The sequence below is a fragment of the Capra hircus genome, chromosome 14 (genome assembly GCF_001704415.2).
Source record: "Capra hircus breed San Clemente chromosome 14, ASM170441v1, whole genome shotgun sequence".
NCBI lineage: Eukaryota > Metazoa > Chordata > Mammalia > Artiodactyla > Bovidae > Capra > Capra hircus.
Genome location: NC_030821.1, coordinates 25,856,810 through 26,000,988, shown reverse-complemented (window position 1 = coordinate 26,000,988; position 144,179 = coordinate 25,856,810). Strand labels below are relative to the sequence as shown.

The following is a 144,179-nucleotide window of genomic DNA, read 5'->3' as shown; positions in this document are numbered from 1 at the left end:
GTCCTCAGTAGAAGAGAGTGGTCTTGTTCATCTTATCTGAACCACCTTCTCCTGTGGTGTCTGATCACATCTGGTGTTCGATAAATGTTTGTCAAGTGAGTGAACAATGGAATGAACAAAGTGAAATAAATTAACAATAGGGTGCTTTTAAAAATATCCTTTTAGAAAGGACTGGCTTTACCATATCGTACATGGCCAGAGCACTGGAAGTGTGCTTCCTAATCCAAATATCGCTCTCCTTGCTCCTGGCATGATGCCTGAAATCCCCATGGTTCTCAAGAATGTCCTGCCTTTATTTTTTATTCTTATTGCCAATAGCCCAGATTAGACCCTGTCTTGCTTCTTAGTTGATCTACTCATCTACTTTCAGATCTTCTCCTTAATTATTACTAGACACCTTGGAAAAGATCAATTTTCCTAAAATACTAATCTGATTATATATTTTCCCTGCTCAAAAACCTTAAATTTTTTAAAAAGGAATCTTCTCTCGCTAGCTTGACTTTCAAAATCCTCCACAATCTGTTCTCAACTATTTCTTATTACACTTTAAATCCTATGGTTCAATCAATCTGAAATAGTTGTCATTCTCACTTCCATGCCTTTGTTCACTGTAATTCCTCTGACTCTCTGGGCTGGCTTCTTTCCCTGCATTGTCTATGAAAATTTAATCCTCTCCACGATGCTAGAATACACCAGTCAGAAATGACCTCTTATTTTTCTTAAATGCTTATCCACTAATAGGCTTATAAAAGACATTCACATTTTAGACTTTTCACCTGTATTAAAAAGTCAGCTCTGGAACTTCCCTGGAGGTCCAGTGTTTAAGATTTCATACATCCACTGCAGAAGGTATGGGTTTGACCCCTGGTTAGGGAGTTAAGGGGCTTCCCTGGTAGCTCAGATGGTAAAGCGTCTGCCTACAATGTGGGAGACTTGGGTTCGATCCCTGGATCGGGAAGATCCCCTGGAGAAGGAAATGGCAACCCACTCCAGGAGTCATGCTTGGAAAATCCCATGGACCGAGAAGCCTGGTGGGCTACAGCCTATGGGGTTGCAAAGAGTCAAACACAACTGAGCCACTTCACTTCACTTCACTTCACTTCACTAGGGAATTAAGATCCACATACTGCAGGGAAAAAAAAAAAGAGCTAGCTCCTTGAGAAGGGTCAGGTAACTTTTTCAGTTAACTGCCCACCTCATAGACAATTCCCTTTTAAAATGTGGCCCCTTCGCTATGTGAGGGTGAATCCCCCACATCTGTGCTTCTGCCATATTAGTCTGCTTCTGAGTAAATTAGGGATGGGACCTAACCATGCTTGGCCAGCTAGGTTCTCCCCTTGAAGACCATGTACTTTTATCAGATAAATAAATAAAACAAAAGACCTTTTAGCCTAGATCTGTCTCCTAAATGGAGGAGCTGGAAACTAAACTGTGAAGCATCACCAGTGCACCTGTAAGGCTGTGTCCCTCCAATGGGGACCATTTTTCACATTAAAAAAAGAGCATCCCTCTAGGTGGATGCAGCTTCAGATGCAGGGCACAAATATATGTGATGACCTTGGAGGGCCATAGTATTTTTCTTCATGGTAGGGGAGGTAGAAAGAGTTGGGTTTCAGAAAGAGGAAAATGAACCCTAAATGAAAGTGCCACTGCCTGGTTGCTGTCAGGTTTCCAAACACTGGGTATAGTCCCAATTGAGATACCATTGCCTATGCCTGAGAAAATCCAGTATTCTTTCCAAAAATTCCTTTTTTACTCAAGGGTAAAATGAGTTGTGCATTAGCTATCTGATCCCACAAGGCTGAGAGTAGCTTTTCAGAGTAACTTACAGTGTCACTCTATGCATGCTAAGTTGCTTCAGTCATGTCCAACTCATTGCAACCCTTTGAATTGTAGCCCAAGAGGCTCCTCTGTTCATGGGATTCTCCAGGCAAGAATACTGGAGTGGGTTGCCATGCCCTCCTCCAGGGGATCTTCCTGACCCAGGGATTGAACCCACATCTCTTACGTCTCCTGCATTGGCAGGCAGGTTCTCTACCAGTAGCACCACCTGGGAAGCCCATACGCTAAGTCGCTTCAGTTCAGTTTAGTCACTCAGTCGTGTCCGACACTTGGTCACTTCAGTCATGCCCAGTTCTGCGACCATGTGGAATGTAGCGTGCCGGGCTCTTCTGTCCGTGGGATTCTCATCAGTCACCTGGTAAATATATGTTGAGTGTGGGTTACGCTTCTGGTTCTTAATGTTGGCTGTACATTAGAAACACCTGAGATGCTTTTAAACCTACCAATGCCCTCATCTCACTGCAGACTAATTAAATTCAAACTGTCTTGGATGGGACGGCATTATTTTTTATTTAGACCTTTCCTGATGATTCTAAAATGTAATCATGAATTATCACTGCATTAGATGTTATGAAAATAAATACAAATACTGAGGAAGAGCTGGTAGCACATTAAGCCATTTTTATTTGTTAGCTCATCTGTGTTGAATTATTTAACAGATTGTACAGTTTAGGAAAATATTTACACCCAAGATTAGGGTCAAGGTAGCATCAGAAGCAGTAAAGAAAAATGTATAAAAAAATGAAGGACAGGCTTTGAGTTTAGTTCATATTTTTTAAAAAACAGAGCAAATTATTGGGGCGGGCACTGGGAGTAGTTATATAAGCCATTAACTGATCGAGCCAGGAGGAAATGGGTAACAGTAGTCATTTTCATTCCAAAAATATGGAATTCTTCTGAGAGGATATCTTTAAAACAATATTCTGATGAAATTTTAGTTTAAAAATCAAGCTAAAACAATGTAACATAATCTATAGATCAGCATAATTAAGCAAGTGATTATAGCTTAATGTCTAATTATTAGTTCTGTATTAATAATTTAGTTATTAATAATGTAAGTATTAAGAGGTAGCATAAACTAAGAATATTAAAATATACTTTTTAAAGGCTGTATTCCTGGTTTCTCCACACTGCTCCCTGAGCTCAAGTATGACTTCATTCCACTGAAGACTTTGTTGGTACTGTATTTCTTTCTTTCTCTTTTTAATATTTATTTATTTGGCTGTGTCAGGTCTTAGTTGAGGCATGCAGGATCTTTGTTGCATTGTGAGGGTCTTTTATTGAACCACTCAGACTCTCTAGCTATGCCCATAGGCTTGGTAGTTTTGGGCTCAGTAGTTGCAACATGCAGGCTTAGTTGCCCCAAAGCATGTGGGATCTTAGTTCCCCAGACCAGGGATCAAACCCATGGCCCCTGCATTGCAAAGCAGATTCTTAACCACTTGACCAGCAGGGAAGTCCCTGTACTTCTTAATACATTCTGTCTGATATTGTGGCTACTTTACTGCTTGTCTTTTGCCTTTTACTTAACAAGAAGCTCTTTGAGAGAAGTGATCATAGTATTCATTTTTGTATTCCTCCCACAGAACCTTCTTCTATTAGAGCATGTTAGTTTTATTTGTTGTGTTAGGCTTTACAAATTAGGCATAAATTCTACTGCAAATAAGGTAAAACATACTACGATGGCTTAAACCATAGGTTTATTTTTCTCATGTAGCAAGAAATTGAGATATAGGCAGTCCAAGGTTGAAACAGTTTCTCAAGAAAGCAGTTAGGGACACATTATTTCCATCTCTCTGCTTCTCTTGTCCTTACTCTTTAGCATGTCACCTCATGGTCATAAGACGGCTGCTACACCTTTAGGCATTGCTTTTTTTTTTTTTTTTTAAGCAAGAAGGGACAGGCTCAAAATGTCCAAAGGAACACTCCAACGCAATCTATCCTTTTTATTTATTTGTTTACGGCTGTGTTGAGTCTTTGTCGTTGCACTCAGGCTTTCTCTAGTTGCGGGAGCCGGGGCTGCTCTCTAGGTGTGGTGGGTGGGTTTCTCACTGTGGTAGTTTATCATTGCAGAGCACAGGCTCTAGGGCACACAGGCTCGGTAATTGTGGTGCAGGGGCTTAGTTGCCCCCACAGCCTGTGGAATCTTCCTAGACCAGGGACTGAACCAGTGTCCCCTGCATAGGCACCAGTCTCCCCTGCATGGCAGGCTGACACTTAATCACTGGATCACCAGGAGATGCTCCCAGTCTATCCTTTTTTAAAGCTTTCCTGAAATTTTATCCAGCAGCTGTTTGTTGGATAGAATTGGACACATGGTTATTCCTGGACTAATACTGAAAGATGGTTAGGGAGAAAGGAATTATGCATTGGGGTTGAGCCAGCCAGAAACATTGTACCATGAGGTTTTATTCTAATTAGACTTGAAATGATTATTGCAGATTGTTTGGCAACCCCTACCATGATCTGACAGCCAAGAAAATCGTGGGCCAGAAATGTCTGAGATCCATAGCCAGATAATGGCAGAACAGAGACTAGAATAAGATCCAGCTATTACCATTCTTAAGCCACTGAACATTACATACATCTGCACACAGACTATTAGAAGGTCCTACTTTAGAAGCTATGAGTCATTTCCAAAGACAGAATTTAGATTGCTGGAACTTTGTTTTAGCCATCTCCCAAAGAACCTTCCCCTTCCTATAAATCATCAGAGCAGCAAATAGGAAAACAGACCTTTCAGTCTTCCTTTGATGTAAAAGAGGGCAAAATAAACTGTCCAAAATTTCTGCGGGACATGTCCTCCATAAGTTGTCCTCTTGCTTTGTGTAACTGAGAAGGTTGTTTTTTTAAAATCTCTAATGTAGAATAAATTAATTAAATGGTGAAAATCCAAAAGTGTTTAAGTGCAATCCCAGTCTTTGGTCCTCTCCCTTACTATTCACTACCATTATTTTTGCTAAGAATTTTTTTGAAATTATTGTTGCTGTCAAATTACTTTAATTCTGACCTTTGACCCCCCAAATAAGGTTTTGCTAAATGTATGCCTCCTAAATAATTATCCTATCAAAATTTTTGTTTCCCCAAATGACTAATTTTAGCTTTCTAGGTATGATATTCACATTTAAGGAAAAAAAAAAAACTATATCTATTTCAACCAACCAACGCTCTACAAGAGTGCTGATTATTCTCCACATCTATGATTTTTATCATTATGAATAAATGCTGAGTAAGTGGTGGCTATTATTATGCTTGTGCTTAGTCATTCAGTCATGTCGACTCTTTGAGACCCCATGGACTGTATAGCCCACCAGGCTCCTCTGTCCATGGGATTCTCCAGGCAAGAATACTAGAGTGCGTTGCCCGGTCCTCTTCCAGGGGAATCTTCCCAATCCAGGGATTGAACCCAGGTCTCCCGCATTGCAGGCAGATTCTTTACCAGCTGAGCTACCAGGGAAGCCCCTGTGACTATTATTAAGTTGTTATAAGTTCAACATGACAATGGATGCACATTTTTTAAAGTTAAAATAGAAATCAATTGTATTCTTATCATGCTCAAACACGTTTGGGCCTGAATTTCTAAGACTCTAATGGTTTTTCATAACTAAATCATTACCCCATGCATGTATGCTTAGCGTAAACATAATTAAAGCATTCAGTCACCTGCTGTCATTTTTTTTTTTTTTTAAACTACCTTAAAGATTGTGTGTGCTAAGTCGCTTCAGTCCTGTCTGACTCTGTGAGCCTATGGATTGTAGCCTGCCAGGCTCCTCTGTCCATGGGATTCTCCAGGCAATAGTACTAGAGTGTGTTGCCATTTCCTCCTCCAGGGAATCTTAATCCAGGGACTGAACCCATGTCTCTTACGTCTCCTGCATTGGCAGGAGGGTTCTTTACCACTAGCGACTATTCAGCAATAATCTTGGTACCACTGCAAACTCTGTTAGGAGGAATAATTTCTATGAAAATTAAACTTAATAAGCTATCATTTTTTAAAAGAAAAGCATAGTAATGTTTTATACACATTTTGTAATTACCCTCTATAGTCTTTCTAAGTCAATTTTAATCTGTTTGGGGTGTGTAGTTTATTAGTTATATTTCAGTTTCTATGGCAACAAATGCAATCATTGCATACACATTCTGCAGCTGGGTAGACAAGCAGTCTCCTCTGAGACTTACACTTGCAAATAAAGCAGTGTGTGAGTAAGAAGCAAGCATTCTTCTCCTCCAGGAGACTGAGTACACTACACTTCCAAGATACCAGGCTTAGGCGATAGCCAAAAAAACGCTTCCAAACATAACCCGTTCTCCAGGTTTCACATGGAACAATTGAGATGTCTTTACTCAAGGCATAAAGATACTTCCACTGCTGCTTTTAGAATTTGGGACACAATGGAAAACTGTACAGTAAGTACCTGGTTCTCATCCATTTCTTAAGACTTCCTGTGTTTCTGAAGTGGAAATTTATAAAAGCACAGTTCAGATGTTCTGAAATAAAATTTAGATGATGATGAAAATAAAGTAATAGAAGTCATTACAAAAAAAAAAAAAGGAACCAAAGAAATCTCTGTAACAGAAATTCCTTAAAAGTCTTTCACGATGTTCTGAAACTGAGATTGTGCATTAATTTGAGCTACTTCTGAGCAAGTGAATGTCTTATAGATAACTGACTCAGTTAAAGAAAAAAACTTTTCACTTTTCTATTATAGAAAATTTAAAATGTACCACACAACTAGAAATTTAAAACACACCACACAATCCACCTGGCTGAGTCCTTTTTCTCAGTACTAATGCCCTGACAGGGCATTAGGCTAGTACTTCGGAGAAGGCAATGGCACCCCTCTCCAGTACTCTTGCCTGGAAAATCCCATGGACGGAGGAGCCTGGTAGGCTGCAGTGCATGGGGTCGCTAAGAGTCTGACACGACTGAGTGGCTTCACTTTCACTTTTCACTTTCGTGCATTGGAGAAGGAAATGGCAACCCACTCCAGTATTCTTGCCTGGAGAATCCCAGGGATGGGGAAGCCTGATGGGCTGCCGTCTCTGGGGTCGAACAGAGTCGGACACGACTGAAGCGACTTAGCAGCAGCAGCAGCAGAATACAATGAACTTTAATGTACCTACCTCTCAGGTTGCTATCATTAATACTTGATGTGTTTTATCTATAAACTCTCATACTCTTCTTTTAACAAATTATATTAAATTATTTCCTTTCATTCATATATATCTGTGCTGTGTTGTGCTTAGTCATTCAGTCATGTCCAACTCTTTGTGACCCCATTGACTGTAGTCTGCCCGGCTTCTTTGTCCATGGAATTCTTGAGGCAAGAATACTTGAGTGGGTTGCTATGCCCTTCTCCAGGGGATCTTCCTGACTCAGGAATCAAACTGGAGTCTCCTGCATTGCAGGCAGATTCTTTACCAGCTGAACTACCAGGGAAGCCCTGTATACATCTAGTACATATTTAATTGATAAGGATTTTGACATGTAACAATTACACTGTTATCTATAACAATTAAAATGAACAGTTAAGTCATTAATATCAAAATATTCTATTTTAACTTAATATGGAAAGTGATTGATGTTAACAATTGTTATACTTTATGTAAAAGGCTTGTAAATAAATCACTTCCATAAAAGTGTATGTGATTTATTATACCCATGGAAAACAAAATACATTTTAAAAATCACTTTTTACTTTGTCCTACAAGTTTCCTTTTCTTTTTCTAGAGGAGATATCAGAATGTAGTTATTTCCTATCATTTTACAATAGTGTAGGGAATACCTATTGAAGAATTTAATTTTCATCAATTGAAATAATATTGTAGTATCTCTGATTTAGTCCTCAATTTCCCTTCAGTTGGCCCAGAAGTAAAAACCACGAGGTTTTCATTCCCCATATACCCATCCTGCTTGATACTAATATGTTTATGAAATATGTCTCATTAAATGCTATTGATTTAGCTCTTTCTCCATGAAAACACTCTCTTGGAATGATGCATGTTTCATTGTTGAGTGTCTGTCTCTTTGCTTTTCCACTTAACTTCTGTGAGTCTTTCTAATTTTGTCTCTTTGTTCTTGATTTTGCCTGTTTATCTGTGAATATCTTTATCTTTTTCTCATTTTCTTTTTCTCCTTATTCACCTTTCATTTCCTCTAATCTCTGACTCTCCTTCATGGTTATTATATTTATTGGTCATAAGGCAATATTTTCTGTGTTTTATTTTTAAAATAGATGAAAGAAACATTTGGGGCTTCTGTAAAAGAAAATAAAATGGTTTTTCACCTGATTTGTTTTCTTCTTTCAAAGTATTAACTGTCTTAGCATGTTCGTTTAGAATACATATTTAGCCATTCTAAGAGGTATTGCACGTTTACTGAAGATTTCCAAAGAACTTTTTTTCAAAGAACAATTCAATTTATTTAAACAAAAACAAAAACAGTTCACCCATTCCTCCCACCTCCCCACTTCCCCCTTCCCCCTACCCCCCACCTCTGACAGCCACCAATGCATTCTCTATATCTATGAGCTTGGGTTGATTGATTGCCGTTTCTTTCCTTCCTTCCTTTCCCTTTCTCTGTCTCCCTCTCTTGCTCTCTCTTCCTTTTTTCATTGATTCCTTCTCTCTTTTCTTTTCTTCTTTCCCTTTTGATTCCACATATTTAAAGAGACTAGAGCTTTCCTGGTGGCTCATCACTAAAGGAGACTCACGACATGTGGGTGTGATCCCTGGGTCAGGAAGATCCCCTGGAGGAGGGCATGACAAGCCACTCCGGTATTCCTGCCTGGAGAATCCCATGGACAGAGGACAGTCAGACATGACTGAAGCAACTGAACATGCACACATAACAGAGATTATACAGCAATTGTCTTTCTCTGACTTATTTCACTTAGCATAATGCCCTTAGCACTCATCTCACACGCTAGTAAAGTAATGCTCAAAATTCTCCAAGCCAGGCTTCAGTAATACGTGAACCATGAACTTCCAGATGTTTAAGCTGGTTTTAGAAAAGGCAGAGGAACCAGAGATCAAATTACCAACATCTGCTGGATCATCGAAAAAGCAAGAGAGTTCCAGAAAAACATCTATTTCTGCTTTCTTGACTATGCCAAAGCCTTTGACTATGTGGATCACAATAAACTGTGGAAAATTCTGAAAGAGATGGGAATCCCAGACCACCTGACCTGCCTCTTGAGAAACCTATATGCAAGTTAGGAAGCAACAGTTAGAACTGAACATGGAACAGACTGGTTCCAAATAGGAAAAGGAGTACGTCAAGGCTGTATATTGTCACCCTGCTTATTTAACTTCTATGCAGAGTACATCATGAGAAACGCTGGACTGGAGGAAGCACAAGCTGGAATCAAGTTTGCTGGGAGAAATATCAATAACCTCAGATATGCAGATGACACCACCCTTATGGCAGAAAGCAAAGAGGAACTAAAAAGCCTCTTGATGAAAGTGAAAGAGGAGAGTGAAAAAGTTGGCTTAAAGCTCAACATTCAGAAAACTAAGATCATGGCATCTGGTCCCATCACTTCATGGGAAATAGATGGGGAAACAGTGGAAACAGTGTCAGACTTTATTTTTTTGGGCTCCAAAATCACTGCAGATGGTGACTGCAGCCATGAAATTAAAAGACGCTTATTCCTTGGAAGAAAAGTTATGACCAACCTAGATAGCATACTCAAAAGCAGAGACATTACTTTTTGCCTACAAAGGTCTGTCTGGTCAATGCTATGGTTTTTCCTGTGGTCATGTATGGATGTGAGAGTTGGACTGTGAAGAAGGCTGAGTGCCGAAGAGTTGATGCTTTTGAACTGTGGTGTTGGAGAAGACTCTTGAGAGTCCCTTGGACTGCAAGGAGATCCAACCAGTCCATTCTAAAGGATATCAGTCCTGGGTGTTCTTTGGAAGGAATGATGCTGAAGCTGAAACTCCAGTACTTTGGCCACCTCATGCAAAGAGTTGACTCATTAGAAAAGACTCTGATGCTGGGAGGGATTGGGGGCAGGAGGAGAAGGGGACGACCCAGGATGAGATGGCTGGATGGCATCACGGACTCGATGGACGTGAGTCTGAGTGAACTCCGGGGGTTGTTGATGGACAGGGAGGCCTGGTGTGCTCCAATGCATGGGATCTCAAGGAGTCGGACATGACTGAGTGACTGAACTGAACTGAATCCCCTAGGTCCATCTTAGTTGTGCCAAATAGCAAGATTTCATCTTTTCATGGCTGAGTAATATTGCACTGTATCTGTATACCACAGTTTCTTTATCTATACATCCATCAATAAGCATTTAGGTTATTTCCATATATTGGGTATTATAAATAATGCTATGATGAATATGGGTGTGCATACATCTTTATTTGGGGATTAATTTTTGTTTTCTTTGGATAAATACCCAGAAGTAGAATTCTGAATCATACCATAGTTCCATTTTTAATTTTTTAAGGAACTGTCACACTTTTTTCCATATTGGCTATACCAACTTACATTCCTACCAACAATGCACAAGTGTTCCCTTTTCTCCACATCCTGCTAATACTTGTTATTTCTTGTCTTTTTGATAGTAGCCATTCTAACAGGCAAGAGGTGATACCTCATTGTAGTTTTAATATGCATTTACCTGATGATTAGTGATGTTGAGCACCTTTTCATGTACCTATTGGCCATCTCTATGTCTTCTTTGGAAAAATGTCTATTCAGATTTTTTTTAAGTTCATTGACTTTTATTTATACATGATAAATGATTAAAAATTCTTATGTGTCATCTGCTAAAACAATGGATGCCATATTTTATTTATTTATTTTTAAATTAATTTATTTATTTTAATTGGAGGCCAATTACTTTACAATACTATAGTGGTTTTTTTCCATATAGACATGGAAAAATGTCTATTCAGATTTTCTGCCTAATTTTTGAATTGAATTGTTTTTGCTATTGAGTTGTATGAGTCTTTTTATGTATTTTGCATATTAACCCCTTATTACGTATTTTGGGTATTAACCCCTTAACAGATATACCATTTGCGAACTTTTCTCCCATTTGGTCAATTGTCTTTTCATATCGGCTTCCTTTGCTGTGCAGCTAATGGTAACTTATTAAAAATAAGTCAAAATGCTGTTGCCTGGGAGTTTCAAAAGGGTAAACTCCCCTCCTAACAAAGAAAAAATTGGAAAATTTTATAAAACAGTACTCCAGTTTTTTATCTATGAAAGAGAAAGAGTATCATTCTTTTCTCCACCTTCAATAATTCAATGTATTTGTTGGCTTAATAAAATAGTTCCTATCATTTTTTCTCTGTTTTATTATTAAGTTCCCAACAAGCGTGTTTCTTGCTTTACTTACATGACAAGCATAAATGGGTACACATGCCACATTCTTCTTGTGAATAAAGTGCCTTGATAACAATAATAGTGGGGAAGATAATAACAAACATGCCATAAATACTCATTTAAGTGATTTAAACCCAATGCCTATTGCTCTCCAAAAGCAACTTTGGGAAATGTGTTTCAACCCCTAATGAATGAACTATATTTTAAGACATTATTAACCTTATTTAATATTAGCTATTTCTCTCATGTATTTTTAAAATTATTAGGTTTATTTCTCTTATGTTTAAAATAACTCTCTTTTATGACACACAGTTTTATTTTAAGGATATGTTATCAACAATTCACTATGTTTTTCAGTAGGTTTAGAACCACTGCTGGAAGAAAAAGAAAAAACACTATCCTTCACTCTGTCTTTCCAGTGAAAAAAATAAATAAGTAAATATTAGAAATGTCACTTTGGTGAGGTTATTAACAACCTTAAATTATAGGGAGGTTCCCCTAAAAGGAAAAAGGGATGATAAAACACGTCTACTTGAAATGGCTTCATGTTTAAGCAAACAACATGGTAAAAAAAAGAAAAAAAGTCCCACCCAGCAGGAAATGGTAAGAACAGCCTTAAAATATTCCAGAGAAATAGACTATTTCAACAAAAAATTAGGGGAAAAAAGTCAGCCCTCAACATCAATTGAGTTTTGATGGAGACTGTCAAAGACTTGGACTGGAAAAACATACTAGAGAATCTCAGATTTTTAAATAACACTGGAAAACACAGTTCCTAGGAAAACTAATGCAGATTAATGCATGAAAAGAAGGTAAAGATACTGATCATATTTTAAGTATAAAATTAAACATTGTTACAACATAGCTAATTAATTTATTCTAATATTATTAAAATGCACTCACTAAAAACATATTTCCAGATCTCTATACTTCACATCTAACCCATGCTGGGTACTATTCAAATTATCTCTTCAAAAATTTCCCCTTATATCTCAGAAAAAGTTCTTAACTTGTAGTAGCTTTTCCCTAACTTTAGTATCAAGTAATAATCAAGAAATATAAATAGGATATAGTCATGGGAGTTGATATAATGGAAAAAACTGGTAAACTCCCCTAATGGAGAAACAAAAAATTTAAATAATTGGGGCCTGTAAATTTAGTTGAAATGTTTACATTCTAGTTTCTAGTCAGTGACCTTAGATAGGTTATTTAACTCCTCTGAACCTCTCTTTATATATGAAGTGGGACTAATGATATTCACTTTATTGGTTTTTAAGCAAGATTTAAGCAAGATTACATATGTCTTGCTTAGAGCATGGTAGAGGCTCAATTAATACTTAACTTTCTTCCATTTTTATGATTAAGATAGAGCTTGAATTAAAACTTGGATATCTTAAAATGTGGGCCAGTGCTCTTTTCCTGTAGCTAGAGGGCCATCCTGAGAAGGAGGCTGGAGAACATAGATTTGTCTAAAGAAAAAATTTTAAATAACATTTATTTATTAGTTTATTTATTTATTTAGACTCCCCAAGTGACTCAGTGGTAAAGAATCCGCCTGTCAATTCAGGAGATGTGGATTCAATCCCTGGGTTGGTAAGATCCCCTGGAGAAGGGAATGGCAACACACTCCAGTATTCTTGCCTGGAAAATCCCATGGACAGAGGAGCCTGGCAGGCTATAGTCCATAGGGTCACAAAAGAGTCAAACACAGCTTAGGGCCCACACATTTATCTCCTTATTTATTTTTGGCTATGCTGAGTCTTCATCACTATGTGGGCCTTCTCATTGCAGCGAGCTGGGGCTCCTCTTCCTTGTAGTGCGCAGGCTTCTTATTGCAGTGGCATCTATTCTGGAGCACTGGGCTTCAGGAGCTGCAGCACGTGGACTCGGTAGTTTCCACTTGCAGGCTCTCGAGCATAGGCTCAGTATTTGTGGTGCAACAACTTAGTTGCCCCAAGGCATGTGGAATCTTCCCCAGACCAGGGATCAAACCCACATCCTCTGCATTGGCAGGCACATTCTTATCCTCTGTACCACCAGGGAAGTCCTGAAAAAAGACATTTTAATCAAGTTTAGAGTGTTGAGATAGACAATATGATAAGCAAGGAGAAGATCCCTATGAAGCAAATGTAGAAATAATACTTCAGGTTTCTGTACTCCAACATCTAGTGCCTCATAGGAATCTTTATTGACATACAAGTACCCTAACACTTGTCTTACATTTTAATCATTTATAAGATGACTTCTTATAAATTTCAAATTTTCTTAATAAAGCCTGGTATCTTGTTTTTCTGATTCTTATAATATATGCAGTTGAGACACTTTATTTTACAAATTATACAGGTAATAGTTAAGGGATTAGTGAACATTTGTATAGAACATTGCCACCTTTTGCTTAGATTTTAATGAAAAGATATATGTTTTAAGCAAACTGTTTGGAAATATATTTTTACAAAATTCAGAAAGGGCTAGGCAAGAGCTATCACAAATATATTTACTTTTATTTAACAACTCTGTTAGTGGTTGTGTCAGCAGATAGGGTAAGGGGTCCCAGAAGAAAGAGAACCAGTCATGGCTTTCTCGACAATAGAAAAGCAATTTTTGGTCGAAGCCTTTATGTGATCTGAGTCTGGCCCTGTTCAATGCTTGCCCTTGAATAGGTGTCAGTAATTAATGATATTAAAGGAACAAAAAGCTGTTTGTCAGGCAAGAGAAGGAATGATAGTAAAGGTAATATATCGATTGTAAAGACTCCCAGTTCTGTTTCAGTGGAAAGATTAGCCTGCAGGGCTCAACCACCAGAACAACCAAACCTAAGGGATGATGATGTTGGCCTTTTTTGACCCTCATGGTTTCAATCAACTAAAGCCTGGACTCTATCTCCCACCCAAGCCCCTCCATGAATACGTTAACATTGCTGTTCAGGAAGACACTATTTTGGAAAAGACCCTCGTGTTCTTCTCACTACAAGTGATAAATTCTGCCTTCTCCCAGTCTTTGGCTTGGTTGTGTTTTTTGGATAGATGCCCACCATCTAGAGTTGAACCCAGTTTTAGGTAATAGTTGGACGTAGTATGATCTGATCAACTCAAAAGGATTTCCCCTCCTATTTCTGAAACTGTTCAGCCCAGATTGGGACTGGGTTGGGATTTGAACCCAGCCAAAACCTGGACTGGGAGTTGAACACACTTTAACTGAGACCTAGCATACCTGGTCTCAGGACTTAATGAAACTCGGGATCTTGATGATTCAACACAGAAAGAATTTAGACAGAGACAAAGTGATAGGTAAGAAGTAGATTTATTTGGGGAGAAATACTCTCCACAGAGTGTGAGCCACCTGAAAAGGCGGGAGCAGCCCCAGGGTATGTAATTGTCAGTTTTTATAGGGGTGGATAGCTGGCACTAACGGTAAAGAATCCATCTGCCAATGCAGAAGAAATAAGAGATGCAGGTTTGATCCCTGGATCAGGAAGATCCCCTGGAGAAGGGCATAGCAACCCAGTCCAGTATTCTTGCCTGGAGAATCCTGTGGATTCAGGAGCCTGGCAGGTTACGGTCCATAGGATCACTAAGAGTCAGACACGATCAAAGCCACTTAGCATGCTTGCATGCATGCATGCAACCAGTGGGTGGGGTAGTCTAGCTATTTTAGGAAGTGGTGGGGATTTCCAGGAATTGGGCTACCACCCACTTTTGAACCTTTATGGTCAGCCTTGGAACTGTCATGGCACCTGTTGATGTGTCATTTAGCTTACTGATATGTTACAATGATCATATTACTGAGGCTAAAGGTCTAGTGGAAGTCAACTCACCTGCCATCTTGGACCTATTTGGATCTCATCGGTTTATGTCTTGTCCTTGTGCTATGTCATTCTTTCAAAGATTGTGCCCTGTCCCCTTCCTTCCTGTTTCATTTCTACTTACTTAATTTCTGGAGAATGCTCTGAAAAGTGCTACTATTTTGGCATCAACTAGGTAAGTTTAAATTCTCAGTCTTTGTCCTATGATATGAAAAGCATAGTCACTGATGATGATTATTCTTACTTAAGAGGTCATGCTTGATAAAACTAATATATCCTAAACAGCAGTCTAAAGCTTTACCATACTTACTGCATGTCAACACTCATTGATTCCCATGAGATCTGTATTATTGTTTTCTTTATAGATACCTTTTAAGAATGTGGCTCTTCTTCTATTATCTCCTTTTTACAGTTCAATAAATTTTAACTTATTAATACATAAAAATTCACAGTTTGATTGGAACAGAGATGAACTAGAAACTCTAACTAATGACTCCAGATCCATGCTATAATAAGATCAACACTATATTCCTGAAATGGTTAATACATATTTTTTCCTCTAAGGCAATTTATCTTCTAGGGTTGTTGTTGTTGTTGTTCAATAGCTAGGTTGTGTCCGACTCTTTGAGACCCCATGGATTGCAGCACACCAAGCTTCCCTGTCCTTCACCATCTTCCAGAAAGTTTTTTTTTTTTTTTTTGTGAAAGTGTTAGTCGCTCAATTGTGTCCAACTCTTTGCAATACCATGGACTGTAGTCCACCAGCCCGTTTTGTCCATGGAATTCTCCAGGCAAGACTACTGGAGTGGGTTGCCATTCCCTACTCCAGGATATCTTTCCAACCCAGGGATTGAACCCAGGTCTCCTGCATTGCAGGCAGATTCTTTACCATTTAAGCCACCAGGGAAACCTCACCATCTCCCAGAGTTTGCTCAAAAGAGTCAGACACTACTGAGTGACTAAATCACCACCACTTCTCTTGGATGTTCTGTCATTACAGAGACTCAACTTGATGAAACTGAATGCTTCTTTTTCTGAACTAATTTTCTCTTTCAAACTGTCCCCTAATCATTCTGGAGTGGACTTTTCCTTCTTCCTCCTCTACTACATCCTGTCAGTCACGTAATCTTTTTAATTATTTAACTGATTCAGTCTTTACATCAGTTCAGTTCAGTCGCTCAGTCTTGTCCGACTCTTTGCAACCCCATGAGTCGCAGCACGCCAGGCCTCCCTGTCCATCACCATCTCCGGGAATTCACTCAGACTCACGTCCATTGAGTCAGTGATGCCGTCCAGCCATCTCATCCTGGGTCATCCACTTCTCCTCCTGCCCCCAATCTCTCCCGACATCAGAGTCTTTTCCAATGAGTCAACTCTTCGTATGAGGTGTCCAAAGTACTGGAGTTTCAGCTTTAGCATCATTCCTTCCAAAGAAATCCCAGGGTTGATCTCCTTCAGAATGGACTGGTTGGATCTCCTTGCAGTCCAAAGGACCTTCAAGAGTTTTCTCCAACACCAGAGTTCAAACGCATCAATTCTTCAGTGTTCAGCCTTCTTCACAGTCCAACTCTCACATCCACACATGACCACAAGAAAAACCATAGCCTTGACTAGACGGACCTTAGTTGGCAAAGTAATGTCTCTGCTTTTGAATATACTATCTAGGTTGGTCATAAATTTTCTTCCAAGGATTAAGCGTCTTTTAATTTCATGGCTGCAGTCACCATCTGCAGTGATTTTGGAGCCCCAAAAAATAAAGTCTGACACTGTTTCCACTGTTTCCCCATCTATTTCCCATGAAGTGATGGGACTGGATGCCATGATCTTAATTTTATGAATGTTGAGCTTTAAGCCAACTTTTTCACTCTCCTCTTTCACTTTCATCAAGAGGCTTTTTAGCTCCTCTTCAATTTCTCCCATCAGGGTGGTGTCATCTGCATATCTGAGGTTACTGATATTTCTCCCGGCAATCTTGATTCCAGCTTGTGTTTCTTCCAGTCCAGCGTTTCTCATGATGTACTCTGCATAGAAGTTAAACAAGCAGGGTGACAATATACAGCCTTGACATACTCCTTGTCCTATTTGGAACCAGTCTGTTGTTCCATGTTCAGTTCTAACTGTTGCTTCCTGGCTTGCATACAGATTTCTCAAGAGGCAGGTCAGGTGGTCTGGTATTCCCATCGCTTTCAGGATTTTTCACAGTGTATTGTGATCCACATAGTCAAAGGCTTTGGCATAGTCAAGAAAGCAGAAATAGATGTTTTTCTGGAACTCTCTTGCTTTTTCCATGATCCAGCGGATGTTGGCAATTTGATCTCTGGTTCCTCTGCCTTTTCTAAAAGCAGCTTGAACATCAGGGAGTTCACGGTTCACGTATTGCTGAAGTCTGGCTTGGAGAATTTTGAGCATTACTTTACTAGCATGTGAGATGAGTGCAATTGTGCGGTAGTTTGAGCATTCTTTTGCATTGCCTTTCTTTGGCATTGGAATGAAAACTGACCTTTTCCAGTCCTGTGGCCACTGCTGAGTTTTCCAAATTTGCTGGCATATTGAGTGCAGCACTTTCACAGCATCATCTTTCAGGATTTGAAACAGCTCAACTGGAATTCCATCACCTCCACTAGCTTTGTTCGTAGTGACGTTTTCTAAGGCCCACTTGACTTCACATTCCAAGATGTCTGGCTCTAGATTATTGATCACATCATCATGATTATCTGGGTCATGAATATCTTTTTTGTACAGTTCTTCCATGTATTCTTGCCACTGCTTCTTAATATCTTCTGCTTCTGTTAGGTCCAGACCATTTTTGTCCTTTATCGATGCTGTAAAGATCCGATGCTGTAAAGAGCAATATGGCATAGAAACCTGGAATGTCACGTCCATGAATCAAGGCAAATTGGAAGTGGTCAAACAAGAGATGGCAAGGGTGAACATCAACATTCTAGTAATCTGTGAACTAAAATGGACTGGAATGGGTGAATTTAACTCAGATGACCATTACATCTACTACTGCGGGCAGGAATCCCTCAGAAGAAATGGAGTAGCCATCATGGTCAACAGAAGAGTCCGAAATGCAGTACTGGATGTGTAGGGAACTAGGTTTAAAGAAGGTTGAGAAGTGCTTGCAAACGAGACTCTCAACCAGGGCTGAACATTCTTGCAAACGAGGTGTTCTGCCCAGTGTAGGAAACTAGGTTTAAGAAAGATTGAGAAGTGCTTGCAAACTAGACTGTCAACCAGGGCTGAGCATTCTTGCAAACGAGATGTTCAGCTAAAAATCCTGTTTGTTCCCATGGGAAAAGAACATTGCTTGCACACAAGGATGTTTCTCTGATTCCTCAAAAGGAACAGACCTTGGGACAAAACGGATTCTAAGTTGATAAGGAAGTTCCCCAAAACAAAGTCTTAGCTGCAGTAAATAAGCCAAGGTAAAGGTTATCTCGCCCTGTGCCTGCGCACTGTATAGTCTCTGAATCATAGTGCTTGGCAGCTTGCCCTGTAGGGGGTTGTGCAAAAGATATAAAATAAAGCAGCTGTAAGAAGCAAGTGTTAAAAAATATAAAGATTTAAACCACTCTGCAGTGTTGGTGTTTCATTCCGCCGCCGGCATGGATGCAGTCTCATAAACAACAGAATGATCTCTGTTCGTCTCCAAGGCAAACCATTCAATATCACAGTTATCCTAGTCTATGCCCCAACCAGTAACGCTGAAGAAACTGAAGTTGAATGGTTTTATGAAGACCTACAAGACCTTTTAGAACTAACACCCAAAAAAGATGTCCTTTTAATTATAGGAGACTGGAATGCAAAAGTAGGAAGTCAAGAAACACCTGGAGTAACAGGCAAATTTGGCCTTGGAATGCGGAATGAAGCGGGGCAAAGACTAATAGAGTTCTGCCAAGAAAATGCACTGGTCATAGCAAACACCCTCTTCCAACAACACAAGAGAAGACTCTACACATGGACATCACCAGATGGTCAACACCGAAATCAGATTGATTATATTCTTTGCAGCCAAAGATGGAGAAGCTCTATACAGTCAACAAAACAAGACCAGGAGCTGACTGTGGCTCAGATCATGAACTGCTTATTACCAAATTCAGACTTAAATTGAAAAAAGTAGGGAAAACCGCTAGACCATTCAGGTATGACCTAAATCAAATCCCTTATGATTATACAGTGAAAGTGAGAAATAGATTTAAGGGCCTAGATCTGATAGATAGAGTGCCTGATGAAGTATGGAATGAGGTTCGTGACATTGTACAGGAGACAGGGATCAAAACCATCCCCATGGAAAAGAAAGGCAAAAAAGCAAAATGGCTGTCTGGGGAGGCCTTACAAATAGCTGTGAAAAGAAGAGAGGTGAAAAGCAAAGGAGAAAAGGAAAGATATAAGCATCTGAATGCAGAGTTCCAAAGAATAGCACGAAGAGATAAGAAAGCCTTCTTCAGCGATCAATGCAAAGAAATAGAGGAAAAGAACAGAATGGGAAAGACTAGAGATCTCTTCAAGAAAATTAGAGATACCAAGGGAACACTTCATGCAAAGATGGGCTCAATAAAGTCTTTACATAGGTCCTGGATATGCCCTGTGCCCCTAAGCACAGGTCTGGGAGCTATAAGTCTCTTCCCTCTAGGCCCACAGTGAGTGGATTTCAAATTATTTAATGTCTTTCACATCCAATTCTTCCTTTTCATTTCCACTAACCATATTTTAATACAATTATGATCTTGGGAGGATCAGACCTTTTCAAGAGTTTTCTAGCTCATGGTCTGTCATCTTCTAGTCTCCCTGCTCTTCCCCAGTCTGAGCCCCCATCCATTGTGCCCCATCTAACCAATCTATTCACTACCAGCAGAAGAATCTTCCTGAACCTTGCTTTGCAATGTTGCTTCTTTACCCATATGCCTTTAAAGCCTGCTATTGCTGGAAAAATTATGTTCAAAGACATTAAACAACTTCTTTTTATTTTATTTATCTATTTATTTTTGGCTGCACTGAGTCTTCATTGCTGTGCGCAGGCTTTCTTTAGTTGCGGTGCAAGGGCTACTCACTGAGGTGGCTTCTCTTGTTGCAGAGTATAGGCTCTAGGCATGTGGGCTCCAGTAATTGTGGCTCGCTGGCTCTAGAGAACAGGCTCAGTAGTTGTGGTGCACAGGCTTAGTTGCTCTGAGGCATATGGAATCTTCCAGAACTAGGGATCCAACTCATATCCCCTGCATTGGCAGGTGGACTCTTAACCACTGGACTACTAGGGAAGTCCAATTGCTGCTTCTTTACCGATTACAGTTCTAGCATTGCTAGGTTCTTTTCACCCCTAGGTAAAAATTGTTGAGATACACAAGAATTACCCTTGCTTTTTGACAGCATCTAATCCAGAGCAAAGCCCTGCTTCTTTGGACCTTCCCCCAAATCACTAGCACAAACCTAAGTCCTTTTTTTTTTTTTTAATTTCAACATTTTACTTTGCTTTATTGCCATGATTTTTTTTTTACTTTACAATATTGTATTGGTTTTGCCACACATCAACATGAATCCGCCACGAGTGTACACATGTTCCCAATCCCAAACCCCCCTCCTATCTCCCTGCCACACACACCATCCCTCCAGGTCATGCCAGTGCGCCAGCCCCAAGCATCCTGCACACTGCATTGAACCTAGACTGGCGATTCATTTCATATATGATATTATACATGTTTCAATGCCATTCTCCCAAATCATCCCACCCTCACCCTCTCCCACAGAGTCCAAAAGACTGTTCTATACATCTGTGTCTCTTTTGCTGTCTCGCATACAGGGTTATCATTACCATCTTTCTAAATTCCATATATATGCATTAGTATGCTGTACTAGTGTTTTTCTTTCTGGCTTACTTCACTCTGTATAATAGGCTCCAGTTTCATCCACCTCATTAGAACTGATTCAAATGTATTCTTTTTAATGGCTGAGTAATACTCCATTGTGTATATGGACCACAGCTTTCTTATCCATTCATCTGCTGATTGACATCTAGGTTGCTTCCATGTCCTGGCTATTATAAACAGTGCTGCGATGAACACTGGGGTAAACGTGTCTCTTTCAATTCTGGTTTCCTTGGTGTGTATGCTTAGCAGTGGGATTGCTGGGTCATAAGGCAGTTATATTTCCAGTTTTTTAAGGAATCTCCACACTGTTCTCCATAGTGGCTGTACTAGTTTGCATTCCCACCAACAGTGTAAGAGGGTTCCCTTTACTCCATACCCTCTCCAGCATTTATTGCTTGTAGACTTTTGGATCGCAGCCATTCTGACTGGTGTGAAATGGTACCTCGTGGTTTTGATTTGCATTTCTCTGATAATGAGTGATGTTGAGCATTTTTCATGTGTTTGTTAGCCATCTGTATGTCTTCTTTGGGGAAATGTCTATTTAGTTCTTTGGCCCATTTTTTGATTGGGTCGTTTATTTTTCTGGAATTGAGCTGCATACGTTGCTTGTATATTTTTGAGATTAGTTGTTTGTCAATTGCTTCATTTGCTATTATTTTCTCCCATTCTGAAGGCTGTCTTTTCACCTTGCTTATAGTTTCCTTTGTTGTGCAGAAGGTTTTAACTTTAATTAGGTCCCATTTGTTTATTTTTGCTTTTATTTCCAATATTCTGGGAGGTGGGTCATAGAGGATCCTGCTGTGATTTATGTCAGAGAGTGTTTTTTAAAACCCTTTTACTGAGACATCCCTTGGTTCTCCATGGTGTGTGGTCTCCCTCTTTGCAATAAATTAATAAACGCAAACTCCTTCAACCGTAGGTGTGTTCCTGGTTGTCTTTGAATGGAGGGCATTGATAGATCACATGAATTCTCATTTTATTGAACTTCTCAACTGAATTCAAAAGAAGTTGAGAATCATTGCTATTAATACAACCAAGCTATTCTTTATGTTTTCCTGTAAACAAGTTATATGCATTATTACCCATCTAAATCCTTTCTATCTCTTGAAGCTAACTCATGCTCCCCTTCATCACTCAGGGCCTCAGACCCTGCCATTGCACATCACTTCCTCCTTCACTGCACTCATACCAGTGCACCCATTTGGAACTAAGTGCAAAACATTTCATTGCTTTCTCATCCTTTAACATTGCTTGGACCTCCTCTACTTACAAATTGTGGCTATTCAACGTCAGACTCTCCAAAGAAGAATCAATTCTAACTGATATCAACAGAAGACTCTTCCTGAACCATGCTTTGCAATGCTGCTTCTTTTCTGGGATAGCTTTGATGGTTGCTATTGCTGGGAAAATTAAGTCCCAATATTTCAGCCTGTGAGGAATGAACAAATTGGGCTGTTCAATATCAGATCTTTGAAAGCAAGAGATAGGAAAGAGAGCATGTACAGGAAAGTCAGGTCTCTGCCAGGGCCAAACCTAGGAAGAGACCCCCAAGAAGGCTCCAGAGGACAAAGAGGAGAGGCAAAACCTGGCCTTGTTTACTATTAAGGAGGAAGAGAGAATGAAAGATAATTAACAAGTGCTTGTGCTCCTGGCAGGTTTATCATCAGACGTACTTGAATAGCCTTAGATGTTGATTTCATGTCTTTCTGATGGTTTTCTTGATATTCTGTTTTGAAAAAAGCATAAATTTGATAACTGGTCTTTTTTTTTTTTAACTCTCTTTTATCCCCATTTATTTACTCATTTTTTTCACTACACACATGTTTTGAGAGCACTTTCTGTGTGTGAGACACTGTGCTAAGGCCTGGAGGCACAAAATCCATCAAGAAAGACAGGCCCCTGTTCTCATTGAAAGCCCACAATATACTGGATGGAAACAGACAATTAAATATTAGATTGCTGTAAATTATGCTAATTATAGGACCAGGGACAATTGGACTACATATGAAGGATTCTTAGAAGAAACAACTTTAAATGGACACCTAACAGATTAGAAGGAGCTAGTCATTTTATAAAATTGTAGTGAATCATTTAATATAAGTGAAAGTCACTCAGTCGTGTCCAACTCTTTGTGACCCCAGGGACTATACAGTCCATGGAATTCTCCAGGCCAGAATACTGGAGCGAGTAGCCTTTCCCTTCCCCAGGGGTTCTTCCCAACCCAGGTCTCCCGCTTTGCAGGCGGATTCTTTACCAGGTGAGCCACAAGGGAAGCCCTGATATCTACTACTTGCTCAAATAAAAATTTTCAAATACTAAGGCTTAAGAACTTATTTTCTAAGGACTTACCTCCTCCCTTCAATATGCTCTGACAGTTATGCTAGCTGTGACAATATGGTAACTGCCTACTTTTAAGACACAGCACTATTCTGTCTCTCCAACATTTGTGTTCTTTGCATCTTGTTATGTGAGTGCATCTTTCTGTCCTACAAAGCATTCTGTGTTGCGATCTTACAAAGCTTTCTTTGGTGGGAAATATCACTTATGGCACGGTGTCAGATTGAAAAATGTATCCTCCATTGGGGAATATCATGGCATATCACGAGTATTGCCTTCACATATTCCCAGAAGCTGCTGCAGGTCCTGTGTATTATTGATTAATTAATGTTTTACCCAATACTGTGCAGACTACTTGGGCAGCAAAAAACAGGAAGGCAGGGTCCACGTCAATCCTTATCTATAGCAGTATGGCCTCCTAACACCTAGTGCCATTTCTTACACTACATCATAATGCCCACAATATAAAGAAAATGATAACACCCTTATGCAAAAATTGGAGAGAATGTAACCAATAGTATAGAAAAGCAGAAGAGGGGTAGAAACATATAACCCAAGGGTGTTGAATTTTACTAGAGATAAAATGATGGCAACTTGAAATCATTCATGCGTAATGATCCAAAATTCTTGTGGTTTCAGAGAAGGTATACAGAAATAAGTCCACATATGCTCATATTTCGAATGAGAAGAACTTGTGGCTAGAGGAGGATTACTGACTGAGACACGATCCTTTCTTTAAGCAGCCTCCAGTCTAGCTGAGAAGACAAGGCTCAAGAACAAGAAACAAGCTGGTAGCAATTAAGTGCGAGGCGTGAGGTGCTGAGAGCCTTAGTTGTGACAGAGGCAGGAGAGAAAGAAGAACATGCGTTTCAGATTTAGTGCCACACCCTTTCATATGCAGGGCTCCCTGGTGGCTCAGATCGTAAAGAATCCACCTGTGATGCAGGAGATCAGGTTTGATTCCTGACTCAGGAAGATCCCCCTGGAGGAGGGCACAGCAACCCACTCCAGTTTTCCTGCCTGGAGAATCCCATGGACAGAGGAGCCTGGCGGACTACAGTCCATAGAGTTGCAAAGAGTCAGACACGACTGAAGTGACTTAGCACACACACCTTTTATATGCTTGGTAGCAGTTGTATCTATTTAGATGACTAAACTCCGACAGCAAGGACAACTTTCACATCAAATGTCTTACAGAGTCTCCTAACCTATGAGGTAATTCTAGCTTCTCTATAACTTCCTCCTGTAGGTCACTCATCTACATCCTCTACTAACCTTTGGGGTTAAAACTCTTTGGTGCCAGCTTTTCCAGAGTGTGCCAGTTTTGCTGGCTTCCAAACCTCTAGCCTTGACACGGTGATGGTCGAGGCCTGTGGCATATATCGTTTCTCTTAACCGACTTACTGAAACATGATGTATTCCTGTTTAGTCCCTCTGCTGAGATGAGTTCTTGGCCTGTCCTTTCCAGCCTACACTGTGTGTTATTATTCCTGCCCCCTTGTACGAATTACCTATTGTTGCATAACGAATTACCCCAGTGCATAAAGTGGCTTAAAGCAATGAACATTTATTATCATACATAGTTTCTGAGGATAAGGAATCTGGGAGAAGCTCAGTGCAGTGGTTCTGATTCAGTGTCTCATGAGGCTGCAGTCAAAGTGTCAGCTGGGGCTGCAGTCATCCAGTGGCTGGCATGGGGCTGGAGGATGCACTTCCCAGCTCATTCACATGGCTGTTGGCAAGAGGCCTCAGGTCCTTGCACATGGGCCTCACTATAGGGTTGCTCATGGTATTAATACTGCAGCTGGGTTCCTATAAAGTTAATGATATGAGAGATAAAGACAGAGAGAGAGAGAGAGAGAGGCAGGGAAGGAGGGAAGCACTGCCTCTTAGGACATACACCATTAGTTCCGCCTTATTCTGTTCATTAAAAGTGAGTCACTCAGTCTAGCCAACACTCAATGGGAAGGGATTACACAAAGATGTGGATATCAAGAGGTATGAACCATATTTGGTAGTTTTATAAAGATACCACTTTATAAAGTGACTCCTCCATTCTTCATTTAAAATAGTTACCTTACTTTTCTCATATATGTATAAGTTTCTGATGAAATTAAAGTGAATTCTAATCTGTTTGCCTGTGAAACTATATGAAGTCAGTATTTTATATGGTAGACTCAAAATAAGAGTTCCCTTTTCCTCCTACTTTTCGAGAGTGAAAACGTATGTGTCTTTCCCCCTAATATTGTCTTCCAGTGAAAGCTGTAGGTTACAATTTTGTAAGTATGTCAGGATAACAGCACAAAACATTCCTTAAACTCACCATGTCAAGAAGCAAATGGAGAACTCTTTCTCCTTCTTGCTGCCAACTGAAAATATTCATATCCAAATCCTTCACCACTTAGCAGGCCAAACCAAATTCACTGTAAAAGCGAGCATTTGCCAAACATTTTCTTGGTTTACTTATATCAAGTAAATAATGAACTGTATTAATGTGAACATTTGTTCATTTCATAAATAATTGAAATAATTCAGGGCTTGAGCCTTCAGTGTTTAGAGGAAGCAAGAATTCAGTAACTCAGATATATTCTACTGTTGCCATGGTTTGACATGTGGCAAGATTCCTTTAAACCAGGTATAAATTGGAAATGAGAAGTCAAGGTCATGGCCTCTGTCATTCAGAAATTTACAGCTGGTGAACACTTTAGAACTTGGTTCCTGAAACCATACCTGTTGTCACTAAGAAAACAAAGACTGGTCTGATATCCCCTTCTTCTAAGGAAGCAGTGGAGATTTCACTTTCTTAAATGCATGCCAACTTGGACAGCAGTGAAAGGATTGTCTGATGAAGAAATAATGTTGAAATACTCACGATGGTTGCTCCACCAGAAGTCATCTGCATTCATAGATTTGGACATAGATCCCTGGTTGTGTGTATGAATAGAAAGAAGACAGAATTGTACTCCAGTCTTAGTTCCATCACAGCTGTATTAACTTCAGCAGTATTTCTGACCTTAGTTTCCTTAAAAGTGAAATGGGGAAAATGAAGAAGTATACTTGTAAATTTGTTCTGAGGACAAAATATGTTAAAATACTAGTAAAAGGGTTGACACGTAGACATTCAGGAAATGCTGATTCTTCTTCCCTTTGTGTCCCATTGAAGTGTTCTGGAAATACCTCTACCAGAATGCTTTTTCATGTAACAGCTGTCTGATTTGGTGTCTGTGCTGGTGCATCTGGTGTGGAGGGACGGTTTTCTGTCTTCTCCATGCAGGACATCAGATTGTTAACTGTATTCTGGAGACTTAAGAGAGAATTGTGCTGAATATTTAAGTACTCCCTGAAGTCAGTGCATGATTTAGGAAATTATGTATATTAGAATGTTATGCTGCAACATGATACATTAAGTCCCAACGAAGCTGTGGTTCCTGGTTCAGACTGTATTAAGTTTCTCTGCTTAAATTTTATTATAGTGTAGATCATCGATATCAAGTGAATCGAGCCAACTATGAAAGCATCACTAATAAGAGAAACACATTTTAATGTATCGAGAAACCACTCTGTGAAATTTTACACAAAATACACCACTTATTTCAGAGACATTTGCTGGAAAATTGCTAATGTTGACCTTTATATTAATTTATGTTTACCGAATGCTTTGCAGTCACCTTTGTTTCCCATCTCCAAGGACTGTTGATAATGGATCAAATCAAACCATCACCTTGGAGATAAGACTTTGCTGAGATGGAAGGTACCATCACACCACACACCAAGTGAAAATTTAGGATAATCTGGTCTGTGGTATTTTGTAGAGTCCCTTCTGCTGTCAAAATGCGCCAAGCTCTAGTCTTTTTCTCAAATACTTTATCCTCCATTAATTGAGAACAATTAGTTATTGTCTCCCAAACTTCCTTCACTTTGCCCACAGAGCCAGGAAGAAGAATCAGCACACTCTTTGCACCTTTTACTCCTTCCAAGCCATTTATTTCCACTGGAAACTTTCTCTCAACTGCCTTTTCTTACTAGAACTTAATGTACTCAACTCTCTCCTTGTCATATCATCTTGATTCCCTTGTCATATTCTTACTTGATATGCTCAGCCTTTTCCATCTCACACCATTCAAGTTCACAAAGGACTACTCTGTAAGCCACAACTCAGTTTTGAAATGTATAATGATAGATATGATAATGAAGATAATGTAGTTATTCATGATGAAAATGTCTATCTTACCCCTGTAGACCAGGAATTTATGAGGAAGTCTGGATAGAACCTGATGCTGCTTAGTGAACATGCAAGCAGAGTAGATAAAGTTAGGTGATATTTCTAGTTAAGGTCTCTAATACTATGTCTCTAAGCAATGATTGCTTGATGCCCTTCTTCACCAAATACCATGCTGCTAAGAAGACTAGATACTCAACCAGTTCACAGGAGACAATATAGACAATAACTCTCCTGAAGGCATGCAGAGCTTCTATAGTACTTTTTGCCTTCCTCTTAATAGGTCCTATGCAGACTTGAAAAAATGGGATATATTCTCTAACTCTAGCCTATCTTTCTTTACTTAAACACAATATGATCATTTGGGCTTAGGCATTCTTATTTATGACTTCCTTGGTGGCTCGGATGGTAAAAAATTTGCCTGCAATGCAGGAGACCTGAGTTTAATTTTTGGATCAGGAAGATCCCCTGGAGAAGGGAATGGCTACCCACTCCAGTACTCTTGCCTGGAGAATCCCATGGACAAAGGGGTCTGGCGGGGTACAGTCAATGGGGTTGCAAAGAATCGGACATGACTGAGTGACTAACACTTGGATTGGATTCTTATTTATAGTCACCTTGATAAATCTTAGGTATTCCTATATTACCTTCTATTTGAAAGTAACCACATCTATTGATGGTTATGCCATGTTATTTTTCAAAAATTCATCATGAAAGGGTGTTCATCATCTTGCACCCCACCTCACATTCTCTTAACATACTTCTAGCCTGAGTGTTGGAGAAGGCAATGGCACCCCACTCCAGTACTCTTGCCTGGAAAATCCCATGGATGGAGGAGTCTGGTAGGCTGCAGTCCATGGGGTCACTAAGAGTCGGACACGACTGAACGACTTCACTTTGACTTTTCACTTTCATGCATTGGAGAAGGAAATGGCAACCCACTCCAGTATTCTTGCCTAGAGAATCCCAGGGACGGGGGAGCCTGGTGGGCTGCCGTCTATGGGGTTGCACAGAGTTGGACACGACTGAAGTGACTTAGCAGCAGCAGCAGCAGCCTGAGTGTTATTATAAAAACCAGGCGCACACAAGCATAACGTGACAGCACCTTACAACCACTGCAGTTTGTTGCTTTCTACATCAGGAAATTTTTGCTGTAGCACCTGTAGGAAACTGTTCAGCTAAAGTGTGACTCGTACAAATCTGGAACTGCAAGGGATTAACAAAACACAGGACAAGAATTGATACAGAAGTAATACTCTCTTCCTCCCCTTGGGTGGACAATTATGGCTCAGTTCCTCAGACCATTCCCAAATGATAAGATCACACTGGTTGATTTGCCATGTTTCTTAAAAAGAATGTTTTTTCCCCTCAGTTGATAAATGTAAGATTTAGGAGTATTTTAGTTATGCCCATTGCTATAATACATTGGCAAGTAGATATGCCATCATGACTTTAAGAAATATTTTATCAGTTCCCAAATCAATATGCATATTTTTCAGAATATTTAAACCAATCAGAATATTTGGACTATTAAATAAACACAGCATGAGAAAAATTTTAATGAGAGACATTAAGTAAATCAAATGCTGAATTGCATGATTCTCTCTTTTCAGTGTTTTGGCATAAAAAAGCAAAAAATTGTGAAGTCCCTGATGGTCCAGTGTTTAGGACTCTGTGCTTTCACTGCCAACAGCCCATGTTCTATCCCTGGTCAGGGGATACCCCAAGTGGAGTGAAGTGGCAAAAAAAAAAAAGATGAAAATTGAAGATTTGCCCTTAGAAATGTATTATTTTTTTCTCTTTAAATAATGGAAACATGTTATAGAAAACAGTAACAAAGTAAAATTACTGCAGTAAAATATAAAAAGTATAAAAACTCTAGTACATGACATGGTCTTTGATTTTTGCCTCAAAATGATTTCCCATTTAATACCTTCCCTTAAATATTGATATAAAATCAGGGGTCAGCCAGACATCTTGATAATGCTAAGAAGTTGTACTTTAAATGAAATATGCAAACACTTATTTTCATTTTCTAATCTTAACTCAGAGAAGATAGAAAATACAAGTATTCAGTCCCCAAAGAAATATTAACTCATCAAACTGGGCTGCTTTGGAATAAAAAGACCTACATGTGTGCCCTGTGAACTTAGTTAATATAACTACGAGTACTGTAATTTTTGCATTTCCTGATTTGTACTAAAATTGCAAGTATATTAGTTTAATATTTTATAGGGGGTTTGGAAGACTGCTCTTGAAATTTTCAAGGTATAGGGTTGTTTTTCTTCTGGAAGGAGAAACCCAGCATCTGACAATAATTCTCTGTAATCTTTTACTTGGCCAAAGGCTCTGATTGGTTATAGACATGGCTTTTCCTCACACACAAATTGAACAATTTCACAAGTAAAGAGGCTTCACTTTTTTCCTGTTTTGTTCAAAATAGTAAAAACTATGCATCATACCCTCCTTTTGTGTCTGTCCTAGAGACCCTAACATATTTGATCTAATACCAGACATTCCAATTAGTTACCCAGTCATCATAGTTAGTGCTTTGTTTTTTTCTTTTTAAAAATTTTTGTAGGATCTTAATTCCTCAACCAGGGACTGAACCTGGCTCTGGCAGTCAAAGTGCACAGTCTTGACCACTGGGCCACTCAGGCATTCCCCATAGCTACTTTTTAAAAGGTATGGGGGGAAAGCTACTTTTTGTTTTTTACTTTTATTTTCATTTATTTTTTGCAGCATTTATTCCCAAGCCATAAATTTTTGTTTCTTCAGTTTCTTATGGGACAACTTTTTCTTCCGTGCAGCCTCCTCGTCTGGTTTAGGAACAATCTGTTCTTTTTCAGTAATGATCATCTCAGTGTGTCAAGAAGAGCTCACGTACAGGTTGATCCTATCATGAGCTCTGTAAGTGCTGCACCGCATCTTGGGTGCTTTGTTCACCTGGATATTCTCAATAACCAGAGAATCTACACCTAAGCCCTTAAGTTCAGCATTATTTTCTGAATTTTTGCACACGTGCAGTAAAAATTCAGTACTCTTTTTGGGCCGCCCACTCTGCATCCAGCCCCACTGCTTGGCTTGTGCACACCTGCCAACTCCACCATTGTAATGATGGAATGTCACACACTGCTTCTTTAAAGTGACCTCCTTCAGATACTTGGTGGCTTTTCAGATATGCATACCCTTAATGGCCTGAGTTTCATGCAGTTTCACATGTTCTTAAAGTGAACATTAAGATTTGAACCTCTGGATTTGCATGATTTTGTGGTGTTTCCTGGGTCAAGTGAATAGCATATCAATTTTAGAGGTCACCTCAAGCCACTTATGAGAGTAAAAAGGAAAAGCTACTTTTTAAAGAAACTTTTAATTTTATTTTGGAGTATAGCTGTTTAACAATGTTGTGATAGTTTCAGGTGGACAGCAAAGGGACTCAGCCATACATATACATGTACCATTCTCCCCCACATTCCCCTCCCATCAAGGTTTCCACATAACCTAGAGCAGGGTTCCCTGTGCTATACAGTAGGTCTTAGTTGGTTATCCATTTTAAATATAGCAGTATGTACATGTTCACCCCAAACTCCTAAAAAGGGAGAGTTTTGATCTGAATACCTAGAGTACTTCATGCCTTGCAACAGTTCCACTGACATTATTCTTTGTTCTGTGTGATGTTGTTTGTCTTTGTTTTTGTGACCTAGCACATCCACAGAGCACTCTGTTATTGACTATAGACAAAAGTCTTCTCAAATAATAAACATTATCATAATTGTAAATTATTTTGTGGAAATAACAGGTTTATGTTTAGATGCATAGACTGCCTACATAAACCTCTTTCTCCCCAAAAATGTATGTAATTTTGTTTTCACATGGTCATAAGAAACAGTAAACTTCTTGTTTATTTTTCACAGCAACATTCATGAACCTTACATTTTGGCTATTTTTATTAAATTACCTAGAAACTTCCTAGAAATCAAAAATTCAATTAAAAATTCAAGAAGGTATACAAATGATTTTTATAATTATCGAGGGCTGATTTTAAAAACAGTACAAAACAATTGGAGTAGCTGGCACTTACTAAACACTTCTTTTTAGGCATCTGTGACAAATATTAATTAGGCCTCCACAAACACTCTCTCTATATTGGTCATTTTCATCAGCATATTATAATGTCTACATCCATTAAAAAACAGCCTTTGTGCCTTTTCCCTCAAGATATTGATACTGTCTTTTCCTTTACTTCCCTATAAACACCTTTTAAAAAAAATTTTATTGGAGTATAGTTGATTTACAATAGTGTGTTAGTTTCAGATGTATAGAAAAGTGAATCAGCTATACATATACATATATCTACTCTTTTTCTTATTCTTTTCCCATATAGGTCACTACAGAGTATTGAATAGAGTTCCTTGTGCTGTTATTAGTTATCTATTTTATAGATAGATAGATAATAATATCTATTTTATAGATAGATAGATAATAGTATCTATCGTTATTAGTTATCTATTTTATACATAGTAGTTTGTATATGTCAATCCCAATTTATCCCTTAAAAACATCTATATACTCACCATCTTCACTTGCTCTCCTCGTATTCCTATTTTCAAACCTGTGTTTAACCCCTCTAGTCAGGCTTTTGGGCTTCCCAGATGATGCTAGTGTTAAAGAACCCACCTGCCAATACAGGAAAGATAAGAAATGTGGGTTTGATCCCTGGGTGGGGAAGATTCCCTGGAGGAAGGCATGGCAACCCACTCCAGTATTCTTGCCTGGAGAATCCTATGGACAGAGGAGCCTGGCGGGCTGCAGTTCATAGGGTCGCAAAGAGTGGGACATGGCTGAAGAAAGTTAGCACGCACACAGTCAGGCTTTCATTCTTCCACTCCGCTAAAATATACACTCTTTAAAGTCACTGTTCTTGCTGAATCCAGTGGTTTATCTTCAGTCTTCATATTATTGTACCTGTCCTAGAGCAGCATTTGACAGTAATTGATCAAGCCTACCTTTTGAAAATTTTCTTCTTTTGGCTTCAGAAACATCATACATCTGTTTTCTCTTCTATGAAATTGTGTTTTTTTCTTTTTCCCCTAGTTTTTCTTATTCTTCCTGGCCTCTAAATTTTTAAGAGTCCTAAAGTTGATCTTCACTCAGATTTTAAGGTTTCTTTGTTATTGTTTACATAGAGTTAAGGGCTCTGTGGGTATAGAGATCGTGATTCTCAGAGGGAGAACTTTTCAACCAGGGGACATATCAAGAGTCCAGTTGAACAACTATGGCTGCTGTTTGGGCACTTTCAGCTCTTAGAGTCCAGGGACCAGTCAGCAAGATAAGGAGTCACTATTCTTTTGCAAAGGTAGGACTGGTTAGAATATGTGAGGAGCTCAGGTAATCCACTTGGGCAGACCCTCGGTACTCCTTTGACCAATCCTTTTTTTCCTAAGATTTTTTTTTTTTGATTATTTTTTCAGTCTTTAATGAATTTGTTACAATATTCCTTCTGTTTTAGTTTTTTGGCTGCAAGGCATGTGGGATCTTAACTCTCCAACCAGGGATAGAACCTGCACCCCCTTCATTGAAAGGCAAAGTCCTAACCACTGGACAGCCAGAAGAGTCCCCTCTCTTGAGTAATTCTGATGGTAAATTGAATTTGTTATTGTTGTTGAGTCATTAAGTCATGTCCGACTCTGTGACCTCATGAATTGCAGCACGCCAGGCTTCCCTGTCCTTCACTGTCTCCCTCTGTTTGCTGAAACTCATGTCCATTGAGTCAGTGTTGCCATCCAACCATCTCATCATCTGTCACCCCCTTCTCCTCTTGCCCTCAATTTTTCCCAGGTGTAGTAACTCTGACCAGAGAAAGATATGGTAAGCAGTGCGCAGATACCTGAAAAGAAAGGGTCTAGGTCATGTCAGGTAAACCATCGAGACCAGCAGAGCTGCTAACTGAGGGTGAGGGGATCTGGAATGTATAGGAGAGGGGAGATACAGCCAGTGTTAGCTGTGGCCCCGTGACCAGCTGCAGCAGTGAGAACTGTTGCTTGTCTCACTAACCTTCCCTTTCCGAATTTCCCTCAGGAAGAAAAATTCATGAGGAGCTGCTTCGGAAGTTATACAAAGAGTAAGAAATGCAGGGGATGGGTGATGGTGACTCTGACTTATTTCCCCAGCTTCTGAGAATGCTGCTGGAAGATGATCCTCAGCTGTCAGCCTTCTATAGGAATTTCCTCAGAGGAAAACTGCCTTGCCCAAGGTCATGACTCCTTTCCAGGATAGCTGGTATCCTGTGATCCATCAGAGTGGGAATATAAAGGTCTGAACCCATGTTCCAACTCAGGACAGTTCTGAAGGGCTGTCCCAGCTGCACAGCTACATGTGGGGTCAGCTGAGGCTTCCCTGGGACTGCATTGCAGCTCAGCTTCTACCTCTGCCCGATCCTACTTCATTCTCTTCTCTGCCATGAGTATTGATCCTGAACACACTCCTCAGTAAGCTTCCCACACACTAATCTCCTTTTCAAACTCTGCTTCTGAGGAAATCCAATTGGAGACAATAGAATATTGTCTCCAGTATCCTGAACTCACTACATGCTTGTAACCAGGCATATAACTAATTACAGTTCCTCAACATGCCAAAAGGATCTGTACATGTCCTCCCTGCCTCAAGTACCCAGGCCATTTTGGTCAAGCCCACTCACATTCATGGTCCAAGACTAAGCTCAAGACAGTTTCACCACCTCCTTGAAGCCTGCTCTAACCCCACTGCCATTCCCAACATGTGTTCCCCCAGAAGCCTGTGCCTCCTTTGATCACATATTTCACTGTACCAATCTGGAATTATAGATTTACTTGTCTGTACAAGACTGAGACTTCCTTAAAGTCAACATTTGTCTGGTCTTTCATTTTTGTATTCTAATGCTAATAACAGAGCATCTGATAATGATGGGCATTCAATAAATGTTTTTTAAATGACTGAATGGAATAGAGACTTTTCTCTAGATCACAGGCAAATGTTTATGCAATATAGATTTGAAAATATAGATTTTGGAGCCAGCCTGTCTTGTAATGGAGACCTAGCTCTATATTTAATTAGAGCTCTGTTTAAATAACCTTGGGCAAATTGCTTAACCACTCCAAGCCTCATTTCCCTTAGGCATAAAATGGAAATTATAATAACACCAATTTTATAAGGCTGTTATAAGAATTAAAACAATAATCATAATGGGTATGATATTATGAAATACCATTTTCATTTGTTGCAGCCTACCATACTGCAGATAGAGTGCCAAGGCTTTTTTTTTTTTAATTGGGGTATAGTTGCTTTACAATGTTGTGTTAGTTGTGTTGTGTACAACGTTGTTGTCTACAGCAAAATGAATCTACTATATGTATACATATATCCCCTCCTCTTGGACCTCCCTCCCAACCCCACCCCTCTAGGTTATCACAGAGCACCGAGCTGATCTCCATACACTACGCAGTGGCTTCCCACTCACTATTTTACACGTGGCAGTACACATATGTCAATCCCAGTCTCCCAATTCATTTCACCCCCCTTGCAACCCCACCCCTTGTCCACACATACATTCTCTACATCTGTGTCTCTATTTCTGCCCTGCAAATAGGTTGATCTGTACCATTTTCCTAAATTCCACATACAGGTGTTAATATATGATATGTTTTTTTCTTTCTGACTTACTTCAGTCTGTATGACAGATTCATTTCACCTGTAATTCTCATTCAGTCTTCCAGACAAATCTACAGAGTTAATGACAACACCATTAAAATAAAAAGAAAAAAAGAAGAAGAACAGCAAGCTTAGACTCACAGATGATATTTAGTTTATCTAATATGCACAGTGTGTTCATGAAGATAGGCTATGCCAAGCTGCCGTAACAAATCAACCTCAAAATTTCAAGGGATGAATAAATAAAGGTTTACTTCTTACACATACAATGTATACTGTGAATCCAGTGGTTCTCCTGGGTACCTTCATTCCAACTTTTCTTCAGGGTTATAAGACTGTGTCTTGCATCTATGCCATCTTGAATATATGGCTTGCAGTTCACTGCAGCAGGAAAAGACTGACCTGTGGGAGGATGGTGGCTGCATGTGGGCCTTTAAGTACATCAATCAACTGACATACATCCTTCTAACAATAGCACATTGACCAGAACTACTCCCGCGGTTTTACCTGACTTCAAGGAATCTGTAAAATGTGATGAGGGAACATAAGGCTATTTAGTGAATAATAAATGTTTCTTTTATACCTGGCTTGTAGGCCAGATTCAAAATGGTGATATGTTTGCCTTATATGGGGGCTTCCCTGGTAGCTCAGTGGTAAAGAATCTGCCTGCAATGCAAGAGCTTCAGGAGACGTGGGTTCGATCCGTGGGTCGGAAAGATCTCCTGGAGGAGGGCATGGCAGGCGACTCCAGTATTCTTGCCTGGAGAACCCCATGGACAGAGAAATCCGGCAGGCTACAGTCCATAGGGTCGCAAAGAGTCAGATACTACTGAAGCAACTTTGCACGCACACACATGCATGCTGTATATGCTCCAAAGCTAGGTTTGCTAGATAAAGTACAGGACACCCAGGTCACTCTGAATTCCAAACAAATTAATATTTTTAGTGTAAGTATACCCCATGCAATGTTTGGAACATTCTTGTAATAAAAAAAAAAATAGCCATTTCCTAATCGGAAATTTTGATTTTAATTTGCTAAATTTGGCAACCTTACCCTAAGGCCATAGGTTTCACACATGACCAAAACTTGGTACTCTTTTCAAGTAGAGAAGTACTTCTTCACCTAAAGTTATTGAAAAATGTTTAGCTAATGAGGACACATTTGCAGGTTGAAATTTGTTAGTTGCCCAGCTGTGTCTGGTTCTTTGCGACCGCATGAATGGTAGCCTGCCAGACTTCTCTGTCTATGGAATTCTCCAGGCAAGAATACTGGAGTGGGTAGCCATTCCCTTAGCCACTTGCCAATTCACAATTTCAACCATATGTACAATTACACCATATTAAGGTTTAAAAAAAAAGAGTTGAATTTTAAAACCTGGATCTATGTAAACTCCATAACCACCTAAGGATGTAGCTAACTTTCTGTAGTTTCAGTTGCCTAAGTCTAACATTTCCTTACTTATTAAAATTAAGAGGTTTGACTGGAAAATCTTGAGTGCCTACTTCCTCTTAAAATCTAGTATCCTATAACTCTATCATGTTTCTTCTGTAGCAAGGTGTCAGGGTATTAATGAAAACATACCACAAACAGTACTTCTCTCACAAATAACATGTTATCTCTCAAAGTTAATTCCTCAGGAGGCCATATTCTTATTTTAATTATAGTGCTGTTGCTTAAATCATTTTTAGAGAACATAGCAACATATTGAGTATCCTCTCTGGTGGCAAATTATTTTTCCATGAAAGTGGATTTGATTTTTGTAACCAAACCAAAAATTATTCAGAGCCAAGTCTGATGGATGGTAAAACTGAAAAATACATAGAAATTGTAAATAAAATATGATATGAGTTTATCAAATATATGAAACTGATTTATTTTTGAGCATCTTAAGCCAGAAGTTTAAAGCATTTAGGAGAACCGATACTGAGCAACAGTTCCATCCCTGGAATAAGTGCTTGGCCTCCAATTTTAAGTGGCTCACACTCAATGGGATGTGTAAGTCCTGCCAGTTAGTTACCAAAAGTCACTGTCTATCAAGAAGCTAGGGATTCATGGCTCTTCATGATAAAGTATTGAAAATACGATCCGCATGATTTATTACCCAAATGCTCTTTTATCCTGAGATAGTTCCTTTTCGGTGAACTTTTCAACTATGTTTAAGAAAAGAAAGGCCAAGTCCTGATGGTTTTCCACCTCCCAGCAGAATACATACATACATATATACACATGAAACCTCCCTTCGCTTATTCATCAAATGATTTTAAAAGTACCAGGACCTATATTCTACCATGTAAAGATTCTATGACAATGGAAGAAAACAGAAAAAGTGCTTCTTTCAAAAGGAAAATGTACCATGTTATCATTGAAGATGATTTTACATAAAAGGCAAAGGTTTGAAAATAAAACATATTTCTAGACAGAAACAAAACAGAGATAATCAGATAAATAAATCAAAATCACACAAATTTGGCCGTATCTCTAGGCCTACTCCAATAGCCTATGTTTTACTGACACAACTGTGGACAGATAAAGGAGTAGAGCTGAAAGCCTTCTGCCTCCACATTTTTTTATTTTCTCCCCACCTCCAATTTTCTCTTCTCTTTTCTTTCCTTTTTTGATTTTTATGGATTACACATACATTTTTGCATGGTGCAAAAATGCACATACACATATGTAAAAGTACATTAAAAACACAATTCATAGTCACGCTCAAGCATGATTTGGGAATATTTATCTAAAAATATTCAAATTTTTACATAACCTGAACTAATAATTTTAATTTTAGAAATTTACCTTAATAAAACTCTAGTGGGTTGAATGGTGCCCCCACAAAGTTATGTGCATGTTCTAGCCCAGCATTTGTTAATGTTACTATATGAAGAAAAAGAGTCCTGGAAGTTACAATTTAGTTAACGATCTTGTGATGATAAAATCATTCTGGGTCGGCCCTAAATTCAATGACAAGTGTACTTGTAAGACTAAGGCATAAGAGATTACAGAGACAGATGAGGAAGAGCAGTATGAACACAGAGGATGCAGCCACAAGTCAAGCAGTGCCAGCAATAATGCAACGAACCTTATCTCCCTTAAAAGCCTGGCGTATGGGAATTCCCTGACGGTCCAGTGGTTAGGACCCTCTGCTCTCACTGCCCAGAGCCAGGGTATGACTCCTGGTTGGTACACTAGGATCCCACAAGCCACAGGCAAGGCTGGAAAAAAATAAGCCTGGGATCAGTGTGGCTCTGCCAGACATATGATTTTTAACCCCTAGAACTATAAGAGAATAATTTCTGTTGTTTATACTGACCAAGTTTGCAGTAATTTGTTATAGCAAACTCTGACAACTATACAGAAACTACCATAAAATCAATAAATATGATAAGCATAGTTTGATATATAATAGCAAGGTGAAAACAGCATCTTATAATATACCATGTCTATAATAGAGGGACCATTATATCTACTACTGTGGGCAAGAATCCCTTAGAAGAAATGGAGTAGCCATCATAGTCAACAAAAGAGTCCAAAATGCAGTACTTGGATGCAATCTCAAAAATGAAAGAATGATCTTTGTTCATTTCCAAGGCAAACCATTCAGTATCACAGTAATCCACGTCTATGCCCCGACCAGCAATACTGAAGAAGCTGAAGTTGAATGGTTCTATGAAGACCTACAAAACCTTCTAAATTTAAGACCCCAAAAAAGATGTCCTCTTCATTATAGAGGACTGGAAAGCAAAAGTAGAAAATCAAGAGCTACCTGGAGTAACGGCAAATTTGGCCTTGGAGTACAGAATGAAGCAGGGCAAAGGCTAACAGAGTTTTGCCAAGAGAATGCACTGGTCATAGCAAACACCCTCTTCCAACGACACGAGGAAACTCTACACATGGACATCACAAGATGGTCAATACCAAATTCAGACTGATTCTATTCTTTGCAGCCACAGATAGAGAAGCTCTATACAGTCAGCAAAAACAAGACCAGGAGCTGACTATGTCTCAGATCATTAACTCTTTATTGCCAAATTCAGACTTAAATTGAAGAAAGTAGGGAAAACCACTAGACCATTCAGGTATGATCTAAATCAAATCCCTTACGATTATACAGTGGAAGTGACAAACAGATTCAAGGGATTAGATCTGATAGACAAGAGTGCCTGAAGAACTATGGACGGTGGTTCATGACATTGTACAGGAGGCAGTGATCAAGAGCATCCCCAAGAAAAAGAAATGCAAAAAGGCAAAATGGTTGTCTGAGGAGGCCTTACAAATAGCTGAGAAAAGAAGAGATGCAAAAGGCAAAGGAGAAAAGGAAAGATATACCCATTTGAATGCAGAGTTCCAAGGAATAGCAAGGAGAGATAAGAAAGTGTTCCTCACTGATCAATGCAAAGAAATAGAGGAAACAATAGAATGGGAAAGACTAGAGATCTCTTTAAGAAAATTAGAGATACCAAGGGAACATTTCATGCAAAGATGAGCACAATAAAGGACAGAAATGGTATGCACCTAACAGAAGCAGAAGATATTAAGAAGAGGTGGCAAGAATACACAGAAGAACTATACAAAAAAGATATTCATGACCCAGATAACCACAATGGTGTGATCACTCATCTAGAGCCAGACATCCTGGAATGCGAGGTCAAGTGGGCCTTAGGAAGCATCACTATGAAAAAAACTAGTGATGATGGAATTCCAGTGGAGCTATTTCAAATCCTAAAAGATGATGCTGTGAAAGTGCTGCATTCAACATAACAACAAATATGGAAAACTCAGCAGTGGCCACAGGACTGGAAAAGTTCAGGTTTCATTCCAATCCCAAAGAAAGGCAATGCCAAAGAATGCTCAAACTACTGCACAATTGCACTCACATCACATGCTAGCAAAGTAATCCTCAAAATTCTCCAAGCCAGGCTTCAACAGTACGTGAATCATGAACTTCCAGATGCTCAAGCTGGATTTAGAAAAGGCAGAGGAACTGGAGATCAAATTACCAGCATCCACTGGATCATCGAAAAAGCAAGAGTGTTTCAGAAAAACATCTATTTCTGCTTTATTGACTATGCCAAGCCTTTGACTATGTGGATCACAAGAAGCTGTGGAAAATCCTAAAGAGTTGGGAATACCAGACCACCTGACCTGCCTCTTGAGAAATCTGCATGCAGGACAAGAAGCAACAGTTAGAACACATGGAACAGCAGACTGTTTCCAAATCAGGAACGGAGTACGTCAAGGCTGTATATTGTCACCCTGCTTATTAAACTTACATGCAGAGTATCTTGAGAAATGCCGGGCTGAATGAAGCACAAGCTGGGATCAAGATTGCCGGGAGAAATATCAATAACCTCAGATATGCAAATGACACCACCTTATGGCAGAAAGCGAAGAAAAGCTAAAGAGCCTCTTGATGAAAGCAAAAGAGAAGAGTGAAAAAGTTGGCTTAAAACTCAACATTCAGAAAACTAAGATCATGGCATCTGGGACAAAGGACAACATTTCTCCAAAGAGGATATACAAATGACCAAAAAACATACCAAAAGATTCTCAACACCACTCATCCTTAGAGAAATGCAAATCAAAATCACAATGGGTTATCACCTCACACCCATTAGAATATCTCCTATCAAAAAACAACCAGAAAATAGTAATTGTTAGCAAGGACATGAAGAAATTGGAATCTTTGTGTACTGTTGGTGGGAATATAAAATGGTTCAACTGCCGTGGAAAACAATATGATAGTTCCTCAAGAAATTTAAAATAGAATGATCCAGCAATCTCACTTCTGGGTTTATATCTAAAAGAACTGAAAGCAGGATCTGAGAGATATTTGCACAGCCATGTTCATAGTATTATTCACCACAGCCAAGAGATGAAAGCAGGGAATATGTCACTGACAGATAAGTGGAAAACCAAAATTTGGTGCATTCATACAATGGAATAGTATTTAGGCTTAAAAAGGAAGGGAAGGAAGGAGTATTTGCTATATACTGTAACATCTATGAACCTTGAGGACATTATGCTAAATGAAATAAACTAGTCACAAAAAGACAAATACTATATGGTTCCATTCATGTAAGTTGCCTAAAGTGGTCAGATTCATACAAACAGAAAGTAGGATGGTGGTTGCCAAAGGCTGGGGAAAGGGGAATTGGGAGATGTTGACTAATGGTTATAGAGTTTGGGTTTTGCAAGATAAAGAGTTCTGGAGATCTGTCATACAATGATGTGAATATACTGAACACATCTGAATCGTATATTTAGACATAGTTAAGATGGTTAACAAAACATCAAAATATACATTTTAAATATTTTCAGTTTATTGTACATATAAATAAGCTGCTGCTACTGCTGCTAAGTCGCTTCAGTCGTGTCCGACTCTGTGTGACCCCATGGACTGCAGCCCACCAGGCTCCTCCATCCACGGGATTTTCCGGGCAAGAGTATTGGAGTGGGTTGCCATTGCCTTCTCCTGATAAATAAGCTATTGGTAAGCAATTTTATCAAGTGACTAAGAATGCAGATTCCAAAGTCAGACTGCCTGGCCTCAAATCTCAGCTTTGCTACCTGCTAGTGATGTGGGCAAGTCATTTAATAACTCTGTTCCTCAGATTTCTCTGTAAATAGAGTTTAATTACAATAATACCACTCTATTATTGTTGTTGTTTAGTTGCTAACCATGTTCGACTCTTTCATGACCCCATGGACTGAAGCCCACCAGGCTTTTCAGTCCATGGGATTATCCTGGCAAGAATACTGGAGTGGATTGCCATTTCCTTCTCCAGGGAATCTTCCTGACCCAGGGGTTGAACCCACATCTCCTGCATTAGCAGGAAAATTCTTTACCGCTGAGTCACCAGAGAAGACCCAGTACAGAGTTGGGTACTTAGGACCCACCTTACAGAATTGTTTTTTGAATTAGATGAGCTAATATTCATAAAACAAGGTCTAGAACACTGTGCTAAATAAATGTGGTGACCTATCAATCTCACTCCTGATGTATTTCTACATAGAAATATTAACAGAGATTATTTCTAAGGGGATGGCCTATTAGAGATTTTAATCTATTTTTCTCAGCTTATATGCATTTTAAAATCTTTTTATTACACATGTATCAGTTCCATAATAAAAGCAATAGAAGATTTTTTATGAATACAAAATAAGTCAGATGGTCCATCTAGTTGGGAAGTTTGTCTCTCTTGGTAATACTTAGGAAGTAATTTCTGAGCCAACATGGATTATTTATTATATTTCAGAAAAGTAAAAACAAGTGTTAGTTGCTCAGTCACATCTGACTCTTTGAGACCACATAGCCCGCCAGGCTCCTTTGTCCATGGGATACCCCAGCCAAGAATACTGGAGTGGGTTGCCATTCCCTTCTCCACGGGATCGTCCCAACCCAGGGAGCGAACCCAGGTGTTCTGCATTGCAGGCAGATTCTTTACTGTCTGAGCTGCCAGGGAAGCCTGATATTTCAAAAATCTTTCTAGTATTTTTAGCACTATTATTGAAAAAAAAAGAGAAAGATACTATTATATGTGAGTGAGAATAACAAAGTCTACAATAACAGCCTGTAACTGTTGTTATAAAAATTATGGTCTATAATCCCCTAATTATTTTTTACAGTTATTAACTATGACTGTAATTTCCTCACTGTTTGTAGGCTGGGTGACAGTAACAAATTAAATGCAAGACTGCAGAGGTATCCCATAAGGATGCCTTCCTGACCCATTATTTTTGCAACACTGGGAAAAGCCATGGTAGATTTGGTGTTGATCCTGCTTTTCCCCTGGACAGAGTCAGCTCTGGCCTGCTCTGTCTCTCATTACTGTGATGATGGCCCTATCCAGATGCTAAATACTCAAGAGACACTCCAATACAGTATTAAACACTCTGAACACTTCATCCCCAAAGAATGTAGCATTCCAAGAGAAAACAGGCCTCCTTCTGACACCAGTAAAATTGTGAAGGTGTGTGATAAATCAGGCATCAAAATGAGAGGCCTCAAATTCTTAAATGTGCTCTGCCCCTTACAGTGAGTCCCTGCCCTTCTATTTCCAAAACAGAAACAGTCATATATTTTAAATAATGATACTAAAGCTTGCAAATACACATCAGTAGAAACAACTGTAAAATATGTTCAACTATAAAGTGTTCCAATCACCTGCTATGCAGTTAAGAAGGCTGTTCTAGATGGGAATAAGAATAAATAGAGATGTTCACTAACAAACTGTGTGAAATATCTTAAGCCCCTTGAGGTGATTTATTTTGAGAGGATGTGCAGGAATGTTTTGTCTTAACCATTTGTCTTAATGGTTTCTTCCATTTTCTTTCTTTCGTTTCCTATCTTTTCCTCCCTCCCTCTATTCTTTTCTTCCTCCCTTCTTTCACCCAAAAGTTTTTAATTCTTAGTGTACCATTTACTTGAAATATCAACTTTCTAAAGAAATACAAAATTTTTAAAATCTAAAATAATGACTTTTACTTATATCAAAGAAAACAAAACAATGGCTTGTTTTTCAAACATTTAGATTTGGTTATAAGCTAGAATTATTTTTCCATTAAAAAATAAACCTATTTCAACAAGAAATATATAAAACATTGTTTCTGAAATGACCAGTGCTTAGTTTTCTAACAAAAATGCAAAATAGTCTGCCTCAGAACAATGGAAATATATAAATTATGACTACTAGTATTAACTACAATTTACTGAACATTAGATTTACTTATTTTGCTAAAGCAATATATAATTCCTAGTAGTTTTATTCCTCTTACTTTTTACTGAGATAATGTGAAGTAAAGAAGTGTATGCCTCAATGAATTTTTACATCCATGATCCACCAGCCAGATCAAGATAGAGAACACTTAAAAGATTATGTTTCCCTTCAATTTTGGGTGTATAAGTCTCTCCCTGAAGATGTAGACAAAAATGTAGATACATAGGCCACATTCCCAGAGATTCAATAATAATAATCTGGGATAGGGTCACTAAGACTGCATCTTAAATAAACTCCTCTACTTGGAGAATCTTTGCCCTTGAAGGAAGCCTAGCTTGACTTATGACTCAAAGTTCCACTACTCTCAACTTCAAAGATAATTTTTTTTAGGAAGTCTAGGTGGTTTTTTTGTTTTTTTTTTTTTTTAACTGAGGAAGAACATAGATAGGACATTTGGTATCCTTGTGTAATTTTAAGTTTTAGTGTTATTTTCTCTTTTTTTGAGGCAGTCTCCCAAATGAAGTTTCTATCAATCCATGACAAAATGAATAATTTTAGTCCTTAGTGAATATATCCTAGTAATATATCCTTTCTGTAGAAAATTTTTAAAAAATGGGAAAACTTAAATCAAGACCACTAAACCATTGTTTATATAGTGATTTATCTTTTTCAGTGCTTCTCTATGTACAGTTTGTTTTTTTTTTAGCAAGAATATGTGTGTGTATGCATATATATATATAAATTGAACCTGCCATTACCACCCAATGCGGGAGACCCAGCTTTGATCCCTGGGTCGGGAAGATCTCTTGGAGAAGGAAATGGCAACCCACTCCAGTATTCTAGCCTGGAAAATCCCATGGACAGGGGAGCCTCTTAGGCTGCAATCCATGGGGTCGCAGAGTTGGACACGACTGAGTGGCTTCACTTTCACTTTACCACCTGATTTTTCTTCAGCACTTTGCAACATTATTAAAAATTATTTCAATGTAGTTTTATCTAATAGAATGTTCTAACTTTTGAAAGCATCATAATTTATTACTCTGTATTTAAAATTTTAAACATAGACACTGTTTCCACTTTTAAAAAATGTAAAGAACACCGTAATGAATATTTTTGTACACATTTTAAAATTTCATTTAAAAATATTTCTTTAAGATAGATTGTTAAAGAAAGAAATTGATATGGAGAGTATAAGCATTTTTAGGGCTTCCCAGGTGGCACTAGAGGTAAAGAACCTGCCAGCCAATGCAGAAGCCACAGGAGATGCAGTTTCGATCCTTGAGTTGGGAAGATCCCCTGGAGGAGGATATGGCAACCCACTCCAGTATTCTTGCCTGGAAAATCCTGTGGACACACGAGGCTGGTAGGCTGCAGTCCATAGGGTTGCCCAGAGTCAGACACAACTGAAGCAACTCAGTACACATGCATGCAAGCATTTTTAAAGCTTTTAATATATATTGTGATTCAGTTATCTACTGCTATATAACAAAATTTCCAGAGCTTAGTGGCTTAAAATAAAATCATTTATTATATAGATAAATAGTATTGGCTGAGTTCACTCATGCAGCTGCATTGAGCTGAAAGCTTGACTGAGGCTAGAATGTCTAAAATGGCTTCACTTATGTATCTGGAAGCTTAGCTGGGGTAGCTGGAATACCTGGGGACTGGTTTGACCTGTTTCTGCATAGTGTCTCATCATTAAGTAGTCTAGCTTGAACTTATTTATATCACAGCTGGATCCCCTAAGAGTAAAAGTGAAAACTGCCAGGCTTCTTAAGATTTGTACCTAGAAGCCAAAGCAAGTCATGGCGCCAACCCAGATTGAAGGAGAAGAGAAACAGACTCTACTTTTTAATGGAAAACCTCCAAAATCATGTTGCAAAAGGGCATGTGGGGTTGAAGGTATTGCTGTGGTCATCTTTGGAAACAATGACCACCTACTGCCGTATTTTTACTTTATAAAGCATAGCCATTTCTCATCTAACAGATTTATTATAAAAAGTATATGCAAAACATACTTCCATCAGATTGGTATAAATTAAAAAGTGTCAGCAAGGATGTATAGCAATACTACTATACTTTCATATACTCCTGATATGGGGACAATCTTGATACTCACTTTATAAAACAATTTGGCCTTAATTGCCAGAGGTCATAGGTATATACCCTGATGAAACAGGCATACATGTAGGCCAAGGTATATGTATAACAAGGTTCATAGCATCATCATTCATACATCATTACATCCCCAAATGAAAACAAACTTAAAGTTCACTGAATCTAGAATAGATTTTAAGAAAGTGTGGAATATTATAGAACAATGAAAATGAACAAACTATACTCACAGCAATATAGATGAATCCTCTAAACATAATGTTGAATATAAAATACAAGTCATAAAGTGATTCGTGTAATTTGATTTCATTTATTTAAAATTCAAAAACAATCAAAAGTAAACTATGTTGTTTAGGGATACATACATAAATAATCAAACTATAAAGAGCAGAGAAATGTTTACTATATTAAAGTCAAAGAATGAGTTTGGTCTAGTAAGGGGGAAGGAGGATGGAGAGTAGCATCCAGGTAGAGGAAAAAGAATAACTGTGTGACAGACGAAGTTGACTGGATTTGAGGAATTTAAAGGAAGCCCGTGAGCAACAGGAAGAACAAGAACTCAGAGGCCAATGTAAGGATTTTCAGACTTCATGCTAAGAGAAATGAAAAACCACTGATTGGCTGTAAGCAATATGATCAGGTTTTCATTTTCAAAGAGCTATTTTGTCTGTCATATATAAAACAGATTAGAGAAAATAAAAAATGCCTACAGGAGTAATATTAGGAATCTATTGTAAATGGCTTCAGGTGAGAGATAATAGGGCTGCAAGTGGTACAGTGAGAGTGAATAAAAAAAAGGATGGATCTGAAATGGGCTTGGTGAGTGGAATTAAGAAGACTTGATGATTAGGGGCACATCCCTGGCAGTCCAGTGGCTGAGGCTTCCAATGCAGGGGCTGCAGGTTCCATCCCTCATCAGGGAGCTGGGATCCCACATGCCTTGCGAAAAACCAAAACATAAAACAGAAGCAGTATTGTAAGAAATTAAATAAAGATGTAAAAAAAAAAAAAAAGAAAAAGACTTGATGATTAGGGAGTTCAGAAAACAGAATGAGTCATCATGATTCCTATTTTCTGGCATGATCAGCAAGGTGCCATTGATCCAGAAAGGGGACATTAATGGGGAGTTCGGTCTTGATTTGGATTCCTGGGAGACACAAGTGTAGACATTGCCTAAGCAGGTAAATAAATTATTTGGAGTTCAGACTGAGCTAGAGAGAGAAATTTAATATTTTTTCTTTTAACGTACCATGGTAGTAAATGACATAGAGCATACCTGAAGTACCAAGAGCAGATAAAATGACTCAGAAAGGACAGACGGAAGCAAACAACAGTGAAAATGATAACATTATCTATGTGCAGGACACTACACATGATTGCAGGATCACAAAGGTAAGCTATGGTGCCTAGTTTACCATGAAGTGGAGGAAACAGACACTTAGATTATACAAATCTTACCTGGTAAATGATAAGAACTAAAAGATAACTCTGGGATCCCAGAGCAGGACAGTTAAGTCTGGAAAGCTGAATAAGAATCAGCAATAAGGGGAAAGATGGAAAAGGCATTCCAAGCAGAAGCAATAGGATGTACAAAAGCATTGAGTCCTGAAACAATGTAGTATATGTGCATAATCACAAGCAGACCAGCAGCATTTATGCATAGGGCTTGAAGTTTATGCAACAGGAGGTCAGACAAAAGAGAGAGAAAAGCCCGATGATGGGTGGTTTGATGTCCTCCTATGAAGTTTAGGGTTTATCAGGCAGGAAAGAGAGTGTATATTCCCATGTTTGGGAGATTGCTTAGACCAAGCATGAAGGATGAGGGCAAAGCTGAATACAGCAAAGCTGGTTAGGAAACAAATAAGCTGCTACATGTATGGAAAATGGTGATAGGGATAAAGAGGTGAGCAACATATTTGATAACTATTTAAGGTTACTCTTTAACTTAAGGAGCCTGTGTGAGGTTGTACCTGCTTAGTTCCAGGTTTCTCCCAGCTTTAAATGCAGTTGTCAGGTATACGAGAGAGATGGCAGAAGCCCAGGTTTAAAAATTTTGAATTTCTACAAAACGAAAAGGAAAAACAAGCAACCAGTAACAAGTAACCACTACATAAGCACAGCAACCACATGGAGTTGCTGTTGCCAAAGCACCTGGGTAACATTTACCAAAAAGCTGTTGTTTTTTAGTCACTAAGCATTCCACTCTTTTCCAACCCCATGGACTGTAGCCCACCAGGCTCCTTTGTCTGTGGGATTTTCCAGGCAAGAATACTGGTTATTCAGTCACTCAGTCGTGTCCAACTCTGTGACCCCATGGACTGCAGCACACCAGGTTTCCCTGTCCTTCACCATCTCCCAGAGCTTGCTCAAACTCATGTCCATTGAGTCAGTGAGGCCATCCAACCATCCCATCCTCTGTCGTCCCCTTCTTCTACCGCCTTCTGTCTTTCCCAGTATCAGTGTCTTTTCCAATGAGTTGGCTCTTTGCATTAGGTGACCAGCGTATGGGAGTTTCAGCTTCAGCATCAGTCCTTCCAAAGAATATTCAGGGTTGATTTCTTTTACAATTGACTGGTTTGAGCTCCTTGCAGTCCAAGGAACTCTCAAGAGTTTTCTCCAATACCAAGTTCAAAAGCCATTAATTCTTTGGTGCTCAGTCTTCTTTATGGTCCAACTTTCACATCCATACATGACTACTGGAAAAACCGTAGCTTTGACTATACAGACATTTGTCAGCCTAGTAATGTCTATGCTTTTTAATACACTGTCTAGGTTGGTCATAGCTTTTCTTCCAAGGAGCAAACGTCTTTAAATTTCATGGCTGCAGTCACCATCTGCAGTGATTTTGGAGCCTGAGGAAATAAAGTATGTCACTGTTTCCACGTTTCCCTATCTATTTGCCATGAAGTGATGGGACCAGATGCCGTGATCTTAGTTTTTTGAATGTTGAGTTTTAAGACAGCTTCTTCACTCTCCTCTTTCACTTTCATCAAGAGTCTCTTTAGTTCCTCTCCACTTTCTGTCACAAGGATGGTGTCATCTGCATATCTTAGATCATTGATAATTCTCCCAGAAATCTTGCTTCTAGCTTGTGCTTCATCCATCCCAGCATTTCACATGATGTACTCTGCATGTAAGTTAAATAAACAAGGTGACAATATGCAGCCTTGACGTACTCCTTTCCCAATTTTGAAAAAAACGATTTCAAGATGGCAGAGTAGAAGGATGCATGCTCATCTTCTCCTGGGAGAACACCAAAATCACAACTAGCTGCTGAACAACCATCCACAAGATAATGTTGGATCCCACCAAAAAAAGATACATCACGTCTAAGGGCAAAGAAGAAGCCACAACAGGACAGTAGGAGGGGCACAATTGCATTTAAAATTAAACCTCAAACCTGCCAGAGATGCAAATAAAGGGTGCAAACAAAACCTTGTGCACACCAAGACCCAGGGAAAGGAACAGTAACCTCCACAAGAGACAGCCAGATCTTCCTTTGAGTATTTGAGTGTCTTCTGTGGAGGTATGGGTCAGCAGTGGCTGTGCAGAAATAGGGTCTCTGGCAGTAGCAGTCCTGGGAGGTGCAGTATGCTGGCATTAGTACTTTTGAAGGAGGTCTCCATTACTGCCATTACTCCTACCATAGTTTAGCCTCAGGCCAAACTACAGGGAGGGAACACAGTCCCATCCGTCAGAAGAAAATTGGGTTAAAGATTTACTGAGCATGGCCCCTAAAGGAAATCAGTCCTGAATATTCATTGGAAGGACTGATGCTGAAGCTGAAGCTCTAATACTTTGGCCACCTGATGAGAAGAACTGACTTATTGGAAAAGACCCTGATGCTGGGAAAGATTGAAGGCAGGAGGAGAAGGTGATGGCAGAGGATGAGCTGGTGGGATGGCATCACCAACTCGATGGACATGAGTTTGAGCAAACTCTGGGAGCTGGTGATGGACAGGTAAGCCAGGCGTGCTGCAGTCGCAAAGAGTCAGACAGGACTGAGTGATTGGACTGAACTGAACTGAGCATGGTCTCACCCACCAGAGCAAGACCCAGTTCTCCCCACAGCCAGTCTGTCCCATCAAGAAGCTTCCACAAGCCTCTTATCCTCATCCATCAGAGGGCAGACAGAATGAAAACCAAATTAACCAAATTGACCATGTGGATGGCAGCCTTGTCTAACTTAATGAAACTATGAGCCATGCCATGCAGGGCCACCCAAGACAAATGGGTCATGATGGAGAGTTCTGCAAAGTGTGGTCCACTGGAGAAGGGAACGGTAAACCAATTCAGCATTCTTGCCTTGAGAACCCCATGAATAGTTTGAAAAGTGGTTTGCCATTTCTCCTCCACGGGATCTTCCTGACCCAGGGATCGAACCAGCAAATCCTGTGGCTCCTGCATTGGGAGCACATTCTTTACCACTGAGCCACCTGGAAAGCCCCAAAATACAAATGGGTATGGCCATAACAGTCACAGATTCTGAGTTCTGTGCTGGAGGAAGGAAGCTGGCTGGCTAAGGCTACAAAGCAGTGGAGTTCAGTTGCAGGCAGGTGTGCCTGGCCATCAGGAGCGTGTGGCTCCCAGCATAGCAGCCACAGTCCCGGCAACAGGGCAGTGGGCGAGGGAGCTTGTGCTTTGTTGGCCCTGCCCCCGCGGCGCATGCCTGTGCAGGGCTGCAGGGGTCAGAGCAGCTGAGCCACTCAGTGACTCCAAAACCTGAGACTGGCTGGCGCTCTGACATGAGGCACAGCAGCCGTGAAATTAAAAGATGCTCACTCCTTGGAAGAAAAGTTATGACCAACCTAGACAGCATATTCTAAGCAGAGACATTACTTTCTGCCTGCAAAGGTCTGTTGAGTCAAGGCTATGGTTTTTCCAGTGGTCATGTATGGATGTGAGAGTTGGACTGTGAAGAAAGCTGAGAGCTGAAGAATTGATGCTTTTGAACTGTGGTGTTGAAGACTCCTAAGAGTCCCCTGGACTGCAAGGAGATCCAACCAGTCCATTCTGAAGGCGATCAGCCCTGGGATTTCTTTGGAAGGAGTGATGCTAAAGCTGAAACTCCAGTACTTTGGCCACCTCATGCAAAGAGTTGACTCATTGGAAAAGACTCTGATGCTGGGAGGGATTGGGGGCAGGAGGCGAAGGGGACAACAGAGGATGGATGGCATCACTGACGCAACAGACATGAGTTTGAGTGAACTCCTGGAGTTGGTGATGGACAAGGATGCCTGGCGTGCTGCGATTCATGGGGTCGCAAAGAGTCGGACATGACTGAGCGACTGAACTGAACTGAAGGAAGTATAAGCCTCTGAGAGTAGAGTAAATCTCAGCAGCACCTGAACAAGTAGGACAAAGTATAGGAAAATCCAGGGGGTAGGAAATAGGGCCAGGGAATTACAGAGAGTAAGACACCAAGGTTTTGACCACTGCACAAAACCAACAGAAGAGGGAGCATGCTGGAACTGGAAAAGCTTTTCTCCACCAGTCTCACTGTAAAAAGGCAAGGAGGGGTGGGGTGGGGACACACACACACACAAAACCCACAAACCTCCCTGATTTCCCATAGAAATGAGCATAAGGAAAGTAGCCAGGGAAAATCTCATACAACATTTATTATAAGAAAAAATAAGGAGCAAACTAGCATCTTTACAGGCGGGAAAAGCAGGCCAGGATGTGCCCACAAAAGAGACCAAACTAGAACCTACCATTTCAAAACAAACCTAATAGACATTAAGCAAATGATTCAAGATGTGAAAGAACATCATAAATCAGAATCAGAAAGGCTCAGCACTGAGGTGACAGAACTCAGAAAAGAATTAATTAACTTATTAAGAAGAATTAGGTTAATGAATGCCTTAAAAGTAATAGAAAATGAAAAGTGGGAGTTCTTCGTTTTCAAAGAGAAATTAGAGAATTCTCTGGCAGTCCAGAATTGTAAGCATTTCCCCTAAAGTCAGGAACAAGACAAGGGTGCCCACTTTCACCGCTACTATCCAACATAGTTTTGGCCACAGCAATCAGAGAAGAAAAAGAAATAAAAAGAATCCAAATTGGAAACGAAGAAGTAAAACTCTCACTGTTTGCAGATGACATGATCCTCTACATAGAAAACCCTAAAGACTCCACCAGAAAATTATTAGAACTAATCAATGAATACAGTAAAGTTGCAGGATATAAAATCAACACAGAAATCTCTTGCATTCCTATACACTAATAATGAGAAAATAGAAAGAGAAATTAAGGAAACAATTCCGTTCACCATTGCAACGAAAAGAATAAAATACTTAGGAATGCTGCTGCTGCTGCTAAGTCACTCCAGTCGTGTCTGACTCTGTGCAACCCCATAGACGGCAGCCCATCAGGCTCCCCCGTCCCTGGGATTCTCCAGGCAAGAACACTGAAGTGGGTTGCCATTTCCTTCTCCAATGCATGAAAGTGAAAAGTGAAAGTGAAGTCATTCAGTCATGTCCAACTCTTAGCGACCCCATGGACTGCAGGCTACCAGGCTCCTCCGTCCATGGGATTTTTCCAGGCAAGAGTACTGGAGTGGGTTGCCATTGCCTTCTCCGATTTAGGAATATATCTACCTAAAGAAACTAAAGACCTATATATAGAAAACTATAAAACGCTGGTGAAAGAAATCAGAGAGGACACTAGTAGATGGAGAAATACACCATGTTCATGGATTGGAAGAATCAATATAGTGAAAATGAGTATACCACCCAGAGCAATCTATAGATTCAATGCAATCCCCATCAAGCTACCAACGGTATTTTTCACAGAGCTAGAACAAATAATTTCACAATTTGTATGAAAATACAGAAAACCTCGACTAGCCAAAGCAATCTTGAGAAAGAAGAATGGAACTGGAGGAATCAACCTGTCTGACTTCAGGCTCTACTAGAAAGCCACAGTCATCGAGACAGCATGGTACTGGCACAAAGACAGAAATATAGATCAATGGAACAAAATAGAAAGCCCAGAGATAAATCCACACACCTATGGACACCTTATCTTTGACAAAGGAGGTAAGAATATACAATGGAGAAAAGATAATCTCTTTAATAAGTGGTGCTGGGAAAACTGGTCAACCACTTGTCAAAGAATGAAACTAGAACACTTTCTAACACCATACACAAAAATAAACTCAAAATGGATTAAAGATCTAAATGTAAGATCAGAAACTGTAAAACTCCTAGAGGAGAACATAGGCAAAACACTCTCCGACATAAATCACAGCAGGATCCTCTATGACCCACCTCCCAGAATATTGGAAATAAAAGCAAAAAATAAACAAATGGGACCTAATTAAACTTAAAAGCTTCTGCACAACAAAGGAAACTATAAGCAAGGTGAAAAGACAGCCTTCGGAATGGGAGAAAATAATAGCAAACGAAGCAACTGATGAAGAATTAATCTCAAAAATATACAAGCAACTCCTGCAGCTCAATTCCAGAAAAAATAAACGACCCAATCAAAAAATGGGCCAAAGAACTAAACAGACATTTCTCCAAAGAAGACATACAGATGGCTAACAAACACATGAAAAGATGCTCAACATTACTCATTATCAGTTCAGTTCAGTTCAGTTTAGTCGCTCAGTCGTGTCCGACTCTTTGCAACCCCATGAATTGCAGCACGCCAGGCCTCCCTGTCCATCACCAACTCCCGGAGTTCACTCAGACTCGTGTCCATCGAGTCCGTAATGCCATCCAGCCATCTCATCCTCTGTCATCCCCTTCTCCTCCTGCCCTCAATCCCTCCCGGCATCAGAGTCTTTTCCAATGAGTCAACTCTTCGTATGAGGTGGCCAAAGTACTGGAGTTTCAGCTTTAGCATCATTCCTTCCAAAGAAATCCCAGGGCTGATCGCCTTCAGAATGGACTGGTTGGATCTCCTTGCAATCCAAGGGACTCTCAAGAGTCTTCTGCAACACCACAGTTCAAAAGCATCAACTCTTCGGCGCTTATTATCAGAGAAATGCAAATCAAAACCACAATAAGGTACCATTTCATGCCAGTCAGAATGGCTGTGATCCAAAAGTCTACAAGCAGTAAATGCTGGAAAGGGTGTGGAGAAAAGGGAACCCTCTTACACTGTTGGTGGGAATGCAAACTAGTACAGCCACTATGGATAGCAGTGTGGAGATTCCTTTAAAAACTGGAAATAGAACTGCCTTATGACCCAGCAACCCCACTACTGGGCATACACACCTAGGAAACCAGAATTGAAAGAGACACGTGTACCCCAATGTTCATCGCAGCACTGTTTATAATAGCCAGGACATGGAAGCAACCTAGATGCCCATCAGCAGATGAATGGATAAGAAAGCTGTGGTACATATACACAATGGAGTATTCAGGTCAGTTCAGTTCAGTCACTCAGTCGTGTCCAACTCTTTGCAACCCCATGAATCACAGCACGCCAGGCCTCCCTGTCCATCACCAACTCCTGGAGTTCACTCAGACTCATGTCCATCGAGTCAGTGATGCCATCCAACCATCTTATCCTGTGTCGTCCCCTTCTCCTCCTGGAGTATTACTCAGCCATTAAAAAGAATACATTTGAATCAGTTCTAATTAGGTGGATGAAACTGGAGCCTATTATACAGAGTGAAGTAAGCCAGAAAGAAAAACACCAATACAGTACGCTGCTGCTGCTGCTAAGTCGCTTCAGTCATATCCAACTCTGTGGGATATACTAATGCATATATATGGAATTGAGAAAGATGGTAACGATAACCCTGTGTGCAAGACAGCAAAAGAGACACAGATGTATAGAACAGTCTTTTGGACTCTGTGGGAGAGGGTGAGGGTGGGATGATTTGGGAGAATGGCATTGAAACATGTATAATATTATATATGAAATGAATCGCCAGTCCAGGTTCGATGCAGGATACAGGATGCTTGGGACTGGTGCACTGGGATGACCCAGAGGAATGGTACAGGGAGGGAGGGGGGCTTCAGGATGGGGAACATGTATATACCCTTGGTGGATTCATGTTTATGTATGGCAAAACCAATACAATATTGTAAAGTAATTCAGTTCAGTCAGTTCAGTCGCTCAGTCGTGTCCGACTCTTTGCGACCCCATGAATTGCAGCACGCCAGGCATCCCTGTCCATCACCAACTCCTGGAGTTCACTCAGACTCGCGTCCATCGAGTCAGTGATGCCATCCAGCCATCTCATCCTCAGTTGTCCCCTTCTTCCTCTGCCCCCAATCCCTCCCAGCATCAAAGTCTTTTCCAATGAGTCAACTCTTCGCATGAGGTGGCCAAAGTACTGGAGTTTTAGCTTTAGCATCATTCCTTCCAAAGAAATCCCAGGGTTGATCTCCTTCAGAATGGACTGGCTATAAAGTAATTAGCCTCCAATTAAAATAAATAAATTTGTATTAAAAAAACTTCATTCAGCAAATAGTTATTAAGCAACAAATAGTTATTGGGCAGTAATGAACAAGACTGAAGATTAGTTTCCTGCTTTCATGGAATTACCATGAGCTGAGAAGGATGTGGCTTCCCAGCTGGTACTAGTGGTAAAGAACCTGCCTGCCAATGCAGGAGATGCAAGAGACACAGGTTTGAATCCTTTGTTGGGAAGATACCTTGGAGTAGGGCATGGCAACCCACTCCAGTATTCTTACCTGGAGATTCCCTTGGACAGAGGAGCCTGATGGGCTACAGTCCATAGGGTCACACAGAGTTGGACATGACTGAAGCAACTTAGCATGCACGCATGAACAGGATGTAAACCAATACTGAACAACAGCATAGGCTGTGATAAGAATTGGGAGTGAAGTTAACAAGGTTAGGTAATGTTGGAGAGAATTATTCTAAATAGGAAAATCAGAGAGGACCTATCTAATCACATGCATAGTCTCAAATCATCTGGAAAGCTGGATAATATTTTTCTTAAATATCCATTTATTTGGCTGCACTGGGTCTTAGTTGCAGCATGTAGGATCTTTCATTGCATCATGAAGGATCTTTCATTCCAGCGCAAGGAATCTCTAGTTGTGGTACGTGGGCTTCATTGCTGCACTGCATGTGAGATCTCATTTCCCTGACCAGGGAAAGGACCCACATCTCCTGCACTGAAAGGCAGATTCATAACTACTGGACCACCAGGAAAGTCCCAGTTGGTTAATATTAAGATATTTAAGTGCTTTCACATGAACCCCGGTTGCTGTTCTACTCTAAGGGCCTCCTTTCCATTACATCATTTTCTTCAAAAGGTACATGGGTATAGACATAAATAGACATAGACATAAATGATCTTAAGACCATTCCTGATCTTAAGAACTCATAGTTTAGCAGAAAAAACAGACATATAAGCAGTTAAGAAAATACAACATGGCAAAGAGGATACCACCAGCATGAACAAGATTTCTGTTCCTCATTAACTCTTCTGCTTTAGCCTTCTGGTGTCCCTGAAAACTCTGTTTACCTGTTTGGGTTTTAGGCTGAAAATTCTGCCTGTCTCCCTATACAATCTTAATGTTTACTTCTACACTGCTGGCTATATCAAAAGTAACTTGACTTTCATGCTCTGCTAGCTTAATTCCCTCACTGGCGGTAGATTCTAGTGTTGGCTTGAGATATACATAACAAAGTACTTGCGAAAATATTTTAAAAACTTACTTTCTTAAAGAGACCATATTTTTCATGTCAGATTTTTCAAATAAATGCTAAATAAGATGTCTGGCCAGATAGTTGAAGCTGGCTGTTATCACACAAGATAATGTGTTCAAGTGATAATTGTCATGATTAGAAGCCTGTACTGCATTTCAGTATTACCATTTCCTGTCAGTAATCATGCTAGTCTGGAAAGCTGGCAGTGAACGTTTATTTGGACTGCAGGAATTTTTAAAGACAAATAACACAGGCACAGAATACTCTATGAAAGACACACAGAGTTAAAAGTATTTGAACAGATACATAGGTATTTGAATTATGTCCTGAAGTGGCTAGTGGTTTATATTAGCTTGTCAACTCTTAGACTCATCACAACTCTTTCAGATTCCTCTGAGATACTTTTGACTACTGGGAATTGCTACTTTCCCCCCAAGAATGGTGTCACCACATTCCAGGTCCTAGCATCGGGGAAAGATAAAAAGAGCAGTGATGGTTCCCTTTCCCCAATATCCTTCACTTCACATATTACAACGTCTCCAAATAAGGTAAATTTAGCTGTCAATCCTAGCTTTATATGAGGTGGTAAGTGAAGAAAAAAGGGGATTTAAGTCCTCCAAAGGCACCTTTTCTCTGTGTGATTCTTTAATGAGGATGACAGCAGAATTGAGGTTTCTGGAAATGCTCACAGGCATTAGGTGGAATCAGTACACAGTTCCAAAAAGGCCCCCCAGAGAAAAGGAATAAGGTCAGGAAAAAGTCAGCTTCTGAAGATACACACTCCAAGAAGCAATAATTATTTGGAGGCAGAGGGAGACTTAGAAAACACACAGACGTAAAATGTGTCTGTGCTTATAATTTAATTAAACCACTATATTAACACTCCATGCACACCTTCATGATTGCACTTACCACACTGAAATATAAATTGTTTAGGTATCTGTCTCTTCTGCCTAATTATGAGTTCCTTCATGTTGTTGTTGTTTATTCACTAAGCCATATCCAACTCTTTGCAGTCCCAAGGACCGTAGCCTGACAGGCTCCTCTGTTCATGGGATTTCCACAGAGTGGGTTGCCATTTCCTTCTCCAGGGGATCTTCCCAACCCAGGGATCAAAACCATGTCTCCTGCATTGGCCAGTGCGTTCTTTACCATTGAACCACCATGGAAGCCCTCCTTCATGTTGAAATAGCATTTTAGTTATTTTCTCATTCTCAGGATCTAGTACTGTGTCAGGCATGTTGAATAAATGAGTGGGAAATATAAAAAGGCAGACATATTAAAATGCAATAGGTATCTGCATGCAGTATGTAAAAAGGGTAGCTGGATTAACATAATGTTATTTAGCATTATTTAGAAATATCGAAGAGAGCTATTGAATAAGAAGACATGAAAATTCTGAATATGTGTCCACTATAGTAGTGTCAGGTATTCATTAGACTATTCCAAAATATGGATGCATTTCTATCAAGCATTTGTTGTCTGGATATCCAGGTTCTATGCATATCTATTCATTTCTATAGCATTTGTTGAGTACTTGGACTGCAAGGAGATCCAACCAGTCCATTCTGAAGGAGATCAACCCTGGGATTTCTTTGGAAGGAATGATGCTAAAGCTGAAACTCCAGTACTTTGGCCACCTCATGCAAAGAGTTGACTCATTGGAAAAGACTCTGATGCTGGGAGGGATTGGGGGCAGGAGGAGAAGGGGACGACAGAGGATGAGATGGCTGGATGGCATCACTGACTCGATGGACAGGAGTCTGAGTGAACTCTGGGAGTTGGTGATGGACAGGGAGGCCTGGCGTGCTGCGATTCATGGGGTCGCAAAGAGTTGGACATGACTGAGCGACTGAACTGAACTGAACTGATATATGTAAGGTACTAAGACAGAAATTGGGACTACAAACACATCTATTTCTGCTCTAAATCTTTACTATTTCCTTTCTTCTGCTAATTTTGGACTAAGTTCTTTTCTCTAGTTCATTAAGGTATAGAGTTAGGTTGCTTTGGGGGAATCTTTCTTGCTTCATAATATAGAGAAACAATAAACTTGGTGACTTATATGAGCAGAACTTAGCATGGAAGGAGTATGTGGCTCCGGAGAGATAAGGTTCTAAAGAACTTTATAGAGTATGAACACATTTTCATAATATACTCCATGAAATAGGAAGTGCAGAGTCTATTAAGTACCACAGATTGTGTGGCCTAAACAACACAAATTTTTTGTGTCACAATCTGAAGACTAGAAGTTCAAGGTCAATATTTTGGAAAGGTTGTTTCTTCAAAGGCCTCTCTCCTTGGCTTACAGATGGCCATCTTTTCCCTGTGTCTTCACATAGTCTTTTGGTTGTACATGTTTGTATCCTAATCTTTTCTGCTTATCAGGACACAGTCATCTAGGATTAGAGCGCACCCTAATGACGTCTTTTTAACTTAATTACCTTTGTAAAGATCCTGTCTACAAATATAGTTGGAGGCTTGGCGTTCAACTTATGAATTTCAACAGTTGTTGTTTAGTCACTAAGTCATGTCTGAATCTTTTGTGACCCCATGGATGGTAGCCTTCCAGGCTCCTCTGTCCATGGGATTTCCCAGGCAAGAATACTGGAGTGGGTTGCCATTTTCTTCTCAAGGGGATCTTCCTGACCCAGAGATCTAACTGGAGCCTCCTGCATTGGCAGGCGGATTCTTTACCACTGGACCACCAGGAAAGCCTGAATTTCAGGAGTTGTTATTTAGTCTCTAAGTCATGTCCCACTCTTTGAAGCTCTATAGACTGAAACACTCCAGGCTTTTCTGTCCTTCACTATCTCCCAGAGTTTGCTCAGACTCATGTCCATTGAGTCAGTGATGCTATCCAACCATCTCATCCTTTGCTGCCCTCTCCTCCTTTCATCTTCAATCTTTCCCAGCATCAGGCTCTTTTCTAATGAGCTGGCTCTTCACATCAGGTGGCTGAACTACTGAGGCTTCAGCTTCAGCATCATCCTTCCAGTGAATATTTAGGGTTAATTTCCTTTAGGATTGACAGGCTTGATCTCCTTGCTATCCAAGGGACTTGCAAGAGTCTCCAACATGACAATTCAAAAGCATTAATTCTTTAGTGCTCAGCCTTCTTTATGGTCTAATTCTCATGTCCATACATGACTCTGGAAAAACCGTTGGCTATATGGACCTTTGTTGGCAAAGTGATTTCTTTGCTTTTTAATATGCTGTCTAGGTTTGCCATAGCTTTCCTTCCAGGCAGCAAGTGTCTTTTAATTTGATGGCAGCAGTCATCATTAGCAATGATTTTGGAACCCAAGAAAATTAAACCATCACTGCTTCCACTTTTTCCTCTTCTATTTGACATGAAGTGATGGGACCGGATGCCATGATCATAGTTTTTTGAATGTTGAAATTTAAACCAGCTTTTTCACTCTCCTCTTTCACTTTCACCAAGAGGCTCTTTAGTTCCTCTTTGCTTTCTGCCATTAGAGTTTTATCCTCTGTGTATCTGAGGTTATTGATATTTCTCCCTGCAATCTTGATTCCAGCTTGTGCTTCATCCATCCTGGCATTTCACATGATATACTCTGCATATAAGTTAAATAAACAGGGTGACAATATACAGCCTTGTTACTCCTTTCCCAATTTTGAGCCAGTTAATTTTTTCATTTAAGGTTCTAATTGTTGCCTCTTGACCTGCGTACAGGTTTCTCAGTTGATAGGTAAGGTGGTCTGGTATTCTCATTTCTTTAAGAACTTTCCACAGTTTGTTGCAATCCACACAGTCAAAGGCTTTAGCATAATAAAGGAAAGCAGAAGTAAATGTTTTTCTGGAACTCTCTTGCTTTCTCTATAGTCCAAAAAATGTAGGTAATTTGATGTCTGGTTCCTCTGCCTTTTCTAAACTCAGCTTACACATTTTGAAGTTCTTGGTTCACATATTGCTGAAGCCTACCTTGAATTTTGAGCATAACTTAACTAGCCAAGAGGACACACCAGTCAGAGCAAACACCTTCTTCCAGCAACACAAGAGAAGACTCTACACATGGACATCACCAAATGGTCAATACTGAAATCAGACTGATTATATTCTTTGCAGCCAAAGATGGAGAAGCTCTATATAATCAGCAAAAACAAGACGGGGAGCTGACTGTGGTTCAGATCATGAGCTCCTTATTGCCAAATTGAGACTTAAATTGAAGAAAGTAGGGAAAGCCACAAGACCATTCGAGTATGATCTAAATCAAATCCCTTACAATTATACAGTGGAAGTGACAAATAGATTCAAGGGATTAGAGCTGATAGACAAGAGTATCTGAAGGACTATGGATGGAGGTTTGTGACATTGTACAGGACGCAGTGATCAAGCCATCCCCAAGAAAAAGAAAGGCAAAATGGTTGTCTGAGGAGGCCTTATAAATAGCTGAGAAAAGAAGAGACACAAAAGGCAAAGGAAAAAAGGAAAGAGATACCCATTTGAATGCAGAGTTGCAAGGAATAGCAAGGAGACATGAGAAAGCCTTCCTCAGTGATCAATGCAAAGAAATAGAGGAAAACAATAGAATGGGAAAGACTAGAGATCTCTTTAAGAAAAGTAGAGATACTAAAGGAACATTTCATGCAAAGATGGGCTCAGTAAAGGACAGAAATGGTATGGACCTAACAGAAGCAGGAGATATTAAGAAGAGGTGGCAAGAATACTATACAAGAATATATACAGAAGAATTCAGAAGAACTATACAAAAAAAGAATATATACAGAAGAACTATACAAAAAAGATCTTCATAACCCAGATAACCACGATGGTGTGATCACTCACCTGGAGCCAGACATCCTGGAATGCAAAGTCAAGTGGGCCTTAGCAAGCATTACCACAAACAAAGCTAGAGGAGGTGATGGGATTCCAGTGGAGCTATTTCAAATCCTAAAAGATGATGCTGTGAAAGTGCTGCACTCAATATGCGAGCAACTCTGGAAAACTCAGCAGTTGCCACAGGACTGGAGAAGGTCAGTTTTCATTCCAATCCCAAAGAAAGGCAATGCTAAAGGATGCTCAAACTACTGCACAATTGCACTCATTTCACACTAGCAAAGTAATGCTCAAAATTCTCCAAGCCAGGCTTCAACAGTACATGAACTGTGAACTTCCATATGTTCAAGCTGGTTTTAGAAAAGGCAGAGGAACCAGAGATCAAATTGTCATGATCTGTTATGTCATCAAAAAAGCAAGAGAGTTCCAGAAAAACATCTACTTCTTTATTGATTACACCAAAGCCTTTGACTGTGTAGATCACAACAAACTGTGGAAAATTCTTCAAGAGATGGGAATACGAGACCACCTTACCTGCCTTCTAAGAAATCTGTATGAAGGTCAAGAAGCAAGATTTAGAACCAGATATGGAACAACAGACTGGTTCCAAAACAGGTAAGGAATACATCAAGGTTGTATATTGTTACCCTGCTTATTTAATTTACATGCAGAGTACATCATGTGAAATGCCAGGTTGGATGAAGCACAAGCTGGAATCAAGATTTCCAGGAGAAATATCAATAATATCAGATATGCTGATGACACCAACCTTTTGGCAGAAAGTGAAGAGGAACTAAAGAACCTCTTGATGAAAGTGAAAGAGAAGAGTGAAAAAGTTGGCTTAAAACTCAACATTAAAAAACTAAGATCATGGCATCAGGTCCCATCACTTCATGGCAAATAGATGGGGAAACAATGGAAACAGTGAAAGACTTTATCTTTGGGGGGGCTCCAAAATAACTGCAGATGGTGATTGCAGCCATGAAATTAAAAGACTCTTGCTCCTTGGAAGAAAAGCTGTGACCAACCTAGATAGCATATTCAAAAGCAGAGACTTTACTTTGCTGACAAAGTCCATCTAGTCAAAGCTATGGTTTTTCCAGTAGTCATGTATGGATGTGAGAGTTGGACTATAAAGAAAGCTGAGTGCTGAAGAATTGATACTTTTGAGCTGTGGTGTTTGAGAAGACTCTTGAGAGTCCCTTAGGCTCAAGGAGATCAAACCAGTCAATCATAAAGGAAATCAGTCTTGAATATTCATTGGAAGGACTGTTGCTGAAGCTGAAGCTCCAATACTTTGGCCACCTGATGGGAAGAACTGACTCATTTGAAAAGACCCTGATGCTGAGAAAGACTGAAGGCAGGAGGAGAAGGGGACAACAGAGGATAAGATGGTTGTATGACATCAGCGACGCAATGGACATGAGTTTGCAGAAGCTCCAGAAGTTGGTGATGGACAGGGAAGCCTGTGTGCTACAGTCCATGGGGTCGCAAAGAGTTGGACACAACTGAGCAAGTGAACTTACTAGCATGCAAAATGAGTGCAATTGTTCAGTAGTTAAACATTTTTTGGCATTGCCTTTCTTTAGGATTAGAATAAAAACTGACCTTTTCTGATCCTGAGGCCACTGCTGAGTTTTCCAAATTTGCTGATATATTGACTGCAGCACTTTAACAGCATCATCTTTTAGTATTTGAAATAGTTAAGCTGGAGTTCCATCACCTCCACTAGCTTTGTTCTTAGTAATGCTTCCTAAGGCCCATTTGACTTCAGACTCCAGAATGCCTGACTCTAGGTGAGTGATCACACCATTGTGTTTATCCAGGTCATTAAGACCTTTCTTATATAGTTCTGTGTATTCTTGCCACCTCTTTTTACTCTCTTTTGGTTCTGTTATATCCTTCTCATTTCTATCGTTTATCATGCCCATCCTACATGAAGTGATCCCTTGATATCTCCAATTTTCTTGAAGAGATCTCTAGTCTTTCGAGTTCTATTGTTTTCCTCTACTTCTTTGCATTGTTCATTTAAGAAGGTCTTCTTATCTATCCTTGCTATTCTCTGAAACTGCATTCATCTGGGCATATTTTTGCCTTTCTCCCTTGCTTTTCAGTTCTCTTCTTTCCTCAGCTATTTGTAAAGCCTCCCCAATCACTTTGCCTTCTTGCATTTCTTCTTCTTTGGAATGTTTTTGGTCACTGCCTCCTGTACAGTGTCTGAACCTCTGTCCATAGTTCTTCAGGCACTCTGTCTACCAGATCTAATCCCTTGAATGTTTTTGCCACCTCCACTGTATAATCACACCAGATTTTATTGAGGTCATACCTGAATGACCTAGTAGTTTTCCCTAGTTTATTCACTTTAAGCCTGAATTTTGCAATAAGGAGCCAATGATCTGAGTCACAATCAGCTCCTGGTCTTGTTTTTACTGACTGTATCGAGCTTCTCCATCTTTGGCTACAAAGAATATAATCAATCTGATTTCAGTATTGACCATTTGGTGATGTCTTTGTGTAGAGATGTCTCGTGTATTGTTGGAAAAAGGTGTTTGCTATGACCAGTGTGTTCTCTTAACAAAACTCTGTTAGTCTTTGCCCTGCTTCATTTTTTACTCCGAGGCCAAACTTGCCTGCTGCTCCAGGTATCTCTTGACTTCCTACTTTTGCATTCCAATCCCCTAAGATGAAAAGCACATTTTTGTGTGTGTTTGTGTTAGTTCTAGAAAGTCTTGTAGGTCGTCCTAGAACCAGTCAATTTCAGCTTCTTCAGCATTAGTGGTTGTTGAATAGATTTGGATTACTGAGATGTTGACTGGTTTGCCTTGGAAATGAACTGAGATCATTCCATCATTTTTGAAGTTGCACCCAAGCACTGCATTTCAGACTCTTTTGTTGACTATGAGGGCTACTCCATTTCTTCTAAGGGGTTTTTGCCCACAATAGTAGATATAATGATCATCTGATCACCAGCAGATACATCCACAACTGATCATTGTTTCCACTTGGGCCCTTCGGCTTCCTTCTTTCTGGAGCTATTAATAATTGCCTTCTGCTCTTCCCCAGTAGCATATTCAGTTCAGTTCAGTCGCTCAGTCGTGTCCGACTCTTTGCGATCCCATGAATCGCAGCACACCAGTCCTCCCTGTCCATCACCATCTCCCGGAGTTCAGCAGGCTCACGTCCATCGAGTCCGTGATGCCATCCAGCCATCTCATCCTCGGTAGTCCCCTTCTCCTCCTGCCCCCAATCCCTCCCAGCATCAGAGTCTTTTCCAATGATTCAGCTCTTCGCATGAGGTGGCCAAAGTACTGGAGCTTCAGCTTTAGCATCATTCCTTCCAAAGAAATCTCAGGGTTGATCTCCTTCAGAATGGACTGGTTGGATCTCCTTGCAGTCCAAGGGACTCTCAAGAGCCTTCTCCAACACCACATTTCAAAAGCATCAATTCTTCGGCGCTCAGCCTTCTTCACAGTCCAATTCTCACATCCATACATGACTACAGGAAAAACCATAGTCTTGACTAGATGGACCTTAGTCGGCAAAGTAATGTCTCTGCTTTTTTTTTTTTTAATTTTTTAAATTTTAAAATATTTAATTCTTACATGCGTTCCCAAACATGAACTCCCCTCCCACCTCCCTCCCCATAACATCTCTCTGGGTCATCCCCATGCACCAGCCCCAAGCATGCTGTATCCTGCATCAGACATAGACTGGCGATTCGATTCTTACATGATCTGCTTTTGAATATACTATCTAGGTTGGTCATAACTTTTCTTCCAAGGAGTAAGCATCTTTTAATTTCATGGCTGCAGTCACCATCTGCAGTGATTTTCGAGCCCAAAAAAATAAACTCTGCCACTGTTTCCACTGTTTTCCCATCTATTTCCCATGAAGGGATGGGACTGGATGCCATGATCTTCCTTTTCTGAATGTTGAGCTTTAAGCCAACTTTTTCGCTCTCCTCTTTCACTTTCATCAAGAGGCTTTTTAGCTCCTCTTCACTTTCTGCCATAAGGGTGGTGTCATCTGCATATGTGAGGGTATTGATATTTCTCCCGGCCATCTTGATTCCAGCTTGTGTTTCTTCCAGTCTAGCGTTTCTCATGATGTACTCTGCATATAAGTTAAATAAGCAGGGTGACAATATACAGCCTTGATGTATTCCTTTTCCTATTTGGAACCAGTCTGTTGTTTCATGTCCAGTTCTAACTGTTGCTTCCTGGCCTGCATACAGATTTCTCAAGAGGCAGGTTAGGTGGTCTGGTGATTCCCATCTCTTTCAGGATTTTCCACAGTATTGTGATCCACACAGTCAAAGGCTTTGGCATAGTTAATGAAGCAGAAATAGATGTTTTTCTGGAAGGGGCTCATCTTCTGGTGTCATATATTTTTGCCTTTTCATAATTCATGGGGTTCTCTCAGCATGAATACCACAGTGGTTTGACATTTCCTCCTCCAGTGGACCACGTTTTATGAGAACTCTCCACTATGACCTGTCCATCTTGGGTTGCTCATAGTTTCATTGAGTTTCACAAGCCCCTTCACCACAAGAAGGCTGTGATCCATGAATGGGGATTTTCAGGAGAGGGGGGCGCAATTCAGCCCATAACAAGGTTAGATATACATTTAGGTCATCCAAACAGAAGGGTGGATGACAGACTTGATTGGTGCAGGACTTGGGACAGGAAAACCCTTTGGAAGACAATCCCACAATAATCTGTGTGAGTGATGATCAGAGCCTGAGCTAGAAAGTGGACAGTGTAATGAAGCGAGATGCTAAAAGATTTATCAGGAAAAAAGGGCTTGCAGGATAGAATTCAAACTCCTCAGTATAGTCCGTAGAGCCTTTGACAATTCAGCCCTGAGCCCTCAACGCAGCTGAATGTTCTGCCACTCACCATCAGGCATGCTACCCTCTAGGCGTAAAGACCTTCTCAAAGTCTCCAGTCACTTTTTCTCCAGGTCAAGTCTGTGTGCCTGATCTTCCCTCTTCAGGAAACATTCTTTTCCCTCTTCTTAGTCAGCTAAACATCTATTCCGGCAGAGGTAGCCCAGTGTTATCTTCCCCATGAAACTCCAACTTTATCTGGCAGCGAATCACTTCCTCCTCCAGACACTCTGTGCATAAACTCTCTCACATGGTGCTCTGATTCTTTTATATTTTACAGCTTGTCACCCCCACTAAACTGTAAACTCCTTTTGGGCTGGGATTGGTTCTCTTTCTTTGTTTCCCCAGAGGCTGACATGGTGATCGGCAAATGGAAATTGTGAAGGTATCTGATGAATGTATGAGAATACCACTGATATCCTACGAGGTGAGGCCTTGCCTGTCATTCCTCTGTAATATCTCTTTTTAACTATAACACTAGGAAGAGACTAAAGCAAGAAAGTCAGACTTTCCATATTTGGGGCTTAATCTCTCTTATAAAAAGAAGCAAGATATTTTCATGAACCAGCAAGGAAAATTCCAAGGGAAAAGCCAGGCAAATCAGCAGAGTTTCCAATTTGTCACCATTTTAATCCTTCTTGTAAATCACTTCCAGTATAATTTTAAAGGACAAAAATACCACTGTCTTGATGTCTTTTTCTATTGAAGAACTTCAGGAGTGACTCCCATTGCCTATCTGGTTAAATCCAAGTTTCCCAGTCTGGTTTTGAAGATTTTCTACAGCCTGGCTGTGTTTCACCTATCCAATCCACTGTCCACCCAACAGTCAGAATTAACTTCCTGAAACACAGATAAGATTATTACTCTCACACTCAAAAATACTTTAAGGCTCCTCATGACCACAGATAAATGTCACATTTCTCACAGAAGCTTTCTACTATTTGGCGCTGGTCTTGTGTTTTCTATAACATCTAGTTTTCTATATAACATCTAGTTTTCTATCTCCAGCTCTTACCTTTCTCCTGAATTCCAGATTCATATGCACCACTGCCTAACCAGTATTTCAACTTACATGTCTAATAGACATCCAAAACATAGTGTGCCCAACTCTTGATTTCTCTCCTTTAAATATACAGCTATCACATCCTTCCTTACCTCAGCAAATTGTCTCTAAGTCTAGAAAGACCTTAGAGTTATCTTGGACCCTTGTCATCTAATCTACTGGCAATTTTTGCTAGTTCTGCATTCAGAAAATATTCAGAATTTCACGACTGTCCACAACTCTTTCAGTGCTACCACTCTGATTTAAGCCACCATCATCGCATTTGAGTTATTTCAGCAGTCCCTTAACTGGTCCCTCTGTGTATATGTTTGTTCTCCCACCCTCTTTCAAACCCTCAAGGCTGTGTATTATATTATTACATTCATATGACAGTCCTGAATAGTTATGCTTTTTAAAGTATAACTCTGATTATATGCCTTCTCTACTCAAAACCCTCCGATAGCTTTCCACCTCCTTCAGATGCAATCCAGTCTTTAATATGGCCTACAAAACAGTATGTCATCTGTCCCACCCCTCCCTTTCTGAACTCATCTTCTACCACACTTCCTCTTGCTCAATCAGCTATTGAATTTCAAGCATCCTTGTTATCCCTCAAGGATACAAATCGCACTTTTGCTTCCATACCTTTATACTTAATATTCCTTCGCCTGGAATTTTTCTCTTCTAGGCAGCCACAGGCACCCTCACTTCCTTCAGATCTCTTCATATTCTACTTTATCAGAAAGGCCTTCCTGACAACTTTATATAAATCAACAACCCTTCCCATCATTTTCTAACTTCTACCTTGCATATTGTTCTTCATAGTATTTATCACCACCAAATTATGCATTTATTAATATGTTTTTATCTGTCTCCCCCAACTTGAATATAAGCTTCTTTAGAGAAGGCAGTTTGTTTTCTTTACTGACATATTCCCAGGACCTAGACCAGTACACAGCATATTGTAAGCACTCAATTTATATTGAATGAATGAATAATTGCCCCTCATTAGAGTGAAAGCTCCTGTGGCCAGAGACTAGCTCTCATAAATTATATATTCCCTTTAACACCTAGCTTAATATCTTGAATATGGTAAAAGTTCAAAGTGATAATCAAATTGAAGTGCATCTTATTTCTCTCTGCTTCTCAAAGATGCTCACTGTTCCTTTTTGACAAGTTTCCATACTCTACCTGCTTCCTTCCCTCCTTTGTTGAAGCTACCTTCTGATGGAAGCCTCAGTTCCTGCAATTTCTCTCTTTAATGTCCTCTTTCCTGCATGCATGCTAAGTCGCTTCAGTCATGTGGGATTCTTTGCAACCCAGTGGACTATAGCCTGCTAGGCTCCTCTGTCCATGGAATTCTCCAGGCAAGAATACTGGAATGGGTTGTCATGCCCTCCTCAACCCAGGGATTGAACCTGCATGTCATGTGACTTCTGCATTGGCAGGTGGGTTCTTTACCACTAACACCACCTGGGAAAACCCCTCTTTTCCTGTCTATATTCTGTTAAAACTTTGGTCTCTGGTCGTCCAGGAAACTTCATATTACAACTATAATTTCTCAACTCTAAGAGGCTACAAAGACTATTCCCTATATTACAGCACCCTAGAATATCATTTATTCTCTGCTTCATGGAAATTCAGCCTTGCTTTCCTGATAATACTGAAGTGACACTATGGCAAAGATCATGTTGTACTTCCAAATCCTTGAAAACAGCTAGTACAAGGCTCTACTCATGATAAGTGATTAAACTGTATAGATCCAGAATAGTATTTCCCTTTGCATACAAGACAGCATCACTTGGATATCTAGTAGGGATCTTATTCCTTCTGAGACAGAATTCCTGATTTTAGCACTCATACATATTCCTTTGTCGCCCCCCACCCACCTGTCACCAGTAGGTATTCAATTTTTTAAGCTCAAAGTCTAGGAATCATTTTTTAAATTAAACTTTAATCTGAGATCATAGATTCGCAAGCAGTTGTAAGAAATAATATGAAGATTCCATATATCCTTTACTCAGTTTCCTCCAGTGGAAAATTATATGCAAAACAATAGCATACTCTGACAGTGCCTCAAATGATTAAACAAAGAGTTACCATATAACCCAGCAATGACACCTCTGAATATTAAGAGAACTGAAAACTTACGTACACATAAAAATGTGTACACAAATGTTTATAGCAGCATTATTCATAGTACTCAAAAAGTAGAAGCAACCCAGGTGTCTATCAGCAGATGGATGGGTAAACAATATGTGGTATATCTGTGTAAGGGAATATTATTCAGGCCTAAAAAGGAATGGACTACTAATACATGCTACAACTTGGATAAACATTGAAAACATGGTGCAAAGTGAAACAGTCAGATCCAAAAAGTCATATATTATAGTATTCCATTCATATGAAAGTCCTGAATAGGAAAATCTTCAGAGATAGAAAGTAGAGTAGTAGATTAGGGTAGAATGAGCAAGAAGAGGAGATGGAAAAGTTGAAGAGAGGTAATGTGGCCAGATGATTTAGGGATTTCTAGGCTATTTAAGCCGAGAAGGCAATGGCACCCCACTCCAGTACTCTCGCCTGGAAAATCCCATGGACAGAGGGGCCTGGTAGGCTGCAGTTCATGGGGTCGATAGGAGTTGGACATGACTGAGAGATTTCACTTTCACTTTTCACTTTCATGCATTGGAGAAGGAAATGGCAACCCACTACACTGTTCTTGCCTGGAGAATCCCAGGGACAGGGGAGCCTGGTGGGCTGCCGTCTATGGGGTCGCACAGAGTCGGACACGACTGAAGCGACTTAGCAGCAGCAGCAGGCTATTTAAGGGGCTTCCCCAGTGGCTCAGTGGTAAAGAATCTGCTTGCAATGCAGGAACTGCAAGAGATGTAGGTTTGATCCCTGGGTAGGGAAGATCCCCTGGAAGAGGGCATTGGAAAGCACTCCAGTTTTCTTGCCTGGAGAATCCTATGGACAGAGAAGCCTGGCAGGCTACGGTCCATAGGGCCACAAAGGGTTGGACTCAATTGAAGCAACTTAGCATGCACAGGCTATTTAAAGACTTACACATTTTTCTCTGAGTGAGATAACAAGGCCTGGAGGGTTTTGAGCATAATTTGACTTTTAAAAGTCACTTTGTCAGACTTAGAGAACAAACTAACGGTTGCCTCCACAAATTTAAAATGGATAACCAAGGACCTACTGTACAGCACATGGAACTCTGCTCAATATTATGTGGCAGCCTGGATGGAAGAGAGTTTGGGGGAGAATGGCTGCATGTATACATATGGATGAGTTCCTTCACTGTTCACCTGAAACTATCACATTATTAATCGGCTATACCCCAATACAAAATAAAGTTTATTTTTAAAAAGTCACTCTGGCTGCTGTATGGAGTAAAAACCAGAGGATGAAAAGAGGGAAAGCAAGGTGGTAGTGAAGTAAAGTAAGTAAACTCGCTCAGTAGTGTCCGACTCTTTGCGACCCCATGGACTGTAGCCTGCCAGGCTCCTCTGTCCATGGGATTCTCCAGGCAAGAATACTGGAGTGGGTTGCCATTTCCTTCTCTGATTAGTGAAGAGGGTATTCTAAAAATCACAATAATGGTGGTTTGGAGTAGGCATTAACCTTGTAGGTGTTGTGAACTGATTGATCAGGACATGCTTTAAAGGTAGAGCCAGGGAATTTGTTGGTGGGGTTAATGTAGAATAAGAGAAAAGTCAAGGATGACTCGAAGATTTTGTGTCTGAACTGGACAGATGGAGTGGGCATTCACTGAGATGGGGAAACGTGTAAAAGAAGTAGGTTTTGACCAGAGAATTACATAGGGAATTTGGTTTTGGACACGTTATATTGAGTTGGCTGTTAACTACTAGTCTTGTTGGGGCTCTAATTAGGGAGTTATCAATGTGTATTGCCTTCTGGTTGGATGACATCACTTAGGGCAATGGCCTAGAGCACGTTCTAGGAAGAATGAAGAGGTCAAAGATACCAAGGCACTCCAAAATGAAGAGGCCTGAAAGATGACAGAGGGCAAAGGAGACCAGAGTCCTTAGAATAAAGCTCACATTCCCTACCTTAGTCATCACCTGGCCCTTCTCCGTATCTTTAACCTCACTCTCCAGTCACATAGGCTACTCAGTTTTTGAAGAACACCAAGTCCTTTCCTGTCTCATTGTCTTTGTTGTGCTTCCACCAGGCATGTTTTCACCCAGGCTCTAATTTTGTTCATCTGCCCCTGTTACCATAACTTCGGCTAAATTGTAACCCTGAATTTTCTCTAAACTCCGTAATTAAAAAGCCCCAATCTGGCATCGCCTCACTCCATGACCCACACACACATCAAGTTGTGATTCTTACTATAATCTCAAATTATTTCACTTGTTTTTTGTCTAGAAACCAATCCTACCTTAATTTAACAAATGCTTATGAAGTGATTACTATACCCCGAATATAAACTCAGCTGTTCCTCCTTGTATGTGATTTTCTGGAGAGCAGGAGCCTCAGTATCTTGTCCTCCACCGCACCTCCAATACAAATGACATTGCCTCAGCCAATCAATTCTTGAGTTTTCAGTATTTGTTAACGGAACGGATCGCAAGGGTGGCTCAGCCGTAAAGGGATCAGCCAGCAATGCCGAGACTTGTAGGAGATGCGGGTTCCATCCCTGGGTTGGAAAGATACTCTGGAGTAGGAAATGGCAACCCACTCCAGTATTCTTGCCTGGGAAATCCCATGGATCGAGGAGCCTGGTGGGCTGCAGTCCATGTAGTCACAAGAGTCGGACAGGACTGAGGGACTAAACAACAACTTCAAGATATTTATTAGTCTTGAAGAAATTTCGCCTGCCGCTCCACCCACGCCCACCGTTGCTAGGAAGGATGGAGGGACGAGGGAGGGAGGATCTCACGCATGCGCTATTGTTCTCTGAGCGCCTGCGTTTGAACCCCGCCCCTTTCTTCGACTGGTTTAGCCACTGCACTTGCGCAGTGCAGGGCTGTTTGTTCCTTTGTCGGCGCTATCAATAAAGTTTTAGCGAGCGCACACTTTCCTTTTCCTTGGCAAGATGGCGGAGTACGACTTGACCACTCGCATCGCGCACTTTTTAGATCGGCATTTAGTCTTTCCGTTGCTTGAGTTTCTCTCCGTAAAAGAGGTAAGGGTTTTTTTTGAGCGCGCGGAAGGCGTGGGAGTGCGTGAGATGCGAGGTAAGGCCAAAAAGCAGTGGCGGTAGCCTTAGGCCTGACACGTGGGAGGCGGCCGCGAGTTTGGTCTTGAGACGAGCTGTAAGGACCTGCTAGTAGTTTAGCGTCAGCCCTGTTGATTAGCTACGCGGAATTCTGCCGTGAGCACGGGTAAGGTGACAATACGAAACTCAGGGGCGAAAGGGAGTGATCTCTGCTTCACTTCTTGAGGTGCCGGTGCCGTAGGGACTTCCGCGTCATCCCTCTCGGAAGTTGACGATTGGCTGGCTCTGCTGTAGTAATGCTTGACTAGCTGGCTTCTAGAAGCAAAAAATTTAATTTTTTTTTCGGACACTGTAGGAAGGGTGGCTTTGGCTCTGTGCTTTTCATTGCCGGATGGTTTGGAATGATTTTCTTACACTTAAATATCTAGTCCCTTAGTTTCCGTAAAGTTATGAGTTCTTTGCGAGTAGTTTAGTGTTTCTGTAGATAGCCACTTCCTAGAAGCGTCGCATGTTTTGTTCGATGGGAAGGGGGACCCAAAAAATAACAAACGAGCAATTTTTATCTTGAAAGTTGGTTTTCAGCGTATAGATGTACGGACTTCGAGTGATTGGAATTGGTTGCTAATGTTCATTTAGCTATTCAAGATACCTTGAAAAAGTATTTAGTTCTGGACCTCATTTAAAAACATGTCTCAGCCCTAAAAGTTTGAAAATCTTAGGCTTAGTTACACTTTCGTTTATTGCGAAATTGGTGCATTTTAGTAGTTACAATAAAGCGATAGTGTGAGGAAAGACTTAGAATATTGACCAGAAAAAATAGACGCGTTCTGTTTCCAGAAGCAGATTAAAACTCGAGTCTACTTAGGGCACTCTAGATTTGGGGAGTAGATTTTGTGTGTCCGAACAGCAAAAAAATTAAAAAGCCCTACAAATAAACATTAAATTGTTCTGATAAGTTTTCAAATTTTCCCATGGTGCATTGGACAGGTCTAACCCTCAAATTCGTATGAACCTTTTCTAAAAACCAACAGACAACTCTCTAGTTGTTGAAATTAGAGAACAGCCAAGTTTATTTTTAATACTGTTCAAAAATGTCTTGCCATATAACACTTTGTTCTGTCTTGGTTTTTCTTTTATAGGATGTACTTTATATTATAGAGCTTGAATAAAACAGTTTAGTTTGCCATCTGTTGTCTTTTTTGGATAATTGAGGAAGATTCATCAAAGATCAAGGAATAGAAAAATAATCAAACTAGCCAGACTTCTTATTTAATGGTCTTTACACTTTGGTTTTTCAAGGCAGACAGATGAAAGGGAAGAATACATAAGTGTAAATTAGTTTTTCATTGGACAAGACCAAAACTGAACAGCTGAGAATCAGTGGGAAATAACAGCTCAAAACATGTTTTCTTGGAGAGAATATTGGTAATTTGGCTGTAATACTTCGAGAGGCAGAAGATGCTGGAATATTTATCAGCCATTGAGTATAGGATTACCATGGAATTATGAGAAATCCAAGATAAAATCTCATCACTAAAAAACTTACCCTTTGGTGCAGAAAGGTCTGTAATTATAAGTCCAAAAGTAATAAATGTCAGAGAAGTACTAGCGGAGTGTTATCAAAATTGAAGAGGTGCTATTCTGTGGGCAAAAAAGGATTTTGAGGAGGGGAGTCTTTGAGTTTTATACGCTAGATGGTTAGGATAGATAGTGATGATGAGGGTATTAATTAAATATATTTATTGTATGTTGGAGAATATAAGCTCCATGAGAGCAGGAACTGTGTTTTCTCCCTTGTGTTCTCAGTAAAGAGAGTCTGGTATAAAGGCTTTTCATGATTATTTAATAAATGTGTGAATACTTATTTGAAGCTTGATGTTCTTTATTCTCAAGTGAAGTAGAAGGCCAGATAATTTTTAAGAGCCTGGGGAATGAATTGAGACCTGGACTAGGATCCTGTCTCTGTCAGTACTCTGGTGCACTTAGGAGCTGTCTTTCCCATCTTGACTAAACCTTTTCTCATGCATCAAGTGTTGGAACTGCCACCACCCTCATGGGGTAAGTTAGAAAAATTAATGAACTAGTGCGTATAAATAATTTAGCCTTCTGGCATTCAGTTGGGGTTTTGAGGAATGAGGTCAAGCATGGAAATGGTGACTGAAGAAACTGACCAAGACAAGTGCAAGGATTGGTGAGTGTGAAGAGCCTTTGATTGGAAATCTTAACATTTATAAGTGGTCATTCTTGGAATGAGAGAAACAGTAGGTTATTTGAGTAACATAAACAATATGGTGGATAAATGCCTTCTCAAGATTGATGAAAAAGAATTGCTGATTTGAGAAAAGCAGAGATTTGATTGAATAACATTATTGCCTCTTTCTGAAATGTTTTATAATTAACCTTAGCCAGAACATAGAAAAGAGATAAATTTTTCCAGTGCTGGCGATTGACATTGAATTCTATTTGGTTGGAGAAAATGAATGGAATAAATGATTACTACTATAGAGAAGAGCTTTAAAATAGCCAAAACCTGGTGGGCTACAGTCAGTCCATGGGGCTACAAAGAGTCAGACGCAACTGAGCACACATTAAAGAGAAGAGCTTGGAAATAGCAGAACTATCCAAACTAACGTGGAAAGTGACAATCAAAAACTGTAAAAATTAGAGGGTGTGCTGAGGGTGATCAAGCATTTCAGAAACAGTGGTAGAAGAGGTGATGAATTTAAGTTAGAAATGTTAGAGATGAGGTGCTGGATGAAAGTTGTTATAATTTGCAGGATAAAGAAGCTTCAAGGCTTGAGTTTTTGAAGAATCATCAGTGTAGATGTTGGATTTGTAGAGGATAGCAGGAGGAGGTGTTGAAAGATTTTTAGTTTATTAATAAGTAGGAGTTGTTTTCAAGAGGTGGATAGACTGAGTTGGCCGACTGTATCATGTGAACCAAATACAGCCTTCTCTGCCTGTTTTGTATGGTCTGAGCTAAAAAAACAAATTTAACAGATGAGCATTTGCAGCTGTTCTCAACTATAGAACACTAACTGTACACCAGTTGAGGGAAATTCTTTCTGTCTAGAAAGAATTCCATTCTTTTCATTAGTAGAACTGTGTTGTAAAAAATTTTATTCTGTTATATTTTTTAATTTCAAAAAAAATTGTAACTTCTTTCTTATGGTACTTATATATAGTATTCTTGATTTTTGCGTTTTGGCTCACAGAATTTAAAATGCTTACTATCTTTTCTTTGCAGAAAAAGTGTGCCTATAAGATAAAATTTAGAGAGAATGATATAAGTGGGTGTAGATTTAAGAAGGGGCCATTGAAGTCTGACGCAGAGCAACAATGCTCTGGATCTACAGTTGGGAAAAACATTACAAATTAAAGGCTATTGATAAAGTGATGAGGAGAGGTGACATGCCAGGAAAAGGATGTATTCCTCTAAGGTTAGAGTTTCCATAGGGCAAACTGAAAGGAAACTTTGTTGTTGTTGTTTTAAGTAAACTTCTTACCAGGTATAACATACATACAGAAAAATGAGCAAATAAAATGCTTTTTTTCCTCCTAAGGAAGCACACTTGTGTGTGACCACCATCCAGATCAAAAAATAAAATGTTGCAAACATCCTAAAAATCTTTCTTCTGACCATTCTTAGTCATTACTCACTCTTCCCAATGGTAAGCACTAGTTTGATTAGTTTGGCCATTAAAAATTTTATATAAATGGAATTAAGCATTCTCCAGCACCTACTGCTTTGTATGACTTCTTTCAACATTGTGAGATTTATCAATTTGGGATGTTAATCCATCGTATGAATATACTGCTGTTGATTCATTCTAATGTTGATAAACTTGGCTGTTACAAATAATGTTTCTGGGAACAGTCTTGGTAATGTCCTTTGAATGTATACACCCATTTATTTTGGGTACCTAGGAGTAGAATTGCTAGGTTAAAGAATATTTTAGCTTTGGAAGATAAAAACAGTTTTCCAAAGAGGTTGTAGTTCTGGCAGCAGAGTAAATTGTTCAGTTTCTCTACATCTATACCAACACTGATATTGTCAGTTTTTTTAGATTTTAGTGTGGTTTTACTTTATATTTTATTTTTATGAGGAATTAATGAGGTTGAGGACCTTTCTCGGTGTTTATTGGCCATTTGGGTGTCCTATTGTGGAGTGCCTATTAAAATCTTACAGCCGTTTTCAGTTGGATTGTATTTTTCTTACTATTTTGTGGGAGTTCTTCATGTAGTTCAGAAGGTTCAGGTTTGATCTCATGGCTGTACCATTTGACCACCTTTATCTTTTCTTTTCATGTTGTAGAAATTATCTGCATTTTTCTTTGCATGGCAGAACTAGATTTAGTACAAAAATCTTTTGCTGAAATGTTATCATCTTGACTACTTGATTAAAAATTGTTTTTGAATTACTTTACCGTCTCTTTTCCTGAATGCCGCTATGTAAAATCCTTACATGTTGCTCAGTACACGTCTGTTTATGTGAGTTTGCTTATGTATCTATTTGGTCCCAGAACTGTGGGCTAAATTAATGTTTATTGAACTTTTCGCAAAGCGAAACCTGTTATGACAAGATTGGCAGAATGGGTGCTAGTTTTGTTTCAGGGGTGTGGATGGAAGGCATTATGAAGGATTTTAACTATTTAGAGAAAAAGTATGTGGAATATAAAGGAGAGACCACCTCAAGGAGAAATGGGTAGGCATCTTGTGGATGTGAGAGTGACTAAGAAGGTAAAACATTTAAGAATTGATTCCTAATTACCTGATTGTGGAAAGTTGTCAGCTATACCATGTGCTTCTCAGTGGGGTTGGTATGGTTGTTTACCAATAGCCTTGTTCTTTCTTGGCTAAAAGGTGACTTGTAGGAATACATAAAAGATCAGAAGTTGGTGAGAATGGTTTTGCTTTATTTTAAAGTTGATAGGTAAACAAAACATTTTGTCTGTGTAAGTTGATTGCTTGCCTTTCTTGTAGGAGCATGAATTAATAGTATATGATATTTTACTAAAATTTTGTAGTTTAGGATATGTTTCCAGGTATACTAATCTTTCTATTAACTACTTTTTTTGAGGGAACTTCAATTTATTCATTAGAAAGTTTGTGGGTTGTTGTTGTTGTTTTTTTTTTTGCAGATATATAATGAAAAGGAGTTGTTACAAGGGAAATTGGATCTTCTTAGCGATACCAACATGGTAGACTTTGCTATGGATGTGTACAAAAACCTTTATTCTGATGATATTCCTCATGGTAAGTTTTGTCATTACATCTGAAGTTTGAGATGAGAGCTGAGGACATGTGTGATTTAAACATTTTGTGATTTATAGAAGAACTTTAGCCAGAAGTTTTAATAATTATTTGAATGATTTAAAAGTTGCTTGAGTGAAAAGTAAAAATATAAAGGCTACAGGTCTTCAAAAAGAGTATTTTCTTTCATAAAAGGTGTGAATCTACTTTAAAACATGGTCATCAATGCTTTCAGTTCATAGTATGCATCATCAGAGTGGTACTTACTAATCAGATTGTTTCCTTAGAATTATCTGGGAATGTTGCAGGTTTTTTGGCTTGCTAACTTTTTCAGTTAGCATCTTGTATGCCTTAGAGATTTCCTGTTTGTCTTGAAGCATCTGAGAATAGCCATGGTTCTCAAAAGCTTGGTCCCCAGAACCACCATCTTCAGCTCACCTGGTAGAGCTTGTTAGAAATGCGAATTCATGTGCACAGATTTACTTAGCCAGAGAAAGTTGGCCAAAGACCAGCCCTCAAATTAGGGAACTACTGTGGTATAGTGTTTTCTAAACCCCTGTTTTCTGTAGTATTAAGTAAGTAAAGTCGCTCAGTCGTGTCCAACTCTTTGCGACCCCTGGTAGGACTCTTTCCTACCTGGTAAGATGGTAGCCTACCAGGCTCCTCTGTCCATGGGATTTTCCAGGCAAGAGTACTGGAGTGGGGTGCCATCTCCTTCTCCAGTAGATATTCTTTAAAAACAAAAAAAACACTGCAAGTAGTAGTAAAAGATTCTAAGAACTCTTCAGTAGAGAAATAACAATTTGCTCTGTTTAAATTGACATTTCTCAACATTTGATCACAGATTCCCTCTGTGTGTGAGAAACACTCTTGTAGTATATACTTTCTAATATAGAATGTAGAAATTATCTTAAACATAATCACTGTTTTGACTTCTACTAAAATTTCCTGCAAGAACCATAGCTCTTGAAATTTTAATTTGTGGTGAAAAAGTAGACTTAATATTTCTCTGAAACTTTAAAACATGCTAGCAGGATAGGTTACGTGCAGGTTTCTTCTGACTTCATAGTGCAGTAAAAAGAAACTATAGAGTTGTTTGTGAGAGATTGCCAAACTAGATTTATAGTGAAAAGAGAAGTTACTGATTGGATTTAAATTCCATTCAATCTAGTTGAAAACCTGTAGTCATAATGTATGTAAACCCTTTTGGGCCTCTGTTCAGAAACTGGGATAGTCTGCTGAGAGAACGCAATGACAGCGAATATAAAAACACCGAGAATGAAGTCTCTGAAATGTAAAGTTAGGTAATTGGTTCCTCAACAGCTTCTTTCAGACTGTATCTGTATATTCCTCAGTTTTCTTTGAGAATAAGAAGAGGATTCCCTCTGACTTTGTGATGCTAGAAAGAAACAAATTGAATCTAGGGGAGTTACTGATGTGATGGCTTCTGGCATGTGAATATGTTGGGGAGAAATAAATATGTGTATAATTTAGATAGATTGAAAACTGTCCAAGACATCCTCATAGTTAGCAGTATAATTGAACATTGTAGTACTCCTTTGCATTTTTAATAGCTTTGAGAGAAAAAAGAACAACTGTTGTTGCACAGCTGAAACAGCTTCAAGCAGAAACTGAACCAATTGTGAAGATGTTTGAAGATCCAGAAACCACAAGGCAAATGCAGTCAACCAGGTAGCCTCTTTCTTTTTTAAGAAGTTATTTTATTGAAGTTGCATTGATATATAATGTTGTGTTAATTTCTGCTGTACAACAGAGTGATTCAATTATGCGTATATATATATACATATTGTGTTCTCCAGCATGGTTTTTTCCACAGGATATTGAAAATAGTTTCTTGTACTGTATAGTAGGTCCTTGTTGGTTATCCATTATATATATTTAAAGCTTCCATCTGCTAACCCTTCCCTCCCCCCTGCACCCACCACCCCCCCATGCAACTACAAGTCTGTTCTCTGTGTCTGTGAGTTTATTTCTGTTTTGTAGTTTATTTGTGTCATACTTTAGATTCCACATCCAAGTGATGTCATATGATATTTGTCCTTCTGTTTTTGACTTAGTATGATTTGGGTACAATCATGTTGTTTCAAATGGTGTTACTTCATTCGTTTTATGGCTGAGTAGTATTCCATTGTTTATATATACATCTTTATCCATTCACCTGTTACTGGACATTTTATGTTGTTTTCATAACAACTTGGTTACTGTGAGTAGCGCTGTTATGAACATAGGGGTTCATGTATCTTTTCGAACTACAGTTTTGTTTATATGTATGCTCAGTAGTGGGAATGCTGGGTCATATGGTAGCTTTGTTTTTAGTTTTTTGAGATGCCTCCATACCTTTTTCCACAGTGGCTGCAGCAATTTGCATTCCCACCAACAGTGTAGGAGGGTTTCCGTTTGTCCACAACCTCACCAACATTTATTGTTAGACTTTTAATAATGGCCATTCTCACTGCTGTGAGATGGTACCTCATTGCAGTTTTGGTTTGCATTTCTTTAATAATTAGCAGTGTTGGGCACATTTTCATATGCCTGTTGGCCATCTGTATGACTTCTTTAAAGAAGTGTCTATTTAGACCTTCAGGCCTTTTTTCAGTTGGGTTGCTTGCTTTCTGGTTGTTGAGTTATATGAGCTATCTGTATTTTTTTGTTTGTTTTTGCCACATGGGTGGCATGTAGGATCTTAATTCCCCAACCAGAATTCAAACCTGTTCCTCCTGCAGTAGAAGTGAGAAGTCCTGAGCACTGGACCACCAGGGAATTCCCTTATGAGCTGTTTGTATTTTGGGAAACTAAGCCTTTGTTGGGCGCATCATTTGTAAATATTTTTTCCAGTCAGTGGATTGTTTTTTCATTTTGCTTATGGTTTCTTTTGCTGTACAAAAGCTTATAAATTTGACTAGGTCCTCTTTGCTTATTTCTGTTTTTATTTCTATTGCCTTCAGGTAACTTCTCCTTAATTTGAATTCTAAAATTCTCTTTTCTGGATTAATACAAACATTAATTCATGCTTTATCTAGTAACTCAGTCTAAAAGGTCCTGGTCTAAATGATCACTTTGTTTACTTTCCTTTATCTTTATTGTGTAGGGACCAAGAAGTCCTTAATTATAACTGATAATACTAAATGTTTTTAGAACTTCTTGACCAGTTAATCCAGATCTCATTATGCTGAGCACTTCCACCCCTCTTTCCAGGGACTTCTGGGAATGTCTGAAGACATTTTCAGTTGTCACAACTGGAGAGGTGCTGCTAGCATCTAAAGAGAGGCTAGGAATGCTGCTGTACATCTTACAGTGCATCAGTTATTATCCTTCCTTCCCCCTAAAGAATCACCCAACCCAAAATGTCAGTAGTACTGAGGGTGAGAAACTCTGTGCCTAGGGAGGATCTGTTTGGGAAACCCTGAGCTCTCTTACCACATTGCATCATTCTCGTATCCTTCCATGTCCAGCCCAAGGAGGGTGGTGGAGAGCTGATGGGTTATTTTTTATTTGTGACTTCCTCTTAGCTAGAAGTAGACTTATTGTTTGGTTTCCAAAGAAAGCATGTTACCTTACTCTGACTTTACTAAGTGAAGACCTTTGTGTCATTAAAAGTGTTTAAAAATAAAATCTTCTAGTAAAATTGAATATTGCCATCATGGAAAATCTTTTCTATCAATATATTCACTTGAGGAGTTGTTCAGGGTTTTACCATGTTGCACCTTGAGTTCTTATGATACATCATTGAACCAAAATTTTAGAGTGATTGGCTCTATGTTTTTATTTGTGATTTGAGAAAGTGTTACCAGATATTTCTTTTTAGAAAAGCAGCAAGTACTATAATGTACTTGCTATACGTACATACTATACATGTACATACTATAATGTACCATATTATACTGCATATATATACACACACAAAGATAGTTACATCTTAAAATACTGTTATCTGTGTTTTCATATATTTGTATATAGCTTTCCCTGTTTGTCTGTGTTTATTTGTATACACTTAGAATTAAGTCCCAAGTAAGTGCCCACAAAGGGACACCTGAAATAATCTAGATGTTAGGGTACAAAGAAAATTTAAGGTTTAAATTCTAAGCTTAGTGTGGTCACTGAACAACTGGGAAGTAATTGGATTAGGGTTTCAATAAGATAATACAGATTTGTTCACCAAATTGTCAGAAGAGAGAACTCTTTGTGACTTAATAAACAATAAATTGGAAATAAATGAAAGGATTAAATTATGGGTTAAAATCATAATCTAAGTTTATAACCTTTTCATTTTCACATTAATAACATCTCCCCACCAATTCCCCATTTTAAAATGTCATTGAACATATAGTACTGTACTTCTCATACTTGCCCAGAAATACCCAGTTAGCTAGAGGACAGTGATTATATACTTTATAATATAAAGGGTGTAACACAAAGTTCTTCACTGTGATCTACAGCAAGTATTAAGTGAGGTTTGTTTTTTTTAATCTTTTTATGTTAAAATGTTGTGAATGTTTCTATTATAATATGCTCATATCCCCTCCCCATTAAACCTTTAAGTAAAATTATGCTCCCAAAGACATGCAGCAGTAAACATAAGGAAATGGTTTCATTTTTGAAAATGTGCAGAAGGCGGGCAACTCTGCCACCTGTCATTTGTCCCTTGGTGTCTTTGTTATCAGTTTGTTTTTTACTAGGCTGCCAGCATCTCAAGTTATGCTAATTTTAGAAAAGTTAAATTGGGTTTTTTGACACTTTGGTATGAATTGTATATTGATAGAATGTGTAGCACAGATAGCCTGTAAGTTAACTCCTTGCAAGAAAAGTTAGGACCAACCTAGATAACATATTCAAAAGCAGAGACATTACTTTGCCAACCAAGGTCTGTCTAGTCAAGGCTATGGTTTTTCCTGTGGTCATGTATGGATGTGAGAGTTGGACTGTGAAGAAGGCTGAGCGCCCAAGAATTGATGCTTTTGAACTGTGGTGTTGGAGAAGACTCTTGAGAGTCCCTTGGACTGCAAGGAGATCCAACCAGTCCATTCTAAAGATCAGCCCTGGGATTTCTTTGGAAGGACTGATGCTAAAGCTGAAGCTCCAGTACTTTGGCCACCTCATGAGAAGAGTTGACTCATTGGAAAAGACTAATGCTGGGAGGGATTGGGGGCAGGAGGAGAAGGGGACTACCGAGGATGAGATGGCTGGATGGCATCACTGACTCGATGGATGTGAGTCTGAGTGAACTCCGGGAGTTAGTGATGGACAGGGAGGCCTGGCGTGCTGCGATTCATGGGGTCGCAAAGAGTCGGACACGACTGAGCGACTGAACTGAACTAAGCATGATTTATTAGTCTTATACATTTGCCAAATCACTGTCCTTATGAAAAATACTAACATTGTGGAGGGGGGCCAAATTAATATATAAGATTAATTCGTGCTTGTTTGTATTGTCCATTTATTTCCTTCTCCATTTTAATATATTATCAATTAGAAATGTGTCCTCAAGAGAGCAAATAGCATTTTCAGTAGGTTACCACCTAAATAGATGTCACTGATGTCACTATAAGAATAGTCAGAATGTTCTGGTTTTATTACCTGAAAAACTGAGATCATGGGGTGAATCAGAACATATGGTTTTTTTAGGGCTTAAGAAATCTCAAAGTGAAATTTTAAACTTTAGTTTTCCTTGAGTTCCTGTTCATTACGTTCAAAACATATAATGTTCTGTTTATTTCTGGAAGTCTTATTTTTAGTGTTAAATATTAAAGTAATTATATGGCTTTATGTGAGTAGTAAGATAGAAGATGAATATGCTTGTTTTCTGTGGCCTGTGAAAGATAGTAATTTTAAAATTTTTTTATTAAGGGATGGTCGGATGCTGTTTGACTACCTGGCAGACAAGCATGGTGTAAGTAGTCTCTTAAAAAACTGTTTAGTTGCCATGTTGTAATAAAGGTAATTAAAGAACAGTGCTGAATAGTTAGATTCATGGCTTGAAAAAGATGTAATTTCCCGATTAATGTGTTAGATGTAAGACGAGGTATGTTTTTGAAGCTTTAAAAATTAGTCTTGATTGGAAATTAATATGTTTGTAATTACCTTTAGATAACAAGTTAGCTTTTTGTATTTCTGATGGATTAACAAGTAGGTAAAACAGAACTAAATTTGAATTAAAATGCTTTGAAGAATAGCATTAAGTAACACTTTGGCTGCCTTGTGGAATGTAGTAGCCCTTGACATTATCAAGACCTTTATAAATCCTCAGATAAAGGAATGTTGTTACAGCCTTGTCTAGTCATTTTCTAGTCTCCTTCCCTTGCACTAACTCAAAGTGTGTATATAATCATTTGCATATAATTAATTATTTAGCTTGCATTCAAGTTTTACAGAGAAGGCAATGGCAACCCACTCCAGTACTCTTGCCTGGAAAATCCCATGGACGGAGGGGCCTGGTGGGCTGCAGTCCATGGGGTCGCTAGGAATCAGACATGACTGAGCGACTTCACTTTTCACTTTCATGCATTGGAGAAGGAAGTGGCAACCCACTCCAGTGTTCTTGCCTGGAGAATCCCAGGGACGGGGAGCCTGGTGGGCTGCCGTCTCTGGGGTCGCCGAGAGTCGGACACGACTGAAGCGACTTAGCAGCAGCAGCAGCAAGTTTTATCTTTTATTTAACACATAATTATTGTAACAGGAGGCATGTTGACTACTGTGCATGATTACTTTTTCTAGTTTCTATGTAAAATGTTTTGATAGATTTGTTAATGTTCTAGTTTGGAGCCTTTCTCTTAGATTTCTTCTCTTTCACTAGGTTTGCATCATAAACTCTAAAAATGGATGTAATTTGGGGGCCAGTTTTTGCAGGGAACTGAAATTTACTGTACACATTATTTATACAGAATCAGAAAATCTTAACAGGGATGCATATGCTAGATAGTTGTCTAAGCTCCTTTACCAGCTAAGGGATTCACACATCAGACCTTCAGCTGTAATTCAAGTTTGTATCACAACTTAAAGCCAGAACTGTGAATGTGAAATTCAATAATTCCTAATATATATTTTAAGGGTCATGTGGTTTTCTGATATTGGGCTGGGAGAGGGATCAATTTTTGAAAAAATTGCTATCTGGGGACATTTGAAAGAATAAATGATTTGAATCTTAAAACTCAAAATTAAGAAGCATAACCTAAGCTTTTTTTCTGTTTTTAGTTCAGGCAGGAATATTTAGATACACTGTACAGGTATGCAAAATTCCAGTATGAATGTGGAAATTACTCTGGAGCAGCAGAATATCTTTACTTCTTTAGAGTGTTGGTAAGTAGTCTTTTCTTTTCCTTTTCACTCTTCTTTTGTAGGTTGCCTTGGTTCTTCAGAACAGGTCTATAGATTTGGGTCTGTCCATTAAGTTTTCAGCCATCATTGGCAAAAGAAAAAATAAACTTTTAACAAAAGCCAAAGAGAAACAGGAAACCTTAAGTCAGGGCCTCAAAATTTGGAGGGAGATTTAGCTTGTCCTTGAAATCCAAAAGTAGGAACCACTAATTTGTCGTTTTATATATAGCTGTATGATTTTAACATTAGTAGAGTTCTATCATGTAATAGATTTGTTATAATAATACTGCCCGGCACAGTGAGTAGCAAGCACATTTTGGGTGGCATATTACTTAATTTTTGCTAATTTTAGTTCAACGTTTTATGCTGCACGTATTCCTTGAACTTGTTCTAAACAGCTGTGGAATTCTAATGATATTTTTAAAAGATTTTATGCCTTAATAGTAACTTTTTCTACTTTCCGCCCCTCAGGTATTAGACCATAAACTTCCATTTTTTTCCCCCATTTTGTAGGGAGTAGATGAGTTTAAATGGTATTGCTAGGTAATAGCAATTTTGTCTTATTTGACAAGTTCTAGTTTCATTGCTTTTGTCAGGTAAAGAGAGCTGTGTGAAGCTAAAGGAAAAATCAGGCTTCACACTGACAGATTTCTTTCTCATTTTGTCTTCTGTTTAGGTAATTATATTAATAAATGCCTTCTAAAATTTCCAAAATTCTCATTTTAACTAGCTTCTCATTTGAGAAATTATAATTTGTTACTTTGGTTTAGTAAGAAACTGCTTACATCTCTGATAACTCTAGTTAATCCTAGAAGTTGGGAAATTACCTCTTAAGACAGGGACTTTTTGTTTTCTAACCTTGGAACAGTCCCTTTCTGTCTCTGTTTTCTGGTACCTTTTTCTTTTAGCCCCACATGTCAAAGAAAACATTCAATGGCTGCTGTCTTTGGTTGTTTTCTAGGAAATTAAATTTTCCTTTTTTTGTAAGGGAAGGAAGAGTTTGGTGTTATTAAATAAATCTTACACTTTAAAAAAATACTTAGACAACTTTGTTTTTTAAAAGTACCATCCTTTCAAAGAAATAGATTTCAGTTTATTTCTAAGTTTGATTTGAAAATAAAAAAATTTTTTTTCTTTTACTCCTATTTGTAAATGAATTCTTAATTTGCAGTTTAGCTGTGGTTAGCTTGCAAGTGCATTGAAGGTAATGGATGATGCTCAATTTGTAGTGGCTTATCAGAAAATTCCATCAGTTTTACTTTTAATATTATGAAGGATTTAAGAGAGCAAAAGTTGATTACTTTGGAAATGTAAACAGCTTAGAAGAGGATTGTAAAATCAGAAGCCTGATATGATTACAGGTACATGAAAAGAGTTGGTTATTCATATCATTTGTTAATGCTGGGAGTGAATTTTGAGAATGAAGATTTAGTGTCATGTTAGAGTTCTAGCACAGTAAATTTATTGTTGCTGGTCAGTGAGTGAATGTGCCATTTTGCTAAGACATGGAAACTTAAGGTACCTGCTGGAAATCCAGATATTGAAACTCTTCTAGCATATCCACCCTTGAAAGCAGGTTGGTATGAAGAGCCAACTGTAATGACATGGACTTGAGCCAGAGTAGTATGCATGAACCTTTTGGGAATTAAAAAAACTTGCTGCACTGCTACAGAAAGCTTTTTATCCTAACATGTATTACATATTTTAGTTTTAATAGTATTATCATGTTTATGTAGTATGGTTTAGTCTGAAAATTTCTGCATGTGATTCATGTATGGGGCCTCCCTGGTGGCTCAGATAGATGGTGTATACTTTAAAAGTTTGCAGAGTTTTTATATTTACTTTTGTAAAATATGAAGATCTCAGTTGGTTTCCTATCTTTTAAAAATTCTGGATTGATCTTAAGCTTTTGTATCACCTGGCAAATCTTATGATAGAACTCAGGTGACATTCTAGTGGTTGAATACCATGGTCCAGATACAAAATTAATGTTTTATGTTAAGAATCAAAATACAGTGATTGGACAGTACTCAGAAATTAGGTGCAATTCACCTTAAAGTTTTTGACCCATCTTGTGCCATAGAAAAATTGAGTTACATGGAGTTGGTTATTACATGTTGGCATATTGATAAAGGCTAACCAAGCTAAGTTTTAAGCTGGTTTATTTTACTTTTTCTTTTGATATAGATAGACACCATTATAAAATCTATGTATATGTATTATAAAATCTATATTAGATTTGGGATAAATACTGTCGGTGTTTTTGCTTATTGGTTAGTTAATTTTATTTTTTTGCAAAGGACCTGTTTTCATTTCTAAATTCTTTCCTAGTGGTTGATTAGTCTTTTAAATCTATGGTTAGGGAAACATAAGCTATGAAAGAACCATTGTAACTATGATCTGAGATTAGAATTTGACTCTCTGAGTGACCTATTGTAGGTTAGTGTTGTATAAATTAAAGCTGTGTGACCCTAGGATCTACTTTTATTTTTAAAAGATTTGGTGGCTTTTAGAAAATACCAACTAGTACTTAAATGCATCCTCTTTGACTGTGAAACTTCTTTGAATAATACTGTAAGAAATTCATTAATTTAAATTGAAATGGTGGAATAAATTTGGTAGGAATTTTGGAAATTTTTTTGTTTTGAAAGTTGTTATCACTGTATTTTAATTATTTTGTTAGAATTTGTCCTCACTGTGGCCTTTGGTCTGGCTTCAAAATATAACCCCTCCCCTCATCCAACAGCTATTTGAAATAAAAGTAATTTTAAGATGCTGGGACTGTTGGTGATCATATTTGTGTATGTGATTCACTTAGAATTTAAATTTCCTACTCTTCAGTACTTGTCATTCAATTTAAAGGTACTTGTCCTTGAGTCAAGAAAGTTGAGTAATGATGATTTGGTGGATTTTAAAATCTTTTCATTTCTTTTTTTTTTAGTGTATTTATTTGTTTATTTTGAGTTTTAGAGTCTTGACTGAAGATTTGGATCTGATGTGCTCTGCTTGTCACTGTAAAAGATGTGTATTTCATACATTGTTCATCCCATTTTAACATCTAAAATTGAGATGTGTCCTAAATTGACCTAAAATAATTAATACACCTTAAAATTGATGACATCTTAAATTTCAGTGAAATATTAGTACTTAGATTTCTTTGTAAGGATCAAACATCTTCTCCTTTGTGATTTGAACAATAGTTTTATGGATATTTGTGTCAAGTGTTTAATTTCAGTAAGTTTTAACATGCACATACCTGTGCAGCTACCACCAAATCAAGATAAAGAATATTTTACCCCAGAAAGACCCCTTGTTTCCATTTGCAGTCATACCTCATCTCTTGTTCATCTACTGACTAGTTTCCATTCCTATTAGAGTGGCCTTCTAGAATTTCATGTTAAGAGGAATGATATTTTTAAGCTTGTGCCTGGCATATTTTGGCTAGCAAGTTTTTGAGATGTCTTTGTGTTATTGTATGTATCAGAAGTTTGATTCTTTACATTCTAGGAATATATTAGTTTTTCTGTTCATTCATTAATAAACATTTGGATTAGTTCTGGATTTTGTCTGTTTCAAATAAAGATAAGAATATTTATATACAAGTTTTTTTTGTGGACATAAATTGTAACAATAATAAGAACCAGTGGTTTTCATTATGTTTCCAATTTTAATTTGCAAATTCTTCTGTGCTATTCTCCGGTTCTAAGAGTTGGTTACTGTTGCAAATTCAGTCTCTGCTATTTGCCTGTTCTAAGAGTTTTCCTGTTCTAAGAGTTTGTTATATATATTTTCAGTATATTTGGATTAGTTATTGTTATCAAAGGAAGACTCTCAGTGTAGGCTGAGTCTGAATTAGGTGTGGTTTTAATCCTCATAGTTAAGGCAACCTATAGTACTCTGTATCGTCATTTCTATTCTCATTATCGTTTTGGTAATGACTCACCTTTTCTGAGTTTTTATTATGTGTCAGATGATGATGTAATATTCTTTACATGTATTATGTCATCTAACTCATACAACAGTTGAGGTGGGTTCTGATAGTATCTTCATTCTATAGATGAAGAAGCTAAAGCTCAGATGGTTCAGCTGTTTATAGTGGTAGAGCCAGAATTATTAGTGGTTGGATTTCCAGTCCTGCCCATACAATTTTATTTAACTTGTAATTATAATATGTACTAATGGTACTTTACAATTAATACCACCATGTAAATGCTTCAATGAAAAAGATATTCTGCCTCCAGTATACTCACTTGCTTCTGCTGCTTTAGCACAGTTCAGAGTCATTATATAATCAGCTTTTCTTTGCCTTGCTTTTTGAGAGTCCGGCTTTACTTGTTTTTGTTGTTAACCTAGTCTTTATAGATATTTGGGTTTATGATACTCTTCCGCCAATGGCAAGAAGAGATAGCATGTCCCTCATTTCTCTTTTTTTGTAGGTTAAAATTGCAGTGTGAAATCTATAGCTTTTATGAATAGAGGTATAATTTTCAACAAGTTATGCTCTCCATGCATCATTTCTGCCCTCCTTTTTAATGAAGATAAAAAAAATTTATTTACCTTTCATGGTTTTAGGATTGTATAAGAAAATGAACTTTTGTTGCTCGTTGCATATTCCTTTGATAATTATTAATGGTATTAGCCAATACACCTGCTTTTCTTTCTGTGACTTTTTCCATTTGTATTGTAATTTAGAAAGCTTTTTGTTCTGAAAAAATTTTTTTAATTGTAAATGAGATCCACAAGTCTTTATTTCCATATCTTTACTCCAGGAATTTTTAGCAACAAATTGCTTCTGTATCTTAACTCTTGGCAAAGATTTAGGGCTCTAAAATTCGATTAATTGTGTATGTGCTGTGCTATGTACTTAGTCACTCAGTCGTGTCCAACTCTTTGCAACTCCATGGACTGTAGCCCACCAGACTCCTCTGTCCATTGGGATTCTCTAGGCAAGAATACTGGAGTGGGTTGCCATGCCCCTCTCCATGGGATCTTCCCAGCCCAGGGATCGAACCCAGGTCTCCTGCATTGCAGGCAGATTCTTTACCATCTGAGCCACCAGGGAAACCCTGACTAAATTATCTGAAATGGATTATGCTAAAACACTGGTTTTTGTATCCTAGTTTTAGGTTACTCTTTGTTTTCTGATCTAGACTGAATATCAAAGACCTGAGTATTTTTAGTAAATTAAGTTAAATGAAAGCTGTTTGAGTCAGCTTAACCAGTGTGATCCAAATAAAGGGCAGTTTGGGGAAGAGAGCTTTAGATTTTTTAGTAGGCTGGGTGGATATGTAGGGTATAACATTATCTATTCCTCCAGAGTATTCAGAATATAATTAATTATGATGGCTTCAACAGGTTCCAGCAACGGATAGAAATGCTTTGAGTTCACTCTGGGGAAAACTGGCCTCTGAAATCTTAATGCAGAATTGGGATGCAGCCATGGAAGACCTGACACGGCTAAAAGAGACCATAGATAATAATGTGAGTTACACCTTTTTAAGGTGATTCTCTGAAATTCTATGTATCCTTCATACTTCTTGATAGGAAAAGTACTGTGTAGGAAGGAAGAATGGAAGAGAGGAAGGCTAAACTAAAATGTTCACCTGACTTAAAAATCACAGTGGGTTAGTGGGTTGATTAATTTTACTGAACCTCCTTGAAGGAAGTTGTCAAACCTCTTTTGGCTCTTAGAGAAAATAACTCAGCTTTCATTTTTGTTAGAGCTATAATGCCTCTTTTACCTGTTTCAGTGGAAAAGACATAATACTCTTAGTGCTACCCTTTATTGAAAGTCCTATGCAGAAGACATTTTTCATCTCCTATTAGTGTCTAATAAAACCTCTTTTTATGGAGTGTTTAATTTAGTGCTTGCTTTTAAAAATGTTTTCTGAAATGAGTGTAACTTGGAGTCTCTGTAAAAATGGCTTAGTGGACATTGTTGAATTTGTCTCTGAGAACAGGGAAATTTTGCATGTCAGGGGTCATGTAGAGAGCAGTCTAGTCTAGGAGATTGGACTTTGATCATAATGATCACAGTGCGCATGCTTTAGAAGGTTCTCATTTTAACTAAAATTCCGATATTAGCAATAATTTACTCCCTTTCCTCTTTCTCATATATTAATATTTCCTTTGTATACATTTTTTAATCCTTTAGTCTGTGAGTTCTCCACTTCAGTCTCTTCAGCAGCGGACATGGCTCATTCATTGGTCTCTGTTTGTTTTCTTCAATCATCCCAAAGGGCGCGATAACATTATTGATCTCTTCCTTTACCAGCCACAGTAAGTTATTTCACTGTATTTTTAAAAAATATTTATTTGTTTATTTATTTGGCTGCACTGTGTCTTTGTTGTGGCATGGGGGAGCTTTTAGTTGTGGCATGTGGGATCCAGCTCCCCAACCAGGGATTGAACTGGGCCCCCTGCATCAGAGCCGCAGTCTTAGCCACTGGACCACCAGGGAAGTCCCCACTGTATAATTTTCACTTCAATTATATGAAATCAAATGGAATTTTTAGAGTTTAAAATGTACTTCTCTCTAACATTTAAATTTGTTTTCACGTTTTTTTCCCTTCATGTGGTAGATGTGCTTGTTCATGGAAAAAGCTTACATATAACTCTTTAGTAAATTACTTGATAAAAGTACATTCTGAGCCCTTTAAAGTGCTCTTTAAGTGTGGTCCCTGGGCCACCAGCATCAGTATTTTGCAGAATCTCAGGCCTTATCCTAGAAGAACTGAATAGAATCTATGTAACAAGAATCCAGGTAATTCATACTTGCATGAAAGCTTCAGAATTAGAAGGCTTTTAGGCTGTATTATTTGGAAGGAAGATAATACATCCCAGGAATCCCTTTTATATCATCTTTGCTCTATCATCCAGCTTTTGGTAACAAGAAATACACTGCTTTGTGAACTGTACTGTTCTATCATTAGGTAGAAGTCATTTTTAAACTTTATTCTTCCATTTGAGATAAATGCCTCTGGATCTTCTGCTTGTTATTTCTTAATATTTTGGTTGGAGCAACAGAAAACAAGACACGTTATGAAAATATTTCAGATACCTGAAGATAATTTTCCTTATTTTTCTTTCCTTCAAGCTAAATATCTCTGGTTTTATCAAGTAATGTAGTTGGTTACGTTCTTTAATATTATGGCTGCTGTTCTTAGATAACCACCAGTTTATCCATAGCCTTTTAAAAATCTGGATGTTTAAAATGGAAAGCTTATTCTAGAATATCTAAGCTTTATAGAAAGCAGTGGCAGTATTAGCTTCAGTGATCAGTACATATACTTTTATTAATTTAACCCAAGATTTCATTAACTTTTGTTTCTGGGTATGACTTACTAACTGCATTGTTGACTAAATCACACATAAATACTTTGAGCCATATTTCTGTTATTTTTAACCTAAATTAAGATAGAGATCCTAATACATTTCACTTGATTTCTGCTTATTGTTGTCTGTCAAATTAAGATTTTAATTTTTTTCTAAAATGTATATTTACTTTACAGAAGTATAGTTTAGGAATTGATGGTGTAATACCCTTTTAATATAAAGTCAGTGAACATTGAACAACCTGTATTTTTTGTGTGATTTTCTAAGTTTTAAAAATAAGGCAGTAGTACTGTAGCAATATTTTTGCATAAGTTGATGAAATATAATCATCTAAACTGATCACATTAGTAACCATGTTCTCTAAATGCTCAGTTTATTAAGATTTTTAAGACTGAAATATTTGACTTCTTCAGTTATTAACATGAACATCGGAACTTTAAATTTAAGAGAAATTAAGTTATTGGTGGTGATGAAGATGAAAAATATTTGCCAACCAAGAAGTGCCAGTAATTTTTAAATGTAGAAACAGGGAGCCAGTTTTAAATGGTATAAATTGTGTTTCTGCATTAAATGCTAAATATTCCCCTAAATCTGGCAAATAGAAGCACTTTTATCAGAAATCTGCTTGGCTTATTTTCTGTATTAATATTATAACTTAAGTTCAGTGTTAGTGTATTTAGTCAGTATTTGCATGATAGTGAAAGTCTCTCAGTTGTGTCCGACTCTTTGTGACCCCATAGATTATACAGTCCATGGAATTCTCCAGCCCATAATATTGGAGTAGGTAGACTTTCCCTTCTCCAGGTGATCTTCCAAACCCAGGTCTCCTGCATTGCAGGTGGATTCTTTACCAGCTGAGCCACAAGGGAAGCCCTTGTATCATGATACACTAGTCCAGTTTGTTAAAACTGAACACAGGCAAGGAAGTTTTTGTAACAGGAAATTATTTTGATCTTTCCTTGAAAAAGCAAAAACTACATGGCATTAAGTGAGGTAGAAGACAGTGTATGATTCCAGCATTAAAGTTTAAATGTAAATTACAAGAGATAAAATTTTTTATAACTTACATGGTTTATAGTTATTTATTTTATTAGAGATTATAGCATTCAGGTTTGCCATCTAGATTCACAATAGTCGCTAAAGCAGGGCATAAAAGCTTGTTTCTATCTGAGCTGCTGTTCCTCCTTAAAGAAACCCTCTTTGTAGGAAATTGAACGTTGCGCAGTCTTGTCCGACTCTTTGCAACCCTAGGAACTATACCGTCCATGGAGTTCTCCAGGCCAGAATACTGGAATGAGTAGCCTTTCCCTTCTCCAGGGGATCTTCCCAACCCAGGGATCAAACCCAGGTCTTCTGCATTGCAGGCGGATTCTTTACACGCTGATACACCATGGAAGCCCCCAGAATTTTATAGTTGGATACTCTTTGTTGGATGTAATAATAGATTGTAATCTGGAAAGTTAAGTTATAGTACGTTTATTGCATTAAGTAAGCTCTTAGAAAAGGTTAAAAAAGGAAAGTCACTGTGTACTAAAGTAAGATCCTACAAGGATGTTATATTTTTTTCTGACTTTTGATCTAGGAATCCCACAACTTTATTTGGTAGTGTTTTAGGGGTTTATTTGCAAAGAAAAGAGCTGAACCAACCTCAAAAGAACTGATGTATAAAACCAACATGCCATCATTTGCTATGAGAAGTGCTAAGAGAAACTAAGAACATGAAACACTGACCAGATTGTTCTGACCCTATAGGTTTAATATTCATATAGGAAGTTACAGAGTACAGAAGATTTCTTTATGAATACTTGAAATCAGGATAGACTATTAATTTATGTGACTAGAATGTTTAATAGCACGATCAGATTAACATATCCATTTCCACAATATTTTTGTCGCTAGGTCTATCCAGGATCCAGGTCAGGAACATGTTTTGGTGTGTATGTCACCCTAAATATTTGAGTGGGCTTTTCCAAGGTTTGGTTTTTTCTATACTTCTCTTTTTATGATTCTGTTTCAGATCACTGCCTCTCAATTTGCTCCCATCTTTCTTTCCTGGTCCCTAGTGTTGATTTAAATATTTTTTATCAAGTTCTCAAGTCTTCCTGATAATGATAGTTTTCTCATACTAAATTGATGAGTACTACCTATCTTTAATTTTAAACTATCCATGCATCTTACGAAAAAAGATGTTTTGTAAGAATTTCAAATTCAAAAATTAAGGATATAGTTCTCAGTATTTATGGAGATTAATCAGACATGCATTCAAATGAGAAGAGAGTAAAAATAAAATTGTCATGTAGTATTTTGCCTCCCTTCTGAATGATAAACCTGTAAGATTGTCTTATGAATTTATTAATATCTCTAAAGTCATGAGTGGAAGTATGAACCTTCCCTAAATGAGCAAGTTTGATTCAGACATTGGATACTGTAATAGCTGGCTCTAATCTTGATACCTAGCAGGTGGGTTATAAGGACAGGTTTTCTTGTACAAAGTCATAGGGATCCCTAGGTATTGGCCTTCCACGCTACTACTTATGGGTAGACTCACTCTCCTATAGTTTTTATAGTTACATGTGTATCCAGAGAGGAATATTATTGAGCTGATTTTAAAAACACATCTTTAAATAAAGTAAACAAGAAAAGTAAAAATATTCAAACCCACTGAAAATTCTATAATACAGATTAAGGGGAAATAGTATATTCATTCCTAACAACCTTATGGCTTTAATATAATTAAAACTATATTTAATTCCTTAGTAGAATCTTTTATTATAAACACTAGAAATATAAAGGTAGTAGTTGAGATAGCAGAAAGTTTTGTTGAAGATAAAAGATCAAACTTATAAAGGAAAACAATGCAAAAAATAGATTTGTTTTTTAAATTTTAAAGTAAGATAAAGGTTCATGGTTATAGAAATATAATTAAAATAACAACTTAGAATTAAGACAGTTAATTATGAAGCTATATTCTGTAAGTAGGCTTAATGCTTTCATTTGTATTTCCATGGTTTCATGTATAAAAAAGAATACCTTATGCCATTAAAAATCTCTGAATAAGTTTTTAAAAACTAGAAATTTCATAGCATGTGCTTCCTGGACAAAAATACAGTAAAACTGGGCATTATTAAAAGTTTTATAAATAACTGAATCAAAGAGATTAAGTATTGATAATTATGAAATACCTGCCACAGCAGCACTCAGAAATTAGTTCATAGCCTTGAATACTTGTTCAACTTTTAAAACCTTGATTAAAAGTACAGAAAAACAGAACAAAGTCAGTGAAAATAAAATTAGCAATGTATTAGTAAATGTTAAACATTTTCATCCTCCCAATTCAGTATTACAACTTTAAAATTTCTCCAAAATATGATGCTTATCATCTTCACTTGCCATAGGGTCAGGTTGCCATCATACTTTCTTCCTTATTAGTAATGTCCTAATGACATATTCCCAGTTTTGCCTGATTATAACTTTTTCATGTGAGAAAACTCCCAGTTGGCTTGACAGATTATTGTTTCATTCATTTTCCTAGGCTGCATATTCTTTAATTAGAGTAGGTTTTAGTAAGTAGTGTATAATTTGCATTTGCGTCTCTATAGTCAGTATGTCTTTTTCAATTGTCATTGATATATAGTAGGTATTAATGGAGAAAGTATCATATTTTTCTGTTTCTAATTTCTAACAGCACAGGAATAGGGCTTCTCTGGTGGCTCAGAGGTTAAAGCGTCTGCCTGCAATGTGGGAGACCTGGGTTCAATCCCTGGGTCGGGAAGATCCCCTGGAGAAGGGAGTGGCACCCCACTCCAGTATTCACAGGAATGCAGTTTAATGTGGTTCATTGAATATATGTTAAATTGATAGCTTATATAGATTGTGATTTCAGGCCTTTTCCAAGTGCAGGAAGTACTGTGATGATGATGCATACTTTTGTCCTTGAAGTGGAAGTTTAGATGCCAGTGCCAGTTGAGTCTCTTACATCATATACGTTATCATTTCTGCCATAAGTTATTCTGAACCTAAAATGGAGATGATTTTCACGTTTGAAAAATGTTGAACTTTTAAATGTAATGTAATATATAAGATAAGGTATCAAGTATAAGCTGGAACAGTGTTCGTAGGCTATTAGAGATGAGGCTCTGCCACCAAACGTAGGTGCTATTAGTAAGAAGAATGCATATGTAATACAATGCTCTCGTTACTCTCCATTTGTAAAAAAAGATTTAAAGTTCAGTTAGGAAAAGAATGTTTGATTTGTTTTCTAAATTAAAAAATGTATATTTCCTAAGAAATTTCAGGTTTTACTGTTAACAGTCAACTAGATTGTGCCCAGAATTTGTCCTCACTTACCATCTGCCATTATTTTTCTGAAACTTCCTAATTGTTCCTGACAAGAAAACTTTTTTATGCAAGTATTTTACTTGCTTTAGCTTAGGATGATCTCTAAAAATCCATCCTCTGCGGTTATAATAAGTTTAGCCTTTCTGGAAATACCCTTTTCTTTTTTGTACCAATTCAAAGCCTGCCTGTTTTTCAAGATCCAGCTCAGGTTAACTTCCTACATAAGGTCCTATATATTGTGCCTGCCTTATACTTGGTTTAATTAATGTCTTTCTAAAAAAACTTACAATTGCCTTATCACCCTAACTAGATTATAAGCATGTTTGAGAGGAGAATTTTATTTGGTGGTTTATTTTGTCTTATCCTTTGATTACTAAACGTTCTGAGTTATAATCAAAAAATACTGTAAGAACACTTCCATAAAATTATACAATTAGAACAGGGTTGTGCTAGAAAAAGAATAAACTTTCTTATTTGACCATCCTGAAATTGCACTTCAGAGCACAATAAATACTGAACTTCTTATTTAAAGGAAAAATAGTTTTAAGTTAGATTTCAAAAATAGAGAAGGTATAGGCTCCTTTCTTACATAGTTTATAATGCAAACAAATAACACAAGTAGCTTAAGAACATATTTAACTACATATAGATGTGCAATTTATGACACCAGTGAGACCTGGAAAAGTTAGAAGAAGATGAAAATTGATTTGACTTTTAAATTTTGATTGATAAAGAAGAAAGGAGATGAATGATAGAGAAGTAGAACAGAAGAGCACAGTGGTTACTGGCAGGCTATTAAATAGTGATACCTATGGTTTTTTTATATTTGAACTAAATCATATGATTACTGATCCTACAGGAGTGTAAACTAAGATGACTTGCCCAGAATCACCCTTAATCCTCACTCCCTTCCTTTTTGTACTGATCAATATAGATAACTTACACCCAGACATAGACAGGATCGCTTCTTTCCTAGCAGGTAGGAATTCCCTGCTATGTTTGGAAGTCTGCTGTGGTAATGCTGTATACCAAAAGCTATGGACCGCGAGCTAAAAATTGTGGCCCATTGCTTTTTTTCTCATGGCCTGCAATCTGAGAATGACTTCTGCATTTTAAATGGTTAGGGAAAAAAAATATTTTGTGATATGAAAATTATGAAATTAGAGATTTAATGTCCATAAATTTTTATTGGAACACACATTCATTGATCTATATTGATCTATCTGATCTGTGCATGTATAGAGATGGATGGATATAGAGAGATACAGAGATGATCTGTATCTGCTTTCGGACAGTAACGGCAGAGTGGAATTGTTGTGACGGAGATGGTCATACGTGGTTGCACTCGCCTTGCTTCACTGCTGCTCAGTGCTCCTTGAATCCCAGTGATGCTGCCCTAGTGCCTGGCCCTTTTCAAGTGTCATGTATATCACTACATGGCAACATTTTACCAGTGCTTACTCATCATGTCAACAGGAGAAAAGTGGATTTCAGATGTGCTTAAATTTAAGGCACAATACAGTGGAAATATTTTGTTTCAAATTAGAAAGCAAAGCATTGAATTGACAGTGTAGATACGCTGAAAGTGTACAGTGTTCATCCATATAACTAGGCCGTAAGCCCTCATTACAGTATTCCCAACTGATTACAAAGCAGCTCTCAGAAAAATTAGGAAATTTAAAACAATACTGCAGCAGAGTTTCCTCACAAAATTAAGGAAAATGAGGCTTCAACTAAAGTATGTTTCTGAATGGCTCTTTTGTTAACCAAGTAAGGAAAGCCATTTACTAGTTATGTTCAGTTGCAGCAGCCAAAAAAATATGTCCAGAAAAAAAGAATTGGTTTAAAACTTACAGCCTTCTACTGAGAACTGTTCCTCAGAATTGAAGATATTGGGAGCACATCAATAGTCAATTAAGAAATAAAGTATATGATTTTTTAGTTATTTCTTAGATTCTGTTGATAGATGTTTATCAATATGGCTAGTTGGTTTGAGGAATCACTGTTGGATTTGAAGTGTCTGAAGAACATGCCTTTATGAATAGTCTGTGGAACAACTACAGTTGAAAATATTTTCAGAGTTAAGAAAGCACTAATTTAGTACAACCTGAAGTGGAACCTGCTAAACTGTTAAAAATATTGGTGGCAAATATATGTGGGGGAGAAAATTGGTTATTATTGGACAAATTTACAAAGCTTGTGGAAATGTGAGGTGTTGAAAGCCTATAGTTGTCCATTGCATTAGACATGTCCACATATTTCGTGGAAGATTCCTGAATCCATGGTGTATTGTTAAACCATTAGCGTCAACAGTGAACTTCATTTTCTGTTGTGGGCTTAACTGTTCGCAGTCCCTGAATTTTTGTTTGATCGATAGAATATCTTGACTTTCCCTAGTACCACAATGATAAAATGGCTTTGCAGTGGCAAAGTTTTATTGTGACTTTTTCTAGGTTGGAGTAAGGTGGAAATTTTCTTAAACAAAAAATTGCCCTCAACCACTATGAGCAAGCCCTGGATGGCTCTGGAAGTTATATTTTGCTATAGACTTAATGTTTCTTAGTTCAACCTAAAATTATAAATCTGAACAGTACTTATATGCAGACTTATACTGCAGCAGGCATTTATTTGATGATGAATAACATAATATGAATCCTAAGTAATGTCTAGCTGCTTTAACCTTTCCTGTTCTTTGAAAAGTTTAAAGAAGAAATGAGACCTTCATTCCCACACAGATTTGTAGCAGATAGATTTTTTAAGCTCAAGTTACATTTCAAAAAAGTTTTAGATCTCATTGTAAGTACAAAGGAAATTTCTGTGTATGAAAATCCATCTAACTGTGCAATTGAAATAGAAATGATTTATTTGCAATGTAATGATAGCTATATCGTTACATTTGATAGCTAAAAGGCAATATCAAAAGATCTTAACAGAATTCTTAAAAAGCCTTCCCCAAGTGATAAATACGCTAAATTAAAGTCTTATCATTGATACCAATGTTTGGTAGTACCTGCATACATTAAAAAATCATTGTTGGTTTAAATATGTAAAATCTCATTACAGATTAGCATTAACAAACATTTGTAATAAGTTTTAATAGGGATCTCTAAATTTGAACCCAATAAGCAAAGTTACCCTATTAAGGGAATTTTACTATTTTTATTAGTAGACTTGAATTATGAATATTTGTAGTCAGCTATTACATTTTGAGTTTTTATAATAGAATATTTTAGAAATTTGTTTTATTTTTATATAGGTGCCTGATTAATATTCTGAGTCTTGCTTCTTGGCCTGCAAAACCTAAAATATTCATTATGTGGCCCTTCACAATAATTTTCTAACCCAACTATATACTCACATAGAGATGATTTCTTAAGGACATCATTTTCCAATAAAAACAGTGAAATTATACATGATGCAATAATACAGAGAAAGGATAAGTAAAGGGGGGGTTACCATCGTATAAAATATACTTTAATCTTATAGGAATAAATCTATGAATGAGTTCCATAAATGTGTACTAAAACTACCTACTTCAAATCTGATTAAGAAAACCAGTCATACTCTCCTATACACCATGTCTCTGGTAAGAGTATTGAGGCAGTCACTTGTACTGAACAACAACATTGCATTTAAAATTTTCTGCCTGAAACTCATACTTAATTTTTCAGATAGTGAAGCTTTTAGCTGATTTGTTTAGTTATCTTTTCTTAGAAATTGTTTTGTTCTTGAGTTAATGTTGATTATTTTTATAGCTTGCCTTGTTTAGAGGGAATTTAAAGAGGACTAAGTGGAACTAGATTTTATCTAAATGTTAGGTTATTATCGGATTGTAGGGTCCTCTGATGAGTTCAAACAACATTTTATGGGGTATCTACAATATGACAAAGTATAGAGATTTATTAACATTATAATCTGGGAGAACTTGGGAGATAAGGTTTCTCTGCTGGACCTTGAAGAATGGCTAGAATTTAGACTTTCAGAGGGATGTGTTTGGGAGAGCAGTGGAGTGAGCTTTAAAAAGTGAGGAAAGCAGGAGGCAGTCAGTGGTGTGCTGGGAGATAGAGCTGGATGGGTACCTTGGAGCTTGAAGATTCAACTAAGAGAAATGGACTTTGTTGACAAATATTTCCAACCTGGTGCTCAGAGGTTCTTACTGGATAAAAATTAGGGAGCTGTAAAAGGAAATTGAGCAGAAGAAATACAGGATAAATACCGAATGACCAGGGTGGTCAGCTGCTGATCATCAAAATAGTTTCCAGTCTTCCATCCCCTGAAATTAATTGGTTTTAATTGTTTGTGTAAGCGCCTGATTCTCTTAATTATGAGGAGTGTTTTGCACATAGCTTTTCATACATTTGTTCTTACAGGTAAATGAAATCTTTTGAAACAGACTGATGGCTTATATAAGAGCCTTTCAAAATCCTTTTACTCGGCAGTGGTAATAGAGGTAATATTTACCTCTTAAGTGAGTCTCTCATCTCACCCCAAATTGAGAAATACCAGCTAGCATTCTTACCATTTAAACTTTTTCTTGGTGAAGATGGCCCTAATAATACTCATTTGTAATTTTTTACAATCCTTGCTTACTGAAACAGTGCAGTCTGATGGGCTGCTCAAGTGTTTTCTTTAAATCACAGATGATTATAGATCTAGAAAAACTTGGTAAGTTATTAAGTAAATTACATGGTTTTTTTTAGGTATCTTAATGCAATTCAAACGATGTGTCCACATATTCTCCGCTATTTGACCACAGCAGTCATAACAAACAAAGATGTTCGAAAACGCCGGCAGGTGCTAAAAGATCTGGTCAAAGTTATTCAGCAGGTAAAAAGTAAAATCTGTATTGATTTTTAAAATGTGCCTAAACTTTAACCTCTTTTTCTTGAAGAAGTAGGACTCTTAGATCTTACAGTGAAGAGAGTGAAAGTCGCTCAGTCGTCTCCGACTCTTCTCAACCCCGTGGCCTGTACCGTCCATGGAATTCTCCAGGCCAGAATACTGGAATGGGTCGCCTTTCAATTCTTCAGGGGATCTCTCCAACCCAAGGATCAAACCAGGATCTCCTGCATTGCAGGCAGATTCTTTACCAACTGAGCTATCAGTTTAGCTATCAGGCTAAAAATCTTTTAAAAAGTAGGAGGAAAGTATACATGAAAAGAAAAGAGCCCCAAATGGGCATATGCTGCCTTCCAGTTCAAGATACATTTATGGTAGATGTGGCATGAATGAAGACTGCTCTCTGCTAGTTGGATACTTAATATACATTGTGTATTAGTGTTCTTACTGCAAAGAGTAAAGGAGATCTGGAGCCTGGATTCTTTTTTGAAGGACACTACCTACATAATAGCAGAGTAGTTAATCTTGACATAATTTTAATAGTACCCATGTTGTGCAAAAGCTATAGCACTGCTGCTTGGTTTTTAGTGAATTTCTCAACAATAACTGTGGGTTCAAAAAGAACTTAAATATTTATTTTATCTAAGAATAATTTAGATAGAAAAAGGCAGTTTTATTCATCAGAATATGAATACACTGTTACTTGGAGAAGTTCATCACTATTCATTGACTAAGGGAGACTTTTGGCAGTAGAGGAATTTGAAAGCTTTCGGAATGGTTCTAGGATGACCATTTAGAGAACTTGGTTTAGAAGGCATCATAAGGTTAAGGTGTGGCCTTGAATTAGGATATAAGCAATTGCTTTGAGAAGATAGTACTTGGTAATTTGTTAGAAACTAATGGTAAGGGAGGAGAAAATAGGAAGATTGGGGGCAGTCTACTACTAAACAGTGTTGAATCAAATCCAGCTTAACCTTTGACTTAATTTTACAGGAGTCATACACGTATAAAGACCCAATTACAGAATTTGTAGAATGCTTATATGTTAATTTTGACTTTGATGGGGCTCAGAAAAAGCTAAGGGAATGTGAATCAGTAAGTATAAATTTTTGCTTACAAATTAATAATTCTTTAATTTGAGGGTATTATAAGAATTAACCTAACAGGGTTTTATTAATTATGTCAGAAATGTTTATTAATCTTAAAATGGCAGACTGTTTAGAAATGTGTTGGGTCGAAGACATTTTTGATTTTATTACCATGTGTCTACCCCTTTTGTTAACAGTTGGTTAAAACATTAAGGGCTTTTAAATTCACACATAATTTCATGTCTTATCCTGAATGAATAAAAATATGTGAAATGCTTTATTTGTATAAGCAAGATAATATCAAGTTTTACATCACAGTTGTGGTTCCAGCTTGTTACATAAACAGGCCTAATTTGTAATTTTTCTTACGATATTTTAACATTTGCTATAAATCAGTCAAGCTAAGAGTGAATTTTTAAACTAGTGTCTTCTGTTAGCTGGCAGAAACTAAGGTACTGTCAGAGCATCTGAAAAAGTTGGACTTACAGTCTTTTTTCTTAGTAAGTTTTCAAGTTTTGAAAAACTAAGAATTACTTGTTAAATGCATTTACCAAATCTGTAAGTAAGTATGCCTTTAGAGGTGATTTTCAAACATTGAACAAAGTTTGTAACAACTTGTGTATATGTAGTACAACAACTTGTGTACATGCAATCAAATGCGACATTATTAAATATTGGTGTTTATTGTAATACTAAGTATCTAGGCCATGCCAGGCAGTGGGGCACTTGGTTGCTGTTTTTGAAGTTAAAATATTGTCTTTTAATTATGATACATCTGTGAAATAGGTGTCACCCTTTGAATTTGTTTCTCCTGTGGCTTTCCGGTCTACTTATTATCACAGAAGTATGCATATTTTAGTCCATATCTACATTAAAAAGCTGGAAATATGTTATCTACAGAGCATTACTTTAGGTTAATGACAGGACAAAGCCGCTTTGTTGTAAGGTTGTTGAGGTCATCAGTGGAACAAGGAAATGTAGTTTTTAGCTCTTTTTCTTGTAGCATTCATTTTCTTATTTGCATTTTTAGAGACTTGAATATAGTGTTCTAAAAAGTACTATGAAGTAGAACCTGTGATATTAGATGAGAGAGTTGTAGTGAAAGGAATAATGAGTAAAGAACAAAGAACATATTTGAGACAAATTTTTAAAATTGCCCATCGGCATTTATAATTTTTTCCTCTTATATTTTATTCATATAGGTACTAGTGAATGATTTCTTCTTGGTGGCTTGTCTTGAGGACTTCATTGAAAATGCCCGTCTCTTCATATTTGAGACTTTTTGTCGCATCCATCAGTGTATCAGCATTAAGTAAGAATACTGATTTAATTTATACTTTCTACTTTTAAATTCCTATAAACTTTGATTTATTGTAAAGTTACAGTTACCAAGATTCCAGTTAATTGGATTTCTATTGTATTTCTCTGTGCTATAGTAGAAAAAGGAAATGTCATAGTGATTTATTAAAAATCCTAACTTTTGTTTGAATTCTGGGATGCTTCAGATCCTTCTTATTTCCATATATGTGGGAAAGCATGATTTTTGAAAATTACTTCAAGGCAGTATTATGATTGTCAGAGAGTTACCTTTTAAAAGAATACTATTACACCATTACATAGGGAGAAAAGAGTGATGACCAGTTTTAGAATGGTTTTCAACATGAGTTCACTTAAGGAATCAGTCCTTAGTAAATTGGAGATGCTGTTGAAAAGACCACATTTGGTAATTATTTCAGTTAATTGAATTTATTTTATTTAATTATATGTTTGAATTCTCATAGTAAACTCCTGTGACATCCTAAAATGTTGAAACATGGAAAAGTTATGGAGAATTTCAGTTGAAATTTTCTCTGTTATGTGAGGAAATTGTTGGGAAAAATTGTGAAACTTACATAACTTATTAGAAACTGATTTTATGTATTAGAAATTGAAAAATAGCAGTGTCCTTGACCACAGATGAAGTCAAGCAGTAAATGCTCCTTAAATGTTTAAAAACTTACTATGTTAATGTTTGCCTCTTAGGAATTGTATGTACACCAAAGTTTTTCTTTAGAGCCTTTGGTTTTCACTGTCATCCATTCTTGCTTGCCTTATTTTAGTGGGTTGTCATTGAAGTGGTTATTCAGAGTTAGAATTACAGTGTGAACATGGGTCTTTTCCTTTGGGGTTGAAGTTTTGACCTTATTTAGTACTTTATTATAGCTAGCAGACATACTGATATAATTTTAAGAATCTGGTTCCCAATCTAGTTCCCTTAAGGAATACATGGAAATACCTAGCAGTCATTAGTCATGAAATGCATTAGTCATGAAATGCATTATCTATATAAGTATACATATTTATGTATATGCACAAGCAGATAAAGGAAGAGCCCCCTTTCACTTTGTTTTGCGTGCACTTCTGTTCGGCTTTCCTCCTGACTCCGTGGAACCATACGACTGACTCTGTGGAACCATATGACTGACTCTGGAAACCCAGTTTTATGAAACACTGATTCAATACAACTCCTTTGTTTTGTAGCTCCCTCTTTATAGCTGAGAAACTGAAGGCTCAGAGACATTAAGCAGCTTAGGTCTTACTTAATGCAAGATTCTGAGCTAATAGCTCTCTGACATTCATTGTCTTGACCCTGGTTATAAATTCTTTCTTTTTCATTGTGAGCAATTGATATTTTTAGAAATAGCCGATTTAGACTAATTTGTCATTAGTGTATCATTTGAGCCAGAGGATAAAGATGGAAAAAACCATGAGTCAGTGTTTAATTTTTTGTCCAGAATCTGTAGAGTTTTGTTTTTTATCTTACAAATATAGATTCCCTGAAGCCACCACAAACTTTCTGAATCCAGTTTTCTGTGTTATGCTGTGTAGGACTTCTGTGTTATACTAAATAGGGCTACTTTACTGGTCTAGTTAGGGTGATTATTCCAAAACACATCTAAGATTGAGAACATTGCATCAGGTCACAAAATTTTTTTAGGCACATAGTTATAGCCTGCTAGGGTAGTGGATTGAAAAATGAGTGATTTAATATTTTTAGTATGCAGTGAATTAACAGGGTAGAGGACAAGCATAAAGTACAGCTTCATGTGAATAAACAGTTATTCTTAGTGCAACAATGATATCTCAGATTCTAAGGTTTGAGGGGTGGTACCGGAGAGTATGGGGGCCAGTAGGACTCAGTCCAGGGGCCTAGGCTTCTTCATGTTTTTGGAACTGCTTTAATAGGTTAGAAATATGACAGAAAATAATGTTAAGCATCTAAATTGGGCTTTTATAAATACAGCAACTATCTTCAGTCAGACACCAGGGACTTGGAATCCATGATAATGACCAAACTAGCTATTGTTTACATTCAAACAGTATATAGAAAAAAATTGCTGTTCTCTAGTTCAGAGGTTTTTAAGCCTAGCTATACATCAGAATCATCTGGAGAACTTAAAAAACCACCAATAACTTAAACTTAAGAATGGATTTTTCTGGCTTTACCACAAACCTTCTGAATCACAATCTCTGGGATCAAGACTTGAGAATCTGGTTTAAAGGTTCTCAGGTCCAACCCCTAAAAAATTAAAGCATTCTCAGAATGGGAAGGGGCAGATCTCAGCACCTGTAATTTTCAGAGCTCCTCTCAATAATTCTGGTGTAAGAATTAATGAAGAAATACTCTGTGCCCTTTACAATTTCCTTCAATGGTAACATTTGGTGAACCATAGTAAAATACCACAACCACCCTATTGATGTTGATACATTCAGATACAGAACATTTCGGACACCACACAAATTCCTCAGACTGCTCTTATATACCCATACCGACTTCCTTCTCGCCTCCTATGAACCCTGGGCAACCATTCATCTGTTTGCTATTTCTGTAATTTTGTCATTTAAAGGATGTGCAGAACTTTTTAAAAAGTAGTGTTCAGGGTAGTCCTCTTCTTCCTGAAGAGGATAAATGCATATGATACAGATGATGATATAACTAGTTAAGAGCAGTTTAACTATGACAATTTTTGAAAGAAGAAAATATTATAGATGTGAATGAGTGCCAGGCACTGGATAGAAAGTAGAGAACACAGCCTCGGAGCTTAAAATCCAGAGGAAGAAACAGATAAGATAAGATTATAATTAGGATAGGCATTTTGAAGAAAAATACAGAGTAATTAGAATAACATGGACATAATTTGTATACAGAAAAGTCAGAGAAGTAATTTGGATCGAAGTTTCACTGAACCCTGATAGCTCTCTAAAATATCTTTAAGTAGACTCTTTTCCATCGTATACTAATTATGACAAATCACTCCATTTACTAGTTTACGCTGGCCTATCTCTGCTTCTAATTAATTTAGTTATTTGATATTTGATCTTTTTTAGGGCTAGGGGGAAGGATTTGTCTCTGTCTTCCTTTCTTTCCCCTAGTGGACACAAATCAAATGCTATTCAGCATTTTAAAGCCAATGGTTGTTTATTAAATAACCCTTTCCATTTGTGATTTGGAACATTCTCTGTTGATAGGATTCTTCACTAAATGGCACATGTGACAGTCTTATCTTTATAAAAATGTATATTAAGAATGTTTTTATCAGTTTATACACAGCCCTATAGATTTATAGGATAAATTACAAATCTGTTTACCATGAAGTATGCAACATCTGTCAAAAAAGATTACTGTGGTGGGATTTAATTTAGTATAGCCGAATAGTTTATCAGATATGGTGTGTCTGAAATTTAAAAGCTGTTCTAGAATAATCCTTGGACGAGTTTTCAGTTGTAGATAAAAACAAAGTATGGAAGTAATATTTTGAATGTGTATGATAAACATGTTGGAGCATACATTAATATAATTTCCCTATGGGGGTTAGTTTTGGCTTTTCAGAAAAGTATGTATTTGCCAACTGCTCTTGCATTTAAGTTATGAAGTCATTCCACTTTGCTTACTTTATTCAGCAACATTTTAGATCTTAATATTTTTCTTAAAGGCTTTATTACAATATAGCAATTTATACTTAATTATACTTTGATATTAGAGATAAAAGGTGTGTTTCCAGATGGAGATTATTTTAAACAGCCATTATCGTTGTATTTCTGTGTTAATTATCAAGTAATATAGTGTCATTTTTGACTAATGAGATGTTGGTAAATTCAGTGAGAATTTTCATTTGTCATACAGAGCATTTCATGTCTCCGTTTTCTGCTGTTTTCTTTCTCCTATTTCCTCCTAATCTTACAGTTAAATACAGTTTACACTTAAGACTTACTTTTTAATTAATTGTCATAGGATATCCTTATAAAACACTGGAGCTCTTTCGATATATAAAATAGTTAGCCACAGTCTTCAGTGGAAAACAGGCCAGAGATTTCCATGACTTAATGGCTTAAGTCAGTATTTTTTTAAATAAGTTGTGCTTATCAACTAAAATTTGGAAAGCCAGGTTATTAAGCAGGTAATTGATAAGCTTCTGAAATTCTGGACCCCAAATCTTTATTTGTTAAGATACATCAGGGTAAGGGCTGTGGAAGGGTTCAGAAAAAGACTGTCGAAAAGATTAGTCATTGAAAACCTGATAGACAATCAGCCTAGAGTTGATGAAAGCCTAATTGGTTCTCTCGATTTAGATTTATATACCTTATGTTCTTAGGTGGGATGACTGGTCTTAATGCCTTCCCAGAAAGAAGAAAAGTATCTGATTTTGTGCTAAGAGTTATGAATATGTTTTACTAATGAAATTGAATAGAGGATAAAATAATAAATTTTTTTTTGTGCCTTAAAATAGCACTTAGGATTCTGTTTTTTCCCCTCTGCCCCAAAGGAATGAAGGCTTCCCAGGTGGCAAAGTATTAAAGAATGTACTTGCCAATGCAGGAGACACAGGGTCAGGAAGATCTCTGGGTCAGGAAGATCCCCTGAAGTATGAAATAGCAACCTACTCCCAATATTCTTGCTTGAAAAATTCCATGGACAGAGGAGCCTACTGGGCTAGTCCATGGGGTCACAAAGAGTTGGACATGTATGAGCATGCACACACATGCCAAAGGAATGATTTATGTATTTATTTAGTCAGAGTTATTACTAAGCTTTTCTTTTATGGTACTGACTTTGTATTTTATATAAAAGTTGTTTCTCGTAATAGGTTTATATGCTATTTACCTAATTTCTTCTAGGACCTCTATGACTTTATTTCCTCTGTTTGAATCCATCAAGGATTTATTTGGAAATAGAAAGTAGCTCCTCTCCCTATCCCCAAAATAGCCAACATGATTTATTGAAAAGCTGTTTTCTCCCACTTATTTGAAATGCCATCCATATTGTATTTGAAATTATTACTTGTTCATGGGACTTTTTCTCAATTCTTTAATCTTTTGTAAATTGTGTGTTAGTGTCTGAACTTAACATCAAATAAGTGCTAAGTTAATTTAGCACCTTGTTTCAAATAAGGTAGATTTGTAGTATGTTTATCTAGTATTCAATATTTGTTTTCTCTGGAATTGATAATGGCCACTTTCCTGCCATTTGCTTTGTTGTTTTCCTTAATGACTTTTTCATTAATTCCGCTTCAGACTCTTGCCAGCTTATAAATCTCTTTTCAAAATTGATTATTCTCTGAAGGGGCCTGATGGGCTGCGGTCTGTGGGGTTGCACAGAGTAGGACACGACTGAAGCGACTTAGCAGCAGCAGCATCTCTTATACAGGTGTTTTGTTTTCCTCCCTAGCAATGGGGAGAGGGGAGGTTTTTCTGGTGCCCATTGTCTGAAATTTTACAGTGATATGCCTTTGTATAGGTCTGTTTTAATTTTTCATATTTATTGTTGTTGTTAGTCACTAAGTTGTGTCCAACTCTTTGCAACCCTATGGACTGCAGCATGCCAGACTTCCCTCTCTTCCACTATCTCCTGGAGTTTGCTCAAGTTCATGTCCATTGAGTCAGTGATGCTTTCTAACCATCTTATCCTCTGCCACCCTCTTCACCTTTGCCTTCAGTCTTTCCCAGCATCAGGGTCTTTTCTAATGAGTTGGCTCTTGGCATTGGGTGGACAAAGTGTTGGAGCTTCAGCATCAGTCCTTCCAGTGAATATTCAGGTTGACTTCCTTTAGGATTGACTGGTTTTATTTCCTTTTAAGGAGATCAGTTCTTCATATTAGACTCTTTAAATTTAGAAGTTCATGGCCTCCAGGTCTGGGAATTTTTCTTGAATTACAATTATTTATTTAACAGTTTCTTCTTTATGTTCACTGTTTATTCTTTCTGGAACTTCTGTTGTTCAGGTATTAGACCTCCTGGATCAGACTTCTAATTTTCTTATCGTTTCTCTATTTTCCATCACAATATCTTTGTTTTCTACACTCTGGGAGATTTTCTCCCAGAGAAATCTTCTGTGGATTAAAAATAGTCTCTGATGTTATTTTTCAATTTCCAAAAGAAAGACCTCTGTCACTCTTCTTTTTCTGAATATTTTTTATAGCATTCTGTTCTTACTTTATGAATGTAGTTCCACAGTTTATAATTTTACTAAGGATATTAAAGATACTTTTTGTTCTAGTTTTCTTAAAATTGAAATATAATTAACATATAGCAGAACATTAGTTTTAGGTGTATGACATAATGATTTGATATTTGTGTATATTGTGAAATGGTCACCTTAATAGGTGTAATTGACATTCATTGCCACACATAGTGGCAATTTTTTTCTCTTGTGATAAGATTTACTCTTAATTATAGTCCCCATGCTATACATTATATTCCATGGCTTATTTCTTCTATAACTGGAAGTTTGTACCTTTTGACCCTTCACCCAGTCCCACCCGTCCCCATCTCTTCTTTGTATCCATGAGCATTTTTTGTTTTGTTTTAGAGTCCACATATAAGTGAGATCATATGGTATTTGTTTTTTTTTCTTTTGGTCTGGCTTAATTCACTTGGCATACTGCCCTCAACATGCAAATAGTACAATTTCATTTTTTTAATGGTTAAATAACTGTGTGTATGTGTGTGTAATCACATTTGCTTTATTCATTCATCCATTGATGGCCACTTAGGTTGCTTGGTATTATAAGTAATGCTGCAGTAAATATGGGTTTACCTAAATCTTTTCTAGTTATAATTTTCATTTCCTTCATATAAATTTAAGTGGAATAGCTGGGTCATACTGGGTTCTATTTTTAGCTGGGTTCTATTTTTAATTGTTTGAAGAATCCACTTAGTGTCTTCCATAGTGATTGTACCAATTTACTTAACTACCAGCAATGCATCAAGAGTTTCCCTTTCTCCACATTCTTGCTAATACTTATTTCTTACCTTTTTAATGATAACCGTTCTAACAGGTATGAGATGGTATCTCATTGTTTTGATTTGTATATGTTTCTCTGATGATTAGTGATGTTGAGCATGTTTTCATGTACCTCTTAGCCCTCTGTATGTCTTCCTTGGAAAAATATTTATTCAGGTCCTCTACCCATTTTTAAATCAAATTGTTCGGGGGTTTTGTTTTTTTCTTTTTGGATGCTGAGTTAGTATGTGTTCTTTCTATATTTTGGATATTAACCCCTTATATATGTGGTTTGCAATATTTTCTCCCACTTGGTAGGTTACTTTTTCATCTTGTTGATAGTTTCTTTTACTGTGCAGGGGCTTTTTAGTTTGATGTTTATTTTTGCGTTTGTTACCTTTATGTTTGAATTTATTTTGGTATCAGATGTAAAAAGTCCTCACAACGACATATGTCAAGAACTTACTGCTTGTGTGTGTGTGTGTGTGTGTTTTTTTTTTAATTTTTTATTTTTTTTTTAATTTTAAAATCTTTAATTCTTACATGCGTTCCCAAACATGAACCCCCCTCCCACCTCCCTCCCCACAACATCTCTCTGGGTCATCCCCATGCACCAGCCCCAAGCATGTGTTTTTTAAAGGAGTTTTATATTTCCAGGTTTTTTTAATGTTCAGTTCTTTAATTCATTTTGAGGTAATTTTTGTATATGGGGTGAGGACTGGTCCAGTTTCATTTGTTTGCATGTAATTGTCCAGTTTTCCCAGCACCATTTGTTGGAAAGTGACTGTTCTTTTCCTATTGTATATTCTTGCCTCCTTTGTCATAAAGTAACTTACCATATATGCTTCAGTTCGAGCTCTCTATTCTGTTCCATTAATCTGTGTGTCTATTTTTATGTCAGTAGCATACTGTTTTGATTACTATAGCTTTGTGATATAGTTTGAATCAAGGAATGTGAAGCCTCCAGCTTTGTTCTTTTTTCTCAAGGTTTGTGAAAGGCTATTTGGGGTTTTGGGCTTCCCTGATGGCTTAGATGGTTAAGAATCCGCCTGCAATGTGGGAGACCTGGGTTCGATTCCTGTGTTGGGAAGGTCTTCTGGAGGAGGGCATGGCAACCCACTCCAGTATTCTTGCCTGGAAAATTCCATGGACAGAGGAGCCTGGTGGGCTACAGTCCATGTGTTTGCAAAGAGTCAGACATGACTGAATGACTAAGCATGCATCTGGGGTTTTATGTGTTACTTAACATATTCAAGGACTTCCCTGGCAGTCCAGTGGTTAAAACTTCACCTTCCAGTGCAGGGAGTGCAAATTTGATCCCTAGTTGGGGAGCTAAAATCCCACATCCCTTGGGGCCAAAAAACCAAAACATAAAAAAGGAAGCAATATTGTAACAAATTCAGAACTTGAAAAAAATGATCCACATTAAAAAAAAAAAAAGTTCAGTATCTTGTGTCACTTGAGCAGGAGCGCTTTTCAACTAAAAGGTGTGAATAAGGGATTTAGACAAAATATGTAATGTATCTTTATTTTATTGAAGTATAATTGATTTATAATGTGTTAATTTCTGCTGTACAGCAAAGTGATTCATTTATATATGGGCTTCCCTGATAGCTCAGTTGGTAAAGAATCCATCTCCAACGCAGGAGACCTGGGTTCAATTCCTGGGTGGGTAAGATCCCCTGGAGAAGGGAATGGTAACCCACTCCAGTGTTATTTTATTGAAGTATAGTTGATTCATAATGTGTTAATTTCTGTACAGCAAAGTGATTCATTTATATATATATAAAATTGTAACAAATTCAACAAATATATATATATATATTCCTTTTCATCTTCCTTTCCTTTATGGGTTATTATGGGACACTGAATGTAGTTCCCTGTGCTGTTTTTTTTCATAGGACCTTGTTGGTTATCCATTCTCTAGTTAATAGTTTGCATCTGCTAATCCCATATTCCCAGTCCATCCCTCCCCCAGCTCTCCTCCTTTTTGGCAGCCACAAGTCTGTTTTCTATGTCTGAGTCTGTTTCATAGATAAGTTCATTTGTGTCATATTTTAGATTCCACATGTAAGTTAAATCATATGGTATTTGTGTTTCTCTTTCTGACTTAATTCACCTAGTATATCTTTAGGTCCATCCATGTTGCAGCAGATGGCATCATTTCACCATCTTCTTTATGGCTGAATAGTATTCTCTTGTGTGTATATACCACGTCTTTATCTGTTCATCTGTCATTGGACAGTTAGGTTGTTTCCATGTCTTGGCTGTTGGGAATAGTGCTGCTGTGAACATAGGGGTGCGTGCATCTTTTTGAATTATGGTTTTTTCTGGCTGTATCTCCAGGAGTGGTATTGCTGGGTCATATGGCAGCTCTGGTGTTTTGAGCAACTTCTGTGCTGTTTTCTACAGTGGTTGCACCAATTTACATTCCCATCAACAGTGTAGGAGGGTTCCTTTTCTCCACACCATCTCCATTATTTGTTTGTAGACTTTTAATGGTGGCCATTCTGACTGGTGGTCATTGTAATTTTAACTTGCATTTCTCTAATAATTAGCAGTTATTAGCTATCTGTATGTGTTCGGAGAAATGTTTGTTTAGGTTTTCTGCCCGTTTTTTCAATTAGGTTTTTTTGTTCTTATTTAGTTACGTGAGCTGTTTGTATATTTTGGAAATTAAGTCTTTGTCAGTCACATCATATGCAGGTATTTTTCACAGTCAATAGGTTGGCTTTTTGTTTAGTTTCTTTTACTATGCAAAAGCTTGTGTTTGATTGTTCCATTTGTTTACTTTAATATTTATTGCCTTGGGAAACTGACCTAAGAAAACAGTATGGTTTACGTTAGGAAATATTTCACCTATGTTCTCTTCTCAGAGTTTTAAATCGTGTCATGTCTTAAATATAAGTTTTTAAACCTAAAATGTCTTCTTTAAGCTGCCTGCAGACACGGTTGAGATTTTAATGTTACCTGAATAATCTGGAAGTTATTTTTGAGTTTGAAACTTAGACTGAATTGGGATTTTTTTTTCCCCAGAAATTCTGCCTTTTGATATATTTTGTCTTTTAATTGATAAACTGAATTCTTTTAAATAACACAAAATAAGCATGGTGTAGGATAGCTAAAGGCAAGTTTTTGTTTCTTTAAGCTTTAATAAGATACTTATTTTTTATTTTTAAATCTTTACTTTTTTTTTTTTTCATAAAATCAGCAAAATGTAAGAGAATTGTGGAGTTAGAGAACTTCCCTCTGTTATTTAATTTCTTTTACTGTGTATATTTTCCTGTTACTTAAAATGGATTATTACCACATTCTCTTATTCTTAAAGTGTTGGTAGCCTAGATAAGCTGAGAAGGTATCAATAATTTACTAATACTTCTCAGACCTTATTTCAGATTTTTTCTTTGACTTGATTTAATAAGTAGAGGTTCAACAAGCATATTGCAAAACAGTAAATCCTCAGAAGTGGGATTATGAGTCAGACCAGGCGCATGTTTGTGGGTCTTGATGCATGTTGTCAGATTGCTCCAGCCAGGATGGAGTAGAAGACTTAGAATATGTATGTAAAGAAAGAAGAGGAATAGAAAATTCTAAGTAGAGTTATACAGAATAAAATTGTCTTTCTTTTGTTTTATAACTTGACATTAAATATTTCCATTCATAAATTATCCCCAAACCTCCAAACGAGAACTGGTTAAACCCTTTCACACTCACATAGCTCCTTCCTCTTTTTCCTTCTTACACTTAAAATAGTTTATATATTTGGAGGATTAGGTGCTTGTCCCCTACTCCCCAACTCCACCTTTAAACTTTTATTAAAGTGGAAGACAGACTGTATGTTGTCACAAGCATCTAACACAATTCATGTTTTGTTGAATAAGTGACAGGAAAGGAAAAGAATTGGTTTGGTTTGGGTGGGCTGTGGTATTCATGAGGAAGAAGACTGAAAAGTTCAATTGTAGCTAAATTGTAGAGAACCATGAAACTTGGAAGTTTGAATTTTATTGTTTTGGTAGAAGGGCTCATATTTTTGAAAGGAATTTAGGAATAAGCTGGTAGTCAGGCTTTAGGACTAAGCTGGCAACTATGTAAAATAATAAGGTGAGACTCAAGAGGCAGATTAGTTAGAATATTATGAAACAGTCACAAAGCCTGCACTGGGGTAGTAACTAGGATAGGAATCAGACAGTAAGTTGTTATTAATTGCCTCCTCTCTACTGGGCATCATGCTAATTGCTGGATATATAGACATGAACAGGGAAGCTGTGGTGCATGCTCTTGGGTTACATGGTCAGTCTATCATGAAAGCAGATACACTGTTACACAACTACAGCTCTATGAAAGTGAAAGTGTTAGCTGCTCAGTTGTGTGCAACTCTTTGCAACCCCATGGACTCTAGCCTGCCAGGCTCCTCGGACCATGGGATCCTCCAGGCAAGAATACTGAAGTATGTAGCCATTCCCTTCTCCAAGGGATATTCCCCACCCAGGGATCGAACCCAGGTCTCCTGCGTTGGACGTGGATTCTTCACCATCTAAGCTACCAGAGACTATGAATGCTCTGCAGAACAACAGAGAATCGTGAAAACATCAAACTGATACATAATGGTTGGGAGAAGTGTCTTGGAAGGCCAGTGAGGGTACTGTTTTCTCTGATACCCATGTAACACTAAGTGAAGAAAAAGGTGTATTAGCCTTTGAAACAAAAGGCACAACATTTGCAAAGACCCTGAAGTGGTTTAAAACATGTCATAGTTAATGAACAGTGAGGTTTAGTCTGTTTGGTGGAGAGGAGAGTCTTTCAAGATGAAAGTAGTTTGGTAGGGAACTTTGATTAGAGTCAGTGGTTAAAGAGAGAACTGATAGGACTTCTCAATGGCTCAGATGGTAAAGAATCTGCCTGCAATGCAGGAGACCTGGGTTTGGTCCCTGGATCAGGAAGATCTCCTTGAGAAGGGAATGGCTACCCACTCCTGGCGGGCTACAGTCCATGGAGTCAGAAAGAATCAGATACAACTGAGTGACTAAGCACAGCAGACATTATGCAACTGTAAGGCCTTGGTTACTCTGCTTGAGTTCTTAGTCACTTTATAGTATCCAATACAGTAATCCTGAATGTTTCATTATAATTTTAATTATGTAAACAGCCTCCATAAAGAGCTTTCATTTATAGTTTTAAAAATCTTTTAAAAACTGACTATACCCACTTAGTAGCTACTAGGAATAACATATCTGTGTTTTAAAAGCAGTGTGTGGAGATCTTAAAGATTGAAGTTTTAATATATTTCGTACAGATTGTTTCATTTGTGCTTTTCAGAGTAAAATGGTCTTGGCTTCACTTTAAAGAGTTGTATTTTGGGGAAATGGAGGAGACATACAAAAGAGAAATTGTTACAGGAGTTGATAAAATAATGTTTTGGAAAATATGTTCTTTACCTTTAGAGTAGCAGCTTCAGCTCAAAGTATTAGGCAATAGCTTATTTTAGCAGTGCAGAAGAAAATGAAATGTACACATTTCTAAAATAAGTCAAGTACCAGTAGGAAAAACACGGAGTTTATTGAGAAGCCATAGAAACACCAGCTGCAGGAATTTTTCCTAGTCAAAAAAATGCCTTGTTGTTTCAGTAAAATGACACACTTCCCTATTTTTAGTAACATAAATAAAATAGGGTTTGCTTAGAGAACAATGATAAAGAGAATAAAATGAAACCTGATCATGAAATTGAAGTAGTAGTCATGGACTAATTGTTCTTTGTTTGCTGAGAATATGTACTTAAGGCAAAATTGATCATAAAAAGAGAACAGAACTTGACATGTAAATCAAGGAGTTTTATGGTCGAGTTGGCTCATACTCATCATCATGATGTTTTTTAACTTCAAGCTTATTTTAGGGATAAATTTTAAATGATTGCCTTCATTGATTTACCAGTAACTTTAATGATAGCCTAACTTTTTATATTTGGAACGAAATCCTTCTCTTTGTCAGTAAACATGAAATAGAAATAGCACCGATTATATTATTCCCATAAAGGTATTTTTGTTAACTTGATTGATTACTTTTGGATTAAGACTTCTACAATTACATAGCTATATGATTTCAATGTATTAAAAATTTATACTTTAAAATTGGGAGTGCTATCAGGTTAGGAATTTTGATATTCTTTTTTTTTTTTTTTCCGTTAAAGTAGTGATAATATTAGAAGACCTGCAAGTGTATAATATCTTCATTGAAGACGAGTAAAAGAGGAGAGTTAATATTTGTGTCCAAACACCTGTATTTAGGGCTTCCCTGGTGGCTCAGAGGTTAAAGCGTCTGCCTGGAATGTGGGAGACCTGGGTTCGATCCCTGGGTCGGGAAGATCCCCTGGAGAAGGAAATGGCAACCCACTCCAGTACTCTTGCCTGGAGAATCCCATGGAGGGAGGAGCCTGGTAGGCTACAGTCCACGGGGTCGCAAAGAGTCGGACACAACTGAGCGACTTCACTTCACTTCACCTGTATATGCATATATGTATACCATCCTTTTAAATATTATACATGCATACATAGATACTCTTTCATCATTTGACTGACTGACTTACCTGCTATGAAGGCTTGTGTTTGTGTTAATCCTGATAAATTAAGCCCTGCAGTGGCCTCTTTTTCAAGAGGCTTCTGATCATTAATTAGAAAATGCAAATTGGTTGATGACATCAAAGACTTTAAATCAGGGTCTTGGTGTCTGTCATCTTTCTCCTTCCCCCTCTCCTCCGTTCGTGTTTTTTCTGTATGTATGTCTCTTTTTACTTAAACTCAGTGGCCATTTAGGTATCTATAGTGTACAGTTCAAGGGAGTGTCCTTAGTGCAGAAGAAAATGAAATTCAACAGCCCTGAATTTTAGTTATGTGCTGCATTTTATTATTCTTAATTTCTGATGCTCCTTGTAATGGGTTTTAATGTCTATAATCATTACACATTGTACAACATTTTACTCCCTTAGATCATTAGTAGTGGAGCACTACTAAGTAAGATACTTTTATGGAAGTTAGAAGGATTTGTGTAAATACAGAATATGGGGCCCTCCCTTCAAAAACCTTAAATCTGTTAGGTGAAATGAGCTAGATTGTGAACAGCTCAAGAAAATAGCACAAACATGAACAATGCAATTTTAAGAGTCATAATATTTAAGAGAAGATGACCCATAAGTACTTAAAAGTTTCCATATAGAGTATAGGTCAGAGACTGTGTATATAAAACTAAGTTTTTAACTCAGTTAATGTCATTTTATTTCTTTTTTCTTTTCCATTAGCATGTTGGCAGATAAACTGAACATGACTCCAGAAGAAGCTGAAAGGTGGATTGTAAATTTGATTAGAAATGCAAGGCTGGATGCCAAGATTGATTCTAAATTAGTGAGTGTTGTCTGTGCTATGTACTAGATATCAGTTGCTGATTATTTTATATTTTGGGAGGAAGTTTTTGTTGGGACATTTATTCTAGAATTTTTGTTTTAATGTATAATAGTTTTTTTGAAGGCAGCAGCAATTTCCTGGTTTTTTGTTGTTGGATGAATATTGTCGTCTGTACTGTGCATAAAAATATTTGCAACATACATCTAGGTTGTGATGTCATACTTATAACTTAAGAAACTCAATTGTTAACGTTATAGGACCAATTTTTCTCTCTCATTTTAGGGTCATGTGGTTATGGGTAACAATGCAGTCTCACCCTATCAGCAAGTGATTGAAAAGACCAAAAGCCTTTCATTTAGAAGCCAGATGTTGGCCATGAATATTGAGAAGAAACTTAATCAGAATAGTAGGTCAGAGGTAAGAACCACACATCTTCTGTTGTCTCAAATTTGGCAGTAAATAATATAATTGTTACATGGGCATCATTTGAGAACAAATTAATTTTGGTTGTGTCTGGTTTTGTATTTGGGGGTAATTTTATTTAAGAATCACTAAACTGAAAAGATTTTTCTTAGATTTTTGTGCATTAGTTAGGAAACAAAAATTAAATTATGTGTTCCTAGTTTTATTACAAGTGGGTTTTTTTTTCTTTTACCCTTCCTGTGTGCCTTCATTATGTCATTTCCTTAGTGTTTTCAACACATCATTTTGATACTGGCAGATGATAAGTTACATGTGTTATCTCTCTTTCAAGTACTTGAAATTTCTGTTCCTTTAAAGAACTACTTCTGCAACAATGTTGATCTTATTATATTAGTGTTGATTTTACAAAATTTGACTTTATCTGATATTCATATTTAAGTGTCAGAAAAATAGATTTCCACTTTGGGTAGAAATCCTGCATATTAGATATTAAAGGAATTTGAATAGCCTTGAAATTTTGGGATTCCAAACTACCCCTGATACTTTTCAGGCATTATGATTACTTACAGCTGGAGGGTAGAAAGTTTTTAGAAAACAGTCAAGCTGCGTTCAAGGATCTCATCTGATTGAAGTTTTTAACAGATTTGTGTCCTTAGCATAGTCCTTCAGTTTTAAACTTTATTGTCCTTTCCTATTCCATCCAAGTGTAGAATTAACTGAGCCTGAAAAATAACTAACGTGTAGTTGTTATTTCTGTATGCTTAAGGGTCAAGTTGTATTGTTTGGGGTTATAATATTGGTGATATTGTCATTGTTATACTTTTAAATGGTCAAAAACTGTATCAGATGGTATTTTGTTGTGTTGTTCGGAAACACCTCACATTTGGTAATTGAGGAAGTTGTTAAAGTCGTGGAGAATAGATTGGCAGAAGTGTGGCTAAAAAATACTAGTGTCACTTTTTTTCAAAGTTGGCTTTTCAGAAATTATTTCTTTTCATCCTGTTGATTTCTTTTTGTGTATTTTAGGCTCCTAACTGGGCAGCTCAGGACTCTGGCTTCTACTGAAGAACTGTACAGAAAAATTGAAAAACCTGTAAAAGAAAGGTGAAATAATAAAACCATTATATAAAGGTGAAACCTTTTAGAAACAACGTATTTAGTATAATTTTGGAGAATTTGAATAAAATTGACCATTTTATTTCTTTGTGTATGTAAGTGTGTGATTTTTTTTTTTAACTTTTCATTTTGGAATAATTATATCAATAGTTTTCCAATAAGTTGCAAAAATAGCAGAGAGAGGTCTTATGCAACCTAAATATAGTTTTTCCCAATTTTTTCCTTGTATGTTCCTATAATCCAATCTCAAACTGGGGTATTGATATTGGTACAGTGGTATGAATAACTCTGTGTGCCATTTTATCACTTTTTGTGTTACCATCTCTACAGTCAAGATACAGAGCTCTCATCATCATCAGGAAGGTCTCCTTATGCTACCCCTTTGGAGTCATGCCTACTCCAACCAGCTCTAACACCTGACAGCCACTGATGTGTTCTCTTTATCTGTAGTTTTATTATATGAAAGTGTTAGTCACTCAGTTGTGTCCCACTCTTTGTGACCCCATGGACTGTAGCCTGCCAGGCTCCTCTGTCCATGGAATTCTCCAGGAAAGAATACTGGAATGGATAGCCATTCCTTTCTCCAGGAGATTTTCCTGACCCAGGGTTGGAACCTGGGTCTCCCACATTAAAGGCAGATTCTTTACCATCTGAGCCACAGTGGAGATATAATCTTGTCATTATGAGAACGTTATAGCAACAGTATATGACTTTTTTTGAGGTTAGCTTTTTCTGCTCAGAATCCCCTTGAGATCTGTTCAAGTTATCATGTATGTCTGTGGTTTGTTTCTTTTTATTTCTAAGTTGTGTTCCATGATATTAATGTACCACATTGTTTGACCTGTACCTCTTTTAGAATAGTTTGATTGTCTCCAGTTGGGGCTATTAGCAAATAAGGCTACCACTTCTTAATGCCTTAGTTAAAGTGGCTCTTTAGTCACTCGCTAGGCTACTACAGAGACTTAAATAGGAGTGTAAGCTGAATTTTGTAAATACCTTATTAAATATGATGTACATGTGTGTGTGCACATACACAGAGTTAAACACACAGAATATTAAACAGAGTTAAATATTCAAGAAGTATATACAGTCCCCATTAGTCTCCTTTACCTACAAGTGGTTTGATTTTCCACTTTGTTGAACTAAAGCCCAGTCACATAACAGAAATATCTATTAACTGGTCTCAACAAATGGTACAAAGATAAAAGATACATGCATATTTTTCTTTTATTTGACACCTGATCAGGCCACCATTAACACACAGTTAAGTTCGGAGAATACAGGTCAGATCTGGTGCTTGTGTTGTGTTCAGATCTCTGGTTTGTGGTATTGGTTCTTCTAAACTGTAATGCAAAGGTGCTGAAACTAGAGGGGAAGATTCCCAAAGAGGATAAGCCAAATGCTAATTTTTGACTCATCTATAACCAGTGTTGTGAGAATGCCAAGTTTAGAGGACCGCTTATAGTACAAAATGATCAAGGTTCATAAAGAAAATACCAAAAGGTGGCATATCAGTAACTAGATAGAAGTAGACCCTTATTACCTCATGTAGGAGCTAATTCCTTGGATCAAAAGTACTGATCTGTAATAAATGGAGCAATAGTTATATAAAATTGCATGTGTTAGTCAGGCTATATTGAAATGGGAAGGGTGTTAAGATGCCTTTGTTTCCATCTTCACCAGTGACCCGAGGGCAAAATGTTCTGAAAACATCATTAACACTCACTTTTTAAGTCAGTTGTTCAACCAAGGTGTTAATAGCAAAGATTTCTAGGTGATTATATCACTAGCAATTAAAACCAAGTCTGGCAGTTACTTCATTTGTCATAGTGGACCAATAAAAACTGTAGGGAGGAAAGAGAATTTGTCAGGGATTTTTAACACCTATATGTGTAAATAACCCAAAGGGAAGAAAAAGGAATCAAACATTTGACTGCCCTACTCATGCCTGGAAGCACTGAAAATTTGGTGTTAATATTTATATATTGTTGATGAGGAAACATACACAGATGGTTTACTCAAGGTCATACCTAGTAAACGTTAAAGCATGGAATTGAAAACAGACTTTTTCAGTTATATCACACTGTCTATCCTTACATCGTTATTGCTTTATAAATTCTTCCAGACTAAGTTTACATAGGGTTAGAGGATATATGTTTAGTAGGTTGTAAACGAGGATCTTGATTCACAAAACCATCTCATTATCTTGAAATGAGAGCAGAGGGTGTATTTTTTAACCAATATAATCATTTGATACTATTTGGTTCCCAAAAGGACCTATTGGAATATATAAAACTTTAATGACTATCTGATTTTTTTTATATTTAAATGTTCTTTCAAGATTATATACTATATAAAGTTCAGTTCAGTTCAATTTAGTCACTTAGTCATGTCTGACCCTTTGCGACCCTATGAACTGCAGCATGCCAGGCCTCCTTGTCCATCACCAACTCCCAGAGTCCACCCAAACCCATGTCCATCAAGTCGGTGATGCCATCCAACCATATCATCCTCTGTCGTCCCCTTCTCCTCCTGCCCTCAATCTTTCCCAGCATCAGGGTCTTTTCAAATGAACACCACATCAGCTCTCCACATCAGGTGGCCTAAGTATTGGAGTTTCAGCTTCAACATCAGTCCTTCCAATGAACACCCAGGACTGATCTCCTTTAGGATGGACTAGTTGGATCTCCTTGCAGTCCAAGGGACTCTCAAGAGTCTTCTCCAACACCACAGTGCAAAAGCATCGATTCTTTGGTGCTCAGCTTTATAGTCCAACTCTCGCATACATACATGACTACTGGAAAAACCATAGCCTTGACTAGACGGACCTTTGTGGACAAACTAATGTCTCTGCTTTTTTATATGCTGTCTAGGATAGTCATAACTTTCCTTCCAAGGAAAGCATCTTTTAATTTCATGGCTTCAGTCACCATCTGCAGTGATTTTGGAGCACAGAAAAATAAAAGCCTGACACTATCCCCATCTATTTGCTATGAAGTGATGGGACCACATGCCATGATCTTAGATTTCTAAGTGTTGAGTTTTAAGCCAGCTTTTTCACTTCCTCTTTCATTTTCATCAAGAGGCTTTTTAGCTCCTCTTCACTTTCTGCCATAAGGGTGGTGTCATCTGCATATCTGAGGTGATTGATATTTATCCCGCCAATCTTCGTTCCAGCTTGTTCTTCCACCCCAGCGTTTCTCATGATGTACTCTGCATGTAAGTTAAATAAGCAGGGTGACAATATGCAGCCTTGATGTACTCCTTTTCCTATTTGGAACCAATCTGTTGTTCCATGTACATTTCTAACTGTTGCTTCCTGACCTGCATACAGATTTCTCAAGAGGTGGGTCAGGTGGTCTGGTATTCCCATCTCTTTCAGAAATTTCCACAGTTTATTGTGATCCACACAGTCAAAAGACTGTGGCATAGTCAATAAAGCAGAAATAGATGTTTTTTCTGAAACTCTTGCTTTTTCAATGATCCAGGAGATATTGGCAATTTGATCTCTGGTTCTTCTGCCTTTTCTAAAACCAGCTTAAACATCTGGAAGTTCATGGTTCATGTATTGCTGAAGCCTGGCTTGGAGAATTGTAAGCATCACTTCACTAGTGTGCGAGATCAGTGCAGTTGTGTGGTAGTTTGAGCATTCTTTGGCATTGCCTTTCTTTGGAATTGGAATGAAAACTGACCTTTTCCAGTCCTGTGGCCACTGCTGAGTTTTCCAAGTTTGCTGGCCTATTGAGTGCAGCACTTTCACAGCATCATCTTTCAGGATTTGAAATAGCTCAGCTGGAATTCTGTCACCTCCACTAGGTTTGTTCGTAGTGATGCTTTCTAAGGCCCACTTGACTTTGCATTCCAAGATGTCTGGCTCTAGGTGAGTGATCACACCATCGTGATTATCTGGGTCATGATTTTGTATAGTTCTATGTATTCTTGCCACCTCTTCTTAATATCTTCTGCTTCTGTTAGGTCCATACTATTTCTGTTCTTTATTGAGCCCATCTTTGCATGAAATGTTTCCTTGGTATCTCTAATTTTCTTGAAGAGATCTCTAGTCTTTCCCATTCTCTTGTTTTCCTCATTTTTTTGCATTGATTCCTGAGGAAAGCTTTCTTATCTCTCCTTGCTATTCTTTGGAACTCTGCATTCAAATGGGTATATCTTTCCTTTTCTCCTTTGCTTTTCGCTTTTTCATGGCTATTTGTAAGGCCTCCTCAGCCAGCCATTTTGCTTTTTCCATTTGTTTTTCTTGGGGATGGTCTTGATTCCTGTCCTGTACAATGTCACGAACCTCTGTGCATAGTTCATCAGGCACTCTGTCTATCAGATCAGTCCCTTAAATCTATTTCTCACTTCCACTGTATAGTCATAAGGGATTTGATTTAGGTCATACCTGAATGGTCTAGTGGTTTTCCCTACTTTTCTTCAATTTAAGTCTGAATTTATCAGTAAGGAGTTCATGATCTGAGCCATAGTCAGCTCCCAGTCTTGTTTTTGCTGACTGTATAGAGCTTCTCCATCTTTGGCTGCAAAGAACATGATCAGTCTGATTTCAGTGTTGACCATCTGGTGATATCCATGTGTAGAGTCTTCTCTTGTGGTGTTGGAAGAGGGTGTTTCCTATGACCAGTGCGTTCTTTTTGCAGAATTCTATTAGCCTTTGCCCTGCTTCATTCTGTATTCCAAGGCCAAATTTGCCTATTACTCCAGGTGTTTCCTTGACTTCCTACTTTTGCATTCCAGTCTCCTATAATGAAAAGGACATCTTTTTTGGGTGTTAGTTCCAGAAAGTATTGCAGGTCTTCATAGAACCGTTCAACTTGAGCTTCTTCAGCATTATTGGTTGGGGCATAGACTTGGATTACCGTGATACTGAGTGGTTTGCCTTGGAAACGAACAGAGATCATTCTGTCGTTTTTGAGACTGCATCCAAGTACTGCATTTCGGAGTCTTGTTGACTGTTTCTTCTAAGGGATTTCTGCCCGCAGTAGGAGATATAATGGTCATCTGAGTTAAATTCACCCATCCCAGTCCATCTTAGTTCACTGATTTCCTAGAATGTTGATGTTCACTCTTGCCATCTCCTGTTTGACCACTTCCGATTTGCCTTTGCCTAAAGCTAATATTCATATTTTACTACTTTATTTTTCAAATAATGATGTCACTATGGATTACCAATATCAGTCAGAAAAAAACTATATAACTAATGATCATATTTGCATATTACCAAAATGTATTTATTGATGAAATGTATATTTGAAGCATGTATAAAAGCAAATTACTTGGTTCTGGATTTAACTTTAGGTTTTGATAACAGGTAAACTGTCCTAGTAAGATGTTGACCTCAAATGATGTACCAGTTAATATTTTTGTGCTCTTTATTTTTTTCCATTCTATAATAGGCACTTCTTTGTGTCAGCAGCTTTTACAGGCACTGGGAACACGTCACAGAAACTTAAATAGTTGCTTGTGTATCTTTTTTAAAACTTTATTCATGTTCATAAACATGTTTGCTTGTTAAAATATGAAATATACAAAAGACTGTATTTAACATCTCCAGTTTAAAGAAAAATAAAACCTATACCCATTAACTAATATCTCCTACCTACTACTTGGCTTGAGAAATTGAGTGGTTCTCTTAACTTTAAAGAGCTTGTGAGCCCCTCACTGATTGTATTTTCCTCCTTGTCCCCAAGAAGTAACCATTGCCATGACTTTGTGTTATTTCTTTGTATATCCCTACAAAAAAAACCTATTTCTTTTCTTCATATTTTTGATGTATATTTAATTGAAATGATTTGTATTATATGGGTTGCATTGTCAGCACTGAAACTTACCCATGTTAAATGGATAAATTCATCTATAGTCCATTCTTTTTCACTGCTTTGTAGTATTCTCTGGTCTGACCATACGATAACTAATTCAGTCAACTGTTGTTGAACATGGGGTGTTTCCAGCTTCTTACCTGGAATTTATGAAACTAGGCTGATAGTCATGTGTCTAACTGAAATGTTAAATCCATTTCCTCTTATAATATATGAGTTTCTTTCTACCATCTTACTATAAAACTTTCTATATGTTCCACTTTGGCTTTTTTCACCTCCATTTCTTGCCGCCTTTAGTTCAGTTCAGTCCCTCAGTCATGTCCGACTCTTTGCGACCCCATGAATCGCAGTACTCCAGGCTTCCCTGTCCATCACCAACTCCCGGAGTTCACTCAGACTCACATCCATTGAGTCGGTGATGCCATCCAGCCATCCATGCTCTGTCGTCCCCTTCTCCTGCCCCCAATCCCTCCCAGCATCAGAGTCTTTTCAAATGAGTCAACTCTTCGCATGAGGTGGCCAAAGTACTGGAATTACAGTTTTAGCATCATTCCTTCCAAAGAAATCCCAGGACGGATCTCCTTCAGAATGGATTGGTTGGATCTCCTTGCAGTCCAAGGGACTCTCAAGAGTCTTCTCCAACACCACAGTTCAAAAGCATCAGTTCTTCAGCACTCAGCTTTCTTCACAGTCCAACTCTCACATCCATACATGACCACTGGAAAAACCATAGCCTTGACTAGATGGACCTTTGTTGGCAAAGTAAAGTCTCTGCTTTTTCATATGCTATCTTGATTGGTCATAACTTTCCTTCCAAGGAGTAAGTGTCTTTTAATTTCATGGCTGCAGTCACCATCTGCAGTGATTTTGGAGCCCAAAAAAATAAACTCTGCCACTGTTTCCACTGTTTCCCCATCTATTTCCCATGAAGTGATGGGACCGGATGCCATGATCTTCCTTTTCTGAATGTTGAGTTTTAAGCCAACTTTTTCGCTCCCCACTTTCACTTTCATCAACAGGCTTTTTAGTTCCTCTTCACTTTCTGCCATAAGGGTGGTGTCATCTCCATATCTGAGGTTATTGATGTTTCTCCCAGCAATCTTGATTCCAGCTTGTGTTTCTTCCAGCCCAGCGTTTCTCATGATGTACTCTGCATAGAAGTTGAATAAGCAGGGTGACAATATACAGCCTTGACGTACTCCTTTTCCTATTTGGAACCAGTCTGTTGTTCCATGTCCAGTTCTAACTGTTGCTTCCTGACCTGTATATAGGTTTCTCAAGAGGCAGGTCAGGTGATCTGGTATTCCCATCTCTTTCAGAATTTTCCACAGTTTATTGTGATCCACACAGAAGCAGAAATAGATGTTTTTCTGGAACTCTTGCTTTTTCGATGATCCAGCAGATGTTGGCAATTTGATCTCTGGTTCCTTTGCCTTTTCTAATACCAGCTTGAATATCTGGAAGTTCAAGATTCATGTGTTGCTGAAGCCTGGCTTGGAGAATTTTGAGAAATTCACCCTAAAAATTTTAATAACCATGTGGGGCCTTAGCTTGCGCTACGTACAGGCTTTTTCTAGTTGCGGAGGGTGGAGGTTTCTCTTGTGGGGTGTGGGCTCTAGGTGTGAGAACTCAAAACCTGAGGAACTGAAAAAAAGAGAAATATCCGAAGAGTTACTTTTCCAGGACTAATGCAAGACAAAATCCATTTTTAGAATCAGAAGGCCCAATAAATAACTGTCAATATAAGTAAAATTCACTTAGCCACAGTGTTGTAAAACTGAGGAACACGAATGGAAAAGAAATGCAAAAAGCAATTCGAGGAAAAAAGTCTAATCACAATATAGAATGAACAAGGAAATGGATATTACTGTACAAAATAATGTCTTAATTTATGAAGTTACAATGAAAAGGACAGACGACACAAATAACAAGTGGAGAGCAAGATGACTTCAGTAGCAGCTTTCTTCATGACACTAAGGTCAAAATTACATGTTAAGGACTTCCAAGTGGTCCAGTGGATAAGAATACACCTGCAAATGCAGGTTTTGAGTTCTCACACCAGGTAAACCTCCCTACCTTCCATATTTTTTACCTCCGTGTCTGTGCTGCATTAGATTTTGGGTAATTTCTTCAGATTTGTCTTCTGATTCACTTCAGGTATTTCTGATTTGCCGTTACACATCCATTCAGCTTTTTATTTCAATGATTTTCATTTATTTTGTATTTCGTGTTTTGAATCTACTTCCCTGCCGCTACTCTTAGCCATGCTGGCATCCATTGTTTGATGAGTACAGTAGCTTCTGAATTATTCTCCCTGTAAGTATTCTTGATGTTTCCCCTCCCACCATTCCCAGCTGTTTTCCATATGAGAGTAGTCTTTTAGAATTTAAATCTGATTGTTTTGTCCTCGCTTTGGAAGCACATATACTAAAATTGGACGATACAGAGAAGATTAGCATGGCCCCTGTGCAAGGATGACACACAAATTCCTGAAGCATTCCATATTTTTCTGAGTGTCATTTTAAGTACATTGTGACTGTGTGGGAGTTACAGGCTGCTTCATGTTGCAGGTGGGGGAACCTTCCTAGGTTGGTGTGAACTGGGACAACAGACCCCCCTGGCCCCTTCCACTCATCATCTTTCTCTTATGGTCACCTCTTAAGAGGGTCTCTTATTTTCTTTCAGAAACCAAATGCACAGCTTTGTTCTACTATGGAAATTCTGCAATCTTGGAAATCATTACTAGTATCAACTATTAGTCACTTTTTAAAGCCTCAAAAGTGGAGTGGGGATGGGGGCCAGTGGAAACCTTGTTGGGTCTTACTTTACCCAAACTGTGTATAAAGAATAAAGTTAGCAGAATGACAAAAAAAAAAATCTGCTTGTTTTTCCTCCCTGTTTAAAATTCTTCAGTGGCTCCGCATTGTTAGCCTAAAGACTGAATCCCTGACTGTCATTATCTAGTATCTGCTTGCTGCATCCTCCTTGTATACCAGCCTCAAGGCACACTGACCTTCTCTGCCCTTCAGAGCAGTAACTTCCAGCTATTTTGGCTACTGAAGAATACGAGAAACATTACATTATAACCCAATACTATAAAAACATATTTGATGCAAAAGTTTATAAAACAATACCCACCCTTTCAATATGTGGTGATCTCTTTTTCTATTCTGTTGGTATTCATAATCTAATTGGTATCAATTCACATTTGAAAAATACTTCTCTAAAGAGCAAGAGTCCTCCTTGTTCTTTAATGTTTGTAATGCTGTTCCCTACCTGGGAATAAATTTTTTCTCCTGTCTCCCTCTTTCCAGAAGCACACATGTACTTTTAGTTTATTTTTTCTCCAGAACTCAACTCAGTTACCAAAGAAAACTTGACATTTCCTTACGAAAGTAAAATTTCTTTTACCCCCAAACTAGGCTAGATTCTTCCATTACAGTTTTATCTCATTTGTATTACTTATGCTCAAAATTCTTCAAGTTGGGCTTCAATCATACATGAACCGAGAACTTCCAGATGTTCAAGCTGGATTTAGAAAAGGCAGAAGAACCAGAGATCAAATTGCCAACATCCATTGAATCATAGAAAAAGCAAGAAAATTCCAGAAAAACATCTACTTCACGAAAGCCTTTGACTCTGTGGATTACAACAAACTGTGGAAAATTCGTAGAGATGGGAATACCAGACCACCTTACTTGCCTCTTGAGAAATCTGTGCAGGTCAAGAAGCAACAGTTAGAACGAGACATGGAATGACAGACTGGTTCCAAATTGGAAAAGGAGTACATCAAGGCTGTGTACTGTCACCGTTTATTTAACTTATATGCAGAGGACATCATGTGAAATGCTGGGCTGGATGAAGCACAAGCTGGAATGAAGATTGCAGAGAGAAATATGAATAACCTCAGATATGCAGCTGACACCACCCTTGTGGCAGAAAGCAAAGGGGAACTAAAGAGCCTCTTGAAAGTGAAAGAGGAGAGTGAAAAAGCTGTATTAAAACTCTCAGAAAATTAAGATCATGACATCTGGTCTCATCAATTCTTGGCAAATAGATGGGGAAACAATGGAAACAGTGACAGACTTTATTTTCTTGGGCTCGGCCTCCAAAATCACTGCAGATGGTGACTGCAGCCATGAAATTAAAAGACGCTTATTCCTTGGAAGAAAAGTTATGACCAACATGGACAGCATATTAAAAAGCAGAGGCATTACTTTGCCCACAAAGGTCGGTCTAGTCAAAGCTATGGTTTTTCCAGTAGTCACATATGGATGTGACTGTTTGATCATAAAGCTGAATGCCAAAGAATTGATGCTTTTGAACTATGGTGCTGGAGAAGATTCTTGAGAGTCCCTTGAACTGCAAGATCAAACCAGTCCATCCTAAAGGAAGTCAGTTCTGAATATTCATTGAAAGGACTGATGCTGAAATGGAAGCTTTAATACTTTGGCCACCCAATGAGAAGAATTGACTCACTAGAAAAGAGTGATGTTGGGAGAGATTGAAGGCGGGAGGAGAAGGGGATGACAGAGGACAAGATGGTTAGATGGCATCACCAACTCAATGCACATGAGTTTGAGCAAGCTCCGGAGTTGGTAATAGACAGGGAAGCCTGGCATGCTGTAGTCTGTGGAGTCACAGAGTCAGACATGACAGCGACTGAACTGAACCCCACTTACATTAATAATTTTATAATTAATTGGTTAATATTTGCCCTAGACTATCAGTTTCATTTGTTTATGGATAATATTTGTCTTGTTCTTTGCCAAATTCCTAATGCCTGGCTTGTATTAGGCGCTTAATTACTGAATAGACTTTGCAGGTGGTGCTAGTGGTAAAGAACCCGCCTGCCAATACAGGAGACGTAAAAGAGGTGGGTTCAGTCTCGAGGTGGGAAGAGCCCGTAGAGGAGCACGTGGCAGCCCACTCCAGTATTCTTTCCTTGAGAATCCCATGGGCAGAGGAGCCTGGCGGGCTACAGTCCATAGGGTCGCAAAGAGTCAGACATAACTGAAGCAACTTAACACGCACAAACTATTGAATGAATGAATAAATGTTGTTCAGAATGGTACAGAGGAAAAATTGTGGACTTGGAGGGAGAGAGTTTGATAAATGTACCTTTTCAAAAGCTTACAAAGAGTTCCCCAGCACTTCTTTCCATGAGTTTACAGTTTATGTGATACACAGACACAAATGTCAGTTTGTTAGGTACTGTTGTATTTGAAACTTTGAAAGTAGACTGGTGAAGTGTCACGGTATCCTTTTTTTTTAAATGATTAAGGTCAATGGAAAACTTGTTAAAATCTACACAAGACTGCAATTTATGAGAAGTTTCAAAACTTTCTCTTGGTCTTGGCTCTTTTTTGGTAGAAGCAAAAAATAGAAGCAGATATTCTAATGATCTCAGATATTTTCCTTCCTTTGTATTTCACAGCTAAACAGCATATAAAACTATTGACTTCTAAAATGACAATATTCTGAACTTGGAATTCTGTTTGTCGGCCTACTGTTGATCCCCATATCTAACCAATATTTTGTTTTCCAGTTGGATGTGTGGACAAAGGAAGAGATACAGCTATCCTCAAAGATCCTCATGCATCTTCAAGAGGTCACTTGGAAAGTAAACTCTTGATTTTAGTACCAGTGCTAATACAGGAGCAGTGGAAGCCCTAAATCAGGTTTGCCTCAGCCTTAGACGTCAGTGGTAAAATACTGAGCAGTAAAGACCATCAGGAAGAGAAGGAAACAAGGTCAGGGCTAGAGGGAAATGTTTAAAACTTCCAATGAGTCTTTAATTAGACTCTCAGAAGGAGCCTGCTGTTAAATTGTTTTATGTATTTTCCATGCAAATAATTTACTCCCACACATTTTATTTCTCTCAGAGATTAAACCATCCTCTGGAAAAGTGTTAACTTACTGGAGAGGTAGCACAAACACTGTTAAGTTTTGTTAATTTTTCATCTCCTGTATTTAATAAACTGTTTGACTGTTTGAATCTGCAAGAAATAACATTAAGCATCTCCTATTTTGGTTCTAAAACTGTGACTTTCATGCTGACTTCCATTTAGCCTAATGAGACTTGTAGAACAATGCCAGATTGATTAATTTTGTTTTTGAGTATTGTGAGGACAATGGAGAAGCTGACATTTTGAACTGGGAAGCAGCATGGGTGCTTAGGCACAATTCCAGCTAAATAAATGAAGTATATATCTGTCTATGCATAAGTCTGATGACTTAAAAGTATACTTCTAAGATTCCATGTGCATCAGTGTTAGATAGCAGCTGTTTGAGGACCAGAGGATGACTTGTGTGCAGAATAGCATGGAAAAAAACAAATGGATTGCAGAAAGATAGTCTTACTTGATCAGGGCTTGAAATGTGGTGCTCTTCTGAGGGAGTAAAACAGTATTCGATTGCATTTATTTGTAGATATGTTGTTTTTCTTAACCTCTACATTCCCTTTTAAGCCTGGTAACCATAATTTGTTCATCTCTGTACTCCCTAAACAGTAGATACTCCCTAAATAGTAGATACTTAGTAGATATTTCCTCCACTACCTATTTGTTTATTCAAGTGATTTCCTCTGGTTTCCTCAACTTAGGGAGTATGTCTTTATTTTAAAGACAAATAGTCTGCATAGAGAGGATGCACTGATTAGTTATGTCTGTTCAGTTTGCCAGTTAGAATGGAGCTGTTGGTCATCTGTGCAGAAGTCAATCAGTGTTTCTCTACTCCTAGCCAGAGACTTGCACCTTGAACCTTTGCCAGTGTTTCCTAAGTGTATGCCATTGGATGCGAGAAGACCAGAAAAGGGTCGCGTAGATCTGCTTAAAATTATCACAACTTTTGAAAACAAAGCAAATCATGAATCTCCTAGTGGCAAGTTAGAAGTTTATCTTTGTATATCGAAAGGTCAGTACATTGGCACCATATATGCTGCCGTAAGTAGCATACTTACGGTACGCTACTACATTAATAGCGACAGAACTTTAAAAGCTGTGACAAGTATTGAAACTTATCATTCTTACTTAAAAATTAAATTTTCTGCTGGTGAGTTAGTATAATCAGGTCTACAAAATACTGGGCAGAATGTGTGAATAGCCATCCAGAATTCTAAGTGATCTGTATGTTTCAGTAGATGTTTTAATGTGCTGTGCTAAGTCACTTCAGTCGAGTCTGACTTTTTGCAGTCCTATGGACTAGCCCACCAGGCTCTTCTGTCCATGGGATTCTACAGGCAAGAATACTGGAGTGGGTTGCCACACCCTCCTCCTGAGGATCTTCCCAACTCACGGATCAAACTTACGTCTCTTACATCTCCTGTATTGGCAGGTGACTTCTTTACCACTAATATCACATGGGAAGCCCATAATTTTTTAATTTTTATTTTTTAAAATTTTATGTATTTATTTTAATTGGAGGCTAATTACTTTACAATATTGTAGTGGTTTTTGCCATACGTTGACATGACTCAGCCATGCGTGTACATGTATTCCCCATCCTGAACCCCCTCTCACCTCCCTCCCCATCCCATCCCTCAGGGTCATCCCAGTGCACCAGCCTTGAGCACCCTGTCTCATGCATCAAATAGATGACATAATTAGAGATCATTCTTTCTTATCTAGACATAACTCCCTTGTCTTGGAACTTGGGCCTTGTTCTCTGAAGATCTGTAGGACTCAAATGAGGTTTCACTGACAGCCAATAATAATGTCTCATATTTGCTTCATTTTCCACTTTTAGTTAACATTCACTTTTAATGAGTTACACCATTTCAAGTGAGTCTCAAAACAGCTTTGTATTGTAACTTGGCCATTAGTTTTCAGGTTTACCATTTGATCCCCTGGCAGCCATTTCTTGTCTAATCATAGTGACTTAAGGAACTCTGGGAAGAACAGTTGACTATATAGTTTATTATTTGTTTTCTTTTTAAGTAAGTCCCATACTGACAGAATTTCTCTTGTGAGATGCTATATTCTTTTACTAAGTAACAGAATGAAATTTAAGTTCATCATTCATCAAAGTTTAAAAAATGTTGAAATGATTCTCTTCCTTTTGGAGCATCTAAAGAAAAAAATGAGAGAATTCCCTTTGGCATCTCTGGATGTTTGAATAGACAACAAGGAAGAACTGTAGCTTTTTTCCTCTTTTTTCAGCTAAATTATCCTAAGAACACTCTGCCCTGACATAGGAATGCCAGTGGAATAAGAGATGGTAACCTAAGATGTACCAGGAGACTCGAGGTTTTGTGTGTTTGAAACTTATATTCTACTATAATGACTAAATTGTAGAGAAGCAGAACTAATGTATGTGTGTGTGTGTGTGTTTTAATTTACCCAGTGTTTTTTGGGTTCTCTCTTCTAGGAGTAGACAAACTTCTTTTGTTTTTTGTTTGTTTGCTTATTTTTAAAAGTTCACTCTTAAATTATATAAAACAATGAAAGAAAAAACTTGAAAGTTGTACTACATTAGAACAATATATTTGCTCAAAATAAAAATGCCTAAGACAGAGGAATAAAGTTTTATGCAGTGTTTCATATAACTTACTTACATTTTTTTTTGTCTTTCAACTTTTAATTGCACTATAAACAAAAATGAAGTAAATATAACTCACTGAATTTCTGAATACTAGATGGAGTTTCAGTATTTAAAAGAGCATAACTCTTATGAACTTGCTTTTGGTTTTAATTCAAGAATAATTATGCTAGGTTCTTATGTATGACTGGACAAAAAAACATGCAGTTGTGTTTTGGCATGTGTTCTTCCAGATTTTTCAGTGATAATCATGATAACTAAGAAAGGAAATTTAGATCGGAAGGCCTTTTTCTGTACAAGATTCTAATCATCACCCTAAGAATAATTCCAACATGTGTAGGTTACTTGTACTTGAAGTCCTTCAATATATGTACATGACATAAAGTCACTGACATTAAATGGTGAAGAACACGGATGTGGAGTTAAGGATAAACTTTTGGGACAAATACATACAATACCATGCTCTTTTCCAGCTTCACTGCTGTTACCAGAAAAATATTTGGGTGAGTAATAAATAATAAATTAGTAAAAATATAATGGTTTCTATAACAGAATATTTTCTATCAGACTTTTCCCCCCATCCTTCACGTTTAAAGCTTTCCTCAGTGGAATAAAAATTGTAGATCTTAGCTTTAACATACATTATTACCATAAAGTAAAGGAATCTATACACACACACACACACACACACACACACACACACACATGCACACACACACGTAGAACAGAGACATGGGTGTTGTGCAATCAACAAAACACAGTTGTGCAATAATTAAAGAATTTTTAAACTGAAGATTAAATTGGAATGTTGTTATAAACATAAGGGAAATGGCCAACATTTTTCTTTGTATCAAAAGAAAATGCATTTCTAAAAATAAGCACCCTCTTTGTGATGACCCTTTAAAATAGTTTTAAGTGATTCCATTCACAGATGAGCTTTTGGGTCTGCAGTACTTTGCTGTAAGTGGTTTGCTCTTTGATCCTGTAGCCTTTAATCAGGTGTGTATCGAGAAGAAGAAAGCACTGGCTTGGCAATATCACCCTCCAAATTCTGCATCTCTCTGAAAGTGAATATGCCATGACTAAAACAGGCTGCTGGGTCCTGAAAGGTTTCCTTTGGTGTATGAATTTAAGAAAACATTGGTTAAAGCTAATTCCCATTGGTAAGCTTTATTTTACCAAATTGAGGCAAACATGGATCTTTCTAAAATTACCAAATTTAAAAATCCCCTTGACTGAAAAGAAAAAGTGTTTTTATCGTCCATGTCTCATTTTACATTCCCAGAAATTAGAATTAAGTAAAAGGATTGAGAATGTTACCTAGTCTTTTAAGTGTTGCTCTTGACCTTTACCAGTCAATTCCTTTGTAATGCAAAATTGATTTAGTGTAATCTAAAGGTCTTTGTATATATATACATATATATATATACTTAGAATGTCTTGGATAATGCCTTCAGAAATGCAAAAAGCAAAGAATTATTTTTATTCCCCGCCTGCTCCACTCAAATTCACACTTATCTCTACTGTGTCATTTACATTCCAGACCTCCATCCTTACCTAAACAGTTTTTCCCCCAATAATAACTTAATCTAAGTTATTATTAAGACTAAGAACTAGGTTTCATTTCTTTTTGGCCAATTAAAAATTGTTACAACTTGGTCCTGGATAAGTTTCTTAACTTCTCTAAAGACTTTTTCCAATACCTGTTTCATAGAGTTGTGAGGTTAAATGAAGCGATTTGTGCACAGTGCCTGCACTCAGTCCATGTTAGCGAGCACTAAACAACTTTCCTTTTTGCCTCCCCCTCCCTTCTCTTACCTACTCTCTCATTCTCCCTTCTCTCCCTGCCCTTCCTCCTCCTCCACTCTGAGTGAATAGTTGGTACAGGGTTAACTGCTCAGTAAAGTGGTCGTTTTCATTGTTGTGAAACTGTTCTCTCTCAAGAATCAAACCCTCATCATTTCTCTCCGGGAACACTGAACTTTGTTAATTGATCCACATGCCCTATTAATATTTTTCACAATAAAGTTCTATATCCACTGATTCAAATTTCTAAAATTCAGTGTTTAAATAAAGTCACGCACTGAAGACAATGAAATATTGCAAAGTGAAAGTGAAATCGCTCAGTCGTGTCCGACTCTGCAACCCCATGGACTGTAGCCCACCAGGCTCCTCCGCTTATGGGATTCTCTAGGCAAGAATACTGGAGTGGGTTGCCATTTCCTTCTCCAGGGGATCTTTCCGACCCAGGGATCAAACCCAGGTCTCCCACATTCCAGGCAGACGCTTTAACCTCTGAGCCACCCGGGAAGCCCAATATTGCAAAAACCACTGTTGATAACATATGCTTTCTATCTTTGTGTAGATGCTCCATATAATTGCTGTCTTCATAAAGACATTCTGGTGATTTTTAAATGACTTTGACAACATTTTATGTAAAGTTTTACTTGAAAAGACCACCATGTGCCAGGCACTGTGACTTAAGTGCTTTACATACATTATCCTGTTTAGTTCTCAGCAATCCATGAGATGTTTAGTAGTATTGCCATCCATTTTACAGAGAAGGAAATAAACACAGTCATGCTCAAGGTCATACTGCTATATATGGTACAGAAGGATTGGAACCCAGATGCTCTGATTCCAGATCCTATGCTCCTAAACACTAGCCTATACTGCCCCTCTGCTTCCAGAAGTCATTATATAATTTAATAAAATGCATCCTTAACCTAGTATTTTCTGAATATGCTGCGATTCATGGGGTCGCAAAGAGTCGGACACGACTGAGCAACTGAACTGAACTGAACTGAGTTACAATGAAGCATACTTCCTGGAAACTAACTTTTAAAAGGAAAACATTTTTTTTCTAATAGATAGCACTGAAAAATAAAACTAAAACCTTACCATTGACTTTTCATCTTTTTGATGGCTTGTCAATAAGGTTTTCTCATTCACTGTGTCTGAAATAAGGGAATATGTCTGAAGGATGGCATCAGTGTTGTAGAGACAAAATCATGACCTATGAGAAACAGTTGAAGAATCTGGAGACATTCAGACTTGAGAAAACCCAGGGGGGATAAAAAGTTTTCAAATATTTGAAGGGCTTGCATGTGAAGGAAGGACTAGACATATTCTGAGAGACCCAAGAGGACAGAATTAGAATCACTTGATGAAAGCAATTATATGAGAGCTATCTAACAATTACAGCTATAGCACCACTGAAAAATCCCATTCTGAAATACAATGATAAAACCTTTACCAATCACAGTTAATTTCTACTCACTTTCTAGCTCACACTTTCAAGAAAAAAGGCAGCTCATTTTTGGCAAGAACCCTCAGACACCTTAAAGAGTGCTCACTTGGTCTCTGAGATGAGGCTATAATGTGAAAAAGATGATTTTCATAAAAAGTCAAATTACAAACTTCAGTCGCTCAGTCATGTCTGACTCTCTGCGACCCCATGAATCGCAGCACGCCAGGCCTCCCTGTCCATCACCAACTCCTGGAGTCCACCCAAACCCACGTCCATCAAGTCAGTGATGCCATCCAACCATCTCATCCTCTGTCATCCCCTTCTCCTGCCCTCAATCATTCCCAGCATCAGGGTCTTTTCAAATGAGTCAGCTCTTCGCATCAGGTGGCCAAAGTATTGGAGTTTCGGCTTCAACATCAGTCCTTCCAATGAACACCTAGGACTGACTTTAGGATGGGCTGGTTGGATCTCCTTGCAGTCCAAGGGACTCTCAAGAGTCTTCTCCAATACCACAATTCAAATGCATCAATTCTTCAGTGCTCAGCTTTCTTTATAGTCCAACTCTCACATCCATACATGACCACTGGGAAAACCATAGCCCTGACTAGACGGACCTTTGTTGGCAAAGTAATGTCTCTGCTTTTTAATATGCTGTCTAGGTTGGTCATAACTTTCCTTCCAAGGAGTAAGTGTCTTTTAATTTCATCGCTTCAATCACCATGTGCAGTGATTTTGGAGCCCAGAAAAATAAGGTCAGCCACTGTTTCCGCTGTTCCCCCATCTATTTCCCATGAAGTGATGGGACCGGATGCTATGATCTTAGTTTTCCTAATGTTGAGCTTTAAGCCAACTTTTTCACTCTCCTGTTTTTTTTGTCAAGAGGCTCTTTCGTTCTTCACTTTCCGCCATAAGGGTGGTGTCATCTCTATATCTGAGGTGATCGATATTTCTCCTGGCTATCTTGATTCCAGCTTGTGCTTCCTCCAGCCCAGTGTTTCTCATGATGTACTCTGCATATAAGTTCAATAAGCAGGATGACAATATACAGCCTTGACATACTCCTTTTCCTATTTGGAACCAGTCTGTTGTTCCATGTCCAGTTCTAACTGTTACTTCCTGACCTGCATACAGGTTTCTCAAGAGGCAGGTCAGATGGTCTGGGATTCCCATCTCTCTCAGAATTTTCCACAGTTTATTGTGATCCACACAGTCTAAGGCTTTGGCCTAGTCAATAAAGCAGAAATAGATGTTTTTCTGGAACTCTCTTGCTTTTTCCATGATCCAGCAGATGTTGGCAATTTGATCTCTGGTTCCTCTGCCTTTTCTAAAACCAGCTTGTACATCTGGTAGTTCACGGTTCATGTATTGCTGAAGCCTGGCTTGGAGAATTTTGAGCATTACTTTACTAGTGTGTGAGATGAGTGCAATTGTGCGGTAGTTTGAGCATTCTTTGGCATTGCCTTTCTTTGGGATTAGAATGAAAACTAACTTTTTCCAGTCCTTTCCTGTGGCCAGTGCTGAGTTTTCTAAATTTGCTGACATATTTAGTGCAGCACTTTCACAGCATCATCTTTCAGGATTTGAAATTGCTCTACTGGAATTCCATCACCTCCACTAGCTTTGTTCGTAGTGATGCTTCCTAAGGCCCACTTGACTTCACATTCCAGGATGTCTGGCTCTAGGTGAGTGTATTATAAATTTATTTAAAAGATTAGAATTTCATCAAACCAGAAACCTGCCCAGATCCCACCATAGGGACAGTAATTTGAAATATTATTAATAGCATCTATATTTGTGCTTATAAAATGAATATCATAGAAAATGTAAATACACAAAAGCATAAAAAATATAAGGAAAGGAAAAGAGGGACTTCCCTAGTGGTCCAGTGGCTAAGACTCCATGCTCCCAATGCAGGAGGCTCGGGTTCAATCACCCTGGTTGGGGAGCTGAATCCCACATTCTGCTACTAAAAAAGATCTCATGTGCCACGCTAAAAGATCCTATATGCCACAACTAAGACCCAGTGCGGCCAATAAATAAATAAACATTAAACAAAGAGAAAAAAAGTAAAAGTAATTAATCACAATCCTTCATATAATCACTACTTAATTTTGACATACTTGTCTTCTAGTCCTTTATTTTACTATTTATATATGATGTTTTAATGAAGCATTACAAAGTTTTGCAGGCCATTCTTTTCATATAGCTTTATATTATAGACATTGCCTCATTATTTTAGTAATTCAAGTATGTGATTGTTAATGGAGACCTACATGTCTGTCTTATGAATGTACTTGATATATTTAACCAATTTCCTATCCAAAAATTACGTTATGCCGCAGTTTGTTAGCTTAGTGACATTGCAGTGAACATCTTGGTTTATTACTAATTATCTAAATGCTAATTGTGCCCATAAGTTAGATTTCTAGGAGACAAATTATTAATTCCTCCAATGATTTTGATGTCTGACCTAACTGACCTCTGAAAAACATGAAAACCATGTATCATTCCAATTATTTCTTTTAGCTTATTGAAAAGACTGCTATTACTTTTAGCATGTTTATCTTCTATTCTGCTACTTTGCTGAAAACCCATTAATTTTAGAGCTTTGGTTTTCTCTAGTTTTCTAAGCATATAGTTACATTGTCTACAAACAATAGCCTTTAATCCTTTCTGTTTTCGTTTTATCTCATTGTTCTGGAACTACCAGTTGGTGCAGTGTCAACCGATAGTGATGGTAGTGGGTGTCCACTCAGCTTCCTGCTTTTACCAGATATTTTAAAAACCTTGAGCAGCTACTTCTGGTTTTGCCTGTTTGTTCATTTCCAAAATCAGGAATCTGTGTGGAATGCCATTGGACATCTACTGACATAGGTGGTAGAATACATTAATAAACTCAGCAGTGGACTGTGCATTCCTGGAATTAATCCTGCATCATCCTGGTGAGAGATTTATCTGTTAATTCACCTTTGAGATGTGTTGTTAACAATTGACTTTTTAAAATCAGTATTTCTAAGTGACATTGGGTCAGTTATTTATCTGGTCTCAGTTTCAGAATTATGCTAATTTAATAAAATTAATTCATTAGCTTTATTTCCAGATTCTGTGGCAGTTTGTATAGCTTGAGAAATATCTAGTTTTTGAAAATATAAAAGACCTTGTCAGTAAAGCTAGTATCTGGCATTTTTGTAGTAGTTTTTAAAAATTAACTTTGTATTTAAAAATAAAATATATGTATAGTAATGTGCACAAGCCTAATAAAATTTTAAGTACAGACACACACACACACACATACTCACACTACTCTGTAACCACCACCTAAATCCAGATATAAATCATTTCCAACATCCTAGTCAAGATTTCTACAAAGCTAATTACTATTCTGGCTTGAAAATTATTTTTAGTCCTATATTTTTTCTCTTGTGAGTAGTTTCAGTGAACACATGCCCTACCCCTTTCACCACTGTATTAGTTTGTCAAAGTTGCTGTAACAAAATAACACAAACTAGGTTGCTTAAACAACAGAAATTAATTTTCTCACAATTCTAGAAGCCAAGCATCCAAAATCAATGTATTAGCATGTTTGGTTTCTGTTGAGGCTTCTCTTCTTGACTTGCAGATGTTCTTCTTCTTACCGTGTCTTCACATGGCCTATCTTCTGTGAGTGCACATCCCTGACATCTTTTTTGTATGTCCAAATTTCCTCTTTTGAAGACATAAGCCAGATTGGATTATGGCCCACCCTAAAGGGACAAAGGCTTCAACATACGAATTTTGTAGGGAGCATAATTCAGTCCATAAGAGCCACCTAACATTTCTAACACCTCTGAATCTGGGGAGTTTCCCACTTCAGTAGTCCATACCTTTAGAATTTAGAAACCAGAAACTCTTTTTTCAAGCACGTGCCATGTGCCAAGGCTTCTGCAAACACCTATGATTGTACTGCACAGCTTAGGGAGATGGTATTCACATAAACTCCACGAGAATGATACTTTACGGTTCTGCTGTGTTCAACTTCTCTATCATGTGACTTAGGCCCATTATTCTCCATCATTTTGAAACTAGTGTCACAAAGGAGGTATTTCAGAAATCAGTTCCAATGCTGAAGAGAGAAGGGCCATGAAACTTCCAGAGACAGAAGATCTAGTGACACTGTCCGCTGCACAGTGTGTGCAGAAGTAATATCTACCCTGTGATCGCTGAAAAGGCAGTTGCTCAGGGACAATCCAGCAGAGTAACCTGGGCATCATTCTGCCGTCAGAGTTTTCATGTTGGACTAGCCGATTCTAATAGAAATTCAGCATAATATACTTTACAAGATAGATTTTTTCTTGAGTTCTTTGTAGTGCATTCTTTTGCTTAAAACCAAGAGCCCTACTAGATACATTAGTTTTTGCAGGAATTTGCTTCTTAGAAAAAAGAAGGATTTCTTGGTGCCTGTTTGTAAAATATAGCACATACCTAAACAAGACGGATATGAGTGTATATGTACAATTTGAAAATAGATTTCTATGTACTCATTACTTAAATCAAGAAATTGACAGTGTCTTTTTGTGTTTCTGCCATTTGTACTTCTTCCCTTTCTGATGTTTGTGTCAACCAACGCCTTGCTTTTCTTTAAAAGTTTTTACCGCCAGCATATGTACAACTAAAGAATTTGTTGTGAGGTTGTGAGTGTTTATGAAATTTATGTAAATGGAATGATATTGTGTGTATTTTTCTATGGCTGTTTTTCTTTTGCTTAACACAATATTTTTGAAATTTGTCCACATGGATGCACATAGTTGTAGCTTACTCATATCATTGTGTTGAGATTCTTTGTGTGATCCCATAACTTATTTATCCATTCCATCAGTGATAGACTTTTAATTATTTTATAAATAATAAAAGAGGCATTATTTCAAGAATTTTCCTAGAGATTTTAACATGCATTAGTTAATTAATTTTACATTATTAAGATCTTGACTTCATAAAAAATTTATTCCCCCTGGACAATATACAAAACTTAGCACAGCTTATTTCAGTCACCTGTCCCCCATTTATATCCTATTGTTGTCATGTATTTGAATTCTAACTTATATTGTTTTTATTTTAGTCTGGAAAGATATTAGTGTTGTTGTTTTATACCATCAATATTTTATTGAACTCATCTATATAACCCTCTCCTTGAAGTTTAAACTTTTCATCAGATAGAGATCCTATTCCATGTGTCTGAAACACATATTTCAGAATTTTCTTTAGTAATATTTTATTGATAACAAGCTCGCTGTTTATCCATCTCTGAAGACATTTTTTATTTCTTTTAGTTGTAATGAATTTTTCATTACAGTCATTCTAGGTATAGAATTCTGATTCTTCCCTTCTTTTAGCAAAATTGAGCCCCTCATTTCATAGACTTCTGGGTTCCATTGTTGCTATTGAAAATCTGTTATCAGTTTTATTTTTCATCCTTTGAAAATTGTTTATCTTTTTCTCATAGGCTTCCCTGAAGATCTCTCTGCCTTTGAAGTTCTGTAGTTTCATTATGATGTCTAGGTGTTATCTTTTTTTTTCTTTTAAGTTTAATTAGAATTCATGAACTATTTGAGTGAGCTGATGATGATAGAAGATGATTTTCATCAGTCTTGGAAAAATTTTCAGTCAATATCTCTGTTTTTCTCTATACTTAATGTGATTTTTTTCCGAAGTGTTTCTATGTATGTCTCTTTCATATGCCTATCAAAATCTTGAATTAGTAACCTAATAAATACATCAGTCCAAAACAACAATAAGTGATTTATTATCTCTCATAGTCTCTGTTGGTCACATTCAGTATATACTCAGTGAATTAGTCATTATTTGGGGTCATGAGATTACAGTGCTTTGTTGGCTGGGGCTGTAGTTATCTGAAGGTTTAAGGGACCCTGGAGTACCCATTATCAAGGTGGCAGAGGCCTCATTTCCTCTGTTTAGGACTACTGGAATAGACCTCACGGCATAGCAGTCATACTTGTTCAGCCTTTTTCTCTTTATAAAGATTGGATAGATGACGTCCAAGCTCTTTTCATGTCACAGCAGAAACTGGAAGTGCTGATTTTGTCTGTTAAACTTCAGTTTGAAATTTTTATTCTATTTCTATTCTGTTTTAGATTTTAAAATATTTCTTTAATTATATCACTTGCCACGTAAATGGCAAATGGAACAGTGGGAATGGAAGAAATTGCCTCATAACAGAATGGGAAAAGAATCTAGGGCTGGGAAACTGTAATATTAAAACGTAAAGAAGGCAACCCCCCTTGCCTGCTCGCCTGCATCCCTCACACGCACCCTATATTAATAAATCCATTTCTCGCCTATCCAAAAAAAATAAAAGATACAGAAGGAAGCACATTATTTTTATAGATTCTTGAATGCTAGTATTAAATTTTCCATTTGTTGTTTTATAAAAGCAATAATAAAGATTAGGCATTTTTGCCTTTCGACAACTTATAACATGTGATCCAATAGAAGAAACACTTCATTTTGAAGTTGTATAGGTTTTTTTGGTTTAAATTTCAATTATAAATTTATCTTTTTATTGCTTTGCAATCTATAAACTAACCTGCTATGTTTTAACTTTGCAGAACATATATTTCCTTTTTGGTCTTGTGAAGGTTAACATGTTAATTTTACTTTGATACTTTAAAAGTGATGTGTTTTCAGAGTGAATCATTAATTTGATTA

The 144,179-nt window shown here is 37.8% G+C and overlaps 1 protein-coding gene across 1 annotated transcript; it reads left to right on the top strand.

Annotated features, from left to right (window-relative positions):
• EIF3E (eukaryotic translation initiation factor 3 subunit E) lies at positions 72,262–119,944 on the top strand. Its single transcript, XM_005689158.3, has 13 exons — positions 72,262–72,450; positions 77,625–77,739; positions 79,311–79,428; positions 83,602–83,644; positions 84,946–85,050; positions 90,424–90,549; positions 91,223–91,347; positions 101,442–101,568; positions 102,574–102,675; positions 103,871–103,980; positions 118,217–118,319; positions 118,602–118,736; positions 119,769–119,944. Exons 1-13 carry the CDS (start codon positions 72,361–72,363, stop codon positions 119,805–119,807), a joined length of 1,338 nt encoding a protein of 445 aa, XP_005689215.1. The 5' UTR covers positions 72,262–72,360; the 3' UTR covers positions 119,808–119,944.

Excerpts from the sequence above, each read along its gene's own strand:
- EIF3E (XM_005689158.3), top strand. The coding sequence starts at position 72,361 with ATGGCGGAGTACGACTTGACCACTCGCATCGCGCACTTTTTAGATCGG. Across the intron at positions 85,051-90,423 it reads TTTACTTCTTTAGAGTGTTG|GTTCCAGCAACGGATAGAAA; the intron begins GTAAGTAGTCTT and ends TGGCTTCAACAG. Across the intron at positions 90,550-91,222 it reads AAGAGACCATAGATAATAAT|TCTGTGAGTTCTCCACTTCA; the intron begins GTGAGTTACACC and ends TTAATCCTTTAG.